The sequence below is a fragment of the Echiichthys vipera genome (genome assembly GCF_963691815.1).
Source record: "Echiichthys vipera genome assembly, chromosome: 12".
NCBI lineage: Eukaryota > Metazoa > Chordata > Actinopteri > Perciformes > Trachinidae > Echiichthys > Echiichthys vipera.
The window spans coordinates 27,993,512-28,137,690 of NC_139837.1; the positions used below are offsets into that span (position 1 = coordinate 27,993,512).

At 41.9% G+C, this 144,179-nt stretch overlaps 3 protein-coding genes across 4 annotated transcripts in view; 2 read left to right on the forward strand and 1 right to left on the reverse strand.

Annotated features, from left to right (window-relative positions):
• The first annotated feature begins 17,278 nt into the window (after positions 1-17,278).
• Positions 17,279-36,629, forward strand: galcb (galactosylceramidase b). 2 transcript variants are annotated; one of them, XM_083923859.1, is made up of 17 exons: positions 17,279-17,408; positions 17,547-17,615; positions 17,713-17,776; positions 18,283-18,396; positions 19,052-19,191; positions 19,874-19,912; positions 20,117-20,244; positions 24,365-24,520; positions 24,903-25,027; positions 25,510-25,637; positions 25,892-25,981; positions 26,067-26,156; positions 26,252-26,396; positions 27,807-27,987; positions 29,792-29,955; positions 31,476-31,552; positions 36,239-36,629. In XM_083923859.1, exons 4-17 carry the CDS (start codon positions 18,303-18,305, stop codon positions 36,383-36,385), a joined length of 1,704 nt encoding a protein of 567 aa, XP_083779985.1. In that variant the 5' UTR covers positions 17,279-17,408; positions 17,547-17,615; positions 17,713-17,776; positions 18,283-18,302; the 3' UTR covers positions 36,386-36,629. The 2 variants fall into 2 exon arrangements, with proteins under 2 accessions (XP_083779985.1, XP_083779984.1); XM_083923858.1 differs by lacking the exon at positions 20,117-20,244 and adding an exon at positions 22,758-22,888.
• A 1,954-nt stretch (positions 36,630-38,583) lies between these two features.
• Positions 38,584-63,444, forward strand: ak7b (adenylate kinase 7b; the record flags this gene model as incomplete). The annotated part of the gene is made up of 17 exons (XM_083923720.1): positions 38,584-38,835; positions 38,981-39,089; positions 41,112-41,206; positions 54,262-54,363; positions 54,448-54,531; positions 55,407-55,495; positions 55,626-55,716; positions 55,922-55,999; positions 56,741-56,890; positions 58,100-58,228; positions 58,309-58,414; positions 59,021-59,149; positions 59,247-59,312; positions 59,792-59,989; positions 61,679-61,899; positions 63,141-63,299; positions 63,406-63,444. 17 exons carry the CDS (start codon positions 38,584-38,586, stop codon positions 63,442-63,444), a joined length of 2,097 nt encoding a protein of 698 aa, XP_083779846.1.
• A 45,993-nt stretch (positions 63,445-109,437) lies between these two features.
• The window catches only part of LOC310954309 (protein phosphatase 1 regulatory subunit 37), a gene marked incomplete at both ends in the record, with an annotated part of 112,460 nt that continues 77,718 nt past the window's right edge, over positions 109,438-144,179 (reverse strand). The window contains one exon of the mRNA XM_083923721.1: positions 109,438-109,587. Coding sequence (XP_083779847.1) covers positions 109,438-109,587 — 150 coding nt within the window. The remainder of the gene's footprint in view (positions 109,588-144,179) is intronic.

Consider the following 144,179-nt stretch of genomic DNA (forward strand, 5'->3'; position numbering starts at 1 on the left):
TAGTCCACTTTAACCTTACACGGTCATCGTGAAGCCTTGATTATTTTATGAATATTTTGAATCCCTCACTATGTTCAGGATAGGATATACATTTGCCTCAATCACGTGTCACTCATCACTTATCATTTAGCTTTGATACATCATCTGCAGGGGCGTTCACAGCCTGTTAAAGCGGTATCACCCACTTTATGTACATCTACAGCTACTTTTATCTGAATCACACAGTCATAATGTACCAATAATAACTTTATATCCATGGTAATAGCAATGGTGTGTCTTTGTTGTTACTGTTGAAAATACTGTAACGGACTGTGGTAACTGTTCATGTTAATGTTTAAATGTTTAGAGAGTCACTGTTCAGAGTGAAACATTGAGATTTCCTACAGATCAGTGAAGTAAACATGTTGTCGTTTGAGATACTGTGAAGCCCATAGACATACACAGAGGCCACATTGACTGTGAAGGTGCCGAAGTGCCTAAAGTGCCGCCATCTTGGAACAGGGCTAGCAGAGGCAGCGATGCATCAACCTACAAAGGAAAGAGGTACTCCTCAATTACTAAGTAGAATTATTCACTGAATTTGGTATGTATGGATTTGTTAGAAACGTCCCAGATGTAGCTATGATTCAGGGTGCTTGGATATTTTTAAAATGCTGGTTTTACTACCCAAATACAAATGCTACTCAATGTTATCAGCAGACAAGCTTCTGACGGAAGATTTGTTAGAGAGAAGATGCCGGACTTCTGTGCCGCTTTTCGATGCTCTAATGAGCAGCACATACAAACCCGATCTTGTGGGATCACTTTTCATAGGTAAGATATATAATCTATAGTGTAAATTGCCTTTTTTGGTTGCACATCCATCTGTTTCAGTACTTTTCATTGAGATAACAGTATTATATAACAATACATGCTAAGAAGCCAAAGTATTATTTAGAAATACATTTTAATACTATTAATTTAATTTAAAAACATTGCAAATTGAAAACTTTAACATTGCAAAACTTCGACAAAGGAAACACTCATTAATGACTCATCAGAACTACAGATGGGACCGATCCAGTCAGAACTCCTCATCACTGTCTTCAGCAGACACCCTCTCTGCACCACCATCCATATATACGGGATAATATATTAATATAATATAACAGTCAGGCTGCCTGCTTCTGCCTGAGCTCTCGGTCCACAGTATCACAGCTGTGCTCAGATCACAGTCACAGCTCCAAACTTTTAAAGAGCGGTGACGCATACGCTTCATTGCTTCTAAGGGGAACTATTATCTACAGCGATGACGTCAGGGGAGCTACTTCAGTGCGACACACAACAAATCACTGGTTTAGCGCTAACGTTGACTACTGTCATAATTTATCATTTTATAGGGGGTTGCCAGTGGCACAGTGGTTAGAGCAGTCGCCTCATGTAAAGAGGCTAAAGGCCCTTTGCTGCATGTCTCCCCCTCCTCTCTCTCACCCCATTTCCTGTCAGTCCTATCTAATAAAAGGCTTGAAAACTGTCAAATAATCTTAAAAAAAGTAATTAATCATTTTATAGCTACTACATTGTTTTGCTATATCATGCATAATTTATTGCACAAGCACCACAATCGGGACAAACATTTACCTGCCCCTTCGCATGGAGCCCTCCTAATTGAAGTCGCCAGGGGAAGATTTTAGTCACATTGGGCGAGTGGTAACCGCTAGTACTACTGAGCAGGTTGTTGTATAGTGAAATAAACCCTGACAAGACGGACAGAAGCTTCGAGTCCAGGTTCTAGTATCCATGATATAAACAGTTCCAAAAAAAACAGACCTAGACTGCAGTGATTGATTAGAATACATTAGTTAGATTATTATTTTGAATACAGCATCTAATAGATCTATTCAATTTCTTATTATTATTAGTTCTATTAGATGGAACAGTATTTTGTTGTAGACAACTCTTTATCTCTCTCTACCTTTCTCACATTGTTAAGGTTTCCCAAAGACAACAGTCTGAAGAGACAGTGGGAACTGGCAGTGAAACAGGAAGGTTTCGTGGCAGCTCAGAGGTCCTTGCTCTGCAGATGATTTTGACCGAACAAGGCAAATCCTTCTTTAACTTTCCATCTAATTTACAAATGGTATGTGTTCCATTTGGCTAAAGGATTCATTAATTTCTATGATTTATATGTCCAAGTAAGCATTTGATAGCTGCTTATACCCCAATTTTTTACCTTTTTTTTGTTTGTATGTTTAGGAGTAAAGTCCACTACACTTTCCAAAACCTCTTTTAAAATGTTTTATTGTTCTATAAAGAAAGCAGGAGAAAGCCTTCCAGTGGACTTGCCTCCCTGAAGCTGAGCCTCATTCTAATGTTGTGAGTATTTGCATATAATATTTTCAAAACACATGAGAGCATCAATGCCCAGGTCATATTAAAACCTTGAAGGCTATTCGCCCTCTGCCACTCATGTTAGACCCACTGAAATACACAAGTAAACATTAAAGCATACTGTAGTGTGTTATGTCCCTGTCACTAAGATGCTCATATCCAGGGTGCAAACAGTAGGACTGAGGAATGAAATAAAAAAATTAAAAATCACTATATATTTTCATCCCTCTTTCCATAGGACCACAATTATGCTTTGCCCGCTTCTCCTGCTGTTCTAAAGGCCAGACTTAGTGAAGCTCTGGCCAGAGTGGAGTGTCTGGAGCGTGAGAAGAGGAATAGCATGCTCCGGGAGTAAAGGGCCAAGAAAAATGTGCATGCTCTTCTCGAGGATCTGAGGGATAGAAACCTCATAAATGAAGAGCTGAAAGACAGGCTTGAATGCTACTCAGGTAAAATCAAAATACTGCTTTGAATATTTATATAGGCAAGGCATGCTTATAGTCTGTGTTAAACTCTCTTTCTAATTATTTAAAGGGATCTTACTAGGCTCGTCGTTAGACCTGGGCATTCGGGGGAATAGCCCCGGACCTCTGTGATGTCTAATAAAAAAAGAAAAAAAAAACAGCAGGCCATAAGAGGATTATGTTTTTAAGAGAGACACTCATAGACTGTATGAAAAGGAGATACTGAGAGGTACATGGCTGGTGGCGCACCGGGTTCATTTCTTAACTTTTATTTATTTTCCCAAAACGGCATGACTACCAACCTCCTTAAAAAAAGTGGTCAATAAAATTCTACGAAGATAAATACATTCATTTAGAAAATGAGTTAGAGATAGATATTATCAGGAAGAGCGACTCCCCCTGTCCTGGTTTACCGCAACAACAATCAACAAACAAAACTCTACTGACACATTTCCTCAAACCAAACTATAAAGACTGATCAGGTAGGTGACGTTATGTTAAACATTATAATGAAAAAGTAAACATAGAGGCATTCACAAGGACAGCTAATGTTACGCATTATCTTCCGTCACTACGGCAACAGCAGACGCTTTAAACTGAAGTTCTCTCACAAGGATACGGGTCACTCGTTAAACCCAAACACAGATCGAGGAGACGGGAGTCACACATGACTATTGGTCTTTCCTTCTCAAACTACGTCCCAACTGCTTGTTCATCAGCCCAATTTCAAACATTTCTTGGGGGAGAAACCCCAGAACCCCCATCTGAAAAGGATTATGACTTCTGGGCTACAGCCCCAGATGCTTTCATGATCTTATTAATGAGTTTATGCTGACTGAATTTCAGATCTTCAGGTAGATCTCTTGGCAAAGAAGGGCCATGAGTACACCAGGGAGCAGAGGGAGTTTGCCCTTACGCTACACCTTCATGGTCCGAAGGCATATAGTTTCCTGAGAGAGTCTCAACATCCTCCTTATCACATCCCCATACACTGCAACGGGTTTCTCTATGTTGCCTGATTGTTAAATACATGATGAGGAACTGAGCTGGACAAGTGTGTGGTATTTATTCAGCAATCCCCGTGCCAAAGGATTCAAAGGTCCCCTTGAGGCTTTGAATCAGGCAGAGAGAGTGGCGTTCTTGTTGAGAGCCAGGGAGACTGTTGATCAGTTTGTCAGTGAAAGATAGCACCGATCAAAGAGGGCCTTTTAAAAAAGTGTCTCTACTGTTTGCATGAAGTTCAAGGTTCAGGTTCATTCAGTATTCAGTTCTCATATTCTGCATCGAGTTCATGAGATGCACTGTGTTCGTGTTCTGATTCAGGTTTAAATTATACTTTTGTTCCAGTGTTTTTTTCCTGTATGCAGTGTTTTTTTACTGTTGGAAAAAAACATGGTCAGTGTTTCTTCAGGTCTTACAGGTGTCATAAGGTATTGTATGGTATGCAGCAGGTAAGATGGCACCCACAATGACTAGCATCTCTGTGTAGTCCTCAACGACTGTCCTGCCAGTAAAGGTTGTGTAATAATAATCAAATAACTTACATTTTTATATAGCGCCTTTCAAGAAACCCAAGGTGACTTTATAGTGAAAAATAAACAGATGAATAAAGGAGAGAATTAAATGACTAATTTGGAAATGGCATGGAGAGAAGGTGGGGTGAGGTCCAGGTACTGGGGGGCACGGGCATAAAGGGATTTATGTGTGAGGAAAAGGAGTTTCTATATGTGTATGTGATATTATGTGTCTTGTTCCAATTTGTTTGCTGTCTGTATTTGTTTCTATTTGAATTGTTTATTGTTTTTGAGGTCATACAGGTGTCAGTGGTATGTATGATACTGTGTTAACATCATGCAGGTGTCATGTATGGCATGTTCTTGTTTCAAGCTGTCCCTGTTCCGGTTCAATAATGTTCCTATAAATGGTTCTGCCGCCTTAAAGAAAATAAGGTTTGCAAACATGTAATTTTGTCCCCAGTAAATTGGCAGTACAGTTTACCCACAATGGATGCCACCTAAGCAAAATATCTGACTGTGGCTATCTCTGTCACCCATTGCTGTTTCATATCTGATGGATATGGTGGCAAAATTAATTTACCTTTGTCACTGAACAAAATTCTCAAGTGCTTCCTCAAGTTGTCTTTGTTTTAATACAATCAAGGATATGTTTTTTTTTTCTTTTAAAGGTACATGTCCGTCATCAGGTTTGTGATCAACATTGACACCCTGATGCTGATGATTCCTGAGCTGCCCCTTGAGTCCAGCGGTATGTCTGCACCTACCGGTTCAGCCAAGATCACTTGGAGTTTGTCTTTAATTCAATCAGAGCATCAGGTAGGTTCACATTTTACGGCCTTTAAAAAACAATAAGAAAAGATCTTTGGTGTAATTGTAGTGCGCAAGTGTGTGTTGTTGTTTTTTTCCTTAGGGGAAAAAAACCCATCTGCCGGACAGTTCCAGGGCATCCTGGTGGTCCGGTGTGGTGTCTCACCAAGTGGGCTAGGAAACGTGGCAGCACAGGATGAAACAGTGTCTCTTTCTGCTGTCGAGATGTCATCTGCTGAAACTGCAGACGAGCTCCCTTCCCTATTTGGTAAACATACGATACAGTATACTGATGCATTACAGCCTACTGTGCTTTACTATGACCTGAAATTAAATTTGTACTTTCAATCTTAACTACGTTCCCTTGATTTTCTCCAAAGAAATAACTTTAAGGCAACATTCCCCAGAAGTTATCTAAAGGTGTTATAAAAATGACTGGGAGCATTCAAATAACCATTAGAACATTCCTAGAATATTCATTGAAGGTTGTAAAAAATAACCGAATGAGAACCTCAAGGGGATGTTCCAGTCACCTGCTGGGCCGTCATGTTATCTGGGCCATTCCTCTGAATCAGTGCCTTCTCTGTCCTCAGGGAATTGCATGGATACTATGCGAGACAAGTATTTGTAGAATACATATATTGTCAATTGTAATATAATGATCAGAATCACATATAAATATTAAAAATGAAAATACCCATTTTAGTCGTGTTCCTAGGTTTTCACGCAGTCACATGATCAACATGAAGTAGCATCATCTGAGTCTCCAAAAGGCTCAATCCAAAGGGCCACCGTATAGACTTGTGGACTCTGGTCATCACGTCAGGTCTGCAAAATGGAGTTGTCCACTGTGGAGTGTCCTTGTTGTGTGTGGATAAAGGAATGTGCAGTTAATCCACAAAAGGTAAAGAAATTGTTACTCCCATAAGGAGCAGTCACATTGGAAATGTGTTAGGTTAAGTGGTATCGAGGCCTTCCTCCATAAAAAGGTGATAAATTGGTTCTGTGCCAAATTCGCCCAAAAGCTGTGGTTTTTTTAGGAACCTGGGCCAAAAGCAAAAGGTACAGCCTAATATATATTTTTTGAGCCAAGCCATGGCTCTGAGTTTGACAGTACGGAGTTATGAGCCATGGCTTGGCTCACACAGAATAAATTAGGCTTAATGGTTTCTACTGTTCAGAGCACTGAAATGTAGACAGAACAAACATTCCCCAACAAACATTGGAGATCTTTGAAGGTGAGGAGGAGTGTTTTGAAATTGATGCATTAATTGATGGGGAGCTAATGGAGAGTGCAGAGAATGGGAGTGATGTGTTCACGGGACCGGGTGTGAGTGAGGAGGCGGGCTGCAGGACCATCTGAAGTCTGTGGAGGGAACAGGAGGAGATGCCAGTGAGGAGGGAATTGCAGTGGTTGAGGCGGCAGAAGATGAAGGTTTGGATGAAGGATTCGGTGTCGGAGGCAGTGTCCGATCTTGGTGATGCGGCGAAGGTTGAAGTAGGAGGTCTTGACAATGGAGCTGACGTGAGGAAGGAGAGGGTAGGGTCCAGGAAAAGGCCATGGTTGCGTGCCAGGGGGGAGGGAGTGATAGTCGAGGTGTCGATGTTGAATGAGATGGGTCGAGTTTTGTTTAGGGTTGATTTTGTGCCAATGAGGAGGAACTCTGTTTTGTCGCTGGTGAGTTTGAGGAAGTTGTGAGTCAGCCATTTATTGTAAAGATGCAGGATTCGATGTGGGTGAGGGGAGGGTTTTGGGTGGATTTGGTGCTGATGTAGATCTGGGTGTCATCGGCGTAGCAGTGGAAATCCAGATTGAGTGTGCGGATGATGTGACCAAGGGGAAAGAGGTAGCAGATGAAGAGGAGGGGGCTGAGGACTTAGCCCTGAGGGACCCCCTGGGTAACAGGAGAGAGTGTGGATATGTGACCAGAGAGGGATATGAACTGTTGCCTGTCGGTGAGCCAGTCGAGTGCAGTGCCCTCAAAACCCTCATGACGGAGCCTTTGAAGGAGGATGGAATGGTCGACCGTGTCGAGTAGTAGCAGGATGTTGAGAGCACCGGAGTCTGCAGAGATGAGGAGATTGTTGATGACTTTGACCAGGGTAGTTTCTCTGCTGTGGAGTAGGCGGAAGCCAGACTGGAGGGCTTCGTAGAGGTTGGGCGGCGACAATGCGTTCCGGAGTTTTAGAGAGGAATGGTAGGTTGGAAAGGTTGGCTTGGTCAGTTTTAATGTTACATAAACAACACGCAAAAAAAGTGCATTTAGAACAAATAATTCCCTAAAACTAAACTAAAAACTAAAAGCATGTGTAAAAAAGATTAAAGTTAACTGAAATAAAAATTAAAACTAGACTTCAGAATAAAACAAAAACTAACTGAAACTAAACATTCCAAAACAGTCCTAGTGTCAAGACTTGTTCTGTCAGTATCCTCCTCTCTTCCTTTTGTGTGAGTTTGTCTCCCTCTGTCTGTGTTTCCCTACATGTGTGTGTTCCTCTTGTGTCTTTCGTCTAGGTCCGGTAGGCGTTCCCCCCAAGTTGCAGCCTGTTACGCTGATCACCTGAATCACTACTAATACCCTGAGCGGACAGGCATGCAGCGCCGGACCGTTGTATTCCTTCATTGGTAAACTATTCCCCGCAGATCGGCATTCCCTTTCTCGTTGTGGTTATCAGGCTCCTTCGCTAAGTATATCTAATCGTGTTAGTTTTCTATTTCTCTGTAGTTTCCCGTGTTCCTGTTTCCTTGTCCGTCTCCCTGATCTTCCGTCATCTCCTCGTTCCTGTTTTCCCTCGACCGTCTCGTTGTTTGTATTACCTGTTTTCCCTGTAGTGTTTTGCGTTAGTTTGTTAGTATTATTAAAGTTTTGTTTGTACTTTTACTTCGTGTCCGTGTCTGCATTGGGTCTACCCGTTTTTGTGTGTCATCTCTGTACCGTTCATGACACCTAGTTTATTTCCTGTTGCAGTGTATGTGAATGACCTCAGGAACAAAACTGTTGACTAACAGTGGAATAACGTTGAAAAGGTCTATAGTGTAAAACTAACTGAAATAAATAGACTGAAAATGTCTATATTATTAGTCTTTGTCAATTTGGCCAAATTGTCCAAGCAAGCCACTGGTGCTTATGTTTATTGAGACTGGGATTTCTACATGACTGTGAGTCAACTCAATTGCCTTCAAAAGGTTTTGTGTTTCTATTGTACAACATATACTGACGTGCTTAAATCTTGCCCAATGAGAATGTGTCGTCACGACACAGCGCCCCACCCCCAATATCATGATATCCGCCATGTTGGCAGGGACTTGTCTTTTTTTTGTTGGAAGACGCAGAACTCATTCACCTCACATTCACAACGTTAATGTCTTTAGCCTGACAAGAACATTTGCATCTTGCTCTGTCTCACACTCAGGGGTGAAAGTAAGCCGGTACGGCGTACGACTAAAAGATTTGGAGGTAGTACGCCGTACCGGAAAGAAAAATATACCGTCAATTTCAGCATGACAACACAACTGCTGGAATAAAATTACCAGAAACAATAGACATTGCATATGACTGGTTCTGAACTCTCTCTGAATTGTGTCTGAACCTTCTGTGCAGCGTTTCACTCAATAGTGCGCATATGGCTTCACCATCCTGCGCCAACATGCGCAGCTGGTTTCCAAAGTGTCTTAGCAGACAGACATTTGTTGCAAAGTTTTCCAAATAAAAACAACATTTACAGAAAAATATTTTGATGTTTCAATATTTTGTTATTATTTGTGCAGTGTTTCGCTGGACAGAAAACGAGCGTGCAGCGCTCCAAGCTACCCCTTCTTGAATATCTCATTCTGTCTACTTTTAAAAAGGACATAGCCTCTTTAATCCACTGTGTGCCTGAAGGAGCTGTTGTGGATTTCCAGTTGAGAAGGAGGTGGTGCTTAGCAATCAGGGAGGTAAAGGCTATTACCTCTATGTATTTAGTAGAATATTGGGTACACTCTTCCGGAAGACCAAAAATCCAATGTGTGGTGAAGTGTGAATAGACCTTGAGAATACCTTAGACATGGTGTTGAAGTAAGTTTGCCAAAAGCTGGTCAGAGCTGGACAAGAGAAAAACATATGTGTAAGATTGCAGGGTGAGTCTCCACATCTGTCACAGACATCTACCATATTCAGAAAAATCTGTGCCAACCTTGTCTTTGAATAATGACATATAAATACAACTTTAAACTGTATCAAGGTCTGACAGGCACAAATAGAGGTTTTTTATAATGACCTGCAGTGCGGAGTCCCACCAATATTCATCAAAAAACAACCCAAGTTCCTATGCCCAAGTATAGTTATGTTTGTGGCCCGGTAGTAGAATAGAAAATTTGGCAGGGAGAGCATTCACACAGATGGCAGTGGATATCTACATGCCATCTAATCTAATCATTCACACCACATTTACACACACATATTTGCACAGGGAGCAATTCGGGGTTCAGTGTCTTGCCCAAGGACACTTCGACATGCAAAACGGCGGAGCTGGGAATCGAACTACCGATCTCTCGAATGCAGGATGACCCACTCTATCACTGAGCCACAGCCACCAAAAATTATTGCTGATGTTAACTTTATATCCCGAGAACCAGCCGAATCTAGGAAAGGGTGAAACAATGGCGAAAAAGTTTGGTGCACATGTGAATAGAAAGAGTATTGCCTACTGCTTGGATTAAGAAATCTCCAGGGGTCAACAAAGCAAATACTAGACATGAAATTTAAAAGGGCTTTAGCCATTAGGGATTGGGCTGAGCCAGGTTTAGAACAGTCTAGTTGAGGATCAATCAGGGCTGGACTGGGACCAAATGGCCCTGGCATGCTAGTCCCTGACGGCCCACCATAGTTATTTACATGATATGTGTAAGCACACGCCATACCCGAGGATGTATGTGCAAATTGTGAAGTTTCAAATTAAAATAAAGTGCAGTAGCCTACATGGAAGAGAGTAACCATGTTAAAAAAATGGATAGGCTCCTTCACTACTCACAGAGACCTTTTCCTTGGGGGAGACGGCCACAATTCCCAACTTGAAGTGAAAGTGGTTGTTAAAGAAACATTGCTAGAGATGTCTTTTCAGTGTTTAATAAAACATACAGTAAGAAAGAGAGTGAGGGAGATGCAGAGACAGGCAGACAGGAAAGAGAGAGAGGCAGGGATGTTAGTGTCACTAACTGTAAGCTGCAACACGTGCAAACTATAACTTAATGCCAAGCTAAAATAAATAACACTGTAAGTTGGACACCAAATCTACTTAAAAGCATTATTTGAAAACAAAGGCTATAAAGGCAGTATACATTAACACAAACCCTCAAACAAACACACATACGCACACACATATGATTTAAGTCTAACTAAATAATATATTATATTAATATAATAATAATATTAATATTATTATATATGTATAATAATTTCCTAGGTTGACCATTTGCATATGAGCCTACAATTTCCCAAGATACTGTTTAGTGTACACATCCAATAACATTTTCATGGTTGATGCCACGTTGATTCTCCTAACATTTCAGTGGCCTCTCTGACCTAAATCTGTCCCTGATGCTGCTGGGTCCATCTTGATTAAAGCCACCACTCTCCCTCCAACTCTGGTCAGGACAAATGATCAAGAGGGAGGGGAGGGGCGGGCCGCCGAAAACTCAGAGATTTCATTGGACTAGCCAAATGTCCTTCAAGAAAATCAACCAATGGGCCACGTTTTGTGTACTCAGCACCACTTTTGTTAAAAAATAACTGCAGTGGCACCAACACTCAGGCCTGGGTTTCAATTACTCTGCAGTAACTAACCCAAGTTTACCTGAGTATTTTCACAAAAGCTGTGGCTTCTTCAGGATTCCCTCGTGACATCTCCTCTGGTGATCCGAAGGCGCGCTGGGTGTAGCAGCGCAAAGCTTATGTCCGTCTGTTTGTCATTTCTCTCTTTCTCTCTCCTTTTCTTCCTCCCCAACCGGTGCAGACAGATGTCCGTCCTCCATAGAGCTGGGTCTGTTCCACGTTCCTGCCTTTTAAAGAGAAGGTTTTTGTTGCCACCACACTCAATTCATAGAGTGTGGTCTTTACCTACTCTGTAAAGTGTCCTGAGATAATTTTTGTTATGATTTGGCACTATAAATAGGGCTCCTTCCCTAAGCCGCGGGCGGCTATCAGCAAGGCGGAAACTGTGGTTGCGTCGACCGTGCTCCCCGCAAGTCCTATTATCCTGATATTTTTACGGCAAGACCTCGCCTCCAGATCTTCACATCAATTGTCAAAAGTGACAAGTTGGGCCGAAAGTTTGTCCACATTACTTTTGGGTGAAACCACATTGTCAATATATGTTGACAGCGAGCCCTCCATGTCATGCACAGTCACCTCCACCTCCGACCAGATAGCCGGCATGTTAGCTTTTAGCTCCGTCTTCAAACTTTATCTAAATTAAACTTATTTTTGTAGGACCCCCAGAGGAAGTGCTGTTTAAGGAATTCTTTGTGTTGTGGTTGGTCTGCTTAGTGTCCCAGTAAGGGAGCCGTAGATAAAGACATTTTTATACTGGTGTCAATAGGAGATAAGGTGTTTTATAACCTCAAACCCTCCTAGGGTAATAAAAAACCCCTGAACTCCAGGATTAAGGACCCTCTTTTAACCTAAATCAACGTCAGATCCGACCACAATTCGAACCGGAGGAGCAGCCTTTGTTGGGAGACAGATGGACTTGAATTTGAACAGAAGTTTGGAAAAACAGTTAAAGTTTGATGTTTCATCGCAACTGGCAGTTCAAAGACATTCTTGCAAGTGTGTAACAGTATATGCATTATTTGTATCTTGTTGTGATTATGTTTATGTGGTTTCAGAAGTGCAAAGTCTCTGTCTAATTCCTGAAATAATTTGTGTTTTAATAATAGGCCTGTCACTATATCCAGGAGAATGTGATGATGTGTAGTATCTGTATCTGTTAAAACTGATTGCCTAAAGACTTTGGTTCAATTGGATATCAGAAAGCTTAATAATGGAAAATCAACCAAAGATAGTTTAATCTCAGAATTAGAATTCCGGCGTAAAAAGCAGTTGATTTGCTCAGAGCCAAAGGGATGGGTTAAACAAGACCCCACCTCTTCGTTTAACTGTGAGATAAAGGAACAAACAGAGGTGTCCAAAAACTCTCTTGTTCTCTTCTGCATCTGCTCTCTTCTCTTCACCTCTCTTGACATCTCTCTCTACCTTTTCGCACCTCTGACCACCCCTTCTGCTGTTCGTTCCTTTGTTAACCCAAAGTTAGCAAGAGACGTACTTTATATTTTGTTTCTTACTAAAGTATTTTCGTTTGTTAATCTATTTTTATTGCGTGACCTTTTTAAGTTTTCGACATTTTTTAAAATCTTTTATAAGTATAGTAAAACCCCTCGTGCTGTCTTTGCCTTTTAGTCCGGCCGGCAAATTGCATCGAACTCGCGACTCCAGCCCCACAGAACCGATCAGAACCCTTTTGTCAACCCACAAACCACCTCCAGAGGCAAGTCACCTGAAGAGCCACGACGGGACCCGACGAGGCCCGCCAATCCAACCGCGCAGCTGACCCAGTCTACAAACCGAGCCGAGGTCCGCCAAACACCGGAACGCGGACCCACGTAACCTGCATCGGTACTGTAAGACGCCAGGGCGTGTAATATCAACGGCAAAGTAAGGTTGACCTTTTAATGCAACTCTTGGTTAAACGTTGGTGACAGTTAGATTCTGATCCGAGTTCTGTTGGCCGGCTAATTAGAGCAAGTTTTTTTTATCTGCCAGTGATATTATAAACAAGCCCGTAGGTCTGAATCACTCTAGTCTCAAGCTTCTTATATCCACATTTAACCTTTTTTCACTTGCATATTCAGTGTTGCACTATCCTGTATTATCCTTGTTAGGTGGTCAAATAAATGTTTATAACCTTACGTCCTTGTGAGAGTCTTCCGTTCTGTGCAGAAAGTGTTGGTCACTGATAAAGGCTGTGGTACGAATTAACGCGTTCAAGACGAGACTGATGAAATTTAAACCATCAATTACTTTAAATTACAAACAGGTATTAAACCTTCACCAAAGTTTAATAAACATCCTGTCTTATTTTGGTGTGGTGCCCTTACTTCGAGGTAAAATAAATCCTAAATTTTAACGAGTTGTGTTAATTCATAATTAATTCAGCAACTACTATATTCTAGCCATTACAAAAGTAGGCTTAATCTCCTACATTTGTCATTGCGCTCTCCCTAATTCCCCCTAAAAATGCCTACCATCTCTTCTCGAAGAGCAGCGAGCAGTTCAGCTTTAAAGTTCACAGAAGTCATGCACGGGACGGCATGTTGCTTGTATTGTATTTTTCTGGAGGCATATGTGCATGTAACGCAGTCACAACGAGCTTGTGGCGTCAAAATGTAGTAGGAGAAAGTTCACAAAAAAGGCCCTTATGGTCATTCAACAGAGATTCGCAGGAGCTCCCGCAGGCACGTCTTATTCCATGAGTCTCTAAGTCGGAAGTCCTCCTGAAGCCCTTTTTTAAAGCCTGCTGATCATCAGTAACCTGAGTATTGCGCGATGACTTTCGTTCCGCCTTGCTTCCGTCTTGACTCTGTCTAGCTTCACTCAACCATCTGGATTCACTCCATTGCAGAGGGATTTCGTAAACAATGGTCAGGCCAATCAGGACCGCCAGGCAGGGTTTTATAGATGTTACGTGGTGGAGAAACGACTCTTTGTGATACAGACAACGATGGCGGCTTGTGTCGAGGAAACAGCAAGGAGGTGTATTCACAGCTCCAGAGCAGTCCTCCAGATGTGCAGTATCCCGGGTCTCTCCCGAGGTTAAAAGAGTAACTTTGCGCTGTTGACTGGAATTTTGATAAGGTCCAGCTTCCTGAAATTACTTCCCAGTCAAGAGATCCCAGATGGATGAGGCAAGCAAGGTGGAACGAAATTCATCTGGCAGGAGTCAGGTTAGATCAGGGCTGCCCAACCCTGCTCCTGAAGAGCCACTGTCCTTCATGTTTTAGATTTCTGCTCTAACACTCCCTAATCTAATGATGTGCTCGTTATCAAGCAGCTGAAAGCTTGTCACATGTTTGAAAATCATTAGACTCAGGTGTAGAGCAGGGCAGTGGCCCTCTAGGAGCCGGATTGGGCACCCCTGGGTTAGATCCTCAGTGACTGTGTAAGAAACTATGCTTTCATTTGTGTTGTAGTGGAGGAGAGCAGAGATGGAATGTTTTCCACCATTTCAATCATTTCTGTTTAGATGTGAATCTAAAATGTGAAGAATGTGAAGTCTAAAAAAAACAATTGTCCAATTTTTAATAATTTAGGGTATTTTTATTGAAGGGGACAATTCACATCTCAGTTCAGACGCAGTGATTCTGTCTCCTATGTGTTTCTAGTTGTGATTCAAACTTCATACTGTAGCACCCTATGGTGCAGTGTTGCCCTGGTAACTGATAGTGTGGGATTCCAACATGGTGGACGGAATTTCCTCCCAGATTATCATGTGTCTGCTCATTCTCAAAACGAATACTGCACCTCATAAAAATACTACACTGAAACTGGCAAAAACACTTGTGAATTTCACTGAAACTACACTGAATTGAAAATAAGTTAACTAAATCAAATTAAAAACTAATGAAAAATACAAAACCTTTATTTGAACAGATCCGCCCAGGCAGGAATCACTTGCGAGAGTTCACTAAAGATAAGATTTGATCCAACCACTCTTAATGATTCAATATCAACTTCATATTCACAGTGAAGGAGAAGTCCATGGACTGCTCTTATTCACTCCCACGATGCGTCTATGGCTTTACTAATGCACGGTCTGAGGTCAAGTGCGCAGGTGCAGAAGGTCGGCCATCTTTGAAAACAAACTACGGCTACACCACTTGCACAAACCAGTCTGCATGATCTTTTTTTTTTATTGCAAAGTGCAAAATACAATACAAATAAGAATACTCAAATGCAATTACAAAAGTGTTTGCTTTCAGAACTGAGCGTAGCATTTCTTACATTAAAAGAGAAAAGGACATAAACAGAACAATAAGAGAAAGTAAAGCAATAGAAAATAAAATAAAAAATCATTTTCTTATAGGGGATCAATCAAATGTAAAAGTTGATAAACTGTCATACATCAATAGGGCTTTCTTTGATTTTATACGTTGAATCAAAGTGAATCAAAGTAAAGTTGCTGTTCCAAGTTGCTGTTCTTTAAAAAAAATGTAGAAAGGTGGGCTAGCTTTAAGAATTTACAGTAGTCTGCATGATCTGAGGTGGACAGGAGACAATACGTGAAAAGTCTGCTAGTACGATACAAAGTGTATGTGAGAAATGAAGACTAGATGACAGACACTCGATTAATTTTGAACCAATTTTAATAAAATTTGATTTTGTTTAAATTTCTATTTACACATATCTAATAGCACTTTCGGCTACACTGGTTAGAAACATTTTTTATTGGAATCTTTGGATACAAAACAATTACATACAAGCAGAGTCATTATATACAAATACTATTCAAGAGCAGAGCCAGCCTGAGTTCCAAATATATACATTAAATATAGCATATCTGAATGATTTTAGCAGCTTTCAGTCAAATATGGTTTTGATGTACTGTTCAGTTTCTTTGCCAAAAGCAATAATAGAGGGTTTAGAACAGAGACTGTATAAAAAATGGACGTAGCCTCTCCGCTGGGGCCCGTCCCTCAACTTGATCCAGTCATATTCGCCTCTGGGAGCAGCCATCTTGTCAGACTTTGACTCCTCCTCATTTCCTCTGACCAAAAAAGGGCATTGATGTGAAACAGAATGTTTTTTGTAAACAAGCCCTCTTTACCTCAGACTTCAACTATTGCAGTGGAGTCCTGCCACCTTCAGAAGTTTTCTGATGACTGTATTGGAAAGGGGGATGGTAGTGAATACAGGACTGTTGTGGGCAAGTTTGCCACTTGGAGTGAGCTGAATAATCTGCACCTCAACTAAAACAAAGGAGCTCGTAGTGGATCTGAGGAGGGTGAAAACACCTGTTTTCCCCCATCCAGGGGGTCCCTGTGGACACTGTAGAGGAGTACAAGAAGCTGGGTTTGTACTGCAGTGATAAGTTGAACTGGACTAGAAATGCAGAGGCTGTCTACAAAAAGGGCCAAAGTCGACTCTTCTTCCTGAGGAGGCTGAGGTCCTTTAACATCTGCCGGACGATGATGAGGATGTTTTATGAGTCTGTTGTGGCGAGTGCTATCTTCTTCTCTGTAACATGCTGGGGCAGTGGGCTGAAGGTCGCAGACACCAACAGACTGAACAAACTGATCAGGAATGCCGGTGATGTCGTGGGGGAGGAGCTGGACACCCTGACGACTGTGGCAGAGAGGAGGATGCTGTCCAGGCTCCGGTCTATCCTGGACAATGTCTCCCGCCCTCTCTACGACACACTGGCCCAGCAGAGGAGCACCTTCAGCGGAAAACTCCTCGCGCCCAGATGAACCACAGAGCGCCACAGGAAATCTTTCCTGCCTGTGGTCATTAAACTATACAATGCGTCCCTAGGAGAGTCTGTCACCTCCTCTCTGTAATTCAGACTGAACCACAGACAATCTTTGATCCTGTATATATTTCACTACGTTAAATATTAATTTCTGTACATTTAAATTAGACTTTTTCTGTATAATATTTGTTGTTGTATATCTGGAGTTTAATTGTACGAACGACTCCTACTGGCCACTCTGGAACTGCAGTTTTTGCCACTTAGGTATTGGATCAACCAGGACATCGCTGTGGTGGGGGCTTGGTTTAGAGTTACTAAATTTGGCTTTGTGAATATGATATTTTCCTAAAATGATCAATAAACTAATTAGGTATTTTTCTTTCTGTTTTTTTTTTTTTTTTTTTTTTACTTTTGTTGTCATGGAAACCGAACAGTACGTCTTTCCACAACAAAGAAAAATCAGAGACACTGGTCAGGAAGAAAAAAAAAGTGAACTGGAGAAAGACCACATGACTGCTCAGCAGCGCCGTCATGTGACGCACAGAGGCGTGAGCCGCGCGCACCCTTCCGAGCACACAGAGCAGCCCGTCAGTGCCCCAGGATGGAGCTCGGTGTGTCCGCGGTGATAGCTGTGTTTCTCGGCCTGTCTGTGAGTTTGTGCTGCTCTGAGACTTTGGTGCTGGACGACACAGAGGGCCTGGGCAGAGAGTTTGACGGGGTTGGAGGTCTGAGCGGCGGAGGGGTGAGTTCACTCAGTTTCCATCCACTTCCTGGTAACGTTACGGTGCTGTCGGCAGGAGGACCTGAGTTCACGTTGACGTTAGCTGCCTCACTAGTTCACGTCTCTTTTTCTGGAACATTGTTGTACTGTTTCCTTTAGGCGACGTCTCGTTTACTGGTCAACTATGCGGAGCCTTACCGCAGCCAGATATTAGACTACTTGTTTAAGGTATGACAGGATGCCAGTCGTCCACACAATTCAATAGAAACTTGGTGATAGAGTACTTGGTAAGTAAGTTTGAACTAAGGCTTTCTGCTGTCTTCAGCCACACTTTGGAGCCTCTTTGCACATCCTGAAGGTGGAGATTGGAGGAGATGCTCAAACTACGGGTGAGTGTTATTAGTAATGTTAACACTACAACTCAAACAAATTATTTAGATTTATGTTTTAACCTGTTAATTTAGTGTGGCATGCCCAGTATTGTTTAATGCATGCATCCTTATTGTAATCTGATGCCAATGAAAAATGTACCAAATACAAATTATACTTAAATTTTTCTATGTGATACCATATTACATTTTTGAAGTCATACAATATACAGCTATATTGCTGCACTATACTTGTACTATATACCTATCAAGTCAGTCTGCTTTAAGTTTGATTCTGAAGATATCAAGTCAGTCTGCTTTAAGTTTGATTCTGAGGTTATCAAGTCAGTCTGCTTTAAGTTTGATTCAGAAGTTATCAAGTCAGTCTGCTTTAAGTTTGATTCTGAAGTTATCAAGTCAGTCTGCTTTATGTTTGGTTCTAGAGTTATCAAGTCAGTCTGCCCTAAACTTCAACTTCAAGCTTGTTTCTCATGGTTTTGACATTACTTTACATTTTCTTCTTCAAGATGGAACAGAGCCATCACACATGCACTATGAGAATGATGAGAACTACTTCCGCGGGTATGAGTGGTGGCTGATGAAAGAGGCCAAGAAGAGGAACCCAAATATCACGCTCATAGGTAAGGATGTACAGTGCCATCTCTTCTGCTTGATACTACCGTAGATACTATTTTCAATTCCACAGGGAGAAAAAGAAAAAACAAAGGTAGCATTTTTTAAAATAAAGATTAGAACAATACAAACAACATCAATAAGAACACTTTTGAAAAGCTTTTGAAAACGCATAACTGCAGGGTGAATATAAATATGACAGATGTTTGTTTTCTTGTGTTGTAGAGTTCAGGGATTTGTGAAGAAATGTCCCCTCTGTGGGTTAAACCTTGGATTCAGTTGGTGGATAACTTGTCCACTTTTTGATGGAAAAAGTATCAATACTTTTGGAAATTAGTATCTAATCCGATACTAATTGATTATTTCCGAATATCGTTTTTTGTGGGGTGGGGGTTGACAACCCAACTGTGTAGATGGAGCAGCCCTAGGTCCAAACTGGATGATGTTGATTAATCTGTCATAGGCCATAAATGCTCCAAAAGACAATAAATGAAAACAAAAAAATGTTGATGAGTGCACGGGAGGTATTGGCCCCTGCATTTGCATGTGCCACCATAACCATGGTATTACATTGCATTGAGACAAATTATTGTATTGTTGAGGCTGTTAGTTTTTCAAATTGATATTATATTTGTGCATCTTCATGTATCTGTCTTGATGTAGGCTTGCCCTGGGCATTTCCTGGTTGGGTGGGCTATGGTAAGAACTGGCCTTATGACTTCCCAGACATTACAGCAGCATACGTGGTGAACTGGATCCTCGGGGCCAAGCAGTACCATGACCTGGACATTCAGTATGTTGGGGTGTGTATTTACTTTGAATGCCATACTGGTTTAGGCTCCATGCTATGCTGCCTTTATGCTCTTTATACAGTATATGCAACTTTGTTGTGTGGTGCGTTGTATGAGGTTCATGCTATTTCAATGCAGTTAAAACCATAATGAGGATTATATCAATCCTCAAAAAACAATACAAGTTTGCTTGCTAATTAGAATGCTAGTATGTGGTTAAGGTGCATCTTGGGTATTTTTTTAATAAGTTAAACCAATATTCCTACATTTTCACTAATAACATTGTACTCAACGGGTTAATAGCTGAGATCTGGAAACACGGTGACCACCACAAGCAGTGAGATGATCGGATGGTTAACAAAGTTATTTTGTAGTGAAAACAAAGGGGAGAGGTAAAACTGTTACCAGACTGTTTGTTGGAAACATCTATCCAACTTTCTGCTTCAACTTTAACATGGTTATTGTAGTTGTGAGATCACAGGTCCCCTGTACAATGAAGGATTATTAATATTAGCATTTCAGGTGTGCAGCCATATAGATATTGCCAATATTCCAGGTAAATGTAGGGGCTGTCACACGATTCAACTTTAACTCAATGCAGTAGCATATATGAAAAAGGAGAACATAGAGTGTTGCTTCCAGGTGACCCTGGACATGTTTGCAATGTATCTAAAATCCACTTTCATCTATTTAGATTTGGAATGAGCGAAGCTATGACAGCAAATACATCAAGGTAAGCCATCTTCCAAGGACGTGTCATTGATCTGACTGAGAAATGTGCGTTATGGGTAAGCTTAGCTTGAAATGTAAATGAAAGGAGAAAAACAGCCACCAACATTGAGCTGTGTGACACACGCAGTTTGACTCTTGGTGGTTGACATAATTTGAATAGATAATAAAAGCTGGGTTCCTCTGAGAGCATGTCTTTGTTGCCAAGGTGCTCCGGAACACGCTGGATAAAGTCGGTCTAACAGGCGTTGGCATCATCGCAGCAGACGGTGATTGGAGCATCGCTAACTCTATGATCGTTGACCCCTACCTTAATGAGTCTGTTGAGGTGATTGGGTAAGTACAGCTGGCTTGATGCCACAAGTGGCACCATATCAAAATTCTTACAGTATAATCACTCATTTGACTCAATTGCAGTGCAATTACAATGTAAAGGCATGGGCTTTTAGCCTTGTCCTGTGAGTTCACTGAAGGACAGATTGACAACTGATTGACTAAACATATGACGGACAGATGGTGAAATGCCATAAAGCTTCCTGCAGTGCTGGATCAAAGCTGAATGCTTGGGGCTGTTTTTCTGTTGGATTTAAAGAGTGAAAAGAGACACTTAAATCATAGACTAACTTGATAAGCTGCATCCGTGCATGCTAATGTTTATCTATGTAAATGGGAAAGTGTTTTTCTATCAAGCATGCCATATTTACTATTTATCATTTCAATGTATTCAACCTTACGATATATTGCTGCCATCATGTAAAAAATACAATGTTGCATTATTTCCTACAGTAAGTGGTGCTAAAGCTGCACTAATGAATACATTTTTGTTAACAGAGGATCAAATGACTATGTAATGTGAAAGATGTTACTCATAGTGACAAACCCGCGGTCAATAATCACTAAGGCTGGACACAAAAAATCACAATCTACTTTCAGTTTCCTTATCCAGTAACCATTCCTAAAATTGCGATATCCATCTTTGCATCTCTGCTTTTTCTCATGGAATACCGTATGTGTACATTTGTCAGGGATGGGATTTTTACGGAGACCCACTCCGACTAGGCTAAAGGCCTTTACACATAGTTTTCCCGATACTGATACTAGTATCAATACAGCCTAAAATGCTAGTAAGCAGATATGCACCGATCTGATACAACGTAATTTAGCCCTCCAAAACCCTTAAATTAGTTTATGTTCTTTTTCCATAAGAGAAAAAGTTCTATGGCATTTATTTTCTGTAATCTGAGCCAGGCCAGCATATCATGTCCATATAAGGTTAGTAATATTCAGCAAAACACACTGATATCGGTACATCTGTATTTACACATTGGGTCTGTGATGAATAAAAGAAACGAAAATGGGAAATACTCTCCTTTGAATATTTCGCATCAAATATTCACGGAGTTGAATATTGGTGCCAGCTTTACCAAGGTCGGTTTGGAATGGATGTCCTAATGGGGACACTGCTGATGCGAGGAGAGAGAGTGACTGCTACTAGATACTAAGTGTACGGACGAGAAAGCGATCAGAGCAAGATTAGCTACATCAGGTGAATGTACAGTGGATATAGTCTGCAGTTTTTAGCACAAATAAATGCTACAGCTCCTCCAAACCCGCGGAGGTTTCCCCGTGTCTTGTCTACCTGTCTGCTGAGTGGAGTGACGGAGGTTAGCTCCAGAGTTGTCTCCCTCTGTGCTTTCCCACCACAGACAGGAAGCTGAAGCAGTAAAGGTTACAAGCTACTATAAGCTTTATGTCATTAAGCCCTAAATACTAATGTTGCTCTGTGTCTGCTAGTTGTGTAAATAGTCACGCAAACTGTTTGCAAACATATCAACTTAAAGCAGCACTAGTATTGGCAATTTTTAATTCTTTTATACACCACTGTGGTAAGTATGGGCTGCTGGACACATGCATTAGTTATGACTATATTACTCATGATCAGAAACTAATGAGTGGTCAACTTTGCTAACAGCTAAACATCAAGCAAGTGCAACAACACAATACATAATAAGCAAGCTAATATAACTTGCTAGTCTAACAGCAAGAAGTCCAGCTTGCTGCCTGTCTTTTCCTTTTATTTTGCAAAGCTCACGCCAACGACTAAAATCCACTCTGAGATTTACTCTTGTCTCGGCAGCCACTTGCTTGGTCACCCTCTCCTTTTTCTCTTTTGAGCTTCCCCTTCTTCCGTCTCTTGCCCTCTGCAGTGATGTCCATAGGACTGGGTTCAGCAGCCTCTATTACCCACTCCTCTGTCTTTGGTTCTGTCTCTACACCGGTGCTGGTCCCCAGCTTACCAAAGCCCCTGTGCTAGCGGTGTAACACCAGCACTCCCCTGGTGCTCTGAGCTCCCAGTCCTGGCAGTACAGCTGGCTGAGCTAACAAGCTGATGAACGATGTGGTTAGCCGTTAGCTCTTAGCTTTACTTTAGCACAGAGAGTGGAGGCAGAGCAGCCAGAAGACATCGGAAGGAAAATTAGAAAACATTTTCTCTATAAAATATTACCCTGTTTCACCAAAATCAGGGAAGGTGCTGTAAAGTGTTCCGCACCTCTCCTGGGAGATCCGACCAGCTCGTCAAAGTTCCATAGTGCGAGAACAGGCAGTCTGTGTTTGGGAACGACGGAGGCACCATTCTCCCTATTACTATGTTGCTTTAACAAGATGATAATATGTAAGATGTGTTTCCGCTTGTTGGACTGCCCCCAACTAGCCAAATAATCAATTAATGCAGCTTAAAATTCAGTGTTCTTTGTTTCCAAAGTTCCAGTTTTACATGGTCGTAGCAAATACTTTAAAGTCTGTGTCTTTCTCTGCTCTCTGTCTTCCTGTGTGACTGACTGTACTAGCTGCTGCGGTACACTCTGGATAAGAGTGGTCTGGAGAGTGTCAGGATCATAGCCAGTGACAACCTGTGGGAGCCCATTGCCCTGTCTCTGCTGCTAGATCCCGAGCTCAGCAGAGCTGTAGACGTTATAGGGTAGGATCATACTCTGGGCATGATGTCTGCATGCACAGCTTCTGTCGCCACTGGGCGTAACACCAGCTTGTTATCACAATGTGTCTCTAACTTGATGAAACCCAAGCAAAAAAAGTATACTGATATATACTAAATATTAGTAGTACTAGCAGCCAGTCTAATAATCAGTATATTTAAAGTGTGTTAAAATGGAACAGCTCATTTGTACCCAGTAGACTTTAGTTGTACAGAAGTTGTATAAAAGTTCAACTTTCAGTGTGCTTAGTGTACTTTACTGTACTAAAATGGGACTACTTTAAATATACTTAAACTATAAACCTACTACTGCAATGTATTTTCAGACATACTTTAATGTACTTGCAGTGACATCAAAATACACTTTGTTTACAACAATAGCATTACAACACTTTGGGCATACTCTAAATAGACATATTAATATATGTTTATTAGATTAGTAGTATACTATTAATCACACTTTAAGTTTATGTAAATTACCAAAATAGACCAATACAAAGTTACCTTGGTTACTCAAAAAAAAGAACTCTTTGAAAACATGGAAAGAATATCCATGTAATTAATAGGCTTTCTTTCAGCATTTACTCATTCTGCGAGGCCAAATTTATTTACTAGTGTTGGGTCCAACTTAATTTAATAGAGTTTGTCCAACATTAGTAAATTGACTAGGACAGACAGAATTGCTAAATGCTGAACAAAAGCAGTTTAATAAAGTTGTTTCAAATGGTAACTTTGTATAACTTGATATACTATGTAACACATTACAACAAGCACATAAAACAATTTTACATTTATTTGTTTCCACATCTGGCATTATCAACGGATGCCTGCTGGGATACAGACAAATACTCCAGGACATCTATATAACTTCAACCAGTCTATAACATTCTCAAGAGAGCAGCTTGTTTTTGGGAATAGTCTTCTGCCCATCATGAATGAAAAAACATTTCTGCATGAGGTCTGTTGAGTAGCATATCAGTCCAAATTGAGAAGAAAAAGAGTCCAAATAAAGCGGGCACAAGGCTCTTCATACCACTGAAGGCCTTGATTTTATCCAGACAGGACACCAATGTCCTCCAGGTCAGGCTCAGGCTTTGCACCATCCCACTGAATGACACACACAACACATCAGACATTACTTCATGGAACTGCTGGTCTCAGTGTCTGTGTTCTGTTGGGTAAAACACAAAAGGAGGGCCCATGAGTATACAATGAAAGTTTAAAGTGTAGCAGAGGTGCAAATGTATTTCATGTGTTCAGCAAAATGGACTCCATGTTCTTTTTCGGCATGAAAATACATCAAATAAGCCATGAAGACAGTTTTTATTTGTTGATCAACCATGTATGGGGGTGGCTGGCTTCCATCACCTCAGATCTTCAAAATCTGACACCTACATGTAGACCTCTGTTAACTCTTCTCATACTGACCTTGACCTTGTGTGTTGCATGTGTGACATTCAGGGCCCACTACCCCGGAACTACCACAGTGAAGGAGGCCCTGAAGACACAGAAGAAGCTGTGGTCGTCAGAGGACTACAGCACTTTCAATGACGAGGTGGGCGGAGGCTGCTGGGCTCGCATCCTCAACCAGAACTATGTCAACGGCCTCATGACAGCGTGAGTACATACATATGTAATACTTTGTGATAAATTGAATTTCATCACAAGCTTAATTAAAAAGAAATATATTTTTTAATGACCCAGTTTTATATCAGTTTATATCAGAGAAAATATTTCACGTTTAAGGCATGCAAAAGGTCATGTTTCATGGCTCTGATTGGTTGTAGGTCACATTTCATGGCTCTGACTGGTTGTAGGTCTATCTAGTTCCAGAAACATTCGGATCTGCACCGTTGATGACACCCCTTGGAAATCAAGAATGAATCAGACTAATATGCATTTGTGATTAGTCTGGTGATGCCAGGCAACAATCAGACACCATGGTGACTGATTGCAGGGAAAGCCATGGTTAAGTTGCTGGCTATGATTTTAATTCCAGCACCATCTCCTGGAACCTGGTGGCTAGCTACTACGAGGATCTGCCATTCGGCAGAGACGGTCTGATGACAGCTGACGAGCCCTGGAGCGGCAACTATGTAGTGGAGTCCCCTATCTGGATCACAGGTGAAACTTATTTAAAAGGTTACAAAGATACTATATTTTCAAATGACTTTAGAATAACTTTCAGTTGTGTAGCTCAAAAATAGAGGGAGGCAGTATTGTGTGGAAAAAAATAACAAGCTCTGCTATTCAAGGTCATGAGGGTATTGGCTATTTGCCACAATTTCTTTGACACGTTTTTTGTTTTGCCTTTTTTTGTAGTGGCTTTTCTGTATTTTCTGAAACAGCATTGAGTAACCTGAAACCTGTGTACCTCATTACAGTTAACCTATATTTAAGTGAAATGAAAAGCGACTGCAACTTTTGAGTGTCGATTTATTTTTGATACATTTGGGAGAGACTTAGATAGAACGTGGACAACTGTGGGGTCTTTGTCATTTCTTTAAGAGCCCCAACAATCAGTGCTGTTTTTTAAACTCTTTCACATTAACAGTTGGATGAATAAACAAGTGTTACAGTATTTCACTGTATTCTTTTCCTTTTAGCTCACACTACACAGTTCACTCAGCCAGGATGGACCTACCTGCAAACTGTTGGACATCTGGCAAAAGGTGGAAGTTATGTAGCTCTGACCGACGGGAAAGAAAACCTCACTATTGTTATAGAAACTATGGCAAGTTAGGCTGTTCTATTTTGGATTTTACTTTTTGCTTCAAGTGTATTCATCTTCTGGTTCTATGATTTGAATCGATTATTTAAAAAGATCTTGAGGGTGTAGCTGTACAGCATATTCAAACTCCAGTTTCAGAGTGTGGACATGAAGCTTTGCTGTCATGTTTGAAGCTGCTGTGGATTTAGTTGTGCTAACAAAGGAGCAAAGGTACTGAATATGGTTTCACAATAACAGACTGACCATTTCCTTTATAGACTCACGATCATTCAGTGTGCATAAGACCTCCACTCCCTCCCTTCAATGTGACATCCCAGAATGCAACTTTCCAGCTGAAGGGATCTTTTGTAAGTTCATCTGAGGTCTTCATCACTCTATTTAAAATAAGTTGGTGATTCTTTTGTTTTATTCTAGGTTATTTATTTTTCCTAGGCCTCCATTAAGGAACTCCAAGTATGGAGGTCACAGTTTAACTTCAAGACCAAAAAGCCCTCCTTCTTTGAGAAACTCACTCCCCTGAAGGTAAAAGAGGAGAAAGAGATTCTTCCTGCAAGAAGTTTTGGCACCAAGTAACAACTTTAACGGTTCTATGTTTTACATGTTGATGCTGATTTCAGCTTTTAGATGGATCATTCACCTTAAACCTGGCGGAAGATGAGGTTTACACATTAACCACAATAACGACAGGACAGAAAGGCATTTACCCTTGCTCACCCCCCTCTGCTCGCTTCCCTAAAGTCTACAAGGACAACTTTAATGTTCGTAAGTATGGCTTATACCATGGGCTGGGCCAATACTCCATTGGCTGTAGTGTCCATTAAAATGTATTATACTAAGTAGTTCCAGTGAAACTGTCTGTTCACTCTTCTAAATGAATGTGCCTCCATTGAAAATGTTCTAGCAACACATTAACAAGCTAACATCTTATTTACAATACTAAGGGGCAAATTCTCAAAGGATTACACAGTGTTTTTCATCTGCTAAACCTGCACAAATAAGTGCTGTTTGCACATATTTAAGCAAGTTGGATACGTTTAGAGCCCCTTTCTATGCAAATAACCTTTATTGTAAAAACAGTCTTATTGAAAAAGATTAGGTCTAAGGTTAAGGTTAGTGAAATTATTAGGTTCAGGTGGTTGATTAATATATTTGTGTGGGTTAGGGTATTAAAAAAACTGACCTAGGGGTGGGCGATATGGCAAAAATATATCTTAATTTTACAGTAAAATCACGATCACAATTTTTATTTTTTTTACATTGATTTCACTCGCTCATCTTCAACCTCTTATCCGGGGTCGGGTCGCGGGGCAGCAGCTCCAGCAGGGGACCCCAAACTTCCCTTTCCCGGGCCACATTAACCAGCTCTAACTGGGGGGTCCAGAGGCGTTCCCAGGCCAGTGTGGAGATATAATCTCTCCACCTGGTCCTGGGTCTTCCCCGAGGCCTCCTCCCAGCTGGACGTGCCTGGAACACCTCCCTAAGGAGGTGACCAGGGGGCATTCTTACCAGATGACCCTAAACCACCTCAACACTGATGAGCATCCTTATGTTCGAACATGGTTTTTGTTATAGACAATCCCTGACAGGGACAGAAGTCTGATAAGAGACGACCGCTCGGATTTAGATCAGGGAGGCCGTTCCTGCCAATCACGCCTCTCCAGGTGTCTCCAGCGTTGCCCAGGGTGTTCGGTGCATACGCACAAACAACAGTCAGAGTTTTCCTCCACCACCCGCAGGTGTAAGGAGGCGACCCTCTCGTCCACCGGGGTGAACTCTAACACTGCGGTGCTCAGCCGGGGGTTTGTGAGTATCCCCAGGACAGATAGGGGTTGGGCGGGGAAGATAGTGGATGTAAGTGATGCGCGATTCATGGTGCTCTCAGCAGCCGGAATCCATTCTTTGTGAATTTGCCCCTGAGTGTAGTCCTTCAGTGCTGCATACTCTGAACACCACAGGATGGAGACTGTAACACGCAAGCTGAACTTCCTTTGAATCACATAAGAAATCATCTCACAACCTGTTCGCTGTTCATTCAACTCACTGACATTACTTCAGGCCGAAAATCTTGATCTTAATTTGGGGCCAGTGACATGGCTGGATAGCTAGCTTGTCTAGTTATAATAATAAAAATATTCATCCATCTCCTCCATCTCTGTATCTGACCTGTTGTAGGAAACCCTCCTTTCTCAGAGGCTCCACACTTTGCTGACCAGACAGGGGTGTTTGAGTACTACATCAACATGACTGACCCTGGACCTCACGTCTTCACCTTAAGACAGGTTTTAATTGAGAGACCCATCACATGGGCGACTGATGCTGACCAGACCATCAGTGTGATAGGAGACTATCAATGGTGAGGTGACGGTACCTTAAAGTACCTCCTAGTGTTCATTTTCAACACTGGTGTCCCAGTGAGAATATGATTTGGCACATACAGTGCATCCGGAAAGTATTCACAGCGTTTCACTTTTTCCATATTTTATTACGTTACAGCCTTATTCCGAATTGTATTAAATTAATCTCTGTCCTCAAAATTCTACACATGATGCCCCATTATGACCACGTGAAAAAAGTTTTCTTGAGAGTTTTGAAAATGTATTAAAATTAAAAAACAAAGATATCATATTTACATAAGTATTCACAGCCTTTGCTTAATACTTTGTAGAACCACCTTTGGCAGCCTCTACAGCCTCAAGTTTTTCTGAATATGATGCCAAAAGCTTGGCACACCTCTCTTTAGTCAGGCAGTTTTGCCCATTCTTCTTTGCAGTACCTCTCAAGCTCTATCAGGTTGGATGGGAGACGTCTGTGCACAGCCATTTTCAGATCTCTCCAGAGATGTTCAATCGGATTCAAGTCTGGGCTCTGGCTGGGCCACTCCAGGACATTCACAGAGTGTTCCTGAAGCCACTCCTTTGAGATCTTGGCTGTGTGCTTGGGGTCGTTGTCCTGCTGAAAAATGAACCGTCGCCCTAGTCTGAGGTCAAGAGCACTCTGGAGCAGGTTTTCATCCAGGATGTCACTGTACATTGCTGCATTCATCTTTCCCTCTATCCTTACTAGTCTGCCAGTTCCTGCTGCTGAAAAACATCCCCATAGCATGATGCTGCCACCACCATGCTTGACTGTAGGGATGGTATTGGCCTTGTGATGAGCAGTGCCTGGTTTCCTCCAAACATGACGCCTGGCATTCACACCAAAGAGTTCAATCTTTGTCTCATCAGACCAGATCATTTTGTTTCTCATAGTCTGAGAGTCCTTCAGGTGCCTTTTGGCAAATTCCAGACGGGCTGCCTTGTGCCTTTTACTAAGGAGTGGCTTTCGCCTGGCCACTCTGCCATACAGGCCTGATTGGTGGATTGCTGCAGAGATGGTTGTCCTTCTGCAAGGTTCTCCTCTCTTCACGGAGGAACGCTGGAGCTCTGACATAGTGACCATCGGGTTCTTGGTCACTTCCCTGACCAACGCCCTTCTCCCCCGATTGCTCAATTTAGACGGCCGGCCAGCTCTAGGAAGAGTCCTCGTGGTTCCAAACTTCTTCCATTTACGAATGATGGAGGCCACTGTGCTCATTGGGACATTCAAAGCAGCAGATATTTTTCTGTATCCTTCCCCAGATTTGTACCTCGAGACAATTTTGTCTCTGAGGTCTACAGACAATTCCTTTGACTTCATGCTTGGTGTTTGCGCTCTGACATGCAGTCAACTGTGGGACCTTATATAGACAGGTGTGTGCCTTTCCAAATCTTGTCTAATCAACTGGATTTACCACAGGTGGACTCCATTTAAGCTGTAGAAACATCTCAAGGATGGTCAGTGGAAACAGGATGCACCTGAGCTCAATTTTGAGCATCATGGTAAAGGCTGTGAATACTTACGTAAATGTGATTTTTTTGTTTTTTAATTTTAATACATTTTTCAAAACTCTCAAGAAAACTTTTTTCACGTGGTCATAATGGGGCATTATGTGTAGAATTTTGAGGACGGAGATCATCAATTTAATACAATTTGGAATAAGGCTGTAACGTAATAAAATTTGGAAAAAGTGAAACGCTGTGAATACTTTCCGGATGCACTGTACATGCAAACCTCACTGTCTATAATCCAGGAGCGGGAAAGATTTCTCTCCAATATAGCAACACAATGTTATGTTACAGGCAGAACCTGACGGTTACATGTGATGTCTTCCTGGAGAGCGTTAAGACTGGTGGTGTGTTCATAGCAGCCAGGGTGGATAAAGGAGGCCAGTCAGTCCGCAGCGCAAAAGGAGTCTTCTTCTGGGTATTTGCAGATGGCACATACAAAGTTACCAATGATCTCGGTCAGTATCACCCTCTGATACCCTACATGTTTTATTATGGGGGAAAAAAATTAAGAAATATCTCTGTGGAAAAAAGTTCTCAGGTTTTTGGAACACATTTAAAGAATTTAGCAGGTTACATTCTGTTTTTGTTATTGTCAACAAATCCCACAAAAAGACCAAGTCAACGTCAAATGGGTTTGTCCGTCTCTCAGTACTGTCTGACTTTCTGTCTCAGCTCAGAGCCCATTGTTCATACCATAGACTGTATATAAAATGGGTGACACGTCTCCACATCTTCCTACTGTAACACCAAAAATGCAGTGTAATTTTGTAACTATTCAGTGCAGGAGGGATTGGGTAGGGAAATCACGTCATCAAACTCCCATGACGCTGAAGCTCAGACGCTGATGCTTTGCGCTTCAGCATCTGAGCCCAAAGCAGCCCGTTGTTAACGCCACTTGGAGCCGCTGTTTTGGTTTAAGGAGGGCGGTTTCCATAGTTACGGAGAAACAGGAAGATAATACGTACTGTTTCAGAGGCTCAACTGATTTTCAGAATGTAGACCGTAGCTTTAAATAGTAAACTTCTTTATGGTAAATCTCGAGTGTATTGCCCCCCCCCCTTCACGCACGCACAGACACACACACACTACTACACCAATTAGGCCAACCCCAGACATTTTTGCGAATTAACGCAAATTATAATACATTTTAAGCAAAATTATAAATTTTTCACGCAATTTTTTTTTTTTTTTATCCGATTACTTGATTAATCGATGGAATAATCGGTAGAATACTCCATTACAAAAAGATCCGATAGCTGCAGCCTAATAAAAACGAAAAAAGTTAACTGACAGATTCCACCTTTTGAGAAAAACTTATTTAAGGTGTAACTTAACTTTTTTAGTTTAGCCCATGTGCCATCTTCTAACATGGAGGGGACTTATGATATATTGCAGCCAGCCACCAGGGGCGGTCTGGATGTTTTGGCTACACTTTTTGGGAGCTGTCAATAATCCATCTATCTTTATATACAGTATTTGTCCTTTCATTTTAACAATAGAACATCACCAGACTTTTATGGCATTGTTGTATAGTGCCCAACCTTGCTTTAAAATGCCGGTAATCACTGTTGGTGCGATAGGAGGTTTCCAGTCATGTATTTTTCCTTGTTGGTTTTGGTACTTTCATGAAATTTGTTGACAATAACAAAAGTACAGCGTATCTCCGGATTCTTTATTTAATTTTTTTTTGGGCAGTTTTTCATGCCATTATTATATAGGACTGACAGGAAATGGGGGGGCATGCAGAAAAAAGGACCTTCAGCCTCTTTACATGGGGCGACTGCACTGACCACTGAGCCACCGACCACCCCAGATTTGTGCTTTAACGAAAGTGGAAATAAAAGAAGTCATCTCCACAAGGTGTCAAACAAATATTTAAAAGAAAAGTTGTACAGACCTATACATGATGGACTTGGTGTCATTGCAACACCTCTTGTATGTGTCACACTGTTTTGTTCTCTTCTTTTTTCAACAGCTGGGCAGACTGTACTTGCAGAGGGACAGTCTGGTACCCGGGCATATGGCTGGCACACCTTATCACTTACTGTGGAAGTAAGTGGAACCTCAAGGTTCTAAATGTTTGGAAATGTTTTGTACTGACACTCTGTTATGTGCCCTTTTCAAGCCTTGGGCTGTAATGTAAAAATGTTTATTGAAGATCAGTGAGAAAAGCAGCTTGACTGAATCCAAATACATAGAAGTAATGTGAGTGCTCACTTTGAGATATATTAGATTCCATTTGATTTCAATCCTAATTCTAGATGCAAGTTAAGTAACAAGTAAAATAATTTAGTCAAAGTCCTATTGAGAGCTGAAAGCTTTGATTGATTGAGCAGAACATAAACTATTGTTTCCAGTCTCCATAGACTGACTCAGGCTTTGCTGGTTGCTCAGCTCTGTAGGAACAGAATGGACCTGCAGTGACGGTTGTTTATGATACAAAGATAAGATGGGTAAAACCTTTATTGATCCCACAGGAAATTCAAGTTTCAGCTGTACCAGAAATAACACTCGCGTAGTAAGCAGAAAGTTTACAAAAATATAAGAGAAATCGAAAAGAATTACAATATAGAGTAAAATATACAGTTGTGTGGTGAGTGGAATTTTGCAAACAGAAAATGTGCAAAAATTTACTATATATAAGCTGCAAGTAAAGTATATAATCATCATTATTATTTATGAAGTTAGTAGTTTCTCACACTGCTCTGGTTTGATCTTGGTCCATTCTGACACAGTCTCTTCCACAGTTCACTAACTGGAGTGGGTTTCTGAGACATTACTTTGTCGACAAGGGTTTTCCAAAGATTCTCTAAGAAACCCACTCCAGTTAGTGAACTGTGGAAGAGACTGAGTCAGAATGGACCAAGGTCAAACCAGAGCAGTGTGAGAAACTAGTGATGTCCTGTGGGAGCAGATGTGCTGAAGTCATTCAAAGCTGTGGCCTCAACACAAAAGAAGCACATCATTTAGGGAGACACCAGTGTACTGAGCACTGGAATCAAAGACCACCCTGATCTGATAGGGTTTTTGTGTGTGGTAGACGCCAAATGTTGGGAGATACCAACACTCTTCATCTTCTCCCAGTGGTGGCGCTACCTCCGCATGTCCATTAGCAAAGATCTTTTCCATGAACTTCACATACTGTTCTTGCATCACAGGGTTTCTTTTTAGAGTGCGTTGCAGAGATGTGAACCGCTTGAATGCCTGCTCTTTGTTGTTTGGCAGACGCTGACGTGGTTCTCTAAATGGTAGAGGTGCAACCCAACTTTTAGCATCATCTCTGTACACGTTTGTGTCCATTATCTTTAAGAAGATGATATCTTCCACCGATGGAGCAAGTTTGTTGTCGTTCTCTGTTCGGTTGAACACCGTCTGTCCCAGCATCCTTTCAGTCGCCCTGCCAGGCCTGTTAATGATCTGCTGCATCTCCTTGACATGCATGAAGCTTGTGCAGGGTTGGAAAAGTGAATGGCGACCACTTTCCAGCACATTGGTCTTGAACAGATTGACAGTTGGCTTATGTACATTACCCAAGCATATTTCTCCTACTACTACCCAGCCCAGGTCCAGACGTTGGGCAAAGGGGGCGTTGTGTGGTCCGTTGACCCGCTGCCTAACTTTGTGTGCCCTGAGGACATCTCTTCCGAGCAGCAGGAGTTTTTTTGCTTGTGGGTCCAGCTCTGGGATGCGCAAGGTGATTAAGATGAGGCTGGTGCAGAACTGCATTTGGTGTTGGAATCTCTGTCCGATTGTTCGGGATCTCATGACACTCAATGAGAGGTGGGAGAGAGATAAGAACCTTGCCATCCAATGACTCAATCTGAAATCCTTCTGCTCTTTTGCCAGATGTTTTCCAGATGTTTCTGGGATGCCAGAGCAAGTTCTAAAGGTGATATGAGAATGGCTTACTCTCCACATTGAACAGTTCGAAGAACTCTGGCCTTGCCAATGAACGATTACTCTGGTCGTCCAGAATCACATAGGCTTTGATGGCCTTGTCTTTGGAGTCTTTGGGGTATATATTTGCTAGGCAAATCTATGAACATGAACGGTTCCACTGACCTGGACCACAAACTTCTGTGCAGCTTGTTCCAATGATGGCTGTGTTAGAATGATCTTCTCCCTCCCCGCCGTTCTCTTGTAGCGGTGAAGGAGCCTTGAAGCTTTGAGGTGATGGGCACATGATGGGCCATGATATATTTGCATGGCTGATTCATGAAAGGTGCTTTCACATTCAGAACACTTCACAGAGGACTTGCAGTCTTTAGCTAGGTGGGTGCTTGAAGAACAGCATATGAAACATATGACTTTCTCCTTGAGGAATGCCTTTTTCTCATCAAGGAGTTTGTTTCTGAATGTTCTGCATTTCTTGAGCGGATGGGGTTTATTGTGTAATGGGCAGTTCTTATTAGGGTCATCATGAGTTGCTGAAATATCTGTTTTGTGTACTGAGATGGGTTTGTTGGTGTTAAAGTTCTTCGCAAAAGGTCTCTCTGGTTTTGTGGGTGTTGTGGTGCCACCTTGATGCATGAAGCTAGGGTCGTTTCGCTTCTTCGCCTCATCGCAAAAAAAGGTGCAGAAGAACTGAAAGGGAGGGAAGCGACCATGGTTCTCCTCTTTGTACCGTGACCCAGAAGACACCCATTTTCTTGAAGCCCAAATGGAATCTTGTCTAAAATTGGTCTAATTCCATGTGATGTGTCCAGGTAGGCTAAACCAGTGAGATAGCCATCCTCCTTAGCGCCTTGGATCTCCATGAGCAAATCCCAGAGTTCACGTAATTTGGTGTGGTCTTTGGCAGAAATCCGAGGAAAACTGTCCAACCGATCAAACAGTGACTTTTCAATGATTTTTGGCGCGGCATAGCACTCACGTAGTCTTTCCCATGCTTTCTGTAACGCCAGATTGGGGTATTTGACGTGCACTGAGCGTATGCGTTTCACCTGTTCACCAGATTCCTTTCCCAGCCATTTAGTCATAAGATCCAGCTCTTGGGTTGCTTTGAGGTGAACTTCGACAGCTGCATTGCTGAGTGAAGAATGACATATGCGGTAATTCTCTGGCTTATCGTCAAATTGGTACAGTCCTGAAGTGATGAGGTCTCGTCGTGCCAGATACTGTGCCAAAGGCTCAACTGGAGATGGTGTGTTGGCTGGTGGAATATGTTGAGGTATATATGACTGGGCGTGTACGTTCATTGTCGGGTTTGTCTTTTCTACTTCAAACTTCTAAACTTTAGTTGGACCATTGAGGTTTAGTGCAGGTACATGCATGTGTTCAGCTTTTCCCAACTTTGGCTTGGTTGTGGTAGGTTGTGGTTGTGAGATGCCTACCTCTGGTGGATCCCATGTTATGACGCTGTCGTGTGATTCTGATCGAAATAGGGAAGCACTAAGTAGGTGTGGAATATGAAGGGCCTTTTGAGATCTTACGTATTCACTGGTGCGTTCAATTTTGACATCTTCTGATTGTGATTTTCCCTTTTTAGCTCCAACCTGTATTTCTTCAGCGTCCTCTAGCACCTGTGCCTCAACCACAGCTGCATCAGCTTCTCCATGTAGTGTTGTAGTGTTGTGTATGTAGCACTTCCAATTCTGGGTCAATTCTTGTTGTTTCCAACTGCTTTCGAGCCTTTTCCATTTTTAGTTTAGCTTCTTGGCTAGCATATTGTGCTCTCACCTTAGCAGCTTCTGCTTTAGCTCGGGCCTGGGCCACGCTTGCTGATGATGCAGATGTATTGCTGCTCCTAATGCTGGATGCTGATGACTTGCCGCCTGTTGCCATTTTGACCACGTAGAAGCATTAAAAGCCGCCTTTTCACTGTAGTGTTCTCGTGCAGGGTGTTGCAATGCTGACTTAACACCAAGTTAAACCACAGCCAATGAAGACAGAGTCGTAGTAGTTTGACCGTTTACTGTCACACTTCCTCATTAACATGTTGTGAAAACTGCAAATAAACAATACAAAAATAATCAACATATGTACACATATTACATAACACATTACACTGTTCATAGTTACAATTACACCTTGCTGTATTGCACTGAGGTAAGCTGTTAGCATGGCTTTAACTTGTGCAAGTCATGAAAAATGTAAATGAAATCCTATATAAATAAACTTACAGCGTTGCCTCTTTTATGCTTTATATATGGACAAGGAAGGATTAGCCTGAACAGACAACATCCATGTAGGCTTTTTTGTGGCGCTGTAGAGACTTTAACATAGCAACGCGATGTCCGCGGTAGCGAGCGCGAAACCGGAAGCAGGAAGTAATACCGGAAATGACTGAACCGGAAGTGACGTCGTGGTATGACGCGATGAATAAAAAATATTAATTCAGCAAACAAACTGGTTTAACTGTATTTCTTAACAGAAACAGGCATTAATTAACCCTTTAAATAATAAACAACAATGTTAATGACTTAAGGTCAACACACTTCCTGTTCATTTTTGAATCCTAGAGAAGAAAACATTGTTGAAATCTTCTCTTCTGACACAATGGTTACTGTTCTCTAATTTTACTCACTGTTTTTGTCTCTAAATAAAGGTTTTTGTTGAAGTGCCTTGGTCATTTTAAAATCATGCTAGTACAGTGGAATATACGCAGTGGATATTCTATCAATTGTGAACAATAACAATTAACAATATTTCCAAAATAAATCAAGTATTAATATTGTGTTCTCTAATTCTGATCTCCTTTGTATGTAGTAACCTGTCACTGGTCCCTCTCTCCTGTAGGGTCAGTATGCGTCAGGGCAGCTGAATGGATACCCACTGTGGCAGAACGCTGTGGTGCTGACACCAAAGAATGGCTGGGCTGCCATAGGAACAGGCTCTTTTGAATTTGCTCAGTTTGATAATTTTGCTGTGGTGGCAGAATATTGATTTAACTGAAATAATGATTTAGACATTCTGTGAGTATTGCAATCAGTTTAATTTATTAACACTCCAGTAAGATAAATATAGATTTGTTTTCTTCCTCTATAAAGATTGAAAAGGTTTTCTGCACAAATTACAAGATCATATGGGCACATGATGTAACATAACACATCCTTGAAATCAGCTGTCTGGTATAATTGTAAATAATTTTTAACTGTTTTTTATGTAATAAAAAGTTTTCTAAATATAATTATGTTTTGTTAGTTATGATTTAAAATGTAAAGGGCTGGCATGAAAAACTGTCTGCTTGCCATGCCTGTTCAATTTGGCGTATCCATTCACTTGGATGGAAACTGTTTCTCAAATGGAGATACTACCCCTAGGGGAACGTTGGGGTACTGCAGGGAGTGCTTGAGATTTGTTTTAATTCAGTTTGCTGATCAGTTATGAATCATTCCTAAAATAGTTCTAATGATGAATTAATTCACTGATGGATTCTAAACTTTTCAAATGCAACTGGTGTCTTTCAGTTTTGTTTTTTAGTAAATCAGCCTGATGGAGCAGCACTGAATTGTACATCTTTACACTTTTTTTTAGCAAAAGGGGATCGGGGGTACTTTGCTAAAACATTTCAAACAGGGTAGATTATTGAAAAAGTTTGATAACCATTGCTGTATGGTAAGTATTGCTATAAACCATGAAGTCTGGTACAATAACACATGTCCCCTGCAAAACAACAGCAGGTAGAAACTCCAGTTCCACTACACTTCCACTGTCCAGGAGCAAGGTTGGACGGGGTCATCCCTCTGTTCCCTGGTCGCATAAGCCTCTGCGGGTTTAATTTAGCATTTTGTTGGGTTAGGGGTTACCATTAGGGTCAGGGTTAGGGGGCACTGTTAGGTACTACATAGGCCTATTTGCCTGTTAAAAAAAAATAACAGACTGGGCAACATAGGACCCTTTTATTTAAAAAAAGATCGGTTGGGGGGCCGCGGGTGCCTTTTGCTGCATGTCTCTCTCTCACCCCATTTCCTCTCTGTCCTATATAATAAAGGCTTTAAAAACCGCAAAAAAGTAGTTGAGATCAAGAAGATCCGTAAAATCAGCTGTGATAAACTGGTGTCAGACACTTCACCCAAACTAAGGCCTCCTCCTTACACCAGATACATTCCACAAGATTTGGGGAAGAGTTTGAAATGGAAAATGCCACAGTTCATGCTGAATGAATACTACAGTATATGGTAAGTGGTTTTAGAAAAGATATGGTTTTAGGATCATCATCTACTTTCAAGTTTACTTGTCTTCACCAGAGCCTATGTAAACCGGATATAAATAGCAGCCTACCCATTTTGAGTGGAAGACTTTTGAACCAAAACTAAACTTTTGGTACATCCTGCTGCTATTATAATATTATTCTAAAGATTGTTTACCTCTAAGTCCAATTAACCCGTAAGTCTAAGTCCATTTGAACAGTGCTCACGCGACTGGAGGAAGACGTCTTGTCAGAGCATTCATTTTTTCCCATGTTCCATTTTGGATCTTCTCGTCTATGGACACAGTTGAAACCGGGGACATAGCCTGGGACAGCAGTGGCTGGGGACAGGTCACTGAAAACAGGGACTGACCCCTGAAACTGGGGATGTCTGGTAAACCTATACTAAGGTTACATTAATAATGGGACTTGTGGTTAGGGTACATGTTGTAAACTCGTCAACGTTCTGGTTGTTAATGCAACAAGCTGCTGGGAGTAGCTGTGTTCTGTGTATATGTAGTATGTGCATCGTTGTGATACCTTTAGACTACATGGAGGCATATTTCATACGGTGACTCTCTTAGTTTATCCACCTCTATGACCTCTACCTGATAGAGAGAGCTTTTTATTGGCCAATTTACTAAAAAGTCGAAGCACCGTTCGGTTTGTTCGATTTCTGCGACACAAGATATCGCGCGACAACGCTCGTTGATGGCGCGAGGGCCATCTCCATGACAACGGGACAGCAACAACACTTGTTAACAGCTGTACACAGGCTAATATGGCGGAGGAACTCATTCAACAGTCGCCTAAAATAATTTTTATCAACAGCATCGACTCGTACGCTTCTAAATGTATTGCCAAGGTAAATATATTTGATATATCTGTCTGAATTGAGTAAACCAAGCTGGTAACGCCGTGGTTTGTAGACTGCCATAGCGTAAATGTTATTATGGACACCGATGACACGTTTGTGGACCACTCTGGTCAGCAACACAGAGTAGCTAACGTTCCCTCTCTGCAGTTTCTGTCTGAATGTGTGGTCCGAGCACCTGTTGGTCCTGATGGAGAGATGGAGACTGAGGAAGAGGAGCAGAGGGTAGCATCAAACCGCAGCGGAGCTCCCGCACACGCTTTTCACGTCGTTGGAACCGTTTCTGACAAATGTGACGAGGACAGGCCTTATGTCCTGGAGGAGTATTCAGTGAGAAGGCCTGCTTACTGAATGAAAAGCTGCCCAATAGCTGTGCTGTGTGTGTAGCCTGCTATAAAGGAACATAATCTACGTATAGGTCAGTTTAAATCCAGGACTAATGGCATTTCTGTTTTATTTCTTGTTTGTATGAAAGAGACTGGCTAGGGATGAGCTACTTTCAAAGCTGATGGACTGCAACGTTATAATCTACAACATTACCCAGCATGCCGAGCAGGTGGAGGAAGCCTTCTGGGCTCTATCAGGTAAGCACTTCTCAGTCACATATGTTTACTGTTGTTAATCGTTGATTCTAAGTTTTCTTATTACACTTGTTCTAGTGCAGGGGCGTCAAACTCAGGCCCGTGGGCCAAATCTGGCCCGCGGTGTTATTATATTTGGCCCGCAAGATCATATCATGGTTCTATGAGAGCTGGCCCGTGAGTATATAGTACATACACGTCTACTTTTCTGTTGACGAACATGAGCATCCATGCTACCAGTCTCTTCAGACAAACTTAATCCACCCCTCCCCAAAAATGGCCAAAAGAAAGATGGAAAACAGGAGCTTTCAACTCCGGTGGGAGGCAGATTATTTGTTTATGAAGGTAAAGACCTGTTTGTCTCGTCTGCAGAGCCACCATGGCTGTAACAAAACAATAAAACATAAGAAACACCAATATTGCGTTTGGCCCGCAACTTTGTCCCAGTTTTTAATTTGGGCCCCTGTGAATTAGAGTTTGACACCGCTGTTCTGGGGATGTCTACAACAGCATCTAGAAGCGTAGTGTCACATTAATATTTTCTCATAATGCTGCTCATAGATACAGTTCATTGGAGCACTAACTGTCTGTTCTCAGAACTACTAATATTGAAACATCAGTCCTATCAGCCTGCGGCTAATATCATACCATAATAATCGTAATAAAATAATAATAATAATAATAATAATAATAATAATAATAGTGTAAAATAATAATCATAATAATAATAGATCAATATAACACTTTTCTAAGTACTTAAAGACGCTTTACACATAAAAAATAGACAATTAAACAGGAAGCTAAACAACAGTAGAACAAAAGAACATCACATTAATAGAAAAACAGGATGGAAGATGGTGGATGTTGTAGGTGATCCTGAAGAGATGGGATTTAAGCTGACTCTTGAATGATGGGAGTGTTTCTGAGTTCAGGATGGTGAGGGGCAGGAAGTTCCAGAGGGTAGGTGAAGCGATGGCAAAGGCTCGGTCCCCCAGGGTGCGACATTTGGTTTTGGTGATGGGGGTGACAGCAGAGCGGAGGCGGCGAGTGGGGGAGTGGTGATGGAGGAGATCAGTCAGGGGTGCAAGGCTGTTTAGGGCTTTGTAGGTGATGAAGAGGATCTTGAAGTTGAAACGTTGTTGTATGGGAAGCCAGTGAAGTTGACGGAGGATGGGAGTGATATGTGCTCTTGAGGGGGAGTGAGTGAGCAGTCGGGCGGTCGAGTTTTTGCCTTTTTGCAGTTTTTGAAGTGCAGTGGAGGGTAGGCCGTACAGGATGCTGTTGCAGTAGTCGAGTCTGGAGGTGATTAAGGCGTGGACGAGTGATTCGGCGGCTGAGGAGGAGAGAGTGGGGCGAAGGCGTTCAATGTTGCGGAGGTGGAAGAAAGAAGTTTTGGTGATGTGGTTGATGTGTGACTTGAAGGAGAGTGTGGGGTCCATGATGATGCCGTGGCTTATGACCAGGGGGGAGGGAGTGACAGGGAGAAGTTCTGGAAGGTGGGGAGGATGGATTTTGGGCCGAAGATAATGATTTCCCTTTTATTGCTGTTGAGTTTCAGGAATTTGTGGTTCATTCAGGTTTTGATGTCGGTGAGGGTAGAGAGAATGGCAGAAAGGGGAGTTCATCACCAGAAATGATCCCAACAGAAAGAAAGTCATCATCGTCATTTCTATTAAAGCAGTATATGTAGTGGTGCAGCAGGCTTTAAGATCATAATTACCATAATGTGTTTTCCTTTTGCACTGACGCTCTCCAAGTTAGACAATCCCTTTATTAGTCAGTGTGTCTCCTAGCAACAGAGGAGGTTGAGGGTTTTAAGGTTCTTTTTCCAACTGTTGTCTGTTTTACGGTTAAGATTAAATGACACACTATTAGTGTATTCAAAGATAGAAATTGTTTGTCTCCTTATTCCTGCAACTTCTACAATGGAGACATTGAAAGTGATTGAGTTGTTAGAAAATAATGAGACATATTAATCCCATAATGAATGAATCCAGGATGATTCCTCTTGTGTTGTATTTGTAGCTCTCCACAATGAAATGGGCCAGTTTATGGGACCAAAGATGTTCATCCTCGTCTCCACAGTGATGACCTGGGCGTGCAGCAAGCCAATCGATCCAGTAAGTGGGCACATACGTAGGGATTATTCAACCTTTATATCAATGAACTTGAAGACCAGTTGGACCGTTCAGCTCCAGGTCTCACACTCTTTGACACAGAGATTAGATACCTGCTCTATGCAGATGATCTTGTTCTGTTATCCCCAACCAGTGATGGTCTTCAACATAACTTGAACATCCTGGAAAAATACTTCCATAAATGGGCCATTGATGTAAACTTCAAGAAAAGTCAAGTTATGATATTTCAAAAAAAGCCCTGATGTCTTGAAAACAAATACCATTTTACTTGGAACAACACTATAAATGAACACACCAAACATTACACTTACCTTGGTCTGATCATATCTGCATCAGGAAATTCCCATATGGAAGTAATTGTACTCAAAGAAAAAATAATGTTTCCCATCACGGCTGAACATACAAAGATGGGCTCTAACATTTTGGACACATCTGAATTGAAGTGCAAAACATACACTTCCATTCAAAGCACTAAAAAGCCAAGAGCTGAACCCTGAAACCAGTCCCCTCAGTCAGCTGATGGTGCAGCTCACCAACCAGGCTCCCATAAGCACTGTCTCAACACAACAGAATCCAAGTCAAAAGATCGATATTTGGAACATTGGACAAATGTAACTAAAACCCAAAGTCGACTCAATTGTTATCTGACTCTAAACAGAATATAATGGCTGAGTATCTCCACTCTGTCAGAGATAAGAAGCAGAGATAGATCCTGACCAAATACAGGCTCAGTGACCACCAACTGTCAGCAGAGACAGGAAGACACAGACAGACATGGCTGCCCAAAGAGGAGCGTGGATGTGGTCCCTGTTGGACGGGGGAGGTAGAGACGGAGATGCACTTCCTCCTTCACCGTGAGAAGTTCTCCTCACTGAGAGACCTCCACTACAGGGAAACAGTGAAGAGACTTTCACACTTTGAAATGTTGAGCCCAGAGGAGAAATTGTCTGTTCTCCTGGGTGAAGGGACAGCAGCTGCCCTGGCAGCTCAGTGTGTCTCTGCCTGCCACAACCTGAGAGTCGCACCAGCAATACAGCATCTGATATGAAATATACTGGCAATTGTTTCTTATGAAATGTTTCTTGATTTAAATAGATGACTGACCTGATAACTTCTAAATCAAACTTAAAGCAGACTGACTTGATAACTTCAGAATCAAACTTAAAGCAGACTGACTTGATAACTTCAGAATCAAACTTAAAGCAGACTGACTTGATAACTTCTGAATCAAACTTAAAGCAGGCTGACTTGATAACTTCAGAATCAAACTTAAAGCAGACTGACTTGATAACTTCCAAATCAAACTAAAGCAGACTGACTTGATAACTTCAGAATCAAACTAAAGCAGACTGACTTGATAACTTCAGAATCAAACTAAAGCAGACTGACTTGATAACTTCAGAATCAAACTTAAAGCAGACTGACTTGATAACTCTAGAATCAAACTTAAAGCAGACTGACTTGATAACTTCAGAATCAAACTTAAAGCAGACTGACTTAATAACTTCAAAATCAAACTTAAAGCAGACTGACTTGATAACTTCAGAATCAAACTTAAAGCAGACTGACTTAATAACTTCAAAATCAAACTTAAAGCAGACTGACTTGATAACTTCAGAATCAAACTTAAAGCAGACTGACTTAATAACTTCAAAATCAAACTTAAAGCAGACTGACTTGATAACTTCCGAATCAAACTTAAAGCAGACTGACTTGATAACTTCAGAATCAAACTTAAAGCAGACTGACTTGCCGGTGTTTCGGTTTAACGAGTCACTCTGTTAACTGGAGACTTTCAGCTGAGTGCCTCAGTGGTTGCCGTAGTGACTGCAGATGATGAAAACAGGATTAGGTTTTTAAGAGAGATACTCATAGACTGTATAAAAAGGAGATACTCTGAGATCTGTTTTACTTCATCAGGGTGACAGGTAGGTGGCTGGTGGCGCACCGAGTTAACCTCTTGACTTTCATTGATTTTCGACATGACTACCAATCTCCTAAAAAAAGTTTTTTTTAAAGTGGTGAATAAATTATTCACATACGTGTTTACACAAGCAGGTTTTAAAGACAAATACATTAATTTAGAAAATTAATTAGAGCTAGATATTTGTTTGAAGAGCAACTCCCTCTCTTCCTGTTACCGTAACAACAGACAATAAGCCACTGACACATTTCCTCAAACAAAACTATAAAGACTGATCAGGGAGGTGACGTTATGTTTAACATTGTAATGAAAAACTAAACAGAGGCATTCACGAGGACAGCTACGCATTCTTATGTTAACATCTGCCGTCACTACGGCAACCACAGACTCTTTTGGCTGAAAGTGTCAGTTAACAGGTCACTGGTTAAACCCAAACACCGGTCTGGAGAGTAAACGTCTGTCAGAGCAGTGATGTCTTCTAGTCTGCACAGTTTCAGGAGACCTGCAGTGGATTCAGCTGCACCGGGTCAGTGCATGTCAGTGTTTCTGAGGCTGTTCTCATGTCTCATTCTGGCTGCTGGTATCTGTGCTGACCTAAACATTAACCTACTCAGTAGACCTGCCCCGATGAGAGTCACACATGACCATTGGTCTTTCCTTTCCTTCTCAAACTACGTCACAATTGATTGTTCACAGCGCAATTATAAGAATTTCTCAGAGGAGAAACCCCAGAACCCCCGACTTTTTTCAACATACTATACTAGTATAGAGACTTTCTTTTTGTGAAAATTTGGATCTTCGGATCAATTTGAAAACAGTTTTACAGATACTAAATATAGGCAATACAACTTAATGTGAAAAAAAAAAGAGACTGGTGGCATGGTTGCTCATGTTTGTTAACAGAAAAGTAGACGTGTATGTGCTATTTACTCGCGTGCCAGCTCTCATAGAACCTTGATATGATCTTGCGGGCCAAATATAATTACATCGCGGGCCTGAGTTTGACACCCCTGCTTTATTTTATGCAAATTGAAAATATTTTGAGAGCCATATAAACAAAGTTATTCGACTCCCATTACAAATTAGTTTTTTTGGCAAAGTTTCAAGATTCAAGATTCAAGAAGCTTTATTTATCCAGAGGGAAATTATTGTGCAACAGTTTCAATACAAAGGTGGGAAAGGATCAGAGTGACAATAAGCTAACATAAATCAAATAAAATAAAGCTAACATAAAAAAAATCAAACAATAACTAAATGTGACAGAGTGCAACGGACATTGTGGTTAAACGTAGGTATATACAATATACAACAATACGCATCGTGCAGTTTAGCAGGATGTTGAAATAAAATAAGTGCAAACTAAATAAGTGAGAAGGAGCGATAAGTGATAACAGTAGATAAGTTACAGTAAAGTACAGTAAAGTGTAGCAGCCTTTCTTAGTGAAGTAAGTCACAGTACAACTAAAAAAGTGAGATTTGCTCAGGACACAGTGGCCCTCATTTATCAAACGAACGTACGGCAGAAAAACGTGCGTACGACCATTTCCTGGCAAACGTCTGCATTTATCAATTTGGACGTGAGCGGGAGGTACGATCAAATCTCACGTCTGGTCTGAGATCGTGTACGCACATTTGAGCCTGTGCATTTGCGGTGCAGCACAGCAAAATCTGGCTGAAAATAATGAACAAACCTCAGCTGTCATTAAGCATAAGCAGTCACATATTAAGAACAGTTGAAAACAGATTCTTAAAACGAATAAAAAAAAAAAAAAAATTGTGGTTGGAGCAATTGATTGTACTCATGTGCGTCTGAAGGCACCATCCATGAATGATTACGCATTCATCAATCGCAAAAACTACCACTCGATAAATGTACAGGTGATTTGTGATGCCAAGCTGTCGCTTTTAAACGTGGTGGCCAGGTGGCCGGGGGGGACACACACGATTCTTTTATATTTCAAAACAGCTCGGCTCCAGCCCCCCCCGACCCCGACATTGAATTAATTAATGAACGTGTTGGCGCCCGGCTGCAGCAAGATGCACTGCAGAGCCAAAGTCATCTCCTCGGTTGGTGGCTACCCTCAATAAATTGCATTAAATCAAACAAGGTATCAGATGATTAACATCTTCGTATGGTTCTAGGTGACAAAGGTATTCTCTTACGGAATACCTAATAACCCCGCTGGCAAACCCCGCTACAGAGCAAGAGCGCCGGTGTTGTGCCGTGAAATGCACCCCCTCGCATTATAGGGGATATTCTGGATCAGAAGGCTGTTGTTTCCACCTAAAGGAGTAGTTTATATACAGCTAACCCACAACGGTCAGAACATTGGTTACTTACAGTCTTTAAACTATTTTAAAGAGTTTAAAAACACAAACTTGGATAATAGCGAACACAAAACAACACCCTTTTGTATGCTCTGTGGAAATATACTGCAGCCATAATTACAAAATGAATGAAATGGATCTTTTGAGCAAGTTGAATGTATTTGACTCAGCGTTTCCTAAATAAAATCCCAGTTTTTCTTGCAATTCATATGTTCAAAGGTGTGTGCTTTTAATTGGATTACCTGTATATAAACTACTCCTTTAGGTGGAAACAACAGCCTTCTGATCCAGAATATCACCTGTAATGCGAGGGGGTGCATTTCACGGCAGGGGTGCTGAATAAGGCACAACACCTGTCCAACAGTGCGCACAGGCGCACTCGGGTCACATTGGAGCGCTGCTTCGGGTTGACTGCCTCCGTTATCATTTTCCATACAGCGTTTTTATGGGCCCCTTTTATTCCACTCTTAAGACTGCCAAAAAGCACATCTTTATTTTGCTCCATCTTGGATGTCAGGATGCTGAGCTGTGTGTCGGAAAAGTGTCTTTTCTTCCCAGCGTTCTTCCTCTCCATGTTTGACCTCAGTGGGCGAGGCCTCCGAAACAGGAATATTTAAGGGCGTAACATGTTAATGACGATCGAATACAGCCGCCGCATTTTTTAAGACCCGCTCATTCGTACGCTGAGTTTGGTCCGATACGAATGTTTCATAAATCACACGTGGGTCCTTTCCTACGACCAATTCTGCGCTCAGATCTGCGCCCCTTTTCACGCAGGATTGATAAATGAGGCCCAGTGTCTCCACTGTTCCTTAACTGACCGGTGGGAGATAAATTATAGAGTTTGATGGCCACTGGAAGAAAGGACTTCCTCCGGCGTTCAGTGTTACACCGGGGGAGAATGAGTCTGTGGCTGAAGGTGCTTCTGCTGGAGGTCAGCAGCTAGTGGAGAGGGTGAGTGTTGTTGTCCAGGATGCTGTGCAATTTAGACAGCATCCTCCTCTCAGACACCGCTACCAAAGAGTCCAGTTTGACCCCCAGGACAGAGCCAGCCTTCCTGATGATCTTACTGATCCTCTTGGCGTCTGCTGCTCTCAGTCTGCTGCCCCAGCACACAACAGCAAAGAAGATGGCACTGGCTACCACCGACTGGTAGAACATCCTCAGCATGGTGTTACATACATTGAATGACCGGAGTCTCCTCAGGAAATAGAGATGACTCTGGCCCTTCTTGTAAACAGCCTCAGATTTCTCGGACCAGTCCAGTTTGTTATCCAGGTATACTCCAAGGTATTTGTAATCCTGGACAACATCCACAGTCACGCCGTTGATGGAGATGGGTGTGGGGGCAGACTTACTCCTGCGGAAATCCACCACTCGCTCCTTAGTCTTGGTGGCATTTAGAATCAAGTGATTAGCTGCACACCAGTCGACGAAGGAGTCCACAATGCCCCTACTCCTCCTCCTTTACCTCACTGACACAGCCAACAATTGCAGAATCGTCAGCAAACTTCTGCAGGTGGCAGGACTCAGAGAGGAGCTGAAAGTCTACAGGTGTACAGGGTGAACAGAAAGGGGGAAAGAACAGTTCCCTGTGGAGCTCCAGTGCTGCTGACCACAGTGTCAGACACTCCGTCCTGCAGTCTGACATACTGTGGTCAACCCGTCAAGTAATATGTAATCCAGGAAACCAAGTCCATGAACAAGATTCTCACAGTGGTTCCCGGTCTGTCCAGGTGGGCGCAGGCACGGTGGAGCAGGAAGATGATAGGTCCTCCACACCTAGTCTCGGCTGGTAGGCAAACTGTAGAGGTTCCAGTGATGAGCTGACCAGGGGCCGAAGAAGTGACAGGACCAGCCTCTCCAGGGCCTTCATCAGGTGCGACGTCAGCGGCACCGGTCTGTAGTCTTCGGAGGTTCTGGGACGCACCTTCTTCGGTACTGGTACCAGGCAGGATGTCTTCCACAGCACAGGGACCTTCTCAAGACTTAGGCTGAGGTTGAAGATGTACTGCAGGACTCCACTCAGCTGGGTCGCAGATGCTTTTTGGACTCTCGGGCTGACACCGTCGGGACCTGCTGCCTTGCCTGGGCGAAGTCTGCACAGCTCCTTCCTCACCTGCTCTGCAGTGAAGGTCTGTCTGCTATGTGCGTTTGTGGGGGTGGAGTGGGGGTTACGGCGGGGGGGGGGGACGACAGGTAGAGCAAAGTCAGGAAGGAATTGGGTGGGAGAGAGGGGGGGGGGGTTCAGTAGGGCTTGAGGTTTGGAGGTGGATGATTGTGGAGGAGTCGTGGGGGTTGGTCCAGAGCCCTTTCATCAAATCTGTTGAAGAACAGATTCAGCTCATTGGCACGTTCAGTACCACCTCCTACTGTCTGGCTACCAGATGGTTTGTAGCCAGTGATGCTCCTCATGCCGCTCCACACATCCTTTAAATTATTCTGCTGGAGTTTGTGCTCCAAGCAGAATAATTAAGCTCCCTCTGGACCTGCCTCATCTGCTCTCTGTCCCCATCTCTGAAGGCCCTCTTCTTCTCATTCAGCAGGACCTTGATGTCTCTGGTGACCCACGGCTTGTAATTGAGGAAACAGTGTACAGTCACTGTAGGAACAACGCTGTCCACACAGAAATTGATGTACCTGTTATGCAGTCCGTGAGATCATCAAGGTCCTCTCCATGTGAATCACAGAGCAGATCCCAGTCTTTAAGTCCGAAGCAGCCTTGTAAAGCTTCATCGGTCTCCTGTGACCATCTCCTCACAGTCCTGGTTGTCACAGGAAGCCGCTGGACTTGGGGCTTATACAGGGTGTAGGTACTTTGGGTTTAATTGGATCAATAGTGACTATCAAATGAAATATTTGATAAGGAAAATTAATAAAGAAAAATGACTAAAAATTAATAACTTCAATTTATTAAAAACGTCACACGGAGAACCAATCAAATATAGTGCCTTGACTCACGTTCAGATTATGAGATTGAGTATTCTCAATAAACTTACCGTTAATCAAGGAAATATTAGTTATCACCAATAATTATCAAAGATAATAATCAAAATGACTCTAGTTAAACCAGAGTTCCTCGGGGCACCACCGTCATAGACGGAGTGATAACTAATATTAAAGTCTCATGTAATATATTAAACTACTTATTAAGGGTTGAACACCGATAAATATAATAGTTTAATTAGTTTAAGGATTTAAGAAGTTCTTTTCTTAGTAGAAGCTGGCTCATTCATCTTTGTGTAATATTAAATAATCAGACATATGGTAAACACAAACATTTATTAACAAATTAATAAATGCAACAAACAAAACACAATAAACTAACTAAAGCTAACAACAAATGTATGTTTGTGTGTATGTGTGTGTGTGTGTGTGCTTGTGTGTGTGTGTGTGTGTGAGAGAGAGAGACAAAGAGAAGAGGTGGGGGCTCGGAGAAGGTGTGAACATTCTCTTTGTTACACAAAGGCCGGAAGCCTGATCTCTCAGTTCTTATGACAAAGTTACAATGGTATCTAGCCGTTCATACAGTCCTATAACATGTAGTAATGCCCAGTTGGTGATTAGTTACCAGTCCATGAGATGGGAGATGTTGCGCATTGCTTGATGCCAGCAACTGGGTTGAAGAAAGAAAGCTCCGTGGTAGTTCTTGTCTGATTGTGGCTCTTAGGCAAAAGAGGATTCGGATCGCTCTGTGCTGGGCTCAGTTGAGGATAACCGGTTGCTTAACCTTTGGGGTGATCCCACGCCATAGGCCAGGTCCAGGGCTGAGGGGACAGCTGGAAGCTGGTCTCCTGGAGTTGAGTGATCGCGTAGAGATGTAGAAGAGTAGGAGGATGATCCGGTAGAAAAGATCAAGTAGAAAGATTCAGTAGAAAGAGAGCGAGAGATGGGGGGCTCCACTTTATATAGGCCCGGATGATGTCATTGTCAGTGGTAAATTCAGCCAATGAACAGTTTGGGTGCCTTGGAGAATTCACACCTGGGTGTGACCTGTTGTGGGGGAGAGGGCATGGCAGCCAAAATTTTGAGGTCTTTGTTCCAGCAGGCTGTGGGCCTACTGTAATCAAACTGACAGTTCGAGTTAATCCAGAAAATCATCTTTGGGCGCCGGTTGCACCTACATATCCCCCCGATGTCCTTGAGACTGCACTCGATGTGCGCATCTGACCAGTCCCAGCCTGGTCAGATGCGTACATGAACTGATGAAGCCTCTTGGATGAGAGGTGAAACGTCTTCCTAGACAAACAACCAGTCCAGTTGTTTTTGACTGAAATTGCTTTGAGGACCAGTGAGCTTATAACAAAATACAAGGAGTTGATCCAAAAGTATTTGCAAAGTTTGTACAAGGTGTTAAGTCCAATTACAATTTGGGTCTTATTGAGTTTGCTGCGGCTGCTAACAAATCAAAGTTTACCAATTTAACTGTAAGAAAAGTAAGGCTGCTGAGCTTGCATTAATCTTACTATCAGTGCAGATGGACTGTTACCTACAAAACCGAGAGGAGCGGACTCTGGAGCTCTGTTGTTTGAAGTTCGTCTTTACTCGTGGCTCAGGGCTGTAACGCTGCCTGTAGCCGTGTACAGAAAGACACTCAGAGGCACTGTCACTGTCGGATTCTGAGCTGCGGTCAGAGATGCTGTGGTCATCATCTGAGCAGTGGTTTGGCAGGTCATTATGCTGGGCCAGGATCTCAGAATATGGCCTTCTACAGCTCCTGCTCTGGGCATGACTATCCCGTGGCAGCTGGCGGACATGGCGTTTACGCTCTGCGTCCCTATGCTGTGTTTTGCCCCCCCCTTTCGATCTGTTCTGAGGATGGGGTTCTGAGACAGAAGGTCTGTGTGGCCTCACGGTGTTTAAGCTGCTGGAAGCAGATGTTGTTTCCCTTGCTTTGCAATTGACAACAGTTTCCCAAGCTACCTGTGCTATTTTCCTAACCTCGTTAAGAGAGAGGTTATCTTTTCTTGTCTCAAGAATAACGTGTGTACGTATACAAGGATGAAGATTCTGCAAGTACAGGGACTTAAAGGTTGGGTTCTCTTCTAAGCCTGGTGCATTCTTTCCTTGAAAGTATATGTGTCTCAAACGCCTAAAGTAGTCTCTGGGACTCTCTTGACGGAAATGTTTAATTTGACTTGCTGCAACCAAAGAAGCGATTTCGTCTGCAGTAGAAGAGAATTCTTCTGTCAGTGCATGACGGAGCTCATTGTAGTCATTTCTGACTCTGGCAGGTTGAGACTGTATAACTTTGCGGACAGCTTTTGAGCTGGTTTTCCACACAAGTTTAACTTTCTCTCTCTGTGTTGCATTGGGCAGGTCAATTAGATTTTGATCTAATTCCCTAAAATGGTCCTCAATGTTATGATCGCAGTTGTCTGGATCAAACACGTCCATATCTTTAGCTAGAAGCTCAAGCTCTTCAAGGCGGGGACATTGTGAGGTCACCGTTTGTGAAGGCGAGACTATGCTAGCTCTGTCATCACTCTAAAAGTGATGCAGTGAGGAGGTAGAGCAGGACTGAACTTCCCTGGTCTGCTCTGGAGAGGGCGTTAATCTCTCATTGAGTGAGACATTTGAATTTGAAAAGCCAGAATCAGCAAGGCTGAATGACTTTGGTGGGGCAAGAATTTCTGATCTAAGCCCTTACAATTCCTTTTTGTGGGAGAAGAGTTGTGACTCTGCTGAGTGCAAATCTTCTAAATAACGCAGGACTTTGTGATTTGCTATCTGAACTTCACTAATGAGATTAGCATTTTGAGCTTTAAGGGATTCTATCTCCTTTTCTAATGCTGTTTTGCTCTGACAGACAATGTTAATTTGCCGGTTGAAGTTCAAGAGCAAACATCTCAACATGACCCTTTAGATGTGTCGCTGAGAAGGGAGTCTATTTCTTTACTGCACTCACTTAAGTTCAATGTGTTAATGAACTCAGGGTAGCCAGGTTTAAGGCCCTGTGCTAGGGAAGAAATGAAATTTTCTACACTTGGGTTCTCCATTTTGTTAAAATGGAAGGTGAGATTAAAACTTGTTGTCTATTACAACAATGCATTTGTTTTGGCTCTGGTGTTGCTGGGCAGACACCTTGTGATGTAAATTGGGTAGTACACTAGCCTAAAACAACAGTTCCTCTGATCTACACTTTGTGGGTAGCTTGCTTCCTGCACGGGGTGGGGCAACTACAGCACCATGTGGTTCTGGGACCAGAATTTACACTAACTGAGATGCAGGGCAGTCAGTCAGGGAATAATATCTATAAAGTACTACTCAAGCTGAGACACATGGAAGAAACAGCTGGGCATTTAACTTTATTTCACAGGGGCTGGTAGCACACTGTGGCTCTATCTATCTCCACTCAGGTTGAAATGCAAGGCAGTTCCAACAGTTCGAACTCTCGGGTTCATAGGGCCGGGGGCACGCTATGAGTAAAGGGGAAGGAGCACTTAATTTAGCAACAATTTCTGACAAGACTCATTGGATTGCATTGAATATGTGATATTCCAATGCTAAACCAAACTTCAATAGCTAGCAGCAATAGCAAAATCTTAAGGGTAACTATCAGGCTTACAGAGGTTATCAATATTCTCAAATCGCTTTAGCTAAATTTGGAATTAATCAAATAACACCACTTTATACTTGTTTGTAAGTACAGCTGGATGTCTACTCCTGTGGAAGACAAGTGGGGTTAAATGGAACGACTTTTGGAAAATTTTGGATGAAAAATCCAAAAATTGTAAAATGTCCAAAAATATGACGAATATTAATATCACACAATTATGAATTATTGCCAAGCCAACATAACTAAGCCTCACACGGGGCACCAATGTAGGTACTTTGGGTTTAATTGGATCAATAGTGACTATCAAATGAAATATTTGATAAGGAAAATTAATAAAGAAAAATTACTAAAAATTAATAACTTCAATTTATTTAAAACGTCACACGGAGAACCAATCAAATATAGTGCCTTGACTCACGTTCAGATTATGAGATTGAGTATTCTCAATAAACTTACCGTTAATCAAGGAAATATTAGTTATCACCAATAATTATCAAAGATAATAATAAAAATGACTCTAGTTAAACCAGAGTTCCTCGGGGCACCACCGTCATAGACGGAGTGATAACTAATATTAAAGTCTCATGTAATATATTAAACTACTTATTAAGGGTTGAACACCAATAAATATAATAGTTTAATTAGTTTAAGGATTTAAGAAGTTCTTTTCTTAGTAGAAGCTGGCTCATTCATCTTTGTGTAATATTAAATAATCAGACATATGGTAAACACAAACATTTATTAACAAATTAATAAATGCAACAAACAAAACACAATAAACTAACTAAAGCTAACAACAAACGTATGTTTGTGTGTATGTGTGTGTGCGTGTGCGTGTGTGTGTGTGTGTGTGAGAGAGAGAGAGAGACAAAGAGAAGAGGTGGGGGCTCGGAGAAGGTGTGAACATTCTCTTTGTTACACAAAGGCCGGAAGCCTGATCTCTCAGTTCTTATGACAAAGTTACAATGGTATCTAGCCGTTCATACAGTCCTATAACATGTAGTAATGCCCAGTTGGTGATTAGTTACCAGTCCATGAGATGGGAGATGTTGCGCATTGCTTGATGCCAGCAGCTGGGTTGAAGAAAGAAAGCTCCGTGGTAGTTCTTGTCTGATTGTGGCTCTTAGGCAAAAGAGGATTCGGATCGCTCTGTGCTGGGCTCAGTTGAGGATAACCGGTTGCTTAACCTTTGGGGTGATCCCACGCCATAGGCCAGGTCCAGGGCTGAGGGGACAGCTGGAAGCTGGTCTCCTGGAGTTGAGTGATCGCGTAGAGATGTAGAAGAGTAGGAGGATGATCCGGTAGAAAAGATCAAGTAGAAAGATTCAGTAGAAAGAGAGCGAGAGATGGGGGGCTCCACTTTATATAGGCCCGGATGATGTCATTGTCAGTGGTAAATTCAGCCAATGAACAGTTTGGGTGCCTTGGAGAATTCACACCTGGGTGTGACCTGTTGTGGGGGAGAGGGCATGGCAGCCAAAATTTTGAGGTCTTTGTTCCAGCAGGCTGTGGGCCTACTGTAATCAAACTGACAGTTCGAGTTAATCCAGAAAATGAACAATCATCTTTGGGCGCCGGTTGCACCTACAAGGGGCTGCAGGTGGATGAGGTTGTGGTCCGATCTTCCAAGAGGAGGAAGGGCAGTGGAGCTGTAAGCCTCCTTAACATTGGCATACAACAGGTCCAGTGTCTTGTTTTCCCTGGTGGGACAGTACACAAACTACTTGAAAGTGGGCAGTGTTGCAGCCAGAGTGATGTGGTTGAAGTCCCCAGATATTGCAATGAATACGTCTGGGTGCCGTGTCTGAAGACCTGTGACGACGGTGTGGATGACGTCACTCGCATGCGCCTCGTTTGCAGTCGGAGGAATGTAAACAACCAGAAAGATCACACGATTTGAAATAAATCCAACAAGATCAAATCAAACAAGAAAAATTCAAATAGCTCAACATAACTATCACAAGTGATTTCTCCAGATAAAACACAAAATGCAACTATAATGATGACTGCAGTCTCGCAATTATTTGTGATTATTTATTATGAATAGCTGAGAGTTTGTTAATTTTGCCCATAAACTAAAATTTGCCATGGGGGTTGAATCATTTTGATTGCAACTGTATAACTTTATACATCTGAGTATCTGCAATCTGTAATTAGTTTTTACAATAATCACAATGAATGACTGTGAATTTTTACAATGCTACGATACTTTTGTGTGTGTAACAGGATGACCCTTTCACTGATGACCTTTTCCGGAAAAGAAGAGCACATCCAAACTTCAAACAACACATTGAACTGGAGAAGAGGGTGGTCAAAATGGGCAAAACTGTGAGTTTCTAATTCCTCAACATGTTATATAGGAGATGCATGTTATTGACATATGACTCTTGCTCACATGAGTGTTGCTTTTAGAACAGGACATTGTTCTCAACATACGTGGTGGCGTCAGGACTTCAGTACGGGATGGGAGAACAGCTCTTCCACCATTTTTTTAAGGTGAGATTTGAAGACAACTGTACAGTAGATTGTTGCTTTAGCTACCAACAACATCCAAGCTTGAACTGGAGATCACCTTGGTTTCTAGTAATCAGGGGCAGAGTCTGGGCGGGTCCATATTATATTTGGTCTTATTGGCTCAAGTACAGCGTTAAAGTTGCGGTAGACAGTATATTTTTGGCGTTGGGAAAATCTACACTAATCTTTCATCATGTTATGATTCAAGTGTCTTTACAGAAAACTAGACCTCTGCACCTCCTCTTGGCTTTGTTTTCAGGCTAAGAAAATCTATTATTAGTTAGTTTTTTAAAAATTTTGTCGTTGTTAGAATTACTATGTATTTTTTTTAATCTCAAATGAATTGCCTTTTTGGAGGCTTTATCATATTCAAAAACTCCCCAAACTTCACACAAAATTCACCTTGATGAAAATGTACCTATTTATTGTTGTTGGAAATGAGCGTGGTAATTGAATCGCTAGCGCCCCCTAGAAAACAGCCAGGCCTCCACGATTGACCTCCATTTACAAAAATCAGTAGGCATATAGAACTCTTCCAGAGCTCTTCATCTTGGAGCCATATTGTCAACTCAACAGGAAGTTGGCCATTTTGAATGTAGTGGCCATTTTTGAGATTTGTCTCTGAGTCTGAAAGAAGCCACCTAGAATGGTCTTTACGGCTAACTGCATAGGTACATGTATCTACATCCAGGGCTTGCCAGCTTTCTCTCACCTAACATTACCATTGTAATGTCAGATCAAAGTAGGTTCAGGAAAATCAAAGACTTTGAGTCAACATGCATCACCATACATGGGCCCCATTACAAATAGTGTGAAATGTGTCAATGTGCACTCATTGAAATAATCTGTATTATTAGACATCATGGCTGGGACAAGAACAAGAAATACCTGTCTTTGGAGACGGCAACAACATCGTCCCCACGATTCACATCAGTGACCTGGCAAGGTTGGATAGATGTTTTTTTCATAACAGCTTCCTTGAACAATTATGAGGCTATAGATTGCACAGAGCCCTGCATTTGAAATTAAATATAAAGTGAATGTGTATATGCTTAAGTGATTTCTTTGTGTTAAAGTGTGATTCAGAAAGTGATTGAACATCAGCCTGAGCCGTATTACCTGCTAGCTGTGGACTGTTCTCACAATACCATAGAGGACATTGTGAAGGTGTGTTAAAAATACAACATATGTAAAAAAAAAAGTGCAAAAACAAACAATTTCTAAAAACAATTTAGAAATTTATTGTATAACACAAACAAAACTATTTATCAGGTTACATTTGTGTCAGAGTGATACAGAATACTTATCCATACTTATATTAATGCTTGATATGTTTTTGTACGTACAGATATAACAAGTTCTTTCCCAGCAGGCAGTTGCGTCTTTCCTTGGACCAGGGAAGATCCAGAAAACACCATTTGAAGAAGCCTTCCTCACTCAGGACTTGAGTGTATGTTGCACCTGTTTAAATTACATTACTGCAGTGCTCAGGTTTGTTTTGATGTCAGAGCTAACTATTGGACTACCTATAGGACTATAGCTGATAGCTGACCTCTTCCTAACGCAAAACTGTTAAAACCTTAAAAGAAATGCGCAACAGTTTTTTCTTTCTTTCTAAGAGCTAGATGAGAAGATGGATATACTGTATATCTCATGTGTGCTATTGCTGGAGATGGAGTCAGGACTTGGTTAGCTTAGCATTAAGACTTAAGTAACGTTAATGAGGAAACCTGGCTCTGTTCACATTTCAAAAATACACCAACAACTCTAAAGCTACTAGTTGCACATTACATCTGGCTCATTTGATCTGAACACAGAAGTAAATGGAAAAATGACAATTTGGGCTTTTTGGTTTGGAACTATTTCTTAAGAACAACAGCTGGGTGCGGTGACTGTGTGTTGCTTCCTGGAGTTTTGTAGTCACAGTGAGATGGCCAGGTTCGGTACCATTGAGCATGTACAGAGACCAAAACCAAAACCTGAGCTCCATGACCATCCTGTATAGCAGGAGGTGCTTCACAGATAAACTGCAGTTCGTCATGAAATGGTTCCAGCCTGTAAATCTCAATTTGTTGTTGTTACCAGCCCCGACAGCAACGCTATTGACTTATTGAACACAGACATGATACTGAGTGAATAGTGGATGAGTTTATTTCCCAAAAATGTGGAATCTGTTTTTTTCACTGGACAGGGAATAGAAATTGATTCCTTGCTGGTTAACCTACGCATGGAGGGTGACAATATCAAGAATCTGTTCTCTATCAACTGGTTGTGTGAGTCTGGCCTGGTGGAGAACATAGAGCTGGTGGTAGAGGAATATCAGCAGACAAGAGGACTACTGGTAGGTACTAAAGCAGAAATTTGTCCATCCAGAACAAACACTAGTGTTAAAACTGTTTAAATCACAGGGTTCCTGCACATTTCCCATTTCTAAATTCCAAGCTTTTCCAGACTTCTCAGTGGATTTCTCAGTCATTATTAAACACCTGAATACCAATTGTTAGATGCTTATTATGTCAATAAATGGTTTTAAAATCCAACTTTTAACACGTATGTGTGGCATTATGTTGCCAAGTAATAACAAGACATTATCATATAAGTGAATGAACTCTGTTTAACACACAGCATTTTATTCCAGCTAAATGCTAATAAAATGAAATTAATAACTGTGAACCTGTAACTCTACAGACAGGAACAGTAGAGATGAACAATTAACCAGGAACTACAGAAAATATGAGTCTTTGCTTATTTGGCTTTAGATGGAGTAAACATACTGTAAATACATAAAATAATGAAATAAAATAAAATAAAATGTAGATGGGGCTACAAGGTGGTGTAGTGGTTAGCACTGTCACCTCACAGCGAGAAGGTTCCAAGTTCACATCCCAGCTCGGGCCTTTCTGTGTGGAGTTTGCATGTTCTCCCCGTGTCTGTGTGGGTTTTCTCCGGTTTCCTCCCACAATCTGAACACATGCACGTTGATGACTCTAAAATTGCCCGTAGGTGTCTGTCTCCGTTCATCTCTATGTGCCCTGGCGTCCTGTCCAGGGTGTACCCCTGCCTCACGCCCGATGTCAGCTCCAGCTGACCCCAACAGTGACAAGCGGTTGAAGATGAATGAAAGTGTAGACGACACATGGAACAAATTCAATAAATGAGAATCGCAGTCGCACCACGAGCGGTAACCATTGTAACCTGACATCATTATACAACCAGCTTGATTAGTTTCATATCATCTACAGGTCGGCTGTGTTGTGTTAGTAAGTTTGATTTGTAGATAATATTCTATTTTATTTAAGAAAGTGAGAGAATAGTCTGGAAACAACACAAACATTTTTCCAAACTCTTTTCCCTTTTTCCAAACTTATCCAGACCTGGAAATTACTCTAATTAAATTCCAGACTTTCCATACTGCGTAGGAACCCTAAAATCATAATAAAATGGCCAACTACATCAATGCTTCTTGTCTGAAAGTTGTATATAAAATAATAAACAGTTGTGTTGGTTCTCGTTAAGTGGTAGATAATCCATGTAAATGTGTTCTCTCCAGCCCATCCGTCTGTGTGTCTTGGGTCCTCCTGCGGTGGGGAGCAGCACAGTGTCCAAACACATCTGTGAATACTATAATCTCCATCACATCACACTGAAGGAGACCATCTCTGAAACCATCTTACGACTGGTGAGCTAAGGCACACAACACACATGCACCAAAACACAAATAGACATACTTTTTCTGTACACTTCTATCCCCGTTTCTAGGAAGATAAACTGAAGAATGTTGATCTAGACGCAGAGAATGAGAACTCTGCAGTAGAGGCTAAGGAGCTGCTGAACAGCCTCAAGGACAATATGGAGCAGAACGGAGGTACACAACTAACCAGGGTTTACCTGCCCCATACCACATGCACACACCCCCAGAAACACCAACTTTATCTGCCGTTCTCACTGATTACTCCTCAGTTCACATCAGCATTCAGTTGTCTTCCTTTGTCATCAGTATTAGTTTGGACAGAGCACTGTAGATCAGATACATCAGAAGGAGCAACATGCTAACTGCATGATAGCAAAGAATAGTAAGGCTGGTTAATTTAAGATTTATTGTTCATCTTCCACTCATCCACCACAAACAACTGTCGCTGACATCAAGAGGCTGGAGTAGCATGTTTCCACGCAGCAATAAACTCAGCAAAAATCTACTTTATATTTCATGATACATGAAGATGTATTTCAACAACCCTGTCTTTAAAACTAACCCTAACCTTAAAGTAAAATTCCGTAAAATCATCCAAGGGTCTTTTTCAACAGGAACAGGACAACAAAAAATAAACACATTTGCTGATTTCACATATCTTTGCAATGTAAATCAACCGACACAGAAGTGTTTTTTGTTGCAGTGATTTGGTCTATACCGAATCAGATGAATATCACTTTAAGATGATTTTGTCAGTATATCAACGTTTTTGTCCATTAGGTCTTTTGGAGGACCAGCTGTTGGTGAAGGTGTTGAGGGATAAGCTGATGTCTAACCCATGCAGAAACCAGGGTTTTGTTCTTGATGGCTTTCCCAAGACATATGAACAAGCTAAAGAGCTCTTCTATGGTGAGACACTGACACATAGTTCCAGCCACACTGCTGCATACACTCATGCCACTGTATATATAAACAACTGTTTGGTGTTGTTGTATTTCTTTTTTAGCTGAAGAACATGAATCAGCAGATGGATCATCCCAGATTTCTTCACACAGCAAGAAGATTATGCCAGGTGGGAGACACTGTTGAATACAAATGGTAATCAAGAAACGGTTCCAGTTGAGAATGAATGAATAGTATGCCTCTTAGCTTATCAGTTCCTTTCATCAATGCCGGCATGTTTTTCTGACTGATAGCCGATGGGTACAGAGGTTGGTGTCATGCAGGCAGTCTTAGCAGATATTTTCTCTGAAAAACATAAATAAAAACGCATGCTATACACTCAACTTTCCTTTAATCTCCACTGTGCTCAGACTCAGATAATAAAACAGTTGCGGTGAAACTGAAAATTCCCATCCCTATGAATGTTTCCCCACAGCAGTGAGATTCAAGCATGCTTATAGACTTTTTAGCAGTCACAAGGACACGCTTAAATATATCACTCTAAACAAAAAGCATTTTTTTTAGTAACCACAAAAATATCCATATAAAGGCCTGAGCCTGTGAGTGTCCGGTATTTATAGTGGTTGTGATGTTTTTTTTGTGTTACAGAGTTTGTGTTGTGTCTGGATGCGTCAGATGCCTTCCTGAAGGATCGAGTGATGAACCTGCCTGAGAGGCTGGTAGAGGAGAACAACTACGAGCAGGAGCAATTCCTGCGACGACTGGACAGATACAGAAAGAACAACATGGAAGATGAAAGTGTTGTAAACTACTTTGATGAGCTGGACATCCCCCCTATGTACCTGGGTAAGTCATGAATCATGACTACATCTCATGTGGGTGATACAAACCTGTAGAACCTGTAGTTGGTGAAGCTGAATGTTTAACATTCACCACAAATTGTGCTTTTTCTTATCCATGTTAATCTTTGATGCCTTGAATGCTGATGAAAAATGTATTCCAGAAAAGTTAATCAGCCATACAGTGCCTACAGAAAGTCATGATACCCTTTTGAAATAGGCACTTTTTTTGTTTTAAAATGATAATACATAAAAAAATAAAAAATTCCAGCGTGTATTACTCATTTTGCCTTATGACATTCAAGTGAATTTTTTTCATCAAAATTTCTGAAGCATTCCCCAGATGTAATAATTTGTGGAGGCTCCTTTTTCTTTAATTACAGCTATCAGTCTGTTTGGATTTGTCTCTACCAGCTTTGTGCACCTAGATTTGAAATATTTCCCCATTCTTCCTGCAGAACTGTTGGAGTTGAGTCAGACTATGTGGTGAGCGCTGATGGACTGCACTCTTCAAGTCCATCCATAATTGTTCTTTAGGATTCAGGTTACGGCTCTGACTGGGCCACTCTAGGACATTCACCTTCCTGTCCTTTAGCCACTGTGTTGTTTTTATGGAGGTGTGTGTGTGGTTGTTGTCATGCTGGAAGGTGAACCACCTGCCCGTTTTCAAGTGTCTAACAGAGGGCTGCAGGTTTTCCTCAAGAATTTGGTTGGACTTGGCAGCATCCAGTTTCCCTTCAGTCCTGACCAACTGCCTAGTCCCTGCTGCAAAGAGAAACAAACCCACAACATAATGCTGCCATCACAATGCTTCACTGTAGGGGTGGTGTGCTGTGTTTGGTTTCTACCAAACATAGAGCTTAGAGTTTGGCCCAAAAAGTTCAGTTTTGATCTCATCTGACCGTTTAACCTTTGCTACATGGCATCAGAATCTTCAATATGTTATGTTATGCAACCTCTGCCATTAAGACTTATAACTCCTTCAAGGTCACCATGGGCCTCTTGGTAGCTTCCCTGATCAATCTTTTCCTGGCTCGCTCATCCAGTTTGGAGGGGCGGCCCGATCTAGGCCAGGTCTGGGTGGATCCATATGTCTTCCACTTCCGGACAATACTTTGAACGGTCCTTTAGAAGGATAGTTAAAGCCTTTGAAATCTTTTTAGATCTTTCTCCTAACTTGTGCCTATCCACAACTTTATCCTGGATCTCTTTTGAAAGCATCTTTCCAACCATGGTGAATTCTTTGTGTTACCACTAGGAGAGGAATCCTCAAAGAACAGCTGATTTTATTCTGAAGTAAAATCAAAGGAACAGCTAATTTTATTCTGAAGTAAAATCAAAGGAACAGCTGATTTTATTCTGAAGTAAAATCAAAGGAACATCTTATTTTATTCTGAAGTAAAATCCAAAACACAACTTGGTGTGTAATCTGGAAGGTGATTGGTTAAAGTTAGTTTTTAATTTTTTATAATTTTTCTTAATTTCACTTAATTAATCACCTAAATGTTGTCAGGCAAAATGTGTAACTCACGCTGGAAAAATATTTTTTTTTTATCATTTCAGGCTGTAAAACAAAAAAAGTGACTATTTCCAAAGGGTATCCTAACTTTCTATAGGCACTGTAGATTCAGCCTATCAAAGACATATATTTTCAGCATGTCCTCAAACCTTACTGTGTTCCTTGCCGTCCTCTCAGAGATTACCAGCAGCGATGAACCAGACTATTTGCTGCTGATGCAGAAGATCTTTGACACGGTGGGCCAGCCCCGAAACTACGGCCCCAGCAGCCAGGAGGTGGAGGAAAAGGAGAGGAGGAAGGCTGAGGAGAAGATGAGGAGAGGGGCCCAGGAGAAAGCTGAGGAGGAGAGGAGGGAGGCAGAGGAGGCCAATAACAGGGCTACACACTGGGAGCAGTGGGTAGGTACTGGGCGTACGGGGAGAAGACCTGGGCTTTGGTTGTTGGGATGTGGTTGGAGAAGGATATGCTCTCATCATAGAGGTATATTAGGGATAATACTGTGCTCCAATAATGTTGTTCTATGTCTATCCCTCTGTACAGTGCACACAGTCAATTGAAAAAGTGTGATAGATGTAACATTTCATATCACACTTTATAGCTCCACTACAACCACTACTGCCCCTTCTCTACTTCCTACCCCCCTACTTCCATCCCCCTTGCTCAGACCACACCCATCTTTGAACTCAACTTCACACCTATGAAGTTTCATGACTGTTATCTTCACCATTGTGACGCAATCGAAGTGACAAAATCTGTCCATAGACATGAACACCTGGCACATAATCTCCTATGTGGTAGTTCCCGCTAGAGAAGGTGTCTTTCAGAACAACATTTTACCATGATCACACACACACACACACATGCGCGCGCGCATGCACGCACGAACACACGTACGCGGGCACGCATGCACACACACACACACACACACACACACACACAAACACACAATGGATACTGTTTGCACCGTGTGTACACATACACACACGTATATCAAATTTAGATTTACGGAAATTAATATTAGTGAAATATATACATGATCAAAAATACCAGACTAATGTGCAAAAGACCAGAGGGTCAAACTGACCTGAAGACCATATGAAGGATGTAAATGTGTAGTGTATAGTAGCATATGTGCTCTATTGTTATTTTTATTTGTTTGTTTGTTTGTACATTTTTTTATCACATAAAATAAGCTATGGCCATTGAGTTTCAGGTAGAAAAAAAGTGACACTTGTTCCATTTTTCTTGTTGCAAAAACTTGAAACGGGTCAATTTGACCCTCATACAAGGGTTAATATAACATGGGTCTTATTTTTGTAGTTTTGCCCATATTGTCTATCAGGTATGGTAACATTGTACTCAAGGTCAAATCACAAGCAGTCAGACAATCAGGTTTTAAACCAAGATTTGCCAAATATATTTAGAAAAAGAGGTAAAATAATGACGCAAAATATCAGTTTTCCGACACTGATGACTGACTACAGACCTGCTCAATACTTCAACTTATTTATTATTACTAAAATTATTACAAAACAAAATTCTTTTTTCAAGTTGTACTTAACTAGTGCACCCTTTAAGTGTCAACATCTGAACCATGTTTCATATGTTTGTATATGAGGTGTGATGTATTCTTTGTCAGAATAAGGGTTTGGAGGAGGTTAGGCAGCAGGAGGAGGAGCTACTGGAGGCCCAGTCAGTCCCTATGAGGAACTACCTGATGGAGCATGTCATGCCCACTCTGGCTCAGGGCCTGATGGAATGCTGCACAGCCCGACCGCAGGACCCTGTGGACTTCCTGGTATTCCCCTTAGCACTAGTTAAACATCTATTAATTACCTCATTCTTATCACCTGCCTACACTTGATTTGGATCATGACCATGTATTTTGGTTTGTCTCGTTCCAGGCTGAGTTCTTGGTAAAGAACAATCCCTTTAGCTACTGAAGATGGAGGTCCTTTGTTCTCATTGCACAGACACATGATGTAAACACAAAAGAAAACAAGTGAAATAAAATTGTTTTTCTCCTAACTTTCCCGAGCTCTTCAGTATATTAGACACTGAAGTCAATTATGTGCAGCGTGGAGTCTTTTAGACTTGTCACATTATTTCTTCCATCATGTGCCAAGTGTCCCTTGCTTCATGCTGGGATTTTGATTAGGTCTGATTTGTAAGTGGCCCATTCTGCTGCCCCTGCTGTATTTACACACAGCTTTGTTTTGGCTCTGGTGTGGCGGCCATTACTTAAAAGCACCCTAAAAAAGCGAATGAAAGTGTGTGTGAAGCCAAAAGCTAATTAGGAATTTAATTTGTGTAATGAACTTGGTAAACTCCAAAGTAGACACGCTTGGGTCATAATTGCTTTGATTTGGTTTCCGATATCCAGGAAGGATAAATGATACAAATGGCAGCTCGTTTGCGTCTCTCATGTTGCTGCTTGCGACTCCAAAGTGTGCATAATTGGTTGCAACGGAACACCAAATAATGTCATTGTACATACTTCATCACCACATGGGAAAATTAGTTGTGGTTATTTCGGAAACATTGTGACGCAAGCTGCTGCAAGACAATTTGACTGCACCATCTGTGAGTCCCAGGTACAAACGCAACGTTGAGAGGTGTCTCAAAGTGACACAGATGTGATGGTGTTGCACAGACACATGATGTCTGGTGTGTCTCGTGATCTGAAACATGGAGCAAATATTTGATTTTATATCTCACTGAATACTCTGAAGATCTATGGAGTGTTATTATATCTGCACTAGCATACATGTCACAACACAAGCTGGTGTATGCAAGCGCAACTCTGTGCTGGTGGTGGAGGAGGGGGAAATTAGATCTTTGACTTCACCTAAAGGTTGAATACGTAGAATCTTAATTAAAAGCTATATTTAAAATAATAATAATAATACACCCACGTGGTGTTTTGAGGTGTAAAGAATGAAATTGCTTTTCCATAAAAAGATATATATATTTTGTCTGAATTAATATTTAAATTATTTTTTGATGGAAATGGAGTGCACACTAAAGGTAACACTTCTTTAAGTAACCTAGTTGGAATAGAGTCTAGGAGACAAGTAGAGGGCTTTGATGCTGAAATAGTAGATGTTCATTTGTTAAGGTCAACTGTAGAAAAGCAGTCCAAGAATATGTCGTACAGTTGTTTCTAAGGTTCCTGGGTTTGAAGGAAAATACAATGCAATCAGAATCAGAATAGACCGGAGCCTGGACAGCAATCTCCTCTCTGCCCCGATCGTCAGGGTGTCCAGCTCCTCCCCAACGACATCACCGGCCCTCCTGATCAGTTTGTTATACTGATAAAACCTCCTCAGCATCGTCCGGCAGATGTTAAAGGACCTCAGCCTCCTCAGGAAGAAGAGTCGACTTTGGCCCTTTTTATAGACAACCTCTGCATTTCTAGTCCAGTTCAACTTATTATTGAAGTACAAACCCAGCTACTTCTACTCCTCTACAGGGTCCACAGGGACTCCCTGGATGGAGACAGGGGTCACAGGTGTTTTCCCCCTCCTCAGATCCACTACGAGCTCCTTTGTTTTAGTCACGTTGAGCTGCCGATGATTCCGCTCATTTCAAGTGACAAAGTTTCCCAAAACAGTCCTGTATTGACTTGAATCCCCCTTTCCAATGCAGCCAACTATTGCTGTGTCATCAGAAAATTTCTGAAGGTGGCAGGACTCAATAGTTCAAGTGTGAGGTGAAAAGGGTGAAGAGAAAGGGAGAGAGGGCAGAACTTCACAGACGTTAGGGTGAAGAAACAGAAAAAACAAAAGGAGAATAGAGGTTAAAAAGTTTTTTTTAAAAAGCAAACTCAAAGACTGGAACAGTAACAGACAGCTTGTAACTTCCGTGCATGCATACTACTATGATGTGATGCAATCAGACATCCTGAAAATATGCGACAGTCTAATAGCTGCCACTGATAAAATGGAATATCTGGAAGAACAATCAAGGAGAAACAACTTGGTCATCGATGGGCTCACAGAGTCACCTAGCGAGATCTGGGCTGATGCGGAGGAGAAGGTAAAGAGAGTCTTCTCTGAAAAACTCCAGCTTCAGAGGGAGATCGAGGTAGAGAGGGCACACCGCACGGAGAAACCTGTTCCTCGAAGTGACGGACCCAGACCGATAGTGGTAAATCTTTTAAGATACAAAGGTCCGAGGTCCTGCAGAGAGCCAAGAGCTTCAGAGGGTCCAAACTTTACATCAACGAGGACTATACGGACACTGTCAGAATGAAAAGAAGAACTGCACGAGACAGAGGGGACATTGTCTTTTTGAGGCAGGACAAATTAATAATCCACCCACGCAGCAGCACCCCAAAACAAACTAGAGACGATTGAACTCTGTGCAGGTATGCTGGCTCACCTCTGTTACACAAATGCACCCAATGACAATCATGCACTACTCTATAGACTGTCTAGAAGGGGATTAGGAATTGCACATATAACAACAAACAATATTAGGAATAAGATCAGTGAAATAACAAATATTTATATATTATATTATTTTCAGATAACTTACACATTCTAGCAATCTCAGAGACACTTCTAGATTCAAGTCTTGAAGATGCAGCACAAATTATTCAGGGGTACAACATATTTAGAAGAGACCAAAATAAATTTGGTGATGGAGTAGCCTGTTATATTCAAGATCACATACCAGTGAAAATTAGGGAACATTTAAAGAAATACAGCGTTGAAGTGCTTTGGTTGCAAATACATTTAAAGCCAATATTGGTTGGCCGCCAAGTGCCAACAGTGTTTATCTGAGTAAAATCTGTAAAAAGTTAGACATTAGCAGCACTCTGGGTCATGAAACATACTTTTTGGGTGACATGAACATAGACTGGTTCTCACAAGAAGAAGAAGAACTTACTTTTATTTATCCCGCAGGGAAATTCAATTTTTTCACTCTGTTATTATTCATGTTACAAACACACAGGCCCGAAATACACAAATGCACAAACAGGACCTATATGCATGCAATTAATGGAGAGATGGCACCTTGACCCCCATATGCATTGACCATATTTTTACCAACTTACCTGAGTTATTTTCCAAAGTATTATCTGTTCAGACTGGTTGCAGTGATCATAATTTGTTAGTAATTGTAAGGAATATAAAAGTAACTAAGCCCGGACCCTGAGTAATGCTTAAATGATCATACAGAACATTTAATTCCGACAATTTTGTGAATGAAGTCAAGAATGTAAACTGGTCTTGTGTGCGGTCGAGTATTAATACGGAAGAAGCTCTGTCCAAATTTGATGAAATCTTCATGTCTCTGGTTGATAAGCATACACCACTTAAGAAGATTACCGTCAGAAACACCTGAACACCATGGTTGGACAAAGGAAGTTCTTCCGACCCGGCTAATGCTGCAGCTCCATCCACTCTGGGGCCAGACCAAAATCTTTGGATAGCTGCTCGACTCCTCTACACTCGGAGTGCTGGAGGGTGGTTGGAGAGCAGAGGAAAAAAAAAAAAAATGAGGCTCCATGTCATGACCCTAGGACACATGACTTCAAGCTGATGAACTACTTCAACATCCTGGATGAAGACTTTCCTCCACTACCTACAGGCCAACAGTCTCTCTCATCTCTTCCACCTCCCAGTACTAATCCCCGGCGCCGTTCTCCAGCAACCATCAACTGCACAACTGAAAATTACATTAACACACTAAATCTAGCTTTATTAAATGTCAGGTCCTTGGCAGGAAAAACATTTTTAATGAATGATTTTATTATCAAGCACAGCCTTGATTTTTAGCGGAACCTGGTAAGATCAAAATAACAGCACTGATGCTCTTATTGAATCAGCTCTTCCCAACTCCAAATGTTTTAGAAGTGAAACCAGAGTTCATGAGAAAGGAGGAGTGGCTGTCCTGTTAAATGATTCCCTACAATGCAAGCAGATATCTTATGGAAACTTTGCCTCCTTTGAATATCTGGCTCTTAAGTTGAATTCTTCCTCCCAAGTTATGTTTCTGGAGCCGATCCCAGCTGACATTGGGCGTGAACAATAATAGACCAATATCAAACCTCCCATTCCTCAGCAAAATCAATGAAAAAGCTGTTTTTAAGCAGCTGAACAACTATATGTTAATGAACAGCTGTTTTGATGCAACGAGACGGCTATTGTTAAGGTCTTCAATGACATTCATTTAAACACGGACAATGCCGGAATTTCAGTCTTAGTATTATTGGATCTCAGTTCTGCATTCGGCACAGTCGATCACAACATATTACTAGACCGTCAGGAAAACTGGGTTGGACTTTCTGGCACAGCATTAAAATGGTTTGAATCCAACTTGAAGGACAAGGACAGCGTTTCTGATCTCTGATTTAAACTGATATTCAACACAGTACCATGCTCATAGACTGTAAAACACAGACCCTCACAGCCCGAATCCTCCCGCTGCTCCATATTAGCATCTAGTCTATGTGTCATCAATAGCAGGCTATATTCAAGTCATGGTGCAAGTGCAGCTATTTAATTAGCATAACAGAGTTAACGTTAACATGTTGTGTTCCTAAACCATCTGTTGGTACAGTTGATCGAAGAGCAAACCATTTTGTCACTGATGGAAACACCACCACACGAATAACCACAGTCCAGGTCGAGATGACGGAGTTAGCATGCTAATCCTGACAGCTAGCCTCCGAGGAGAAGTGATGGCCAGAGGCCACCTGACACTCAAGAGGCTGCGCCCCTAGTTATTCATAAACTATAACCTCCAATAAAATAAAAACTAGACTGTTACAAAAATTCACCCCCCTCAGTGATGTCATGGAGATATGAACTAATCATACAGACTAGAATGTTTTTTTGTACCAGGCCTTAAATAGGTTAAATTATGCTGTGAAAACGTTCTGTTTAACATGGGGGTCAATGAGAAACTGCTTTATTATGAAACTTGCCCCTAGTGGACAGTCAGAGAACTGCAACTAAACATGGGACAGGTCTGCTCTGTGTCCCCAGAGTCAGAGCTAAACATTAGCTGCTGCTTTTCAATAAACTAAATAATGTATTAACTGCTTGCACTGTACTGTAACCTATATTATCTGTAATTGACAGCTGAAAATTATTTTTCAGAAAAATCTGAATCTGAAAAATCTTTAATTATTTTATTTAAATGTCACTTGATTTATTTAAATGTCATTCTTTCTAGGATTTAAATCTCAGTTTAGGTTAATGTTTTATGTAAAGCACGTTGAATTACCTCATTGTTGAATTGTGCTTTACAAATAAACTTGCCTTTTCACTGCATAAATCTCAAAAATGTCCAACAAGAGGTCTATAACACTTGCTAGTATATGTGGGAGGTGCCCTTGATAGATTAAAATAGGTTGTGCCATGAGGATAAATACAACACTACAGAAGGGTTGAGTAAGTGATACTAAAACAACAGCACTGCTCTGTCGATGACCCAGTTCAAACTACACAACGTGTGTAGACTCAGTGTGGCCTTAAACAGGGCTGGGCGATATGACCAAACTCTCATACACAATAGAGGTAATTTCATATCCCAATGCTATATATATATATATATATATAATGATATAGCACATTCTCTGCAAAAAAAAGAAATATATTTTCCTTAATGGCTATCAATAAAGGCGAACTGCAAACTACTGTACGTTTCCTAGTACATTATTGGACTATTTATTACTTTAAATTGCAATAAATGTGATAAACCCTTTCATTCTGGGTGGCGAGCACACGTCAGTTGCTAACTGAGTGATGTGATTTCAGAATTCTGATAGGCATCTTATTAAATGTATTTGTTGTTCTAACATACGTGTCTTTTGTTTATATCCTTCTTTGACAATAGCTGACGGTATATTAAGAACTGTAGTTTCACTTTCACGGCGTTGTGTCAGACTGTGTCAGACTGTTGAACTGACGCCACAGCTGTAATTAGCAGATCATTTATCAATTTCATTGAAACACTGCATCCTGTGTACCAGACGAAACCGATCAATTAGATAAACTTCAAATGTGCATTAAGGAAATAAAAAGCTGGATGACCTGAATTTCTGATGTTAAACTCAGATAAAACTGAAGTCATTGTACTTGGCCCCGAAGGCTTCCGAAACTCAATAGCTAAAGACATTGTTACTCTGGATGATGTTGTGTTGTCCTCAAGCACCACAGTAAGGAATCTGGGTGTTATTTTTGATCAGGATATGTCCTTCGATTATCACATACAATTTACGACAAGGAATGCATATTTTCACCTGCGTAATATTGCAAAAAATTAGGAACATTGTGTCTCAGAAAGATGCAGAAAAACTAGTCCATGGATTTGTTACTTCTAGGCTGGACTACTGCAACTCCTTATTATCATGCTGCTCCAATAAGTCTGTTAAGAGTCTCCAGTTGGTCCAAAATGCTGCAGCTCGTGTACTAACTAAAACAAATCGAAGAGATATTTTTATATGTATCTGTCCTGTTATAGCTTCTTTGCACTGGCTACCTGTAAAATCTAGAATAGAATTTAAAATCCTTCTCTTTATCTACAAAGCTCTTATTGGTCAGGCTCCGACGTATCTTAAAGAGCTCATAGTACTATATTACCCGACTAGATCGCTGCACTCTGAGAATGCAGGGCTACTCGTTGTTCCTAGAGTCTCCAAAAGTAGAATGGGAGGCAGACCCTTCAGCTACCAAGCTCCTCTCCTGTGGAACCAACTCCCAAGTGTTATTCGTAATACAGACACTGGGCCTAATTTATCAATCTTGCGTGAAAACGGGCGCAGATCTGAGCGCAGAATTGGTCGTAGGAAAGGACCCACGTGTGATCTATAAAACATGCGTATCTGACCAATCTCAGCGTACGAATGAGCGGGCCTTGATAAATGCGGCGGCTGAATTCGATCATCATTAACATGTTATTCCCTTAAATATTCCTGGTTCGGAGGCCTCGCCCACTGAGGTCAAACATGCAGAGGAGAAATGCTGGTACGAAAAAGAAACACACAGATTGGCATCCTGACATCCGAGATGAAAGATAAAAGATAAAAACGCTGTATGGAAAAGAATAACGTAGGCAGTCAACCCGAAGCAGCGCTCCACTGAGACCCGTGTGCGCAGTGTAACCCATTTAAAAGCACAAACTTTTGAACCTATGAATTGCAAGAAAAACTGGGATTATATTTAGGAAACGCTAAGTCAAATACATCCAACTTGCTCAAAAGATCCATTGAATTCATTTTCTAATTATGGCTGCAGTATATTTCCACAGAACATACAACAAGGTGTTGTTTTGTGTTCGCTATTATCCAAGCTTGTGATTTTAAAATAGTTTAAAGACTGTAAGTAACCAATGTTCTGACCGTTGTGGGTTACCTGTATATAAACTACTCCTATAGGTGGAAACAACAGCCTTCTGATCCAGAATATCGCCTATAATGCGAGGGGATGCATTTCACGGCAGGGGTGCTGAATACGGCACAACACCGGCGCTCTTGCTCTGTAGCGGGGTTTGCCAGCGGGGTTATTAGGTATTCCGTAAGAGGATACCTTTGTCACCTAGAAGAACCATACCAAGATGTTAATCATCTGATACCTTGTTTGATTTAATGTAATTTATCGAGGGTAGCCACTCACAGAGGAGATGACTTTGGCTCTGCAGTGCGTCTTGCTGCAGCCGCGCGCCAACACATTCATTAATTAATTCAATGTCGGGGTCGCGGGGGGCTGGAGCCGAGCTGTTTTGAAATATAAAAGAATCGTGCCCCCCCCCCCCCCCCCCCATGGCCACCTGGCCACCAGGTTTAAAATCGATAGCTTGGCAACACAAATCACCTGTACATTTATGGAGTGGTAGTTTTTGCGATTGATTAGTGCGTAATCATTCATGGATGGTGCCTTCAGACGCACATGAGTACAATCAATTGCTCCAACCACAATTTTTATTTTTTTTATTCGTTTTAAGAAAACGTTTTGATCTGTTCTTAATATGTGACTGCTTATGCTTAATGACAGCTGAGGTTTGTTAATTATTTTCATCCAGATTTTGCTGTGCTGCACCGCAAATACACTGGCTGAAATTTGCGTACACAATCTCAGACCAGACGTGAGATTTGATCGTACCTCCCGTTCACGTCCAAATTGATAAATGCCGACATTTGCCAGGAAATGGTCGTACGCACATTTTTCTGCCGTACGTTCGTTTGATAAATGAGGGCCACTGTCCCCATATTTAAGAGTAAACTTCAAACTTTCCTTTTTGATAAAGCTTACAGCTAGGGCTTACGAGCCCTTAGCAATGGTGTTATTTTAAGATGATTTTGTTCTGCTTAATGATGCTGCTATAGGCCTAGTCTGCCGGGGGATAATACTTTTCCAGATACTCTGAGCTTCTTTCCTCTCCGTCTGTATCATTCATGTCTCTTCAATGCATGTTACTAATTCAACTTCTTCCCCGGAGTTGTTTTTGCTTTGTCGTCTCGCAGGTCTCTGCTGACCGTGGTGGTGCCTGCTGCCGTGGTCCTGCATGATGCTTCTTGCTGTTATTATCATTTATAACCTTAGCTGTGCTTGTTTCTACTATTCTGCTGTATTAACTGCCATGACATATAAGTCATATTCACATTACTATAGATAATATTATAGTTACTGGAAGTGTGTCTGTCTCTGTCTTTGTGTCTGTCTTTGTCTCTCTCTGTCCATCTGTCCGTCTTTTCTCTCTTTCTCTCTCCTTTTCTTCCTCCCCAAACGGTCAAGACAGATGGCCGTCCTCCACAGAGCTGGGTCTGTCTGACGTTCCTGCCTGTTATAGGGAAGGTTTTCGTTGCCACCGTACTCTACGGGGGAATTGTTGGGTCTATGTTTATCATAAACAAGTCATAGAGTGTGGTCTTTACCTAGTTTGTAATGTGTCCTGAGATAACTTTTGTTATGATTTGGCACTATAAATAAAATTGAATTGAATTGAATTGTCTGACTGACACATGGTGCGTGTGTGTTATGCATCTGTGTGTCTTACAGTTGTAACTCGGCCATGCATCATAATGCACGGAGCGACTCCTTTCAGATTCACACACCCACATGATTTAGGACACTGCAATATAAAGAACAGAGCAAAATATGAAATGATAGACATTTTGCTATCATCATACGATGCATGGCGTCATATCGCACAGCCTTAGCAACAACACCACAACTGCATGGAGGCAACATCTTACCACTGAAGCAACATTCTAACTTTTGGAATGGACACATCATCCAACCATCAAGCTGGTGAATCATGTTTATTGCTGCTGCTACATACAGTTAACTGTTTCAGCTCAAAGACTGCATATAAGGATGGATGACGTAACTCCACTTTCTCCCACTGTACAAAAGTGAAGCTATAAAATATCCTGGATACAGATGCTTCCATGTTGTCATTTTGCAACCAGAGTCTGCACAGACCAATAGTAAGTCATGGCTTTCACCCCGTTTTTATAGCATTAAATAACTAATTAAAATCAAAGATGAAAAATGAAACCATCTTTGTGAAAAATATATTTGAGGTCTACTTTGATCTTTAGTTTGGCCAATATCCTATCCACTTACATGGAGGGGGACTTCTGAAATTTACTGTAGCCAGCCACCAGAGGGAGATCCAGATCTTTGGCTTCACACGAGGGGCTGTAAAAACGTCCATCTTTATATACTACAGTCTATATTCCAACTACAGTCATGGCTTTGACTTCTATAGTTTTTCTCAATAACTTTGTCTAATTTTTTGAGTCTCAACTGCTTCTAAAGTCTCAGTGTAATTCAAATCAAAACTGTTTCATGGGACATTTCAGCTCTATGTTATATCTGCAAATGTTAGTAACTCACCCAAAACATTTATTTTATGCTTCATAAACAGTTATTGGGTCAGTAAATTGGCCAGTGCAACCATAACGCAAATGTGTTTTGTCATGTGAGCTGTACTGCTCAAAATGATTCATGTTTTTTCACCAGCGGTCAACACTGAACATTTTTTTTCTATGTACACTAATCTGCTTGTTCTGCTTGTTGAAACTGACTACTTACTGTTCTATACAAGATTGTCACTGTTGTCTGCGGAATGATTTTATGTATCGCACTGAGCATTCTAATTTCAATAGTAAGTGTAGAGAGAAACAATACTGTAGTACAGGAAAACATATATAGCCTACACATGTATGTATACGTACAGTAAATAAACTTGTGTATCAATGAATTACATGGACTGTAAATGGAAAATTGACAATTGTTCCTGTGTGTGGCTCAAACGATTAAAGAATGTTAAGACACACTACCCCAACTATAAAGGAATGTTCCATTCTGGCTCCTTTAAGAGCGTAGTAAAGGTATTAATATGCCCAGTAGAGCATATTAACAAATTGTCTCTTTGTTTTAACATTTAATAATGACTTGTTCTGTTTTTCTATTTCTCTATGCCTTTTAAGGCAAATTTTAATATTGTTTACTTTTTGTCATTTGTTTACCTCTTGTAACAACAACAACATGCGTAATGGACTAGGACTGAGAATCAACTCATGCAAACCAGTCCATTTTGCCGTCCTCTTACTGGGCTCCAGATGCTCTGTGTCCATCAGGGCGAAGCCAAACCACTCCTTTGGTTTGTACTGGATGATTGTTTTCCACCACTGATGCATTGTTGAATAAGCAATAATATCACAGAAAAGAGCATTTACTCTTCTGTACTCAAATTCAGTTTTGAGGTACTTCCTTAAAATAGATTCAATTCTACATTGAAATACCTTAACCCACACAAGTCGATATGCTAACCGTGGCAACACTAAAAGCAATACAAAGGCCTGTTCAGTCTGTTAGTGTGGGAATGGATCCAGGTGTAATATAATAGTGTTTTACATTTAAATAGAGATAATAGACACACTGCAAATCAAGATGTGAAATACTAAATAAGTAAAGTGCTCCACAAACATCTCTCTGCGCAGTAAATGTTCAAAGCAGGAGTCCAACCCATGTTTCCAGCAGCAGGATGCTCTTTGACCTTCAAACTAGACTCCAGCAGAGCTCCTGCCTGGGTTGTATGTTTGGAGAGATCTGTTTTGATTTCATTTCTGCAGCTGAGATATGCATCACCCAAGTGTTTTACTGCCAGTGTTGTGCCACTAGGGGGCAGTCTTGGATCATCTATTAGCTGTCAGGAGTGAGTCTCTCTAAAAAGTGTGGTGATCACAGGTTTTCTCTGTTCTTATTCTCTAGATGATCTGTGGTGAGATGTTTTTTTTTTCCATAATTTCTACAGTTTAAGATGTACAACAACAACCATCCAAACTTTACTTTATTGAGGAAGTCGCATTGAGATTAAAACCTATTTTGCAAGTGAGACCTAGGATCACATAACAGCATCAACACAACAGATTAGGACAGCTAAAATAGATGTGACAAAATACACTGCATAAAACAGTACATTAGCGAAGGCAAGTCAAGTGTTAAATGCTAGCAGTGACAACCTTTATTCTGAGTTTAGAATCATTTAAAGACTCCAGCTTCTGTAGTGATAATAGGCACTTATATGACCTAAGATTACGACTTTTTCTTGCAAAAATAAAAACTTTGCAGAAAAAAAGTTGGCAGAACAATAAAAAAAGATCCTTATTGGATCAACCAGGAAGTGGCTGTGGTGGGGGCTTGGTTTCAAGTGGGCCCAAATAGCTCTCTCGTCGTGCTGAAGAGATGCAGAGATGGTGGCATTAGACTGTGAGCCAGTCACTGTATAAGCAACACAAGCATGGACTGTAGCCTGCTTCAGACTCCCTCAAAAAGGAAACGCTAGTACCCAGTCAAAAATCTTGAATATCTGACTACGATGTAAAAGAAAAAAGTACAAAATTCATTGTGATTTATAATGATTAATTACCTTTCTTTCCTTTGAACAAGATATCTTTCTCTTGCAGCTGGATCATTTTGAATGCGCTCCCCGTGTCAAGCTGATTTTTCCTTATTTGAAAGTGGCATCTAAAATTATTGAAAAAGTATTAATACATCTGAATTTAAAAAAGTATTTTAAGTTACAATATATGACATTTAAAACTTGTAAAAATGTAATACACAATAGTTTTAGCTAACATCATTTATGTCATACAGTGACATTCCTTGCACCACCGGACCTACTAGTTAAACAAGCTTCTACTTAGACATCTGTATAAAAGTTACTATAGCAGTTTCTAGCAAGTTAATACATATATTATTTTAAGAAAATAAAGAGTTTAATGATAAAATAAAAATTTCCCAGTGGAATCTTGGCTGTACCACCCGACTGGAGACCAACTCCAGCTGCAGTGTTGAACTGATTTCCCATTGAGAGTCTTCTCATAATCCTGTCCTCTCGTGCTCTTGTTTCACATGGACGACCGGCCTTTTTGAGGGACTTAAATGAGTCTGTGTCCTTGTAAAGTTTCAATCTTCTTGAAATCACAGACTGTGAACGCCCAACCTCTCTCTGATGGCTGAAAGGGTCATCCCTTTGTCCTTCATCTTGACAACCTGCTGTCTCAGGGTTTCAGTCTCCTTGGAGCAGCTGCTATCTTTCAAAGTAACCAGGAGAGCTGCAGATAAACAGGGTGTGTCCAACAATGAAGTCAAGTGTCACCAGGAGCAGATTTACACTAATAACTGGGAGGGATCTGGAAGGATTCTCTGATTTTGATCTCCAGTGATTAATGCATATATACACACTTCTGTGCAAACTTTGCCCGCTGGCTTTCAAAAAAAAAAATCTGCACTTCAGTCACATCCACAGCAAACCAAAAACGGCACATTGAACTGAAGCACCCGGAGCATTTTATGTGTGTGTGAAAGCAAACAAAAAATCAAGAGACACTCAAGACAGATCCTCGACCCAAACCCATTAACTGAGTACAGTAGCGGCTCCGCTGTCATCTCCAAGACACAGCTGGACGACCTGGTGGTGCAGTTTACTGATGGAGACCTGCAACCTAAATCCCATCATCAACAACAAGGTAATTACTGATGACATCAAGTTTTGAATGGATAATTAAATTCCAGCCATAATAGTCAAAAAATACCCAAACTCAAGACCATGGATGACAGCACAAATAAAACTGATGCTTAAAAAAAGCGTCAGGCCTTTCAACACAAGGAGTGGATCACACTCAAAGACATAAACCGTAAAAACTGAACTTAGGAAAGCAAAACTGGCATATAAAGACAAATTAGAGCAAGATTTCAGCAACATAACCATCGGGCAGGCCTTTCAGAGGGGGAAAACTCTCACCTGCTCCACCCCAAAAACCAAATCACCGGAAGACCTCCTCTTGTTCAACACAGACTTGAACAACTTCTTTGCCTGGTTTGATACCACCAACTTCTCCACTGAATGTGAAAGGCAGCTCAGGGATCTACCAGCACCTGAGCAGCCATCCCCCATGAAGGGCATGGGGGATGTGTTCCACCAGCTGAGGCACCTGGACTGGATGAGATCACAGGCAGGCTGCTCAAGACCTGTGCTCTGGAGATTGCATCATTCCTGTCAGGGACCCCCAACATCTGGTAAACATTGGTCATTGTCCCTGTGCCCAAGAAACCCCGCCCCCCAGAACTGAACCACTACAGACCAGTCACACTCACCTCTATCATTGCAAAATTCCTTGAAGAACTGATATTGAATGTCATTCTTTCAGTTGTCAGCCTACATCTGGACCCATATCAGTTTGCATACAAGGCAAGGACAGGAACAAGTGCAGTGGCATGCCTCTTCCACACTCTCCTCCAGCACCTGGACACTCCTGGCCACTATGACAGGGTGACCTTTATTGACTTAAATTCAGCTTTCAATAATCATCCAATTCCATCTGGTCATCAGCATACTGAAAAATCTCCACATCCCATCTCCCCTAATCTGTTTCATACACAACTTCTTAGTGACAGACCCTAGTCGTCTTCAAACTGAAGACAACTACCTCCCCCTTAATGTCATCAAAACAAAAGAAGTTAATTTGACACCTGCAGCAAAACTACTCCAAACAACTCCATACTCATAAACCAACCAGTAGAGATAGTTGACAGCTTTAAATACCTCGGCATCACTTTCAACAACAGACTCACCTTTTACCAACACACCATGGACATCTACAAGTACTGAGATCCCTATCTGTTCAATCTCACCTTCTGCTCCTCCTGTATCGCAGCATCATTGAATCCATTCTCCTGTACTATACCCTCTGCTATTTCACATTGCTCCCCAGTAACAACAGAAAAAAGCTCATAAAAGTCACTGTCACTTGCTCAAAAATAATTGGCCTCCTCACCCCTAATCTACCAGCCATAGTTGACGCTGCCATCACCTGCAAAGCTCAGACCATAGCACATGACCACTTCCACCCCTGTTTTATTCTCCTCCCCTCTGGTGTCAGTTACAGACAAATAACTCAAAAAAAAGTTCTATTCTATCTGCCATCACTGTTCTGAACAGCCTGCGAGAAGGTAGCACTGCCTGTTGCATATCTGTCTTTCTGACTCTCTGTTTTGTGTAAATGTAAATTTGTGTGTCATGTGTTACTTGTTGTGGAGACCTGAGGTTGACCTCGGAACCAAATTTCACCCTGTGACAATAAAGTATAATTGATTCTGATTCTGACTTGTTGTTGCTTATGGGGGAATTGTTAAGTCTCTGTAAATCATGAATAAGAGTGTGGTCTTGACTCTTTATGTAAAGTGTCTTGAGTTAACTGTTATGATTTGGCTCGATTTTACTGGATTTCCTGCCACTTCGGCTCCGGAAAATATTGTTTTTAACATAGTTTTTATATTGGGAATTACTCGTGCTTAGCTTTTATTGTATTTATTTTTTAATAACATGGACCAAAGCTTTCAACCAACGGGCCTGTGGTTGAATCTGATCCCACCAGAAAAGTAAAACACGGAAGTCGTGACGCCGACTCGCACTAGCGAGGCGACAATTTTTAAAGAACTTCTTTAACTCAGTGGACTCAAAAAGCAATTAGTGAAGTAACCTGCCTGCCCCAGGAGTGAAGAAGGTCTCTCTGGACATTTCGGCTCCAGGGCCGGAATTAAACTCACCTCCCTTTGTTGGTTCTGTGTCCCCGGGTTGATGGATCCCTAGCACAGGCTGCATTTATGATGGCGGTGCACGAGACCTGTCTCCCCATCCTCCCAAAACTCAAGGAGAGCATCTCTGGCCTGAAGGCTGACCTCAAGGAGAGGGATAAAATCCTCCCGGATCTCTCCACTGTCCCCATTACCCAGACGAAGCTCGTCGCCCATCTTAGGGCTTCTGGCGATGGTGACCGGAGCATTACAGCCGCAGGAAACACCACCTTGCTGTGGACTGGCTCCATCAGCACCAGCACTCGCCAAGTCTCGCTGGCACCACCAGGGAGCAAAGCCCAAGTCATCGGCACCCTCCACCTCCTGCCTTCGCTCCGCGGAATGGCAGTGCTCCATCAGGGAGGACAGAGCGGTGGCTCCAGTTCTGGTGAGCTCAACTCCACTCAAGCGGAGTGAACCCGGTCAGTGGTGAACAGGGGCACTGGGGCCCGCCCATCTTTCCCTCCTCCGCCTCCGGATCTATTACTGGATAACAGGTATGACGTCCAAAGCCTGCATAATTTGCCTCCGCTGGGTGTGTGCTCCAGCTCGCCCCGGGATCCGTCCATCCAGCCGGTCGTAGCTCTCGCCGGCCCAGGAGCCAGGGTCTGCGTCCAACCTAACCCCTTCCCTCCGTCTCGGTTAGGAGCAGCGCATTCCCTCCGTGCTGGTTTTCGGGACCTCGACAGTCAGGCAAGTGAGGGTACGCGGCTGCCAGACATTCTGCCGCCTTGGAGCCCATGTCAGGGAGGTTGAGTCCTCCACCCTCCAGCTGTGTTCACAGCAAAGCTTGGCCTCCATGCTAGTCCTGCAGGCTGGCACCAACGATTTAAAGAACCGCCAGTCCGAGGTCCTCAAGCAGGACTTCAGGTCCATGGTAAACCGCCTGCTAGACACGGGGAAGTGACTGATTATTCCCGGCCTGCTTCCCCCGCCGTGTTTTGGTGACGTCATGACCAGCTGCATCTGTGACTCACAAAGGATAGTGTCTGGGGAAGAGTATTCCACGCAGGCTTTTTAAACACAACGACCTGCACCCTAACCAGGAGGGGTCAAGACTTGTATCCGTCAACATTGAGATGACTGTCCGGTCCTGCACCACCCCCAACTCCTGACAACAACCCGGTGTTGGAATCAGGATGCAAAGTCGCAGTTTAATACACCTGCCCTTACCACAGATGCACAGGAAGCAGAGTTGCAGTCTTACACAGCTCTCCGCGCTCCCTGTGGAGCATTTTCCAGCTCAGTATCCTATACAAATGCTGTGTGCCTAACGATCATCTACATTAACTGAATCAAAAATTCAACAGAAGAGGAGCAATCCAGAAAAACTTGATAAAAATGAATACCAAATCTGCAATAATGCAGCAAAGTTGTAAAATAAAATGTGGACTTTTAAACATCAGATCTCTGCCATCTAAAGCTATATTAATAAATTATATGATATCAGATATTCATATGGATTTACTCTGTCTGAAGAATATGTTAGCCTAAATTAATCCACTCCTCCCAGTCATATTAATACTCATATTCCTCAAGGCAGTGGCCGAGGAGGAGGCGGTGCAGCTATTGATGACTCAGGCCTATTAATCAACCTAAACTCAATTATAATTCATTTGAAAGTCTTGTTCTTAGTCTTTCACATTCAACCTGGAAAACTGTACAGCCAGTTATACTAGTTATAGTGTACCGTGCTCCTGCTCCATACTCTGAATTTCTATCTGAATTCTCAGAGTTTCTGTCAAATTTAGTCCTTAAATTTGATGAAGTAATCATTGTAGGAGATTTTAATATTCATGTGGACGTTGATTATAATAGCCTTAGTATTGCGTTTATCTCTCTATTAGATTTGATTGGTTTTAGTCAGAGTGTACATAAACCTACGCACTGTTTTTATCACACCCTCGACATTGTTTTGGCTTATGGTGTGGAAATCAATGACCTAATCAACGACTTTATAGTCTTTCCACAGAATCCTATCAGACCATTATTTAATAACTTCTGAATTCATGTTACAGGACTACTCACCTGTGGGCAAAAGTTTTCACATGATGTTTATCTGATAGTGCTGTAACTAAATTTAAGGAATCGATTCCATCTGCATTTAATTGAATGTCTTATCCTAATATTTAAGATTCCTGTACTAACGTTAGTTTCTCTGAAATTGATTACCTTGTTGACAGTGTTGCAGGCTCACTACGAACAACACTCGACTCTGTTGCTCCTTTAAAAAAGGAGATAATGAAACAGAGGAAGTTAGCTCCATGGTATAACTCACAAACCCGTGAATTAAAACAAGTATCGTGAAAGTTGGAAAGTAAATGGCGTTCCACTAAATTGGAAGAATCTCGCTTAGTTTGGCAAGAAAGTCTAAAAACATATAGGAAGGCCCTCCATAAGGCCAGAGCATTCTTTTACTCATCTTTAATAGAGGAGAATAAGAACAATCCGAGATTTCTTTTCAGCACTATAGCCAGGCTGACAGAGAGCCACAGCTCTATTGAGCCATGTATTCCTATAACCCTCAGTAGTGACGACTTCACCTTCTTTAATGACAAAATTATTACTATTAGAGAGAAAATCAACTCGCTTGGCATCAATTTTTCTTCAAAACAAGGAACCTTAGTAACAACTGTATGATCTGATGTAAACTTGGACTGCTTTTCTACATTTGACCGTAACAAATTAACCTCTACTATTTTGGCATCAAAGCCTTCTACTTGTCTCCTAGACTCTATTCCAACTAGGTTACTTAAAGAAGTGTTACCTTTAGTTTACACTCCTGTACTAGATATGATTAATATGTCTTTATCCGCAGGTTATGTACCACAGTCTTCTAATGTAGCTGTAATTAAACCTCTTCTTAAAAAGCCCAGTCTTGATCCGGAGGTTCTAGCCAACTATAGAGCTATATCTAACCTCCCTTTTCTCTCTAAGATCCTCGAGAAGTCAGTCGCCAATCAGCTGTGTGACTTTTTACATAATAATGAGTCATTTGAGGACTTCCAGTCAGGATTTATAATGGATCCTAGCACTGTGACTACATTGGTAAAAAAATACTAATGACCTTCTAATAGCTTCAGACAAAGGACTTGTCTCTGTACTTGTTTTACTAAATCTTAGTGCGGCATTCGACACTATTGACCATCACATCCTGCTACAGAGACTGGATCATCTAATTGGCATTAAAGTAACCGCATTAGGCTGGTTTAAGTCGTATTAATCAGTTTGTACACATTAATGTCAAATCCTCCATGCACACTAAAACTAGCCACAGAGTTCCACAGTGTTCTGTCCTCGGACCGATTTTATTCACCTTATATATGCTTCCCTTAGGAAATATTATAAGGAAGCACTCCATAAATTTTCATGCTGATGACCCAAAATTATATTTGTCGATTAGAGTTAGATAAAGTTCAAATGTGCATTAAGGAAATAAAAAGCTGGATGACTCAAATAAATCTGGAGTTTTTGTACTTGGCCCCAAAGGCCTCTGAAACTCAATATCTAAATATATTGTTACTCTGGACTATGCCGTGGTTTCCTCCAGCACCACAGTAAGGAATCTGGGTGTTATTTTTAATCAGGATATGTCCTTCGATTCTCACGTAAAACTAACGACAAGGAATGCATATTTTCACCTGCGTAATATTGAGATAATTAGGAACATTGTGTCTCAGAAAGATGCAGAAAAACTAGTCCATGCATTTGTTACTTCCAGGCTGGACTATTGCAACTCCTTATTATCAGGCTGCTCCAATAAGTCTGTTAAGAGTCTCCAGTTGGTCCATAATACTGCAGCTCGTGTACTGACTAAAACAAATCGAACAGATATCTATATACTGTATATATATTTGCCCTGTTTTAGCTTCTTTGCACTGGCTACCTGTAAAATCTAGAATAGAATTTAAAATCCTTCTCCTTACTTACAAAGCTCTTATAGGTCAGGCTCTGTCGTATCTTAAAGAGCTCATAGTACCGTATTACCCGACTAGATCGCTGCGCTCTGAGAATGCAGGGCTACTTGTCGATCCTAGAGTCTGCAAAAGTAGAATGGGAGGCAGAGCCTTTAGCTACCAAGCTCCACTCCTCTGTCCCCGTATTTAAGTGTAAACTTAAAACCTTCCTTTTTGTTAAAGCTCATAGTTAGGGCTTACGAGCCCTTAGCTATGTTGTTATTGGCATTTAATTTCTCTTAGAACCTGCGTGTACCTAAGCTGATATCGTTATGCTTAATTATGCTGCTATAGGCCTAGTCTGCCGGGGGGTTACACTGTTCCTGATACTCTGAGCTTTTATCCTGTCAGTCTGTATCATTCATGTCTCATCAATGCATGTTACTAATTCAACTTCATATTTACCACCATACTTGTTAGTGTCATGTTCTGTCACTCTAGCTGTGCCTGTTTCTTATTCTGCTGTATCAACTGCCATAACATATAAGTCATACTCACATTACTATAGATGTTATTATAGTTACTGTTACTTTTGTGGTTGCTTGCATCTCTGGAAGTGTGTCTCTGTCTGTCTGTCTTTGTATCTGTCTTTGTCTCTCTCTGTCCATCTGTATGTCTTTTCTCTCTTTATGAATAATGTATTTGTTGATTGAATTTTTCATTATTAATCTGGATCTGCAGAGTACCTAATGTATCAAATAAATGTAGTGCAATAAAAAGTTCAATATTTGTTTCTGAATTGTAGCGGAGTATAACGTAGCAGAAAATGAAAATTCTCAATTAAAGTACAAATTACACATGAGTACAGTACTCAAGTAATTTCTGCGGTTATTTTCCACTTTGCACTCAGGCTAAAATGTACTCATGCTCAAAATTTGTGCTTTCCTTTTCGCTCTGTTACATCTTTCCTCCTAGATTAACTCAACCATTAATTAACAGAAGAACTTAAGTGAATATGGGATTGTCTGCTGTTGTAGTTATTTATTGATGAACTGGCTTGTTGCCAGTATAATGCGACAGCACCAAATCACATGGCAGTGAGAACCTTTAACATCTGGCCAGATAATATATGTTCCTTCATCATAACTAAACAGAGCTATCAGCTGCAGTAAGCCAAGTATGTCTGAGTGTATGGCAACATATGGCCTGAATCCACTGTCTCTGATGCTGGTCACTATTCCCTAACACCCCTTAATCCACTCACTCACTCACACACACAAACACACACACACACACACACACACACACACAACACACACACACACACACACACACACACACACACATACACACACACACACACACACACACACACACACACACACACTTATACAGACTCAAAACTACAGACTCATACCAAACCCACTCACTTTTTAAGGAAATACAGAATGACAAACATCAAACTGCAGGTTTAAGTTGTCAGTGCCCCAAACACACACACACACACACACACACACACACACACACACACACACACACACACACACACACACACACACACACACACACACACACACACACACACCTCTCCAAAAACCCTGCCACCAGCCTCACTCTGAGCACTCAGAGAGGGAAAATGTGTTTTGTTGCTTAGGAACAGTTTGCCTTCCATCTCAGCAGGGGGTCTCCTTTTGAATATCATTATGTCCCCCTCGATTGGGGAGGACGACACATTTTTCTTTTCTGCCAATATTTATCTTCGGCTCGTCTCGCTCTCTGGAGGCTCACAAAACGTTTTCATTGATTAAAGGCAGTGGAAAGCAGATTCCGACGCCAGACGTCTCACCTCTTTTAATGTAAATTTATCAAAACGGTTGCACAGCGCCGTGGCAGGTGTCAAGGTTAGGAGTGGCGGCGTTTTGCTTTTCCTTTGGTGGAAGCCTGAGCAGGGGAAAAGGATGGTTATTAGGATCAAATGAATGTATAGTTGTAAGAGCGCCTTCACCTGAAAATACAGAGCTGGACAGAATCTCATACGTATACACATTCATATATGCTGACCATGGCCACAACCACCTCTGGGGAAAAAAAAAAGCTCTGGGTCCCTATTGTTCTCTGTGTCACCTTAAGTCAGAGATTTTCAAACTCTGACCACCTTATACCAAATACACAACTTGAGCACAATATAAACTTAAATAATGAAGATATTAATGCAAGGCCCCTCTACAAGAAGGGGGTTCAAATGCAGGACCTGTTTTAAAGGCCCTTGTCATACAAACAAAATTGCAATTTGCAAATTTAAATCAAATTACCACAAACCATACACAGCAAATTGAGCAAATTAAAACTTCAAAACGACAAATCTCCTAGTTGGTGTGAAAAACACAATGGGGAATTGTTTTCTGCTAATCAACTTTGTTAACAGTGTGATCATAAGGATTTCTGACCCTGGAATTTAACTATTAACTACTAACCTGGCTGTGTCACCACCAGTCTTAATTGTTTATATATGTATAAATAAAAGCTCAGGTCTTTTACCAGAGGCCTGGGAGCCTGAGGGTTCTGCAGTATCTTAGCTGGTTATAGGACTGAACTTGTCATGAACGGTACAGAGATAACACGCAAAAAGGGTGGACCCAATGCAGACACGGACACGAAGTAAAAGTACAAACAAAAGTTTAATAATACTAACAAACAAACGCAAAAACACTACAGGGAAAACAGGCAATACAAACAACGAGACGGTCGAGGGAAAACAGGAACGAGGAGATGACGGAAGAATCAGGGAGACGGACGAGGAAACAGGAACACGGAAAACTACGGAGAAAAAGAAAACAAACACGATTAGATATACTCAGCGACGGTAAGCATGATAACCACAACGAGAAAGGGAATGCCGGTCCGGGGGTAAAAGTTTACCAACGAAGGAATACAACGGTCCGGCGCTGCATGCCTGTCCGCACAGGGTATTAGTAGTGATCCAGGTGATCAGCGTAACAGGCTGCAGCTTGGGGAGAACGCCTACCGGAGACACAAGAGGAACACACACACATGCAGGGAAACACAGACAGAGGGAGACAAACTCACACAAAACACAAAAGGAAGAGAGGAGGGTACTGACAGAACCAAATCTTGACAGTACCCCCCACCTCAAGGAGCGCCTCCAGGCGCTCCACCTGGCCTTCCTGGATGAGCCCGGTAGAAATCCCGGATCAGGGACAGATCCAGGATAAGGGATCTGGACACCCAGCTCCTCTCCTCTGGACCGTAGCCCTCCCAGTCCACCAAATACTGAAAACCCCGTCCACGGCGTCGTACGTCCAAAATGGAGCTCACGGTGAACGCCGGATGGCTGTCAACGGTACGGGGGGGTGGTAGAGGGGCGATGGCAGCCGGGCACAACGTGCTGGTGGCTACTGGCTTCAACTGAGAAACGTGGAAGGTAGGGTGGATCCTGAGGGAAGCAGGAAGCTTCAGGCGGACAGCACTGGGATTAATGAGGGCTTCAATCTCAAAGGGACCAATACATTGAGGAGCAAGTTTCTTGGATGCAACGTTAAGGGGAATGTCATGTGTATTGAGCCAAACCTTTTGTCCAGGTCTGTACCTCGGCGCAGGAATGCAATGGCGATCTGCCATCCTACGATTCTGTCCGAAGCAAGGCCCCACGGGTCTCCCTCCAAATCCGACGTACTCTCCGGAGATGGTTTGGACGGAAGGAACAGCGATTTCAGCTTCGTGGGCTGGAAACAAAGGGTAAGTAGCCCAACGAAGCCTCGAAGGGGGACATATCTGTAGCGGTGCAGGTCAGGGAGTTGTGGGAGTACTCCATCCAGGAGAGTTGCGATGACCATGACCACGGATTGCGGGCACAGATGCAACCAAGAGCAGTCTCAAGGTCCTGGTTAGCCCTCTCCGTTTGTCCGTTAGACTGGGGATGGAACCCCGACGACAAGCTAACCTTAGCTCCCAAAGCCTGGCAGAAGGCTTTCCAGACGCGAGAGGTGAATTGGGGATCACGGTCAGATACGATGTCTGCTGGTATTCCGTGGATTCGAAAGACGTGGTCCACCAGCAGCAGCAGCTTGGGAAGCAGAACAAAATGCACCATCTTCGAAAAACGGTCAACAATAGTGACAATAGTGTCGTTACCTTGAGATACCGGAAGACCATTAACAAAATCCAAGGCAATATGGGACCATGGTCGACCGGGTACCGGGAGAGGACGGAGAAGACCTGCTGGAGGGCGATGAGAGGTCTTTCCCCGGGCGCAGACGGTGCAGGCCAGAACAAACTCCCGAGTATCCGTACCTGTGGACCTCCACCAGAAGTGACGACGTAGCAGGGATAACGTCCTGGTGATTCCGGGATGACAGGTGACACGAGAAGAATGACCCCACTGGAGCACCTGGGAGCAAACGCTGGCAAGAACAAACCACCACCAGGGTTGGGGTGAGCGCTCTGAGCCTGTCTGACTATGGACTTGATCTCCCAGGTTAATGCTGCCATCACACAAGATGCGGGAACGATGTTAACCACAACGGTCTCTTCCTCCTCGGCTGGTCCAAACTGCCGAGAAAGGGCATCTGGCTTGATGTTTTTGCTGCCAGGAATGTAAGTCATGTTACTACGCTGCACAACAACGCTGAGCGACGCTCAGGGAATAAACACCCACTACTCAAAGTGATCACTGACATGCACCTTATCTCACTTGCACATTAAAATCCACATAGCACATTGTAATATAGTGTTTTATCTGCGATACTGTACTTTTATTTTATTCTATTTTATTGTTGTTCATATTTTGTATTTTATCTTATTTTTAGTAATTCTGATTGCTCTGTACCGCTGCTACGATGACCTAATTTCCCCTCGGGGATAAATAAAGTTATCTATCTATCTATCTATCTATCTATCTATCTATCTATCTATCTATCTATCTATCTATCTATCTATCTATCTATCTATCTATCTATCTATCTGTCTAAGTCAGGGTAAAGTTGAACCATGCAAAAAAACGACGGGAATTGAGTCTCTTGGAGGTCTGAATATAGGCCAAGTTTTTGTGGTCAGTCCAGACCACAAATGGGACTTCTGCCCCCTCTAACCAATGTCGCCACTCCTCTAACGCTAGCTTCACTGCTAGTAGCTCCCGGTTCCCAACGTCATAATTCCTCTCTGCGGACAACAGTTTCTTAGAAAAGAATGTACATGGGTGCACCTTTTTGTCTCGGACAGGAGACCAGTCAAAAGGAGTTGAGGGGGACGTCAATCTGGTCATAGGAAAAACTACCTGGCTGTTGTTACGGATGAACCGACGGTAGAAGTTAGCGAAACCCAAGAATCGTTGTAGTTGCTTCCTGGAAGTGGGTGTCTGTCATGTGTGATGACGGAGAATACACGGAGGAGCGGACCCAAATGCAGACATGGAACTCAGAAGACGGTATTAACAAATTTAATAAAACTTATTTACAATAGGTGGACTAGACACCAAAAAACACAGAAAAACACGAAAAGAACTGATACAAACTGATACGATTAATGGACACAAGAGGACAGGTACACAGGGAGACATCAGGATATGTAGAGGGTATGATCCGGAACTGAGTGAGGCTCAGTACCGGGTTAATATACAGAGTGGCAGGTGATCAATGTTAACAAGGATCACCTGCCAGGAAAACAAACTCAAACCAGAAAACAGAAATAAAGCACATACAGAAAAACACCAACAGAGGGAGACAAAAACAACTATTAAAAAGGAGAGAGAAACTGTCCAGAACCAATCACGACAGTGTCGGCCATTCGTTCACTGCTGTGACCTTCGTAGGGTCAGCCCTAACTTGTCCACTCTCCACAATGTATCCCAAAAATGCCATGGAATAGAGAACTCACATTTTTCGGCTTTCACAAAAAGACGATTCTCCTGGAGACGCTGGAGAACCTGACGAACGTGCACCACATGTTCGTTCAAGTCCTTGGAAAAGATTAGGATGTCGTCCAGGTACACAAAGACGGAGCGATTAAGCATATCACGAAGTACATCGTTCACTAGGGCCTGAAAAACGGCTGGCGCATTAGTTAATCCGAACGGCATGACCAAATACTGGTCCGAGTGGAGTGTTGAGGGCTTTCTTCCACTCGTCCCCCTCCCTCACCCTCACAAGATGATATGCGTTGTGGAGGTCTAGCTTGGAGAAGACGGTTGCTCCATGCAACGGCTCGAATGCGGAATTGATCAACGGGAGGGGGTATTTGTTTTTAACCGTGATATTGTTGAGATCACGGTAGTCAATACAGGGGCGTAGCGATTTATCCTTCTTGGCTACAAAGAAAAAAACAGTTTCCAGTGGAGAAGAGGAAGGACGAATGATCCCTGATTTAAGTGAGTCATTTATGTATGTCTTCATAGCCTCACGTTCGGGACCAGACAGGTTGTAGAGACGACTAGTAGGAAAAGTTGTCCCGGGCAACAACTCAATGGGACAATCATATGGACAGTGAGGAGGTAAGGATAACGCCTTAGCCTTACTCAATACCTCGGCAATATCATGGTAAACAGGAGGCACGGAAGACAAATCAGGTGGATCAGGTAGAGAGGAACTGGGGGCACCAGGACATCTAGGAGGAGCTGAGCGAAGACAGGAGGAATGGCGATAGCTACTCCAACTCACCACTCTACCTGTTAACCAATCAATAACCGGGTTGTGAGTGAAAAGCCAGGGGAGACCAAGAACTACGGGAGCATTAGTGGAGGGCATAACGTGGAAGGCAATGGATTGCGAGTGGTTACCAGCCAGAGACATGGTTAAAGGTAAGTTCGCTCCCACTAAGACTATTAACATTTAAGGGAGTCTCTAGCTGGTTCACAGGAATTACCTTAGCCGTAACAAACTCAAGATCAATGATATTTGTGTCAGCCCCAGAGTCAATTAATGCTTGCAGGGAAAATTCCCTGCCCTCACATCTCAACACAACATCCAGATTAATGTGTTGACGGGGACTATTTGGGATAACTAAACGACTCACCAGGACCCTGCCTGTGACTGGTGAGTCTAACAGTTTAACCGTCTGTGACAATTTGCTATCTGATGATTGGCGGCTCCACAATAAATACATAACCGGTCTCTAAAGCGCCGCTCATGTTCAGCGGGAGTCAAGTGGCTACGACCTAGGTGCATGGGTTCCTCCTGGTCCGGAGAGTCGGACAGAGGAACCCGGTTGCTCACGGGTACACGGGGGATCTGCTCCGGGAAACTAGTAGGGGGACCAGGAGTCATGGGAAAAACTGACCGTCTCTCACGGCGTCTCTCACGGCGTCTCTCACGGCGTCTCTCACGGTGTCTCTCACGGTGTCTCTCACGGCATCTCTCACGTAGACGGTTGTCAATCTTTATAGCGAGGCTAATGAGTTCCTGGAGGTTAGCAGTCTCAGACCTACCCACTTAACTGTCCTTAACCTCCTCATTAAGCCCCTTAAAGAAAATACTCCCGATCATCCAATCCTAATTCGGCGGCTAACGTGCGAAACTCAACGGAGTAATCCGCAGCAAAAGCGGAACCCTGGCGTAAATCCAGCAACCGATTGCTGGAATCGCTATTAGAGACAGGATGATCGAACATCGACATAATCTCACTGGAGAACTGTTGGAAAGTAGCCTGCCGAGTCAGGGGGTTATTTCAAAATGCAGCTCCCCAGACTCGAGCCCTACTGGACAACAAATCTAGCACATAGGCTATCTTGGTGCTATCGTTAGCGTATGTGAGAGGCTGCTGACCGAAAATGATTCTGATGTCATTGCTGTAGATCCTTGTGATGTTGATCAGTGAGTCAATGATGTGCTCACTCCTGGCATACAGCTTGAAGGCATCCATGTAGAGGAGGTGGCTGATGGTCACTCCACTTGAGAACTTGTATCCGTAGCCACTCTTAGTGATGATCTGACTAAGGGGGTTCAGCCCTATGCAGAACAGCAGCGGGGACAGGGCATCCACTTGGTATACAGTGTGCCACACTTGATGTTAACCTGTGTGATTGGCTTTGAGTTGGCCTCTGAAGTCATCTTCCACAGCCCAGTTGATTTTTTAAAGGTGTTCTGTTGATGTTATACAGTTCCAAGCATTTCAGAAATCCTTGCATATAAAAAATGAAGGGAACACTTAAATCACACATCAGATCATGTTGCGTGAGTTATTCAAGTTGATAATATTTACTGATGTACATTGTATAATTTGTTGAGAACAAAATGATGTCACAACCTTCTGTTGAAACCAAAATCATCAAACCACTGAGGGCTGATTTCAAAATCAAACACAAAAAAATCAAGGTGAAAAATTAAAATCACAGGCTGATCTAACTCTTACTAAATTTTAGTGAATGGTTAGATTAGAGGGTATGTAGATGTCCACTGCCATCTGTGGATCGGTATGCAAGAAGGTCGGGTGAGGGTGCGTTTAGGTGGGATGAAGAGAGGGGTTGAGGGAATGATGAGAGGGTTGATCGCCAGGAATGGAGAACAGAGTCGATCTGGGATGACCAGAGGGTATTTAGGAAATAGATAGGATTGTTGATGAGGCTTGCGTGTAGCGATGGGTAGTAGATGGTAAATGCTGGACGTCTGAGGAAACCAAAATTGCTAAGACGAACATACTTCAAGAGTTGGGTTGACGGGGGAGAAGATGTATCCTGCACGTAGGGTCTGGATGCCGCGGATGAGGAGGTCAGCTGCCAAGGGTGACTGTTTGGGGCAATATGGGGTTCTGTGTGTAAGTCTGATTAACACGTTTATGCAGGGGTAAAAATAAAATAGAGGGGCTGGTGCTCCAGCGAGCTGTATGGGTTAGTGAATGCAATTATTTGGATTTAGGTACGAGAGGGGGTTAGCGATGGAGTTAGTTGCCCGAAATGTGGGCGGTGCGCTTGAGTTAAGGCTGTGGATGGACATGTGGTGTTGAGCTGCCTTGTTTATGATGTCGACGGTAGTTTGGTTGTCTGGATGGATTTATGAGAATTACCACTCATGCCCCCAAAGAATGGCAGCGACAACAATGAGGCATAGTTCGAAAGTGCAGGGGGAGGAGAGAGAAATTCCAGAGTCACACCGTCTACCGCCGGGGTAACGACCGATGCTGAGAGATGGGGCTGCGTTGGCGCAGAGCTCGATGTCCCTGGATTGAGGTACGTGGCCATCATGGGTGAAGGAAGGTGAAGTAGAAGAGGGGTTACGGGGGCAGATGGACCCGACGTGGGCGCTTTCGCATTAATTTGATTTAATTTACAGTGCCGATTCATAAGAAAAGTTTTTTCTCTGGACACCTAAGACCGCACTCTACGACTTAATATGTTTTAAACAGACCCAACAATTCCCTTATAAGTGGCAACCTAGTGCACACGCTGGCAACGAAAACTTTCCCCTATACGTGCAGGAACGTCGAACAGACCCGGCTCTATGGAGGATTATCATCTGTCTTGGCCGGTTGGGCAGGAAGAAAAGGAGAAAGAAAGAGAGAAGTGACAAACAGTTGGACAGAGAGACAAAGACAGGTATCGGTGGAGGTAGAGAAAACTGGAATGGTTACGATTCGGAGTAACCAAGGGATGCGGTAATGATGGGGTGAGGGATGATAGGGGTCGAAGGAGCAGAAGGGGAGGGATCGGTCGTTGGAGGGGTAACCGGCGCTCGAGAATTTCAATAGCATGGTCTAGTACGCCCTGCCCCGAAGCGGTCGAAGTGGCTCCTATGCGAAAGGAGTGGTCATAGTACTGCTCGGGTACAATCCTGACGTCAGGAAGAGCAGCCCCCCCATGAAGGACTGCAGCGGCAGCGTCCCCGGTGAGGTAGCGGAGGTGAGGGTGATGCGGGGCTGGAGCCGCACAGGAGGGACTTGTGGGAACAGAAAAAACATTGGGGTGATGGGGACGGGGAGGGGGGGGGCAGGGGTCCGTGAGCTAGCCGCGGAGCCGCGGTGGGTACCGGTGCGGCATCCGGAAGATCGGGACGGCTGGTCGTGGCCGAGTGGGGCCGACCATGGGCGGAGAAGAGTCGGAGATCATGGTCCAGTCACCAAACGGTTCGTGGTCTGACGGGTCAAGGATAAGCTTGTGGTCCATGATAGAGCCGGCGAGAAGATGATACACAACGTGGGGTAGTCGGTCGGGTCTAACCGAAATGAAAGGTCCTGGAAAACTGAGACGAAAAAGAGAGTGTGGGTAAGACACGACTATATATATGGTTGCAGAGGTAGTTGACTTCAGTGAGGAAGTTAAGGGTCTGAAGTGTAAACTGAAATACAATCGGCAATTGATCTTTTAGCAGAAAACAAGTAGTCAACTCATTCCTCTCTCAAGACAAACAAAAGCCCTAACAAAATTAGTGGCATTTTATTAAAGTCACGTGCAAGGCAATTTAATTCTATAATTTATTGTATTTTTAATATGTTCTTAAACCAACAGAGGGTACCCAATGTTTGGAAGCAGGTTGGGACGATACCTGTTTCTAAAGGAAGCAGACCCAAAGTTTTTAATGATTATCGGATTATCGTTCTCATTTCTTGTGTTATGAAAACATTAGAAAAAATTGTGAAGTCAGAGCTTGTACACTCGAAAAAAGGCTGTCTGTTTTATGTACTAAAGTGCAACATTATTTATTTGTATTTTTCTAAAATATTATTTTATGTTTCCAAGTTTAACATGATTAAATCACCAGGGATTACATGAAATGCCTGCCCCCCCCCCCTCAGGGTGTCCTCTCACCCTTAAGTTTTATCCTGTACACAGACAAATGCCAAAGTAAATATGACAACAGGCGTATTTTGAAATTTGCAGACAACACGGTTATTGTGAGTCTGCTAAACAACAATGAGTTCAGCCATGTCTCAGTTGTTAAAGGGCTACTTCATTAATTTGCATTAAGCTTTGTATTGTTAGAAACCCAGTCATATTTTTAAATATTCGTGCATCATTCCCTCATTATCCCCTGAGACAGGAGAGAGCCATATCTACCTCTAACACTTCCTGCTTTCAATGATACAAAAGTTGTCATTTTGCGTCATTGAATGCAGGAAGTGTTAGAGAGATGGGTTCTGGAGAAACGATAAGCACTAGTTCATAATTTTTCAAACTCGCCTATAGGGAGTGGGACCCACTGATGCTACAGACCTATAACAGATCAGTGGGTGGAACTGCACTTGCTGAAACTAACATCCGCCATTTTACTTGGAAGCTAAGCTAAGCTAAGCTAAGAAAACAGCTGTGGAGACAGCTGGTGAAGTAACAACAATAGCGAAAGGTTCTCATTTTGATGTGGAAGAAAGGGATTTTGAAGATCTGATGCTCAAATCAGATGTTTATGGCTGCCCTTATGAACCGCAATATAGACGAGCAGCTGAAGCTGATTGGGGGAACAGGAGGCGTCTACTGCCAGGCAGAAGACCTGCCTGTCACTGACGAGGACAAGGTGCATTATGGGAATTGTTGTTTTCAATCCACAAGTGCCATAAAGTCCCTTATTGCCCTTTCTCGGTCAAGAAGGCACCCAATTAAAAATGTGTGTTTCATTTTGACTACAGTATATAATAAAACCCTTTCAATGCAGATTAATGTTACAGGCAGCACAACAATCACCACAGTGTCTCCAGACTCCTTCACGCCTCTCACATGTGCTCAGTGTGAACCTGCCCTCATCTGTGAAGAGAACGGCGCACCAGTGGTGGACCTGCCAATTCTGGAGTTCTCTTCTGCTGGACCGTAAGCACAGGTCCCACTCCCATGATCAAGTCCAGTTACTTTTGACTGAAATTGCTTTGGGGAAATGATGACCTGGACAAATGAGAACATTCATAGGCTTTCTGAAACATGCACACCAGTAGCCTGCTGAAGGTCATGTTGTAGGGCTCTGGCGGTGCTCTTCCTGTTTCTCCTTGCACAAAGGAGCAGATAGTGGTCCTGCTGCTGGGTTGATGCCCTTCTACATCCCTGTCCAGCTCTACTTGTGTACCAGAGGCTCTCTTGGTCTCTCCTCCACTTTCCAAACAAACTTGCATCCTCTCTTGCAGTTATGTCACTTCCTCCTACTGCGTCACTTCCTGCCATGACCCTAGAGCTCCTTCATCATTAAACAAAAACAGACCAGGGGCCAGACTAGAAACATACTGGGACTGAAATTCAGCCTAGGACTTTGATATACGATGACGATGGATCTGATGATGCATCTGGTCTGAATGTGTGAAATGTTTCACCATGTCCACACTGCACATTCTCTCTTTATAAACACCACTTTATGTGTGGGAAAAGGCATCCACATACATGTTTTTTGTGCTAAAACATAATTTATACATCTGGCCCCAGCAGTCTCATTGAGGGTGCTGACATGTCCTCTCATCTCCTCATTCAGCTGCACTTCTACAGCCTTTGTGAACAAGCCAGATTTGGATTTCATTGGGAGAGTACATGGAGCCTTGACTCGCTCGCTCTCTACTCCACTTCTGTCGTCTGTTTCACAAAAGTTGGCACAGCCACAAGAGCCCTGCAGCCCATCTCCTCTTCACTCCCTATTTCCCCACTAATGAATGGGCATGTGCCATTACAACAAGCAGGCCAACTTGAGAGGAAGAGAAGCAGTTTGCTTCCTCCTCTCCAGTAACGAGTACCAGCAGCTTCTTGGCTTTTATCAAAGGAGAATGCCTTCAGCAGTGCGGTGCTGTGATATGTTCATCTTTGTCAGAATGAAAGGTCAGAATGACCTCGACATATAAGTTATTCTGATGGAAATGTACAGTATTTTTGGAAATGTACGGTCTCCAGAAAAAGTTTCCGAATAATTTTGAGCACTTTTGACATTTTTCAAGTGAAAATCTGGCAAAGAACAGAGAAAAACCTTGAAGCATAACTCAAGACAGCAAGTTAGAGTAACCCTGCGTATTGACCACAGGTCACGTCAATATTGTGCTCGACAGCTTTTATGTGATACTGAAGTGAATATACTTTGGAGCAGAGGAAACCGTAGCTTTAGTGGGTTTCTTAGCAATGAGTTTGTTGACAAGGATTCTCTATGGGGTTTAGAACTGGACTCTGAGCTGGCCATTTCATTGTTTCAATATTCTTAGCTTCAAGGAACTGCTTCACCTGTTTTAAAGTGTGACAGGGGAAATTGTCTTGTATGAAAATCTCAGCTGATTGGGAGACTATTGCAGTGAAGGTATTGCATGTTGCTAAAAGAGGGTCACATAAACATTTGCATTCACCCTGCCATGTAGCTGAGTGAAAACATTGAGTAAATACACTAGAGATAAAAATTAGAGCACAAGTTATTAATACCTGATTTAATCTGAAATACTGTTATTTTTTATTGTTCATAATTTAATAGAATATCAGCTGTGGCTATACCACTGCTGTTCTAGCATGTTTTTTTTTAGTTAAGTAACCAATGCACTTAAGCAAAAACCTTTCAGATCCCTCCCAGTTATTGGTGTTAATCTGGCACCTGGTGACAATAATTTCCATCTTATTTCTAATCTGCCCTTCATTTCCAAAATCCTCGAGAAAATAGTCACTACTCAATTACACTCTCGCTTATCACTTAACAACCTGTATGAACCGTTCCAGTCTGGTTGCCGTCCCCTCCACAGTACCAAAACCACACAAAAATCACCAATGACCTCCTCATGGCAGCTGATTCTGGTCTACTCACTATCCTCATCCTCCTCGACCTGAGTGCGGCCTTTGATACCATCAGCCACCCCACCCTCCTCAATAGATTACGTTCCATCAGCCCACACTCCACTAAACTGGTTCAGATGCTACCTCTCAGGTAGATAGTGTTGATTGGTTCCAAATCAACACTATCCAAAACCGACAGTTTCTGAATAGCCACTGACAACTCCACTGTCTCCCCCTCCCCACAGGTCAAGAGTCTGAGTCTAATACTCAACAGTACTCTGTCTTTTCACTCTCATATCAATAACATTACCCAGACTGCTTATTTCCATCTACGCAACATCAACCTTCAGTTCTGTGGAACTGCCTACCACCGGAACTCAGGAACACTACCTCACTCCCTGACTTCAAATCCAAACTGAAAACCCATCTGTTCAAAACTGCCTTTTCCCTTTGATCTTATTAGGGCTCTAGAAAACAGCCCGTTGTTGTTATTTTAACCTGATTTGATCATTTTGTTTATTCCCCATTTTTTTTATTGTTTGTGTTGCACTGTTTTAAACAAATGTATGGTGTCCTTAAATGTATTATTATTTATTAATTTACTTCATTGTTGGACACACCCTTTTTATCTGGCAGCTCTCCTGGTTACATTGCAAGACGACAAGCTGCTCTAAGGTGACTGAAACCCTGAGACAGCAGGTTGTCCAGATGAAGGCCAAAGGGATGACCCTCTTAGCCATCGGAGAGAGGTTGGGCGTTCACAGTCTGTGATTTCAAGAAGATTGAAACTTTACAAGGACACAGATTCATTTAAGTCCCTCAAAAAGGCTGGTCATCCATGTAAAACAGGGGTGTCAAACTGATCCAGTAAAGGCCGTTGGCTGCAGGTTTTCATTCCAACCAAGCAAGTACACACCTGACTCGACTTACTCAATCACCTGAACTGTCTTCACACAGTTTATATGTTGGACCAGGTGTATTTTTGATTGGTTGGAATGAAAACCTGCAGCCACACGGCCCTTTACTGGATCAGTTTGACACCCTTGATGTAAAACAAGTGCATGAGAGGACAGGATTATGAGAAGACTCTCGATGGGGAATCAGTTCAACACTGTAGCTGGAGTTGGTCTCCAGCTCAGTGCTGAAAAGGGCAAGGATCTGTCTCTGCACACAGTGTTTCATTGTGTAAGACTTTTTGGACTGAAAGCCCACTCTGCAGTGACCAAACCTCTCATCAGCAGAAAGAATAAAAAGGCTAGACTTGTACTTTGCTGAGGTGTATGTTGTCTGGACAGAGGAGAACTGGTCCAGAGTGACTTCAGTGATGAGAGGACGTTCAATTTATTTGGGTCTGATTGAAACATTATGTTGGGCGTAGGACTGGGGAAAGATTGAACCCAAAGTTTGTAAAGAAGACTGTAGCAGGAGTTGGGCCTCTTTAGTCAGACCTCCAATCCTCCAGGCATCAGACGAGGCCCTCAGTCGCTCACATAAGACACAATAAAGACACATAAAACACATAGGGAGGACAAAAGAAACAGGGATAAATAGGGAGACTAAAATTTGTCGGGTTAAAAAGGAATGCCCAGTATCTGAAATTCCTAATTAAAACTTCAAACAGTCTTTTAAAACAACAAGTAAAGGGTACTTAGCTGGGAGAGGGGTGCGTCGCGACGTACACCCTACATTCATACATACATACCCCCCTACATTCCCACTGTGCTTCCCTTCAGCTCTGGCCGGTGGAAACCTTCTTCGCCTTTGTTGTAATCCACGCTCCCCGGGTCCCCCAATATGGCCCTCGATCTGTGCGTTCCCAAATCTGGTTCTTGATCCATGAGTTCCTTAGTCAAGGCCTCAGTTCATGAGTCCCCTGGGAGATAACGTCCTGTTGTTTTGCCAGCTAGGGTCGCTATACCAATCAGAGGCTGTGCTGCAGGTGTGAATACTCTCTTTCGGTGGAGGTCTCCTGGCTGTCTGGCTCTTCAAATATTCTGCCTCGTGTTTACCGCGCTTCCTCCGTCCTTTCTGCCCTCTCTGTCGCCCGCTTGCCGTTTTCCTGAATCCAAAAGGGTCTTGAACATGTTTTTTTTTTTGTCACAGCCCGTGGTTGTTTCGCTGATAAGTGTGTCTGTGTGCAGTTCAGCCTCAGCTTAGTAAACAGGAAACAGTGCATGCGGTTCCACAAATAAATCAAATCACAGCAAACAGTAAAACTCAACATGCAATAATCAATAAAATCACCTCAAAGCAAACTATGCACACTGCCTGTAGTCATTAAATTATACAATGCATCCCTTTGAGAGCCTGTCACCTCCTCTCTGTGATTTAAACTCAACTATAGACAATCTGTTCAATTGCACATTAGTCTGGTATTTTTTTGATCTTGTATATATTTCCTAAAAGTTTTTTCTAATATATGTTTTCTTCTGTATAATATTTGTCGTTTGTATATCTGGAGTTTCGTAGCAAAAATAATTTCCCCCTGGGATTATTAAAGTATTTCTGATTCTGATTATAAAAAACTGACCCTGTCACATCTGCAACATTTTTCTCGAAATATTACCCCCCTCCCCAGGGTCTGTAATTTTCATACTTGGCCTTATACGCCATCGTACATTCATCAATTGATCAGACTGAAAAGTATTTTACTTCTTCAACCTCGACAAAGGCAGCGCAGATAGCTACACTTTTTCCTTATTACCTTTCACAATAATAGCTCTAGACCAGGGGTCCCTGCTCTAAAACACCGGAGTCTAACGATTATTAAACCTGTGACAAGCGTCAGCTGCTTGATAACGGGCAGGGATTTAGATCAGGAGTGTTGGAGCAGAGAGAAACCTAAAACATGCAGGACAGTGCCCCTCCAGGGGCAGGATTGGACACCCCTGGCTCCAGACACACACTACGTAGTTAACTGTTCACCAGAGGGAACTCAAATTCACTCAGAGCATTTCACTCCAAGGAATCTCAAAAAAACATTTAACTGTAGTTCAGTGTTAGCGTTTCCTGCTTCGGTCTACTGACTGTGTTCAGAAATCACAGGAGAATACATTATTGCTGTACTTTGTCTCCTGGTCAGAATCTCTGGAGCTAACTTCCATTACTCCATTCAGCAGCAGAAACAATATACGGAACTGTGGCTGCTGTACATTCACTTGGTATCTTCACACATATCTTGATAAACTTTGTTTCTCCTCTGCTCAGATCACTCTCTCTTGTCTGCTTACAACACTTCTGCTATCACTCTCTCCTCTCTCTTCAGCAACGTCCTGAAGGACCTCTGCCCTGAATGTTCAAACCTTTTATTTATTTATTTAACAGTAGCAGACTCACATCACTGCTGGTGTCAATAGTTTTGGGGCAAAATCAAGCCCCCACCACAGCGACTTCCTGGTTGATCCAATCAGGAAGTGCCAAAAACAGTTCAGTTCTCCAAGTGTCCACTAGGGGCAGGTTTCATAATAGATCAGTTTCTCATTGACCCCCATGTTAAATAGGCCATTTTCACAGCATCATTAAACCTATTTAAGGCCTGGTACAAAAAAAAACAGTCTAGTCTGTTTAGGTCATATCTTCATGACAACACTGATTTTCTTGGTACTATTTAAGGTTAAAGTGTATGAATAATTAGGGGCGTGGCCTCTTGGGTGACAGCTAGCCTCTGGCCCTCACTTCACCTCGGAGGTGAACATCAGCCAGATGGACGTATCTCCCCCCCCCCAATACATGCCCTTTTTTTGGTAAGAGGAAATGAGGCAGAGTCAAAGTCTGACAAGATGGCAACTCCCGTATGTGAGTATGATTGGATCGAGTTGGAGAATGGACCCCGACGGGTATGCTAGGTCCATTTTTTAAACTGTCAAATTTCCGTGTTGTGTGTCTTACAGCGTCTCACAGTAGTACATGCAGATTAATGGTGCCAGTGCTGGGAGCTCCTCACCTGCAAAAGTCCACCGGCAGCCAGTTGAAAACTGGTAAAAGATTCCCTCTTTAGCGTTTAGCTCACAGACTGTAAATAACAATGGATGATGCATTTCCACTTCCTCCCACTGTAAAAAAAGTTAAGCCAAAATATCCTGGAGAAAGGTGCTGCCATGTAGTCATTTTGCAACCACAGTCTGCACAGTAGGGATTTTGAGTCGATCACAGCTGTCAATCATGATGTTTCACCCTGTTTTTATAGCATTAAATAACTAATTAAAACCAACCAAGAAAAACGCTTGAACAAACAACAGCGTCATAAAAAACATTGACAGAAATCATCTTTGGGGAAAGTTTATTTGATGTTTAGTTATGCCCACGTCCTGTCCACTAGCATGAAAGGAGACCTATGACCTATACTGCAGCCAGCCACCAGGGGGAGTTATATACAGTCTATGTCATTTAATTTTAATGATAGAAGTACAGTATGTGGTTTAGCATAGGCAGCTACATTGAAACGTCACTTGTACAGCTAGTCCCCCCCTAGCTCTGCCCTCTTGTCCAAAAACGGTCACTTCTAGTTCCAAAATATCAAGATGTCGACGGCCAAATGACAATCTCCTGGCTTCAAAACGGCAGTCCACAAACCAATAGGTGACACCACAGTGGCTATATGTTTATTATTTGTACAGTCTGTGGTCTGAACAGCCTCCATGGCAGACTTCTGGGTAGGTTAAAATGTTAACATTTGAGATTAGTAAGGGTAAAGCTGATAACTGTTAAAACTATGGAACAGTTTGTGGGTCTAGGGAACTGATGTAATAAATCAATGGTCCTCACTGGTGTCCAATGACAAATGTGTGTTGGTGTGTGTGCACTGGAAGGGGGATAGGAGAAGCAGAGAGCACCCAGAGGACGCTGCGAGGGGTGGATGGGCCTCCACCGGGCCCGGGCCTCAGGATGGATGGATGGAGGGATTGTGTTGACAAGGGGGAAAGACGAAGAGGAGGAGGAGAAGAGGCAGCCACACATTCAGCAGGGAGGCTGAGTGCGTTGGCCAGAAACTCATCAAAGAGGTGGAAACAACTCCAACAGCCCAACAACAGCAGGACCCATGTGTATGTGTGTATGCGTGTGAGGTGGATGCTTATGTTTAAGAGAGCCAGCGGTGTGTGTGTGTGTCTGTGTGTGTGTGTGTGTGTGTGTGTGTGTGTGTGTGTGTGTGTGTGTGTGTGTGTGTGTGTGTGTGTGTGTGTGTGTGTGTGTGTGTGTGTGTGAGAGCTAGGAGAAGTGGAGGATGTTTTGGGGTGATGGATGGGAGCGTTGAGGGAGGTTTCGTTCAACCATTGTTCATTAGTATAGTACACAACTGTCCTGCCTAATTGCTCAGCCATAATGTCAGCCTGCGATGAATGATTACAACCAACACTGACCTATTCCTTCCATCAGTGCTGAGCAAAACTTCACCTTATCATCCCCAAGAGGGACAACATGCTGTGTGCATACTTCCACAGCCTAGTCTGTGGCTTTATGCTAAGTTGTGGAAACACTTTCTTCGCAAAATGTAAATGAATACATCTTCAATTTGATCCTGACAGGGTTCCAGTGTTTTTTCTTCATGACATTTTAAGGACCCATGATAAATAGAATGGTATATTATTCTCCAAGTGTGTATTATATGAAAAATAAACAGCATGTTGTGTCAATGTGTTCTTGACTTGTTTGATTCCATTTCTGGATGCAAGTCTTAAAACAATGCATCAACAAATGTATGTATCCTACATACTACATCATATTTCATGATTAGAGAACCATGATATGTTAAATGTACACTTGCCTCCACTTCTAACTTTATACAGATTTAGGAGCTGCTTTATCACTAAAACACTACTATATACTAAGAGTACTTAGACCTAAAATGTAGGAGTCCTAAAATTAGGACTGACACGTGCAGTTTTAAAAGAGTTACTCCTAAATTAGCATGTTAGAAGAAACTTTTAGCCTTAAGTGTTTGGGGAATATGGGCCCAGGGGCTGTACCTCTAAAGGGTCATTCACATGATAAGTTTTTTGCGCTGGGTTCACCAGGAGGTTGGGCGCAGAGACCCAGTAAACGGCTAAATAAAGGTTGGTATTATAACAACTGTTAGCTCGTAAAGTGGTCTATTCACAAACCTGCTGTGATGCTCATAAACCGTCATCATTACGTTTTCTTCCCCAATTGTGAAGCCACTTTAATGTCACATTAAATAGTTTGGGAAACTCAGACACACAAACAATACGTTTGTCCTCCATCTTTTTACCGGCTTGATCTCGCTCTCTGGTTGCCTTGGAAACGTAAACGTCGCTCACTCAAAGCTTCTATCTCATTGGTTCCACATTTGATAGTTCAGCGGCAACAAGGTCAAAGTTCAACTGATTTGATCTAACATTTAACTTAGTCTATCATTTCCTAGCAGGAACTCCTTTCTTAAGAGTGATTCAGGAACCATCTCAGAGCAACTCTGAGGAAGGAGGGACAAAAACTTTTATCTTAGTGAGGAGGTGACCCTGTTGCTAGGTGTGACTTATTATTTTAAAAACATGTGATTGGTTGATGTAACGAAACCAAAAAAAACATTTTTAATGATAACGGGCATAAAATGAAGAGTGAAGTAGATAGGTCTAATAGTCTGTTTGTTTTCCTTTTGCTATGCTGCCATTGTAAATAAGAATGTGTTCTTAATAACTTGCTTGGTTAAAAAAACAAACAAACAAACAAAAAAAAACTAAATTAATAAAATGATTAAGAGATGACCTGTGTCACAAGTAGCGCCATCTTGGGAATCACTGAATGCATTGTAGGAATATGATGATGCATCATGGGATTGAAAGGGAACTAACAATCGCCTCAGCGCCTCTGCGTCCTCTGACTTTCCCTCAACGTGAATTTAAAGTTGATATTGATTCATTCGAATGGTGCCAAAATGATTGCGGGTTAAAATCCAAGTAAGTGAAAATAAATATATCCATAGATTAAGTTGACGATGATGACTAAGCTGTATTAATACATTGTATCATAAAATGTATAGGGTAATAAATAAAAATTGTCTGCCTATTTATTGATGACCAGACAGATGAACAACAAGCACAGCAAACTGTTATTAGACTACAAATTGTGCTGCAAATTATGGCCCCTTCTACCTTCTCTAGCCTCTGGTTCTCTACTTCTTTTTCATATTCTGTTGGTGAAGCCCTGGGTTAAAAAACATGCTGCCTGGCAACGGGCAACCAAATCCTCTTTCAGAGTGTTTGAGGCAATGGCATTGTAGTCTAACAAATATTAAGTTTTTGAATTGATCGTCTTTGGCAAAATAGAAGACTGGAGGCGGAGATATGTTTGTTCCCATTCAATCCCACGATGCATCACTATATTCCCACAATGCATTCCATGATTCCCAAGATGACTCTATGTTGGAATAAATGTGCATAAAGTAATCTCATATTAGCTCAAATTGCCTTTACATATAGTCTAACCTTACTTGGTGTGTGTGTAGCCAATTCGTGCTGAGTGGTTGTAGGTCAAGGAAATCAGATAAGCCTGACTGTTAATGAGTCACCAAAAGGGGGGTCTGTGGAAACACAGACCCTGCTCAACTGATTAAGGACAGGATGTCTTGAGTTGCAGCTATGTGACCCTCACCTTAAAAATGGTAATTCATTGTAAACATTGTAACCACCAAAAGCCAATAAAATGAAGGGGTCCGGCAGAGATTACCTCAGATCGGTACGAGATTTGTAACTGAGCAGATCTCTGTCCGTTCTCCTTGCAAGTAAAATAACTCTTGTCTTTCTCTCTTTTGTTAAGTTTTGGGTGTTTTAGGTTGCTTAAACCTGACACTCTATTTGCGAAACGGGTTATGGTATGATTATGAATGCATTTTATGCAATGAAAATCTCAGCTTAATAAATTGTAAGCCATAATTTAAAAGTAGCCTAAATGTTTAAAACACTTGCCCAGTATATTCTTATACTGATAGTTGTTTTATTATTTATTTGCTTACATTTATTTAACGCGCTGGTAATTTTAGTACTTCATCTACTTGATATGGCAAATGGCTCATAATCACAGATTGTTTTCTGTGACTGCTGGCCAGCCTACGGGTAGCAACGTTTGTTGGTACGGAGTCTATCCAGCCAACAAGCAAACATGGAAGCCAATAAAAGAACAAGAAAACCCAACTGGACAGAGGAACAATGATTCGCTCAATTAGTTGAGGAGCTTAAAGCAATTTTAAGAGAAGGGTTCAAATTGATTTCCTCTGGTTGTGGAGTTGAGAGAGGAGATTGCAGCATAGTAACGGGAGTTTGAGTATTATACCACCTTTAACTGCTGGCTTTTTAAAGTTTTACTCCATAAGAACTGAGATGTCTTGTTTCTAGTGGCCTCTTTGGTAGTAAGATGTAACTGAAGGTGAGTCTGTTCTTTCAGACCCTCCATCTTGTCACGTTCACAGACACTATGTGGGTTGACTTTTTTTTTTTCTTTGTATTTTTTTCAACAAACTTTATTTGTGAACTTTATTGAAGCACATTCACCTCTCTACTTCGGGTCCGTCCCCTATATGTTCCCCTCTTAAATACACACACACACACACACACACACACACACACACACACACACACACACACACACGCACACACACACACACATGTTCCTATTACACTTCTTTCCTTACCACAAGCCTGACTCAGAAGTTGAAATTCCTGATTTCCAATAACAGGCGAACGCAGCATATCTGTTAGTGATGATCTGGACCTACGGACCAACTACTGTCAGCAGAGTCACTAACATGGAAACTTATTTACATCTAGAGAGGGAATGTCTCCACGCACACAAATATTGGAATACACAGCAAAGAGGCAACAAGTGATTTCATTAGTGGGTCACATGATCAATCTCCATTGTTTTTAACTCACTCTGTGATAGAGAGGAACTTAAATGAACTCGATGAAAATGTAATAGTATAAGTATAATTTTAAGCCTTTATTTTTTGGTACAGCTGAAGACTGACAGGGAATGGGGGAGAGAGGGATGGGATGACATGTAGCAAAGGGACACAGATAAGGACTCAGCCTCAGTATATGGTGCCCCCAACGTTAACTTAAATACAGAATTATATGTGCCCATACACTGAATTGTTTTAGGGGATGGACCACCTGCTAAACAGCCGTGTCTGAGGCAGAGACTGTGTATAATGTCCTCAGACAGTCAGAAGTGAGCATCACCGGGCTGAAGAAAGGCACACACAGGACAAGTCACTTTTCAGAAACAATAGGCACGTAAACAGAATATCAACAACACGTTTTATTTTAGCTCATATCTAGATAATTTCTTATATTTTTTATGCTCATCGTCATTGTGATATTCCCTGAAAGTAATAAAAAAACCAAAACTTGTGTTCCCCTTCCAGGAACCAGAGTGTACCTGAAGTGTCTCAGTTAAGCCGGCCTGCTGCTGCTGCTGCTCCAACACCTTCCCTGCTGGACAGAATCGTTTAACATAGATTTTACACATATAAAGTTAAAAAAAAAAACAAAGATGGAGCTGGAAGCATATCTGTCTCTTTCTCCCTCATTGAGAAAGACTCAAGAGTCTTCAGTAACTACTTTCAAGTGTTTCAAGTGCTGTGTGTTGAGCCTGGCCATTTCGCAACAACGTCCAACATCTTGTAGTCTGCAGTGAAAACTTTTTGAGAATTTATGCTGTGGTACCTCCTTCTGTTGACAAAAACATCTTCATCTCCTGATGGTGCAATAATGCAGATATGCGTCCCATCGACTGTACACCTCTTTTGTGAGCCTGCAAGGTGTGGACACCCATTGTCCCAGAATATGAGGCTGTGAGAGCCTTCTAATTGTTTGTGTGATCACCTGCTGATGGAAGTCATGACCACTGTACTACTACATACTTCCAGTTGCCAAATATTGTAGTATTGATGTAATGTGACACATCTCTAATGAGATCGACCACAAACGTCATTCCTGCACAAACAAATCTGTAGAGTTTCATCAACTGTTTTTCAGTGTTTGGAGAATATTTCACCATTTTCTCCTCTGATTAAGAAACTCTTTAAAGTCATGCTCCCTACCCCTAACAGCTTGATTAATAACCTTTATCTTTATTAGGATCAAGTCTTAACTATAAGGAGAAAACATCTTAATTCTTTACGATTTTTTTTTTTTTATTTCCTCACTAGGAGCAACTCTTTGCACTGGGAAGCTTTATGAATACAGGCCCTGGTGTATGTAGTGGAGCAGAGAGAAGAGCTGCTGGACATGAGCATTCACATTCTGTTGAACTTCTTCATACATTGCAGTGGAAATATGTAGTAAAATGACATGTGATAAGAAGTCACAGAATACTTTCTCCACACTGAGAATGTTTTATTTAAGTATCATACTGTTCTGTGAGGGCCTTATCATTTGCTGTGATGTCAGCATTCACTTAATATGAATTATACATTTGATCTCTACACAGATTTCCCTGATAGAATTACGACCGCCACTCACTGAATAACACTTTTACAAGTAAAAAAGTCAAAAATAAGTGTGAACACAGAAAAGTCAAACTTACATTAAGTAATATCTTGCATTTTGCTTGTTTGTGCTGATATGATATTCATGCCTTGCCCTCACTCCTTCCTAACTATGATAAAGTGGGCTTGGTCCTGTCATGGACGCTGCCCTACTCCCACTGCCCAGGCATCTGCCTCTTCTGCCTCTGCCATCAGGACTGGATCAGGTTCAGAACGCCCGGGCTTCAGGGAGGGATGGAGGGATGGAGGGTGGGGGGGATCCAATAAGTGGGCTTGGGTTTGGGCTGAAAACCAGTCCTGGGGCCACTTTGGCTGGAAGAGAGGGAGTTTGGGAGGCCGCCATGCCCACATGGGTTATGATGGAGGAGGTCGAGGAGGAGGTGGTGGATGAAGGCAAAGAGCTGAGACATCAGGTGAAGTTGGGTGGGGGGCGGGGGGGTTGAGTCATGTTGGCAGCCCCTTGCTGCTGTCAGTCTGCTTACAAACACACACACACACACACACACACACACACACACACACACACACACACACACACACACACACACACACACACACACACACACACACACACACACACACACACACACACACACACACACACACACACACATACACACACACACACAAATCACATCCCCTTCCCATTCTGGCTTGAAGGCAGTGGAGTGTCGTCTGAGAGGGTGTGTGTGTGTGTGTGTGTGAATGGTTTGGGGGTTATGGTGCACTGGGGGATCCCACAGAGGAAGCAGTGATCTCCACTGTTAAATCCACCCGTCTGATCTCATCTGTCAATTATTGGATCTCTCACAAGCGATGTTTTTTGGGGAGGGGGAGCACAGCAGAAGTATAGCTCACACACGTTACTGCACACACGCTGCATGTCTGTCAGTAGTACAGTTATTACTAGTTTACAAGTACAAGTTTCAGAACTTTTGTGGGTGAGCAAGTATTTTCTAAACATTTTGAATTAACTGTTTCAAAGGACTTTGGTCTTGGGTGATACAAACTAGCAGTACATTGCTTGCAGTTACATCCAATCTGTCCACACTTATATGAATATATGAAGTGAAGACTTTTGGAGAGCAGACAGGAAAACACCTAAAAAAGCACACCAAAATAATCCATTTCAGTTGGAATAAACACTATATTTAGAATATTTTCACTACTTGACCTCGTTGTCACAGTGTTTTTCTTCAGGTTCCACAGACGTTTCTGCTCTCTCCTTCAGTTCAGCCTCCTTCTGCAGAAGTTCTTCTTCTGTATACTCCAGCTCATTACGGGATCTCCTCGTCTCCTCAGTCAAAATAATTTTATTGTCACTATTATGATCACTTTTTTTTTTCTTTTATTTGTTCTTTCTATAAACCACAGAAAATATGATTGAAGCAAGTTGGTCTGTGGAGTAATAAAGTGCGCTGCACAGTTTTGCTTATGCGTAGAATTACGTTGAGAAAATGTAGTGCCAAAGGAAAGGGAAGTCTGGTGGCAAGGTAAAGCAGTGAAATTCTAAATATAATGTACACTTAAGTTTTTTAAGGTGAATAAAGTCTGTTTAGCTGCAGCTGTTTTCCCCATCCACAGAGTCAGGACTCCTGTCTGCTTCTCCTAACTGGCAGTGTGCTAACAGTCATCTCCTGTAGGAAACACACTGACTGTGGAGAAGTACCCCATACAAGCACACTGCCAAAAGGCTGAACTGTCCCTTTAATATACACTGGTACAAAAATGAACAGAGGCAGTTGATTGTATGATATGAAGTCTAATTTGATCAGAAACATACATTACAGGTAACACAACATGTGCACAGTTGTTTTGAAGAGTCATCTCTGTGAGCCTGAGGAACAATGCTGTGTCCTCCAGAGTTTAACTTGCAAAGTTTGAACTCTCAAAAACGAGGTTTAGACTTGGTGTAGTCTCTATTGAAACAGTTTCTAGATTGACAACATTACGCAGTAAAACCACTGAAAAGAATTGAAAACAGCCCATAATGCACCCTGCGTGTGTGGGTCCAACACCTGCAGACAACCCAGCCTGTCCATCTGCTTCTACATCCGTTTCACCACCATGCAGACCCCCTGATAGACCCCTCTGTTTACTGTAGCTCTGTCACTCTGCTAATTCTTTGCCTAACTCTGCCTGTGCTTCTAAGCTGATGAATGCAGATGGAGCTTGGCTGAGTTCATGGCTGCTACCTCTATCAGAGGAATGAAGCTATATCCCTACAAACACCCGGGCACACACATGCACACACACACACACACCTCAGATGATTGTCCCGCAATGCATCACAGCGAACATTAAGTGATGATGGAACACAAGCAAACAGGGATTTGCGACACAGACACAGACACAGCTCCAGTGTGAGAGTTGTCAGACGGGGAGGGGGTTGATGGTGGGGGAGTTCAGAAGGGTGAGGGTGGGGAGGGAAGTTTTTTTTTATTTCTAGGTGATTCATGTTTGAAGTGGGCTTGCAAAATTGCTTTATGGAAAGTGGCGAGTGGCTCAGCAGGAACATTAGGCTCGAATCAGCAGGGAGGCCGGCGTTTCATTAGGGAGCTCTACTCCGCCTTTATAACCCGGATTTGGAGTTTTATGGTTATCATTATTTGCGATAGAATTATTATTCACATATATCTGCTAGTCAGCTGTTTGAGTTTGGGGCACTGGGACACAGCGTCTGTCTGACTGAATCCTAGAGTGGTTTCTGAGGTGATCTGTACAAGGTCAGCCCTTCTCCCTTGTGTGTGTGAGCGTACGCGCGTGCGTGTGCATCCGTGAGCTCAGGCTGTAGTCATGCTGTCAGCTCCCTCGATCTCAGTGGGTAAAGTCTCAGAGGTGTCCGGTGTGAGGTGGGAGCGGCTGGCGTTGGCAAGGCAGCGCTGGGTGATAACTGTCTGAAGCCTCGTCTGAGTCTCCATCAGGAACTCATCCTGTCAATCATACACAAAAAGACAGCCATCAAAAGCAGGTACCAGGAGTCGGAACCACTCCTTTTCTTTGTTTTGATGACCTGTATTGGGGTGTGTTAGTGCCCATGGCATCATGGGTAACTTGCAGATCTGTGAAGGGCTGATTAATGCTGAAAGGTTCATGCAGGTTTTGGAGCAACATTTGCTTTAATCAAAGCAATCTGTTTCAGGGATGTCCCTGCTTTTTTTAGCAAGACAATGCCAGGACACATTCTGCACGTGTTCCAACAGCGTGGCTTCATAGTAGAAGAGTGCAGGTACTCGACTGGCCTGCTGCAGTCCATACTGTCTCCCATTGAAAATCTGTGGAGCTTTATGAAGCACAAAATACAATAACGACTGTTGAGCAACTGAAGTCGTACATCAAGCAAGAATGGAAAAGAATTCCACCTACGAAACTTCAACAATTAGTGTCCTCAGCTCCCAAACGCTACTAAGTGTTGTTCAAAGGAAAGGTGATGAAATATAGTGGTGACACGCCTCTGTCACTGCTTTCTTGGAACGTGTTACAGGCATCAAATCTAAAATGAGTGATTATTTAAAAAAACAACAACAAAGTTTATCAGTTTGAACATTAAATATCTAGTCTTTGTAGTGTATTCAGTTGGATTTAGGTTGAAAAGGATTTGCAAATCATTGTGTTCTGTTTTTGTTTACTGTATGTTTTATACAACGTCCCAACTTCATGTGAATTGATGAATGCTTTATGTGAATTTGTGCACTAAGTTAAGATTGTTGAGAAAATGTATTTCTATCAGTTCTGATAATATTGCCATGCCCCCATTCCGGTGAAAACAAACTGCCGTCTTTGACATAATCTGTCCTGGTTTTACCTATTTTACATTAACCGGCCTGGAAACCTTCTTCAATGACTAACATTAGTCCGGCAGACAGCTATATTACGTTGTTGCCGAGCGATGATCGTTATATGGAAAAAAATTAAATAGTTAGAAAATGTTTGTCCATACAGCTGACCGGAGGAGAAGTGGGTAAATGAGCCCACTCAGTGTCTAGAGGTGACATCCCCACACATTTATTCTACCTCACTGAATCAGCAGGTAATGCAAAACTATGACAACCCTCCCTTTCTCTGTCCTTAATATCCTGTCGTTTTAGTTTAGCTCTGAAACAAAACAAACAGCCAAGGCTTTGTCCAACTCAGGTTAAATGATCTCTCTCTGACACACACACACACACACACACACACACACACACACACACACACACACACACACACACACACACACACACACACACACACACACACACACACACACACACACACACACACACACACACACACACACACACACACACACACACACACACACACACACACACACCGTAATGTATTTCCTCAAATGTGATCAAACTTATTTTTATAAAATCAATTCTCACTCCTGCTTTTGTATTAGCGCCTATAGAACACTGAGGTCTTCTCCTTTGGTTTCACCAGCGAGGGGGCGTGACCTTTTAGGTGACATAGGGTTGCTCTCTTCTATAGTCACACAGTTACCTAAGATCTGTGAACACAGCTACATTGCTACAGGATGACCAGATGATCAGAAAGGTTGTCAACAGTTAATCCAGATGATCTAAATCTCTTTATAAAGTGAAGGTACCTGAAATGTCAACAGTAATCAATGCCTATGCAAAAGTACAAGGTGGTGGAAGACGAAGCCGGGAGTGGGTGTGTAAACTGTGATCCATGTTTAAAGCAGACAATTGGGGTAATTATGTCACTGTTTGGCTTCATTTTCTCCTCTGAATAAATCTGACTAATCTGGAGATTACTAGAAACTGACATTCAAAACATCAAAATGATTCCAATGAGTTCCCAGCAGTGTGGTGTATAGATTTCAATTTGGGAAAAAGAGAGCACTGGTATTGGACCAGTATCCTAAGCTGAGATATCAGAATACGTCGGTGCCTGGAGAGTAAAAAGTCTATCTGATGCATCTGTACTGAGAACACATCAGAACGTGTCCTTCTTCCACCGTGGAACTTCTTTTTGTGATCACTTGGTAAGTAGAGTAATTGTATCACTAATATTCATTTGATAGCAGAATTTGAAAACTAGACCTAAGTGTTGTTCTTAGGAAAGCTCAATTTGTGGGACACTTTTATAACAATCAGCTCATCACATAATCATCTTGTGCACAAAAAGGATGTTTTGTCTTGAAGGTGGTGCTTGGGAAAAGCTCATATGGTTGCCATATGAGCTTGGAAAGGGGCTCATACTCTTTAAGACATATGTGCATCAGTTTGTAGGAAATACTACACTGATGAGTGTTAATGAATGAATCACCTTATTAATGATTAATTAGGCTAATTAATTTTTCCTTATTGAAAGGGGCACCACAACGAATTTTGGTAGGACAGGATTATATAGTATATTAAACTTAGCAAGGGCTTTATACCTGTTAGAGACGCTGGTCTCTGTCATTCTAAAGAATTGTCACACAGCCTCGAAACCAACGCTGATTGGACATTTGCTTGGCAAACGGCTCCAAATTTTCTCAGACACACATTACCAGACTGATCCACGAGTAAAATATAATGGAGATTGCAAAATGGTCTCACGATGCTGTACTAGCATGTTTTTTTAAATGACCAAGGCACTATGACAAAAACCTTTAATTTGTGAAAAAAAAACACTGATCAAAATTAGAGATCACTTTCAGATTCATCCCAGTTATTGGTGTTAATCTGCACCTGGTTACAATTTACACCCTATTTATCTGCAGCTCCTCTGGTTACTTTGAAAGATGGTAAGCTGCTCTAAGGTGACTGAAATGAAGGCCGATTAAAGATAATATGAATTTACATAGTGTAAGCAGGCACAAGAAACAGGATGAAAAAACGGGAATTCAAAAATTTTAAATATAATATAAAATAATATGTCCACAGTGCGTTAAAATGTCCATTAGGGATTTCTGTTCAAAACTCTTAACAGACAGAATATCAGCAGCCTGTCAGGACTGTAGCTTCTAATGCTGCGGTCCAAAAATAAACTCTGGCCGGGGCTGGTTAAAGCACAGCTATATAGCTGCCATCAAATCAACTCACGGTTATCCAGATAGCGTGACAGCTGATCATGAAACATGAAATTATCAAAAGTTGCGGGAGCGACACTTGACCCGCGTCTACTCCATCTTAGCCAAATCGAAAGTTCACGTTCAATTTATTTGGGTGTGATGGAAACATTATGTTGGGCGTAGGGCTGGGAAAACACTAGTGTTGTTTTTGGCGGCCTGTTTTACTCTTAGTCTAGTCTAGTTTTAGTCGACAAAAAGTCTGAGCATTTTAGTCTAGTTTTAGTCGACTAAAAGTCAGAGCATTTTAGTCTAGTTTTAGTCGCCGAAAAGTCTAAGCATTTTTAGTCTAGTTTTAGTCGACTAAAAGTCTGAGCATTTTAGTCTAGTTTTAGTCGACTAAAAGTCTGAGCATTTTAGCCTAGTTTTAGTCGACGAAAAGTCTGAGCATTTTAGTCTAGTTTTAGTTGACGGAAATTGTATATTAGTCTCTTTTTAGTAATGCAATTATATTTAATCAATATGATAAAAGTACCTAGTAGTATTGACAAAACCAACATTTCAGCCAAACCCATGCAGATATCCTAAGTTTACATGCATGTACAGGTCTAGAATAAGTAATCCAATTTATGTTGATGCCAAATTCAGTTCAGTGTGATTTGCTCTGTGAAATACAAAACTAGTGAAAGTATTTGGCCAACAAGGGGAAGTTTAGTGCACTGATAGAGTGAGTCAGTCAGGTAGGAACCCAACACACACACACACACACACACACACACACACACACACACACACACACACACACACACAAAGCTAGCGTTAAAACCCGACACATTAACCGTAGCATCGTGTCGCACAAGCTTTCTAAAACAGAAAGCATGGTTACGTTATGTCTTGACTTACCTAAATGTCATTATGGGATGCTCTGATGTGTCTCTTAAGATCTGTGGTGTTTTTTCCTGTGATCTTGTGGTCGCATTTCTCCAAACAACAGCCCCGGCTGGTGTCACACTTTGTTCTCATGTTTCTTTAGTTGTCGTTAACCCTAACCCTAATGTTAAACGAGACGAAACATTATTTCGTCTCGTTTTTCGTCAACGAAAATGAAGAGACATTTCGTCTCGTTTTTATTCGTCAAGGAAATTGCATTATATATTCCGTCTTAGTTATCGTCACATGCCCAGCATTTTTGTTTCGTCTGATCTAGTTTTCGTCACGTGATAAAGGTTCGTTGACGACAATATTTCGTCATCATTTTCGTTGACGAAAACAACACTAGAAAAGACTGAACCCAAAGTGTGTAAAGAAGTCAGTTACATTTGGAGAGGGAAGTGTCTTGGTTTGGGGATGTTTTTTCTGCAGCAGGAGTTGGGCCTCTACGGCTACATGACAGGGTGAATACAAATGTTTATTCGAACCTCCTTCAGCAACATGCAATACCTCCACTGTTATTGTCTCCTAATCAGCTGCAATTTTCAGACAATGCCCCCTGTCACACTTTAGAACAGGTGAAGCAGTTCCTTGAAGCTAAGAATATTGAAACAATGAAATGACCAGTCCACATCTAAACCCCATAGAGAATCTCTGGAAAGTCCTCTGCAACAAAGTAATGTCTAAGAAACCCACTCCAGTTAGTGAGCTGTGTTAGAGACTGAGTCAGAATGGACCAAGATCAAACCAGAGCAGTGTGAGAAACTAGTGATGTCCTGGGGGCGCAGATGTGCTGAAGTCATTCAAAGCTGTGGCCTTTACACTTCCTGTTCATTTTTGAATCCTAGAGATGAAAACATTGTTGACATCTTCTCTTCTGACACAATGGTTACTACTCTAATTTTGATCACTGTTATCTTCACATAATAAAAGTTTTTGTTGAAGTGCCTCGGTTATTTAAAAAAAACATGCTAGAACAGCAGTGGGATAGCCACAGAGGATATTCTATCAAATTATGAACTATAAAAATTAACAGTATTTCAGAATAACTAAAGAATTAATACTTTGTTCTCTGTGTCTGATTGAAATATCGCAAAAGGTATTTCTGATTTTTAGTAAGAATCAGTACAGCGTTAAACCTACACCTGGTGGTGCATCCATGATAGTTTGTCCTAAAGTGAACAAGGGCAGGTGCGTTCCATGTCATCCTCCGCTCCTCCCCGTCCAATTTCCCTCTGCTCTCCAAGTGGCCTCCGTGTGACGTGTGGCGTGTTCTGTTAGGTAATACCAAATGCTGAGGTAAAGGGAAGGAGGGCGTGTTGAACAACTAATAAAATGCAGCAATGGTAAAGGTGTGTAATGCTACTTCAGAGCAGGGACAACAGGATCAGGTATTCCATGCTCCCTGCTGTCCTTTCCTCCACATCTCTTATGCAGTTCTTCTCTCTGGCCAACTGTCTACACCTGCTGAACAATTGATGTGTTTGGCTCATGTGAGTTATGCTATTGCGCTATTAACTGGATTAGCTGTGTCAAATAAAAACAGCTCTCTGAAGATTCTCATTTGATGAGGGTGATGCCCTCATAGAGGAAAGGTCATGGCATCACTAAAATCATTAGAATTCTTCATGCTGAACATGGATGCCAGACAGTGACTGACATGGCCATCCTTAGGCATGGCTGCTCACAGGGCAAAACTCTCCTCTGTGATCTTCTGACACCTCAGACCTCATTGATCTGATGCTCCAAACTCCAAAAGTTCCTTTGTGACTATATGAAGCTCAGCAAATGTTCAGTCAGGAAGACCTTCTTTATTCTCTCATTCATTCACAATCTCTCAGTATCCTACTCTCTGTCAGTGTCAGGTTCTGTGTTCTGCATGTCTTGTTTCTAGCTTGTTCCTGGTTTATTTTGAAGTTTTCTACACTTGTGCCCTGTCTTCCTGTCTGTCCTCACCAGCTGTATCTTATCTGTAATTAGTCTTCGTTTATGTATCTTGGTAACCTGTTGTTCTTTTAGTTCATTTTCAGTTTGCAATCAGTTTTTGGTTAAAGTCATGTCTGTTTTCCTTGTACTTGTGTAAGTTTATTGTGATTAAACCAACCCTTATTTCAATATCCAGTCAGTTTTCGGTTTGCTTTTGGGTCCTTGCTCTCTGCTTCACTGTGACAGTCAGCTGACTTTAGGCGTTCACCAGCTTTTGCCATGATTTCCCCTGAAAGCCTATTATATCGCTGATGCCAAACTTTGAATCGGCTCTCCTCTGCTGCTCTCATTTCAGTATCAACTCTCCTCCACCCCTTCACCTCCAGTGTCCATCACATACAGTGCCCAGTCCTGCTCCACACCCCATCACCAGAAGACTGTATTCACTCAACATCGTATCTCACCACGGGCAGGACTCATAGCAATTGCAAAATGTTTCTTACTAAGAGTGTCTACTTAAAGTCTGTTCACAAAGCTGCTGAGACCAACTTTTTCTAAGTAACTGGGAGATGTGTTAAGCTAAGAGAAAGGGCGGGGTTGACCCAGTTGCTATGGATGATGTCATGTTTCAGTCTGTGATTGGCTGTCTTGGGCTGTTTTGGGTCGCTTGAATTTCTGGTCGCTGTCAGTAGTGTGTTTCCATATCCAAATACACAGTTTAAATCAGATGATTGAACATGAAACAAAGAGTAATTTAGGCTGCTGACTAGTCCAGTATATGTGCAGCTAACTGTCAGCCTCTTAAATGTTTGGCAGCTCATTAACAATTAGCAGGAATCCATGAAAGATCCTCGTAATGATCAGACTACAATAACTATGATAGAGCAAAAACAGCTTTTACTTATTTCCCATGTGTGCATGAAAGGAAGGGAATTATAAAGGAAAAGTCAGAATTAGTTTAACTGCATGTGAAAATATATACACCTGGATATAAATGTAGCTTTCCACTATCATTAAAGGTCTCTAAAATGTTGAGCCCTCCCTTCAACTAACTCTTTCTCACTCATGCATCCTAACTCTGCCACAGACACTCTCCTCTCTACTCTGTCCTCCTCTCTCGACTCTCTCCCTTCACAGCGGGTTCGTAAGTCCTCCCCAGCCCCATTGTTGTCTGAATCAGTGCGTGCTAAGAGAACCACTATACGGGCAGCAGAAAGGAAATGGTGGAAATCAAAACACCCTGATGACCTGCTTACATATCAATCTCTTCTCTCTTCCATCTCTGCTGCCAAAAGTCTTTTTTTATCAGACTAAAACTCAATCCTCCTTCTCAAACCCCAGAAAACTCTTCTCCAACTTCTCTAATCTCCTTGACGCCCCCAGTCCTCCTCTTCCTTCCTCCCTTCTACCAAGCCACTTTGTCAACTACTTCATAAAAAAGGTAGATGACATACGCTCTTTATTCCCCACCCCACCTCCTTATCTCACCCTTCCACCAATCTCATCTTCATCCCCTTTGCTATCTTCTTTCACCACCCTATCTACTGATCAAGTTCTTATGATCTATTGCACCTGACCTTCCTTTTTCTCACCCATCTTATTAACACATCTTTATCCACTGGCTGCGAAGTTCGAAGTAAGTTACTACAGACTTGTCGCTCTTCTTTCATTTCTCTCCAAAACACTAGAGTGTGCTGTCTTTAACCAACTCTCTTCCTACCTTCACCTGAACAACCTCCTTGATCCTCACCAGTCTGGTTTTAAGGCTGGCCACTCAACCGAAACTGCCCTTCTTGCTGTTACTGAGCATCTTCACATGGCTAGGGCAGCCTCTCTCTCTCCTCTGCACTCATCCTTTTGGACTTTTCTGCAGCATTTGACACAGTTAACCACCAGATCCTTGTTTCCACCCTATAGCAATTAGGTATCTCAGGCTCTGCACTCTCCCTGCTCACATCCTACCTAAAAAGACCTCTGCAGCTCTTCCACAATGCAGCGGCTCGACTGGTCTTCAACCTACCTAAGTTCTCTTAAACTACACCGCTCTTCCACTCCCTTCACTGGCTTCCTGTAGCTGCTTGCATCCGTTTCAAGATACTAGCACTTACATTCAGGACATGATTAAACCTTACACCCCAGCCCGCACTCTTTGCTCTGCATTGGCAAATCGGCTTGCTGCTCCCTCACTGTTTGTCGTCCTGGCTCCCAAATAGTGGAACAACCTATCGACATTCGGAAGGCAGAAAATCTACACATCTTCCGCAGCAGGCTAAAACGCATCTCTTTCGACTGCACCTTGGCTAAGAAGATGATTAAAAGAAGATTAAAAAAAGGCACTTCTATGTAGCACTCGGCTTATTTAAAGCTACCGCACTTACCAAATAACTTACTCTTCTGGTTTGTACCCTAATTGTTGCATGCGATTATTATAAGTCGCTTTGGACAAAAGCATCAGCTAACTGAAATGTAATGTAATAAAAGGGACAAGTGTAGAAAGGACAAAATGAACTAATGAAAGGGTGGAGTATTAAAAGACAGAGCAGAGGACAGGCAGTGTGCTGACTCCTGCTGGTCGCCAGAATCACTGATGCTCTTTCCCGCCTCATAAATTATCACTACGGTGACGGGTGTGATGCTGTCAGGAAAGCCCAGCATCCTAAAAACCAACTGCAGCAGCAGGTCTGGACAGCAGTTTAAGCCAGCCTCTCTTACTCCTGTCATCACTATCTGCTTTGTCTTTTCAAACACATGGAAATAGATTATGATGCCAAGACCAGTGATTTTGAAAACATCCATTTATGGAAGTTGAAAATGCTGGTTTAGCAAAGGGAACGAAGCCTGAGGGGACCTGAGGTGTGATAAACAAATGTCACCATCACTGAAAAACCTGTCAATCAAGCAAACACCCTGTAATATACAGTATTTCTATGGAAGTAAATCTGTGTTATCGGATTGTGAAATTAAAAAGCTATTGAATTTCTAGTACTGAATATTTATGTAATGAAAATACTGTATGTATCTGAATGTTTTGACTCTGAATTTAACTCTTTATTCTTTAATGTTCATGAATTCAAGGTTAAAGAATTCAAGGTAAAATATTCAACGTTAAATTAAATGTTCAGGGCTAAAAAAAATCCACATTAGATAATTCTAAGTTAAAAAAATTTAAAGTTAAAAATTCCAATATCCCAAATTCAGAAGCAAAATACAATGCATAAAATGCAGTGTATAAAATTCAGTGTTGACATCCAGGTAACCAAGGAAGAGAATCGATTCCAGATACTACTCACAGAAGGCTGTGACAAGTGTGGCTGCTAGTTGGCTAATGCCCCCACAAACTATGGAAATATAAACATAATAATCCATGATCCACCATGCTTTCGTGCAGCAGAATGTGATCATCGGGGGGACCGGGGAAGTGAGCCGCTACTGGGGCAGAGGAGGGAGACACACCGGCACCTCGCAGATCCAACGGGCCGCGGTATCTGCCAAGATCTGCTTATCTGCTTTGTTGAATTTTTTAAGCCTTAAATTTTTTAACATTTAATTTTTTAACGTTGGAATTTTTAACCTTGAATTGAGTCAAAGCATTCAGACACATATTTTCAATGCATAGACCACACTCTATGACTTATTTATGATTTACATAGACCCAACAATTCCCCCATAAAGTACGGTGGCAAAAAAAACCTTCCCTATAACAGGCAGGAACGTCGGACAGACCCAGCTCTGTGGAAGACAGCCATCTGTCTTGACAAAATCAGCTTAAAAATAACAACATAGCTAAGGGCTCGTAAGCCCTAGCTGTAAGCTTTATCAAAGAGGAAAGTTTTGAGTTTACTCTTAAATATGGGGACAGTGTCTGCCTCCCGAATAACACTTGGGAGTTGGATCCAGAGTAGAGGAGCTTGGTAGCTGAAGGCTCTGCCTCCCATTCTACTTTTGGGAGCTAGGAACGACAAGTAGCCCTGCATTCTCAGAGCGCAGCGATCTAGTCGGGTAATACGGTACTATGAGCTCTTTAAGATACGACGGAGCCTGACCAATACGAGCTTTGCAGGTAAGGAGAAGGATTTTAAATTATATTCTAGATTTTACAGGTAGCCAGTGCAAAGAAGCTAATACAGGAGAAATATGTTCTCTTCGATTTGTTTTAGTTAGTACTCGAGCGGCAGCATTTTGGACAAACTGGAGAATCTTAACAGACTTTTTGGAGCAGCCTGATAATAAGGAGTTGCAGTAGTCCAGCCTAGAAGTAACAATTGCATGGACTAGTTTTTCTGCATCTTTCTGAGACACAATGTTCCTAATTTTCACAATATTATGCAGGTGAAAATATGCATTCCTTGTCATTAATTTTATGTGAGAATCAACATAAAATGTGCATGAAATGGTGCAGGACCCGACAGTCAGGTCAATGTTGGCAGATAAAAGTCTTGACCCTCCTGGTTGGGGTGCAGGCCGTCATGTTTAAAAAGCCTGGGTCTGTTTAAGAAAGCCGTAAAGTTGTCCACAAATGGAATACTTTTCCCCAGGCAGTATCCTTTAAGCCACAGGTGCAGCTATCACAGTGAAGTCACGTTTAGGGCCCAGCAAAGGGCCACTGATTGGATTTCAACCCAGGACTGAGCCAATAGGTGTGTTTCCATTAGGTTCGAATACCCGGAATGAGGCGCGTCTGTCTCGCCGAAGTGCCCCTAATTTGCATGTGAGATGCTTGAGCGGCCTGTGGGAGAGCAGGGCCGTTTTTCTCCCCTGAGAAAAGCCCAGTTGCTTATTGGATGTAGCTCTCAGCTGAATGTGCCGTGTGGTAGTACAGATGCCCCAACAACCCTTTGAAGTAGAGTAGACATTTTTATCCAGTGGTGTAGTAAAGTTAGAACACAGCACAGAAGAGGGGCGTGCCCTGAAACTTTCCGAGCGGCCACATTTTACTGTAATGAAAACACACCTAATATGATGCATCATTAACAACATGGTCGGAGTAAGTCACATCCGGGCATTTGAACTGTACTTGGCTAAATGTAGAATATTGAATTGGAACAGTACTTGGGCTGTAACTGGCGACATTTCTGATGCTCATTCACTCCAAAAGTTCCTTTGAGATTATATAAAGCTTAGCAAATGTTCAGCCAGGAAGACTCCATATTCTCTCATTCATTCACAACCTCTCCTGCTCTCTGTCAGCTGACGATTTCACATTTATTTTTAAAAGAAGAAGAAAATGTAAAAATAAATCAGAAAGAAAATCCTCCTGTGAGGCCTTGGATTTATTCTGCGACCTCAGTGGGGGTCCCAACTCCCATGTTGGGAAACACTGCTGTTTTCCCTTTCTGTCGTTAATAATCAGTGACCATTTCTCATCATTCATGACAATCCCCAGCTGCCTTAAATATGAGCCCGTTCCTTAACAAATACAAACTCTCAACTTTTACACTGCAACATGCTCTTTTCTTTCCTCCTCTCTCCCTCCTATCTTTTCACCTCCCCCTTATCCCCCTCCTCTCTCCCTCCCTCCTCCCCTCAGTGGCAGTCTGCAGCAGAGCAGTTAATAAAGAGATTGATTATCAGCCTGTCAGGAAGTGACAGTTGGACAGGGCTGCTCTGCGTGAATGACAGAGGGCACGCTCACCACGCAGCAGCCCGCCTGACACACACACACACACACACACACACACACACACACACACACACACACACACACACACACACACACACACACACACACACACACACACACACACACACACACACACACACACACACACACACACACACACACACACACACACACACACACACACCTTTGCCAACACCGGGGGTAGGTGAGGTGGTGCAGGACGATGTCGGTGGCTGGATGGGTGAGAGGCAGGCATGTTGAGAACAGCAATGCAACCTTCTGCTGGTGGAAGTTGGAAGGGTTGTCTGTGTGACTGTGTGTGTGTTAGTGGTGTTGGTGGATGTGTGCGTGTGTGTGTGTGTGTGTGTGGGGGGGGGGCTCAAGGTTCACAGCCACTGCCTTCTGGAGAGAGAGAAAGAGGGATGCCAATGACGCCCTACACAGGAGCCAAAGAGGTCAAAAGACTCAGAAACACACATTTACACACACACACACACACACACCCACCCACACACACACACACACACAGACACACACACACACACACCCACACACACATACACACAGGTACCATCCAGTCAAATGGAGCCCTTCATATATTATCAGAGAATTTCCAAAGTAACCTTTTTTCCATCAGCGCTTCCCTTCCCCACTGTTGTCGTCACTACCCCCCCCCCCACACACACACACACACACAAACACACACACTTCAGTGACTATGGAGCCATGGGAAATGTTATTATCTGTGTTCACATTCACTTCTCCCATCAATACACTCAGGACCCGCTGTTAATCTCCTAAAGAGGCGGGGCCGTAAAGTAAAAAACTCCAACCAAGGACTCTGATTGGTCAACTGGACATTGAGAATGAGATTAACAGCGTGCTCACACTGTCCTTTTGGCTGCGGCCAAAACCGGTTTTTCAGCTAAAGTCTAGTACCTTTAAGTAGTGTGAGCGCACCCGCTCCGCGCTCAACTGCGGCCAGCGGACCGTCCACACACACACACACACACACACACACACACACACACACACACACACACACACACACACACACACACACACACACACACACACACACACACACACACACACACACACACACACACACACACACACACACACACACACACACACACACACACACACACACACACACACACACACACACACACACACACAACACACCATAACTGTTGGTGACGATCTGGGGCCTGTTTCACAAAGCAGGTTTAGTGAAAACTCTGAGTATGTTAACCCTGAAATGAGGGAAACTCTGAGTTTTCCGTTTCACAAAGGGAGGTAACTCAAACCAGAGACAGAGGGGTAACTCTAGCCTGTTTCACAAAGAGAGGTAACTTAACCTCTTGGTCAGTTACCATGGTAACATGCTCTCTGAAACTAACCTGGTCGGGACCAGGTTTTTCTCAGAAAACCTTGAGTTTCTCTCTGTCTCCGCCCTCTTTCAGCCACACACGGTGTTTCATTTCCTCATTCATTCAGTCAGCGGGCGAGTTTTGGCGAAGTATAGTTCTGCTATAGTTCCGTCTGTTTTTTCAGAAAATCACTGAAAACATCAGTCATTAGAAGTTATATTAGGTGGCGACTATTTCACTACCATGGCGTGTCCTTCTGATAACAATCCCGTGGATGAAGCTGCAGCATTACTGCGCAGACGATTATATATTCGTCGGGAGATGATTATCAAACTATTGATTATAGATGTTCTTGCATTTCCAGGCAATTCTCTGTTTGAGCGGTACCGTTTCATATCACAGCAGATATTCTGTGTTGCGCTGCGTTTTTTTGCAAACGGGAGTTTTTGTATACAACGTATAAAAGTCATTCAGTAGGCCTACATTAGAAGTTATATTAGGTGGTGAATATTTACACTACCATGGCGTGTCATTTTGATAACGATCCCGTGAATGAAGGTGACGCATTTCGCAAAGAGAATTAAATATTCGTCGGGAGATGATTATCAGACCGCGCATAGACGTCCTTAATATACTGCAGCCATAATTACAAAATTAATGAAATGGATCTTTTGAGCAAGTTGAATGTATTTGACTCAGCGTTTCTAAATATAATTCCAGCTTTTCTTGCAATTCATAGGTTCAAAAGTGTGTGCTTTTAGTTGGGTTACCGGTATATTAACTACTCCTATACTGTATAGCCTTCTGATCCAGAATATCACCTATAATGCGAGGGGGCTGAATACGGCACAACACCGTTTCATGTCACAGTCCATCTCACCCCTCCTTACATTTCCAACATTAACAACCAGTAATGCTTTCATATCACAGCAGATATTGTGTGTTGCGCTGCGTTTTTTTTTGCAAATGGGAGTTTTTTATACAACATTGATATGTTGTATAAAAAACAGCCACTTACGGTAATATTTACTTTACGATGTAAAACCTGCTCAAAATGAGGCGTCACCATGAGACTGTGCTGAGGTTTTACCTGTTTGAAAAATGTTTTTATGTTTCATCTTAAGCTGCGCTTCTCCCCCGCGGGGTTGCACTTAAATGAAATAAATTAATAGGCTCCCACTCATGCAGTTCCCCCTGTGATATTACTGTGATTGCAACTGGACTACATTTAAACTTATGCACTGACCCGAGCCGCAATGTCCTCCAGCACCGTCTCCCTCTCTTTTGCTGCTGCAGCGGTGTAAACCTGCTCAAACTCACCGAATGAGCGCATTAATATTTCCATTTCCAGTTGTAGCGTAGCCCTTCGCTTCCCCGTTGCCATGGTGACTCGTCGAATCAGGGCTCCATTGATGCTGTCTTTTTTTACTTGTGGTGCACGCGCTTAACTCCAGGTCAAACTACTCTGAGTTGATCAACCTAATGCAAATCTGCTGTTCTGGAACCGAAAACTCAGAGTTTCCTATCTCAGAGTAGATCAACTCAGAGTTCCGGGTTAGACTCAGAGTTTTTTGAACCTGCTTTGTGAAACAGGCCCCTGGACATACAGACCAACCTCTGTCAGCAGAGTCACTAACATGGAAACTTATTTACTCAGATTTGAATACTCAGCAGAAAAGGCAACAAGTGCTTTCATTAGTGGGTCACAATCACTATTTGACAGATAGGAACTTAAAAGGCAATTAAATAGATGAAAATCTTACAGATTATAACTTTAAGCATGTAATCACTGAACAAAGAATGTGAACTAAAGGTCCACCAAGTGCGCAAGTACTTATCTGGTTTGAAAAAAAAGCTGGTAAGTGGACCTTGAGTGGAGATTCTAAGATTCAAAGTAATGTTCCTAAATGAGTGAACTGAATAACTTATTCAGGGGCCCAGAGTTGAACAGGGAATGTACATGTTGATCGGGGCCCGAATGCAGTTTTCTTTTTCATTTCATTTTTATATTGGGTTTACAAAGAAACCATTTAATCAATAATTACATGAAGAAGCATCAATCTCACATTCTGACAAACTTGTTACTTAATTCAACTGAATTCATTTGGCCTTTCAGTGTTCACCCCAGGGGGTCATCCCTATATTCCCAGGGTCCGATGTTCCCCGATCGCATAAGCCTATGTAGTGTCTCAGAAAACACTGAACCCAAAAGCAAGAATTCAATGTCCAAAAAAATCAAAGTCCAAAAAAGGCCAAAAAACCTCTGGCAGCAGTCTAGGTGAAATCTCAGGCAGAGCAAAATTTGACAGGGTGAGAGCTGGGCATGTGGCATGATGATCTGAAAGAGGTGAATGAGAATGGGTTGTAAATTAATGGGAGACTGGATGGGAGGCTGATAAGGATAACGAGGGCCAGGTGTGGGAGTGGGCGGGGAAGCACAGGTGAAGGGAATGAGGTGATCGCAATGACAGGAGAGTTAGTGATGAGAAGATGAACACCGGTGAAAAAACAAAAAACAGTCCCTAAGCAGGTGACCCTGTGACACAACAAGTGCTTTCATTAGTGGGTCATAACTTACTCTTTGATAGATAGGAGCTTAACAGACAAAATAGATGAAAATCTCACCCCCCAGCTGTGCTTCTTGCAATTTCAAAAACAAAACTTTGTTTGTTGTCTTCTAGTAATGGTTCATATGCACGATGTTCCACTTTCTCCCATTGTCTTTAAAGTTATAATCAATTTCTCGTAAATTCTCAGTTAAGTTCCTCTCTATCACAGAGTGAGTTAAGACAATGGTGACTGATCATATGACCCACTAATGAAAGCACTTGTATTTGCTGCTTTGAAAGAAATATATTTGAGCGCACAAAAGTCAAATGCAGCTTTTAATTGTAATCAGAAATCGTAAACGACTGAGTCAGGCTCACTTGAATGTGTCTGAGACAGAGCAAGAAGACCGTTCAACTTCCCCTCCAGAGAAAAAGAAACAAAAAAAATAGTCTAGTAAAGAAGGGCAAATAATCATGACATATAGCACCATGAATGTGACAAGACGGAGGGCTCTGAAAGGACAAAAGAGTCTGAGGAAAGGAACTGTGGGAGATGGGGTCCCAAAGGCTCACCTGCAGTTACATCATACCACCACAGAGGTCGCTAGAAACAGCATATCTCAAATCTTATGGATTATGACTTTAAATATTTGACATGCTAATAATCCTATTTTACTGTCTGATTCCATCTTGTACATTTTGATTTGTAAAATAATTGTAATATCTTACTACACAGAATAGAGGTGCCAGACCTTCAGAAAAGCAAAACTAATTCAATGATTTCACAAAAACACACTCTTGTCACTGTCTCTTTTTGCATTTGATCAGCAAGTGGAACAATCAATACCTCTAGACGGAGTAAGAGGTAGGAGTAAGAGGACTGCTGAGCCTTGTATCAAGATGGTTTCCCTCCCCATCTTTCACACCCACAGACAAGGAATAAGAATGGGGGAGGAGGAGACGCAGATGGACGAGTGCTTTTACGGCTGAATCTTTCTCTGGCTCACTGCCACGGCCACAGACTCTCTTTGTTTGCCTGGCTACTAAACTAATAGAGATAAAGGCAGGTTCCTGCTGGCCCTGAATTAGAAAATCATTAAGGAATATAAACACACATGGCAGCACTCACACACACACACACACACACACACACACACACACACGCATATTTACATGTACGCATGTAAATATTTCAATGGCTGAAACTCTTGTTTTCTGACTCTGTGCCAGGGGGAACTCCTTCTATGTCACCACACAATTACTCCTTTCTTCACATTCTCCTCCAGTTTGTTGCATGAAAAAATTCTAGTGCATATGTCAAGGGCTCCATTTGACTGGATGGTATCTGTGTGTGTGTGTGTGTGTGTGTGTGTGTGTGTGTGTGTGTGTGTGTGTGTGTGTGTGTGTGTGTGTGTGTGTGTGTGTGTGTGTGTGTGTGTGTGTGTGTGTGTGTGTGTGTGTGTGTGTGTGTGTGTGTTTCATTATTATATGTACTATACAGAGCACTTCTGAAGTAGCCGAGTTACCAGTCCAGTGTCTTGAATTTATCAAAGGGGTTCACTTTCTTTTGCTAGTTTATCCATAGGAAAGTGTGCTGATCTGGAAGGTGGATTTGAATCTGTGTTCCTTGGACAGATATTAAAAGACACCATAACATATCTCAATCCACCATATTAAATGTGCACAAGATAATACAGTATATATGATAGTCTGGGTTGGCTATTTATAAGACATAGGTCTGCCTATGCTTTGTTGAATTTTTAAAAAAATACACTAGTGACACGAGTACCAAAATGACTCTATGACAGATTACATTCTCATTTTGTCCAACATAGTTATTGAACAAGAAGTCCATCAGAAGGGAGGCCAAGAGTGAGAACAGGTAGAGTCCAAAGAACAGTTCTGTCAGAGCTATAGTTGCCTGGAAGTCTCTACTAGTTCATATTGCTCGTGAAAGTAACAAAGGCCAGTTTAAAATGCTGATGAAACAGTATGGAGTTGTGGTTGTTCCCTTTTTCTTGGAGAGGAAGTATGTGTATGGGTAGTTGAAGTGCATGGTTGCTTATTAATGTGATTTATTTGTATTTATTTTCTTGGTGTGTGTATTATACCAGTTTATTTAAGGTACTGAAGTACATAATGAAATCTAAGAGTAGAGAAATGGTGATGTCTGTGGTGTCTAATGTCTGTCATGTAGAAATGTATGTGTCTTATGTGTAAGTGTGAACGTTGTGTGTATGTCGGACCCCAGGAAGAATAGCTGATGCTGCCGCGGGTGCTAATGGGGATTCTAATAAAGAAAGAAGAAAGATTACAAGAGGCTTTATTATAATCATTACAACACAATTATTACTCTTCAAAGTGAATAGAAACTAAAGGGTCAAATAAATGTACTGGAGCAAAAATGAACAATATTTCCCTCTGAAATGTTGTGAAGTGGAAGATTAAAAACAAAAAAAAACAATGGAAATACTAAAGTAAAGTGAAGTACCTGAGAATTGTACTGAAGTACAGTACTTGAGTAAATGTACTTCCCTCTCTCCACAGCACGGCACAAGTCAGGTAAAATGCATGAACAGCAGATCACTGATCAAGACCGACAACAAGATGGCAGCAGAAGACAACGAGACTCCTCACGTTGGCATGTTTGAATATTAACAGTGAGCCACAGTGTGTCAGGTCTGCCGCGCTGTGTTTTCTGCAGCTGTGGTCAAAATGAAATCCTTATTTTAACAACACATCTGGGAGCTTCTGATTTGAAAACACTGCCCCTTATTCCTAACCTGATGTTTCCACGTGGGATCAACCTCTCTCTCTGTCTCTCTCTCTCTCTCTCTCTCTCGTTGTCTCCACATTAGTTAAGATGGCTGCACGGTGGCTGCTGGGAACGAGCGTTTAAAGCTCTCCGAGGTGCAGGCGGCTTAAACTACCTCATTTGTTAGCCCTGTATTCCCGAAGACAACATTATAACGGAGCCATTATCCAATTATTATCAGCAGGGAGGAAAGAAACAGACTGGACCTGTACACTGAAGCACACACTGAAGGGTCAACAGGGTCAGACTAAAGCGGATTCATGAGGAGGTGTTTGTTCTATATGGTAAATGTGGAATGAAGTCTTTTTCCGAAATCAGTGAAGAGATAAAGCGATGGAGAGGAGAAAAAAAGATTGTCTTTGTCAAATGTGAACATGTTCAGTCCAGACGTGAATCAATTTTAACATTTTCACTCACTCACTCACTCACACTCTCTCTCTCTCTCTCTCTCTCTTTCACTCTCACTCTCTCTCTCTCTCTCTCTCTCTCTCTCTCTCTCTCTCTCTCTCTCTCTCTCTCTCTCTCTCTCTCTCTCTCTCTCTCTCTCTCTCTCTCTCTCTCTCTCTCTCTCTCTCTCTCTCTCTCTCACACACACACACACACACACACACACACACACACACACACACACACACACACACACACACACACACACACACACACACACACACACACACACACACTCTCACACACACACACACACACACACACACACACACACACACACACACACACACACACACACACACACACACACACACACACACACACACACACACACACACACACACACACACACACATAAATGCATGAAGCAAAATAATACCTGTTCCTAAACCTGGGCTCAGGGAACATTCAAACGTGTTCATAAAAAAGAAAAAAAGAGAAGAAAACAGCATATGGAAGCCCCAGCAGAGGCATTCTTATTTATATCTGTGAAAATTCATTACGGATTCTCACAATGAGTGTGTGTGAGAATTCACCGTTTGTTCTCGTCTCAGGCCAAACAAAGGCACATGTGCTCATTTTCAGAGCGGGATGTGGCGTGGCCTGATTTCAAAGGCACAACTTGAAAGACGACAGACAGCTATTTACAATATTTATACATTTAGGATGCTGATACTATGCATATTACATGTCTGTCTTCCACTGTGTGTGTGTGTGTGTGTGTGTGTGTGTGTGTGTTTTGTGTTTGTGTGTGTGTGTGTGTGTGTGTGTGTGTGCGTTAGAGACGACAACAGTGGGGAAGGGAAGCGCTGATGAAAAAAGGTTACTTTGGAAATTCTCTGATAATTGGTGCCTTAAAAGGAGCTCATTTTTAACTATGTCACCACGACTGCACGATGACAATTAATCTGTTTGCGGCTGCTTCCTTGGCATCTGTGCCAATTACTTTATATGCTAATATATGTAAATGACATCTCAGATGCCAGTTTCAAGTGTTATGCGAGTGGCGTATTGTGTCTTTTTTTTAAGTCATATTGTTGAGGCTGATCAACAATGCGAGTGCTTTAAATTTGGAGGTGTGTAAGTTATTGATTTCCTCCCTGGCTCAGAATTTTTTCGGACTCACATATGATACATTTCACATGAATTTTAGGATTTGCCTTTGTGTTGTTTTTTCCCCAGAATTTCTTTTTCCCAGGAGAAGAAGTCTTTAAATAAAATTTAAATTTCAGAGGTTAAAGCAGGAAAGGGATTGAGAGCCTGAAAAATTGTCCTGGAGCAAATGTGTATACAGTGTTGAATTTAGTATTTAAATTGAATTTAACACTGCTGACGTCACCTGACAACTTTACGCCCTGAAACTGACACAAAAGGTAATTACACACTTTGTACATATTAATGAAGGAACAGCACTTTTTTCAAATAAATGCAACATATCATTAATGCACACATTTCCAAAAATGGCAAAAAAATGAATAAATAAATAAATAATAATAATAGTAATAATAATAATAATAAAAATACAATCTGTCTTACAGATTCGGTTAGGTTCAGGTCAAGAGTTTCACTTATTTTCATGTAAAAACAAAGAAACAAACAAATAAAATACCTTGGCTGAGTCTGAATGATCCACAGTTTATTTATTCAGATTTAGTCATTCATTTATTTTCTTACAATAGTAATATTTTGCTTGTGATCACACAATGAAAATGCCCCAAACACCTCAAGGTGTGATGCAGCATTATTTATAAGCAGTATTAACACTTTAGAAACACTATAATGTAGTTGTAAGCAAATGTAAGGACAAGAGTTTATTCATATATTTGTCAATGATTATAAATCCTGAACAATGAACCATGCAGATCATTTACAGATAAGTTCAAAACCTAAGAAATGTGTTCAATAAGACAAATCAGTATATGATGATAATTACAAATAGTTATGACTGTTATATTATGTTACCCAGTCGTCATGATATTTGTTTGATTTATGATGCTTCAAGTAGAGAGATACAGGTACTGAGAAATACACAGGCACGCGTTTATACAAACACATGACTTTATATACTGCATAAATGGGAAATAGAGGAGGTTCAAATAAAGTGTAAATACATAAAACACACATTACATTTATAATTATCAAGACTTTATATACTGCTTATAAATGTGAAATAGAGGAGTTCCAAATAAAGCTTTAAAGAACAAAGACATTAAACACAATAAGGGTTCTTATCAGTTTAGTTACTACTGAGGAATATTGTTCAGTGGCCTTTGAACATTTTGTATATTCAAATATATATATAATAATTCTGAGAAGATAAAAACTGAATCTGATCCCCCCTATCTCCAGAGTGACACAGTTAGCCACAAACATTACACCATTTCTTTGAGTCTTAATTCGGTCAGGTGGAAACACACACTGGGTGGATGTTCCAGTCAGAAGTTTACATGCATTTGTGTACATACCTGTGGATATATTCATACAGAATAAAGAAGTAATACATTTAAAAAAAAAAGTTGTATCAATAAACAGAATAAATCCCATAAAGTCTAGGATTGTCAAATGCAGGATCTAAAACTTGACCACTGATGTGTGATGTTTACGCAGGGATCCCCCCTTTGACCAGGATGGTGTTGAGTCCCCTGGATGATGATGATGTGGTTAAGCGCTTTCACTTATAGCTTCCACCCATTCACCTCAGACTGAACGTGCCGGCGTTAAAGTCAATCAGCTCCTTTTCTCCATCAGGAAACTTGAACGGCTCTTACTGTACGACAAGCTGAGGACTCACTTTCTCCTTTATCAGCCCTTATTCAGTGAAAGTGGAGTAACGCTGAGTAAATGTTAATGAATGCACTTTGAGCATATTCACAGAGCCCTTTTCTCTTTCTATAAATGCCAGTAATTACCAGCATTTTCCTCCATTGACAGACACACAGAGCTGCTTTAAGATGCTCTTCTATTGTTCCGTCTCTCTTCTGTCTGCAGTATTCCATCACTCCAACTGAAGATGTCACTGTTGTATACCAAATATCTGTTCGCTCAACTCTCTCTCCCTGTGTGTGTGTGTGTGTGTGTGAGAGTGTGTGTGTGTGTGTGTGTGTGTGTGTGTGTGTGTGTGTGTGTGTGTGTGTGTGTGTGTGTGTGTGTGGTGTGTGTGTCAGATGAGAGAATGTGTTTTTATGTTCATCAGCAAGAAACAAAGCAATGTTGTATTTAAGGCGTTTGACTGTGAAGTTTTGACAGTGCAGGGGGTACAGGAGACAAAGAAAGAAATCCATTAGAATTAATCCAGCTGGGTGATCTTTAAATCAGACATTAATGTAAACCCAATACAACTAAATCATTTTTTTTATTTGATTGTTGATCAAATAAAGATAAATTGGGTTAAAACTGCTATTTTAAGGGATGAAAACTATTTTCTTGTTATTTTGCACCTTATTTAGTCCTAAAAATCCTGACAAAGCCTGTCATTCTGCACCTCACATGGAGTACACACCGATTAAAGAAAAAGAAGGATTCCAGTGCTGAAGTATTTATTAGAAGCCTTATGAGAATGCCGCCTGGTCTTTAAGGAGCAGGAGGTGGCGTCTCGCTCTCTTTTAACTTACAAGCGCATTGTTAGCCGGCTTCATTGCAATCTTCCTCTGTAAAGTATATCCCGGGCTGTTTCTTTGGTAATTACAGCATCAACGTATTTTGGAAGTCATAATTTGATAATTATATTGAGGTTCAGTGAGAGAGACGGTAAAAAAAAAAAGAAAGAGTCAAAATAAAAGTCACAGGAATGAAAACAAGAGGCTGAACACGAGTCGCTCTAAAAATGGTGCGTGAATAAAACATCAAATATTCCTCTGACCCTGTAAGCATAAACAAAAACACACATGCAGTAAATTACATTGACTCTTGCCAGTGTGTGAGGAGATTTGATGTCTTGCGTACGGTAACAGATTCAACAGGCTTTTTATCACCGTTGGAGACAGATTCCGGGTGCTTTTTCTGTTGTTAAATTGCTGTGTTTTTGTAGCAGTTGGGTTGATGTCTTTCTACATAAACTTAACTTTATCTGCTCGTGTTCATGGAACAAGTTAAACCGCTCGACAATTAGAATTTATCCAGAGCAACTAGGCTTGTAGTCTGGTTCATGTCCAGCTTATACAAAAGGAATATCGATACATTAATAAATCAGGACCATATCACTGATAAATAAGTATATTTGAACCTAAATCAGTATATGAATTTAACAGACAAATTCAAATGTTGTCCGGAATGAAGAATATCCATCTCTAAATGACACCGGGACTATAATCGTTTTAGTGTGAAATGACAAAGAATACGGAATTATTATTTTCATAAATTTACCTAAGAAGTAAACAGGCAGTGGGAAGTGAATCTAATTCCATTTGAAATGCTTTTATTTTGGCTGCCCTCCTGTCTGAGAAAAACTAGGGAGCAGCTGTTTTAGGAAATTACTCTACTACTAGTTTCTTTTTTTCCAAAGTCAAACTATATATGTGTGATGTCTTTAGTAGTCTGCGCTGGGTTTTGAGCTGAGAGTCACAGACAGGAAGACAGAAAGGACTGAGGGATTTGTCGTCAATATCAGAAATACAGAACACTTCATGTCTTATCATTTGAAATCAAATTAAAGTTTGTAAATTAATTTATTCCATGAGGGCATAATAAAGATAATGAAACTAGTTTTTGACACAGGGCTCTTCTACCTTAGGTAATCATGCAGGATTGGGTTCAAGGTCTTTGTAAATTTCAGTTGATATTATAAGTGTTACGCAGTCACAAATGTAACTAAATTCAACCCGTAAACAAAGTGGACCTGGGACTTAGGACGTGGAGTAGATGTCTTCCTGGACCCGAGGGCCAGACCTCTGGAATAAATCCCCAAACTAGACGTGCACAAATTGATCATTTAAAATAATGGAACCAAAAGTGTGTGTGCTCTGCTCTACATTGATCAGGCTCAAGACCTGCAGCTACACAGTGAGACTATCAGGCCTTTACACCCTGGGGGAGTGACGAATACACAACATGAAAATATTAATACCACTGATGTGCTCGACCTGCGAGATCAGCTCAACGGTTAAGCAGTCCAGGGCTTTTATTTTGAAAGGTTGGAACAGAGAGAGCGGCTGTGTGCGCTGCCTTTCAAAGTTGAAGGAGTAAAGTTTTCCGTCTTGAATCAGACCATGTCATGGTCTTATTAAACCCTCAGAAAATAACGTTGCTTTATCACCAGGTAATATTCAGATTTTGTGTCAAAGTACTCGACAAAAGACAGGTTGAAAAAACATATTGACATGCAAATGAATAAAAAAAGGCCTTTACTGACTAGATGAGATATGATGACATATCCCCCCCCAATTTCTGAAAAACATGGATTGTCGCCCTCAATAAAAATACCCTAAATGTATTTTCAAAATTCACATTTTAGATTCACATCTGAACATCTGAAATGGTGGAACAAATACTATTTGACAAACATATTTCTGACTCCACATCCATCTCTGCTCTGCTCCACTACAACACAAATGAACAGGGAGTTTCTTACACAGGCGCTTTAAAAAAGGGCTTCATATGTTCATATTTATCCATATTAATGAATCATGTATAAAGTAGTCCCATACACTGGGAGAAAAGGAAGATGTTGAGAAGAAATGGGGCTGAGGAGACTTTACATGAATACCCTTAAAATGATGATTTACTAATATAACAGTTCAGTAAATGATGATTTACTAATATAACAGTTCAGTAAATGATGAAGTTATTTACGGTGGCATATGAGTTGCATACAGGCATACAGGCAACTCATACCATGAGTTGCCCCCCCCCCCCCCCCCATCCTGTGTCTGTGGTCTGAAAGCAATGGCTCACTTTGCCTGGATGATTATCCAGCCCTGGTCCTACTTGTAAGTCTTGCTAAAGAGATGGTTAGCAGCAGGTCAAATGCAGAATTTGCTGTTTCAATGTGATGATCTCAGTCATGCCTCTCCTCTACTGTCTCTGTGTGGCACTGTGCGTGTGCTCATATGTAGCTGCTACCTTTCAAAGTGAGTTTCTTTCCAACAAAACAGACAAGTGCTCCACCAGTATGAGCCACTCCCTGACCTTAAACTGCCCCATCTACCAACCCTCTCTTCCTCCCTCTCCTCTCTCCATCCTACCCTGTATTTATCAGGCTGTGTGACTTTCTAATCCCTCTCTTAGCAGAGTGTGTTAAAGCTAACACTCCTCATGTGATTATGAGGGCCCTGGGCTGCTGGTTATCTAGAGAGACCACCGCAGAGACCCCCGGCCATGCTATCCCAAGCCAGCGCCACTTTAATTCTGCCTAATTGATCTTCACACTTTCAGAACTTTTCCCTCCCTAAATCAACACAGGTAGAGTCTGTTTGATTGTTGTGGCTGCAGGAGATTACTCTTTTTGTTAAGTGGGTGTTGACCATTTCTCTGTTCCTGTTTCAACTAACTCTTGGAATGTAGAAGCTACATTTTGTGGTATAGAAATACACTGCATTACCATGGAGTTCATATCGGGGTTTCTTGGTAATATGTCTGGACATTTTCACTGTTAATTTGATTCAGACATTCATGTTCAGGATAAGCAAATACCTGCAAAACTAATGACATTCTAGTCAACATACTGTGCTAACACGAGGCCAAGTGGTGTGAGTACATGACAATAGGAAGGGTAGCACAATCTGAGGCTAAAGGCTTTCCACACCAAGGGCTTCTTTAATAAACAATCCATTTTTCTGTCAATGTGTTTTTTAAACTGCTGTTTTCCCATTAATACTTTCACGTAATATTCACACAGAATGTGATTCTTACAGTGTTATTTTTTTGGATCAAGGTTGATTTTTCCGAGCTTTTGCACTGCGAATAAATGCACCAACCGATCACGTCATTATGTTTACTTACGAGGATTATTAACAACAACATACGACTTTATACATCATTCTCTTTTCACATCCATGTATCAAAAAACAAACTTTATTACTCCTTCAACCTTGACAAAGGCAGTGCAGACCAGAACAACTCCTTTTGTTCTTACCTTTCACAATAAAAACCCTAGACACACGACTAAGTGTTCACCTGAGGTAGCTCAAGTTAATCTAAGGGCATCTAAAAGGAAAGTCTGTAAAATAGTTTACAGGAGTTTAGCGTTGGTTTTTCCTGATTCGGCTTCCCAGCTGGGGTCAGAAAGCACACATGGAGCCAGAGTGGATACTCCCTGTGTGGAGGAGCTGCAGCATTTACTTCTGCTCAAATTGCAAACTGTACATTCACTTCATATCTTCACTGCTAAACTTTAACTCTCCTCTGCTCTGATCCGATCGCTCTCTCATCTGCTCACACCACATCTGCAGATACCAGAAGGACCTTAAACTGTCCCACCAACATCCTAAAATATGGTATGTCCTGCATTTGGTAGGCAAGTATTCTGTGTTGTTTATTCATCAGACAGATGACATAAAGAACGAGTGTCTCAACGCAAACAGACACTTTTTCTGCCATTACTTTCAATATTTGTGTTTGATGGTGCCTTTTATTCAGTCAAATAATGACTCCTAACACTGAACTGTAACTTTTATTGTATTTTATACCTCTCATTCTATTTTAGTGTGTTTCTATTTTATTTTCTCTTTAATAACTGTTGTTAAGTGTTTCTAATTGTTCTTTAATGTTTTATGTGACATTGAATGCTGAAATGTGCTCTATAAAAAAACCTTGCCTAAAAACAATTTCCCTTTGAACCATAGAGATGAAATAAAGTGCTCTTCCTTCTTTTTCACTTTACTTCTCAAAGTCTATTGAAGGATGACCCGCTCATCCTGAGGGGCTGACCAATGGGAGAACCCCATGGACATCCTTCAATAGACTTGGAGAAGTAAAGTGAAAAAAAAAGGAAGAAGAAAACAAGAACACTTTATTTCGTCTTTGTGGTTTAAAGTGAACAGACTTCCATTCAGAAGATCATTTCGATCCCTGGCTCCTCTGGTCCACATGTAAAAGTGCTCTTGGAAACGGAACCCCATATTGTTCCCCAGTGCTGCACATAGGTGTGTGAATGTGGTGTGAATGGTTAGACTTGTTTAGTTGATAGGCAGGTATCCACTGCCATCAGTAGGTGCTTTTACACCAGGGTCGAATACCCAAAATGGGGCGGGTCTATCTCGCTGAAACGCCCCTAATTTGCATGTGAGTTGCTTGAGCAGCCACTCAAACCCCTGAGAGAAGCCTGGCTGCTGATTGGATGTAACTCCCAGCAGGATGTAACGTGTGGTCGTACAGACGCCACAACAACACAGTGAAGTAGAGTATACACTTTTATCCAGTGGTGTAGAAGAACACAGCACAGAAAATGATCTGTGCACGAGTAACTTTGCACAGGCTTGCTAAAATGAGTGCTGCAGCGGCCGAGTTGGATTCTGACCTGTGGCCCTTTACACACAAGCGCACAAGCGCACACACACACACACACACACACACACACACACACACACACACACACACACACACACACACACACACACACACACACACACACACACACACACACACACACACACACACACACACACACACACACACACACACACACACACACACACACACACACACACACACACCGTACTGCAGCAGGGTGACAGCCTATCTGTCAACAAACACTTTTACAGCACCCAGAATTTTTAAGATGGAGTGTGTTCTTTCATGTTACTTGTACATACATTGACATGAATCATACGGGCCACCTGAAATCAAACTGCAGCTATTCTCTCACACAGGAACGAAAACGAGTGAACGGACATTTGAGAGGGCGTGGCCTGAAACTTTCCGAGTGACCACATTTTACCCTAATGGAAACATGCCTAGTATGAATGTCTGTGTGAATGTGACAGGTAGAGTGAAAGTGCCTTGAGTAGTCATTAGACTAGAAAGGTGCTGTATAAGTACAAGTCCATTTACAGCCACTCCCCAAGCTGTTGACTTTCTTCTTCAGATTTTTTGGATGATCCTCACTGCCACCTCTTTATTGACTTTGAGTGAGTCGACAGTGGCTGTTGCACTGCCTGTGATTAGCTCCTTACACAGGTGAATATGCCATCCAGGGCTCAGTAAAAAGCCTCCATGTCCATGACATTTCCCAAATGGACTCCCTGAGGGAGAACCCTGCAGAATGCCTTGCCATCAGTTTTGTCTATAAGGGTGGTTGGATTACAGACCGTTTTAAGAGTCATACTTCTCACACAACCCCCAAGTTGTGTTAACTATGGTATTTAGTTCCGCACTAAAAGTAGAATACAGAAGGTGTGAATTAAAGGTTGACATTTAAAACGACTTTTGTGTATGTTTCCTACTGTTTGAACAGAGCCACAGCAGAAGACAAGTGAGGAATCTGTATCATCAGCTGATGGCAGCTGGTATTCATCAGCACACAATAATTATCTGATAAAGTCATTAGTAAATATATGCAAATATTTTTCATACATGTTTACTTGCGGCTTATGTTGGGGGGTACTATATATGTAGGACTATAAGAGTGTTTGTGTATACAAATGTATTTTAATTGTTTGAAGATGAACAGGCAGAGGAGAATGGGAAGCAGCTTCTGCCTGAGCTGAGCTGCCATATGCATGGAAATGTTTCCGGTGACAGCAGTCACCCCCGACGTGTTCTCCAGGGTTATCATGTTGGTGAGATGTGTGTGTGTGTGTGTGTGTGTGTGTGTGGATGAAATATAGGTCACCTACACCTTAGTCATGCCAGGTAATCTGTTAGAAAGCATCATAATCATGTAAATAACCACCAAGCCATCTGTGGTGATCTGTTCTCTCACTAACTGGTAGAACCAGCCTGAAATAGTGATAAGTGTAATTTTTCATTTTATAAAATTTGAGAAGGGAAGCACATGAAGCATCCTGACTAGAGGTCGACCAATAATCGCTTTGGCCGATTAATCCACGCCGATAGGACGTTTTACAAACTATCGGAAGAGAAGTGACCCAGGTGGAGGCGACGACACGCTCTATGATAAGTGCATTAAAACTTTCATGAGTTGAAAGTCAACAAACATAAGTACCACTTGCTCAACAAGCATAAACGTGCATCATATTTACACAAGCACAGTGCTTGTAAAGCTAACCATTACCAGCTTGTTAAGAACACGCTAAAATGAAAGCTGTCTCTGTGTAGTGTGTTCATCTTACTTTGCCATTAATCTTAAAATTTGGCAATTTCTTTTAAATTTTAGCTGCTGGCTGAGACAAACCAGCCCACCCTCGATTTGTTGACTGCAGTCCAGGTCGGAATGACAGAGTTAGCATGCTAATCCTAGGGTTGCCAACTCCCTGAAAAAAAATAAGGGACACCTTATTAGCTGGCTTCATTTCTCCTGGCTTAGTGAATCTTTTTAGCCTTTTTTGTATATGTGAAGGGATTTTTTTTTTAAACATTTGACCCAACCTTGATTGAATTAGATGCATATTTGAGTGATATAAACACATAGAAAATAAATAATTATCAGCATTTCTTTATACAAAATAACAAAAATTAACAGAATAAAATAAATATCTTTCCTGCTTAACTTAAAACTGTATAAATTAATATAAAACAACACAAAGCAGAACATAGTACACAATTGATGCAACAAGAAAAGTGCAAACATAAAGTGTGAGTAAAACTTGTAAACAAAAAACACTTGTGCCTCAAAGGCTGTGACTGTAGCCTACAGTTGTAGTCAGTCTATTTGTTTTTTCCGTCTGTACTTCTTCTGTGATCTTGCTGCAGCCACAAGCTGTTTTTTCTTTCAGTGCCACAGAGAAAAACTCTGAGCAAGCCATTTCATCATTTAGAGTGACAAGGACCTCTCCTTTAATTCATTATTATTCATTATTGTTATTCATGTATGTATTAGTTTGATGTATTATTTATCTACTTAATGTACTCAACTAGCAATTGTACTTTCTTATTACTCAGAAAATAATATTGTTACATATTTCTCCATACAATTCAGACATTCATTGTACTTCCCCACATTAACCTTAACCAGAGTGTTAAAATCATTATTGACATACCATATCTGCCTCTGGCGTTGCCTGGTGGACAATAAATTGGTCTAGGGTTCCCCTAGTTTTGGTGTCCCTTATGTTTCTTGTGTGCCCACTTCCCACCACTGGAAGCCAGTTACTTTAGGTCAGTCAGTCCACCATGGGCTATGGAAAAGTCACAGCGCAGTGCACTTTATAGATGTTATCGTGCACTTTTTCCACTCATGTTTATCCTTCTAACCATTCCTCTCGGTATTTTTGCATTCTTTTCTGTTTTTTTCTCGGAGGAGTAGTTGCATTGCTGCTAGAAGATGTACCGCCCGACACCTGTAAAGTACTGTCGGCATTCACTGTCGACACTGCCCTTCATGCTGCTTTGTTGTCTTCCGGTATCTTCTTTGCAAGCAACAATACCTCGACCAATGAGATGAGCGGGATTCTGGTTCATCATACTCGTGTGTGAGTGTGCTGTCAGCTCATTGGTCACAGAGCAGGGCCGTACATTTTCTTATAAGGCACCATTTATTCATTCATTCTATTGACATTTTACATACTATTTTTGATTCTCACAGTAATATGGGACAAAGTGCGTCCCTTTTCAGCTCAATATGGGATGCATACTTTTGTTTCTGAATACGGGACGATTCCGCTTTTCAAGGGATGGTTGGCAACCCTAGCTAATCCTGACAACTAGCCTCAGAGGAGAAGTGAGGGCCAGAGGCTAACTGTCACACAAGAGGCCACACCCCTAATTATATATAAACTTTAACCTCTAATACAATAAAAACTAGCCTGGTATAAAAAAAGTATAATATCTTTGTAGCACACTCAAGAACTGCAGTGGGAAGTTTCTTTCTGTGTTTTTTGTCCTTCTTTGGACCGTGTACTCACCACTGAACATCTAATAAAGCAGCTATAACATTAAATGGACAGCCTTTACCTAACTTTATGAAATGTCTCCACTTTTTCAATCATATTTAAATTCATAGTACAGCCATAAGTGATACATGCAGAAAAAAATAATAATGATAGACTTCTCTGCACTACTGTTTACTTAAGGGCACAGGCATTGCTTATGCAGCACTCATATAGATTTTATTATTTCTAGTCCTATATTGGCCATGTAAGTTTAAATGGAGTGTTTGTTTTTCTATTGTATTTTTTCAAAGCTCGATAATTTGTGTGTTCTCGGGTGGGGCAGACTGAAGAGAAAGGAAGGATTAGGTGGACTGTGAATGACTTGCAACACACTTCTTCGATATACATTTGGTTTATCAAAGGGTTTCACTAACTGCATATTGCCTATGATCACCCATGTTTGTTTTCTGTTTACAGTATATCCAAAGCACTAATCCACTAATTTCAGCCAATCCTTTAATGCAATAGATGTTCAATGGTTGAGTTCATGTAACACCAGGTTTTCACAGGCAGCTTTATTCAACTGCATCTACACTATATCAATGATGGATTGCAAGCAGAATTGTGTCACCACATCATGGTGCTGACGGTGTACACACCACAGCAGTTTGGGGTGGGGTTTGGTGATGTTGATATGTTTCTCTTAGTTTCTATCTGACCTGTAACTCCAATCATGCTTAAAAAATTGTGTTTTGTTATTTGCAAACAGTGTTTTCTCTCATATCTTTGCACAGCATGAATAGAAAGATAGGTTTTGATAGCAACTAACTCATTGCTAAAATGCTTCCACAAGGCTCCTGTTCATGTCTCAACAGAATACTGCCTCAGCAACCCTCTGCTAAGCTGGCTGTCTTCTATAAACATCTGTTTTAATTATATAATATATATATAATAAAGAATGAGTTCAACTGCTCTGCTCCCCTGTTATGGAAGCTGCCTGAAAAAACTTCAGTACATAACTACAGAGGTAAGTGAATGCATCACCGTCCAAAGACACTTCAGTACGTAGCTACAGAGGTAAATGAATATATCACCATTCAAAGACACTTCAGTACGTAGCTACAGAGGTAAGTGAATGCATCACCGTTCAAAGACACTTCAGTGCGTAGCTACAGAGGTAAGTGAATGCATCACCTAAAAGACGCTTCAGTACGTAGCTACAGAGGTAAGTGAATGCATCACCGTTCAAAGACGCGTCAGTACGTAGCTACAGAGGTAAGTGAATGCATCACCGTTCAAAGACACTTCAGTACGTAGCTACAGAGGTAAGTGAATGTATCACCGTTCAAAGACACTTCAGTACGTAGCTACAGAGGTAAGTGAATGTATCACCATTCAAAGACACTTCAGTATGTAGCTACAGAGGTAAGTGAATGCATCAACGTTCAAAGACACTTCAGTACCTAGCTACACAAAGGGGCTAAAGATTTACCTGAAAAATCTCTTGTTTGAAGTATGTTTTTTGGCAATCTAAAGAATGCATGGTTTGCAGACATGATAAAAAGACAATAATCATAGTGTCATCTCCATCATGCTATCACTCATCCAGCCACAGCATCACAGAGTCACAGCCTCAATAGTGACATACTGCCAATTCCCCCCACACCATCATTACAACCACATCACCACTACTGCCATTGATGCAGCTCAATGTATTAACTCCAGCCTTCACTGCCAACACATAATCAGTGCAAACCCTATACTCCACAGGTGCCAGGTCAGCCTCATATCCATCATGCTCATTTATGATTCAATATGACACATACTGTGAGGAGACTACAGTACACATGCTTTGAACTGCTATATCGCCTACTTTCTATTTTGCACTTCACATTGACTCTATTTTCAGAAGAACAACGCACACATACATTTCTTATAAGCTACAAGAGGAAAATATTTCCCATCTCTAAATCTAAGCTCCACTAATTCTCCAAACTGTACAAGCATCTTTAGTAGCATCAAGTAGAATTTATTTTTGCATTCATTAGTAAAATGTTTCAAGATTTTGCAGGACACTGAGGACATTACTCATTGATCCTTGATGGGGTGAAGCAGGGGACAACTGCCTCCTGTCAGTGCTTTAATAAGATGCCTAGCACAGAGTATTTAACAGGGAATGCCAGGACACTGGGGCCTTGTGCCAGCATTGCCCGGAACCATAGAGGAGTGTTTGGGGAGTGTTTCTCTGACCTCTCCAACAGTGCGAAGGGGGCACTGGCATCTGCTTTAATAAGACTGCCCACTCTTCATTCACCATGTCACCCCCCCATCCCCCCAAGAACACCCCCCCCCCACCCCCCCCCCCCACACACACACACACACACACACACACACACACACACACACACACACACACACACACACACACACACACACACACACACACACACACACACACACACACACACACACACACACACACACACACACTCCTCAAGCTGTGGAATGGGCACTAGCACTGGAGGAGAGGTGGCAGAGGTAACAGCTGGCTGAGGCCGTGGCGGCATTGCCGTGGCATGACCACAGCTTTATTAGTGGCATCCAGGACACCAGCTGATTCTCTCCCAGGGTCCCTGTCACACTGATGTCTTCATCACTAAGCTGAGCAGACAGGCCAGACCTGCCAGCCAGTGGAGGTGACAACAAATCCAATTACCTCCCCTCTATGGTTCCCGGACCAGACTTGGGGGGGTGATGGGACAGTGGAGGATGTTGCTAGCATAGAGAAGGAGGGACATGAAGACAGGATGATAGGACAGAGGTCGAGGCTTTCATTTTGGCCTCTGGATGATAAACCTGGGTTACTGTATTCTTCATCATAAATATCGATTTAAATGAATATTTAAAGTGACTTGCTGCATTAGAGCCTTAGAGCGTGATCACACTGTCCTTTTGGCCGCGGCCAAAACCGGTTTTTCAGCTAAAGCCTAGTACCTTTAAGCCATGTGAGTGCACCCGCTCCGCGCTCAACTGCGGCCAGCGGACCGTCCACGGCCCGCTTGAAAGAGGTGGGCTTTAGAGGAGCCGTTTGCACATGTACGTGCACGAGCGTGCGCATGTGTACGAGCACGAGCCCTACGGCAGTAGCATTATGTCCGCCTGTTCGGACATGTAAATAGAAGGACGGACCATGCGCGGACATTTAACAACAACAACAATGGTGGTGAAAGGTTCACGTTGGTGTGGTGCGGAGGTGGAGTGTTTACTGCAGATTTGGTCGGATGAAAATATTCAAAAACAGTCGACAAGACGCACAAAAACTCCGAGGTCTATGGAAAGATTTGTAAACAAAGCCACACACACGCGATCAATGCGTGTGACGTGTTACGGCGTGATGGCGTATGGACAGCAAGAAGCATTGGCCGAGGCCCTGGCAGTGTGAGTACAAACGGGGCTGGGGCGCGGGGGGGAGAGGGAGGGGGGACAAGTACCCTAAAGTCCGGGTCGTGGTCCGGGAGGACAGTGTGAGCACGCTCTTAATGCGTCATGGACTGAAAATGTCAAATTTGACCTAAGGACTGCGATGCCAATCAGACCACAGAATCACCAAAGTTTCAACATTTTTCTTCTGCAGCATGAATGTGGTCATCTTTTTATGGCCGTTGTGAAATGTTGATCATGGCGATTCATCTTAGATGTTGAAATGTGAATGTATGTCTGGGGCTGGGTCTAATGTCACAGGATAATCTAATTCAATAGGGTCTCTGGGGACGTTGAATATCTAATACAATAACTTTAATGAAAATCCAGCCAATGGCTACACTAATCCTGACTTCGGTGAGGGTTGGATAGATTAGATTTTGAAAGCACCTGCCCTTTCCAAATCAGTTTCCTATAACGCCTTCTCGGATGGTTCTGTGTAACTATTTGA

Coding starts and splice junctions, on each gene's coding strand:
- galcb (XM_083923858.1), top strand. CDS start 18,303: ATGCACTATGAGAATGATGAGAACTACTTCCGCGGGTATGAGTGGTGG. Junction 25,638..25,891: donor CTATTGTTATAGAAACTATG/GCAAGTTAGGCT, acceptor TTTCCTTTATAG/ACTCACGATCATTCAGTGTG. Junction 26,157..26,251: donor AGAAACTCACTCCCCTGAAG/GTAAAAGAGGAG, acceptor TGCTGATTTCAG/CTTTTAGATGGATCATTCAC.